We start from the raw sequence: 143,499 nt of genomic DNA, 5'->3' as shown, positions 1-143,499 counted from the left end.
CAGTTTGGTCCTGTGTAGTCCTGGTTTAGTCCTGGTTTAGTCCTGGTTTAGTCCAGGTTCAGTCCCTTGTTTAGTCCTGGTTGAGTCCGGGTTTATTTCTGGTTTAGTTCCAGGTTTAGTCCAGGTTTAGTCCTGGTTTAGTTCCAGGTTTAGTCTGAGTTTAGTCCTGGTTTAGTTCCAGGTTTAGTCCTGGTTTAGTTCCAGATTTTCTTGTGGTGAGAGATGTTTTAGATTCAGCAGAAACAGAAATAGTGTTTGAGATCAGACGAGAGCAGATCCACCGAGAGAGAAGAGGAGAGAAGAGAGGGAAGAAGAGAAGGAAGAGGACAAAAGGAGAGGGAAGAAGAGGAGAGAAGAGAGGAAAGAAGAGAAGGAAGAGGAGGGAAGGAGAGGGAAGAAGAGAGGGAGAGGAGGGAAGAAGAGGGGAGAAGAGAGGGAAAAAGTGGAGAGAAAAGAGGGGTGAAGAGGGTAGAAGAGATCGAAGAAGAGAAAGAAGAGGAGGGGGAGATAGGAAAAAACAGAGGAAGGAAGAGAGGGAAGGAGAGGGAAGAGAAGGGAAAGGGAGGGAAAAAGAGAAAGAAGAGGAGGGGAGGAGAGGAAAGAAGAGAGGAAGGAAGAGAGGGGACGAGAGGAAAGAGGAGGGAAGAGGAGGGAAGAAGAAAGGGACAGACAGAGCAAATGGGAAGGAGAGAGAGAGTTTTTTGAGATCAAGCGAGAGCAGTTCAACTCCACTGACTCCAGGAACAAAAATATACTCAGGATTTCAACACGTCTGCTGAAAGAGAGGGAAAGAGAGGAGGGAGAATGTGGAACAAGGAGAGAGAGAAGAGAGGGACAGAGAGAGGGAGACGAAAAGAGAGGGAGAGAAAAGAAAAGGTGGAAAGAGAGAGAGAGAGGTTTGTGAAATCAGATGAGAACAGATCAAATTGTGCCAAATGTGCTATACAAATAAACTTGTCTTGTTTTAGAACTCAGTGCTACTTCCTGTATTTTTGTACTTTCCGTCTCAACTTTTTTCACACAAAGTACCACTTCACTGATGATAAATACTGAGCACAGGCGCCATCCACCAAACCCAGGTGGAATCAGATGAGTCCAAAAAGAGTTTAAACACACAGGACGTCAAAGCCAGTCCTGATGAAAGGCTCTGCTAACTCCCTCTCTCTCTCTGCAGCTCTGAAATGTGATGTTCTGATTCGGAGCACGGGATTAAAACATTATGAAATGATCATATTAAATCCCTGTTCACTCTGAGCTGGCTAATGCTAATGCTAGTGACACGGATCAGGCAGTGCTTTTTATGTTCAGCTGCTGTCACGCTCCACCTGACCTATAAATGAACCAGGTCTAAACCAGGACTAAACCAGGACTAAACCAGGACTAAACCAGGACTAAACCAGGACTAAACCAGGACTAAACCAGGACTAAACCAGGACTAAACCAGGGACAATAACCTGAACTAGACCAGAATAAAACTAGGACCAAAAATGTCTAAAAAGGACTAAACCAGGATTAAACCAGAAATAGACCAGGAATAAACCAGGTCTAAACCAGTAATAAACCAGGACTGAACCAGGTCTAAACCAGGTCTAAACCAGGAATAAACCAGAACTACACCAAGAATAAACCAGGACTGAACCAGGTCTAAACCAGGAATAAACCAGAACTGAACCAGGTCTAAACCAGGTCTAAACCAGGAATAAACCAGAACTACACCAAGAATAAACCAGGACTGAACCAGGTCTAAGCCAGGACTAAACCAGAACTGAACCAGGTCTAAACCAGGTCTAAACCAGGAATAAACCAGAACTACACCAAGAATAAACCAGGACTGAACCAGGTCTAAGCCAGGACTAAACCAGGACTGAATCAGGTCTAAACCAGGAATAAACCAGGTCTAAACCCAGAATAAACCAGGACTGAACCAGGTCTAAACCAGGACTAAACCAGGTCTAAACCAGGAATAAACCAGGACTGAACCAGGTCTAAACCAGAACTAAACCAGGTCTAAACCAGGAATAAACCAGGACTGAACCAGGTCTAAACCAGGACTAAACCAGGACTGAATCAGGTCTAAACCAGGACTAAACTAGGACTAAACCAGGAATAAACCAGGACTGAACCAGGTCTAAAGCAGTACTAAACCCTGACGCAGGGACAGTGTGTAGGCTTAGTGTCATAAATGGCTGATACTTACTTGCTGAACATAAAGCGCTGGAGGATCACGGGAGACAAAGAGGAGTGACTGTCTCTATCTGTCTCTGAGGGAGGAAGGAGAGAGGAGAGAGAGGGAGAGAGGAGAGAGAAGAGAGAGGAGGAGGGGGAGAGAGGTGGAGGGGGAGAGAAGAGAGGCAGAGAGAGCAGAGGGGGGAGGGGGGCGGGATGCAGAGAGGTAGGACAAATACAGATAGAGTTGAAGAGAGAGATTTGTCTCCATGTACATTTGTGTTAATTTTGCATCTTAACATTGAATGGTTCTATTTATCACATTGTTTAAAGAATATGTCCTCAGACAGAGCTCTCGTTATTCACATGCAAACGAAGCCCCTCCTGCTCCTCTTTGTACAAGGACCCTGCTCCAGGCGAATCGTGTCGAGATGAAGTCTGTTTACAGTCCTGATTCTCATTCAAACAAACCCAATCTGCATAAGTCTGCAGACCGAGAAGCAACTACATACAGAGGAGAAGAGGAGAGGAGGGGAAAGGAGAGAGGAGAAAGGAGAGAAGGAGAGGAGGAGAGAGGAGAGGAGGAGAGGAGCAGAGAAGAGGAGGAGTGGAGCAGAAGGTCAAAGGAGCAGAGGAGAGGGTCAGAGGAGCAGCAGAGAGAAGGAGAGGAGCAGAGGAGAGAGGGGTAGAGGAGGAGAGAAGGAAAGGAGCAGAGAGGAGAGGGTCAGAGGAGCAGAGGGCCAGGGTCAGTCCGTTTCGTAGACTGGATAATCGTATGGAAATATAAACATTTAAAGGCCTCGGGCTGAACAGTTGACGCTAATTCTTTGTTTCGTGGCAAACTCAACCAGAGGACAACACACTGTTTATATTAGCAGAAAGGTTATGGCTCTGCTCCTCTGGCTCTGCTCCTCTGGCTCTCTGCTCCTCTGGCTCTGCTCCTCTGGCTCTGCTCCTCTGGCACTGCTCCTCTGGCTCTCTGCTCCTCTGGCTCTGCTCCTCTGGCTCTCTGCTCCTCTGGCTCTGCTCCTCTGGCTCTCTGCTCCTCTGGCTCTGCTCCTCTGGCTCTCTGCTCCTCTGGCTCTGCTCCTCTGGCTCTGCTCCTCTGTCTCTGCTCCTCTGGCTCTCTGCTCCTCTGGCTCTGCTCCTCTGGCTCTCTGCTCCTCTGGCTCTGCTCCTCTGGCTCTCTGCTCCTCTGGCTCTGCTCCTCTGGCTCTCTGCTCCTCTGGCTCTGCTCCTCTGGCTCTCTGCTCCTCTGGCTCTCTGCTCCTCTGGCTCTGCTCCTCTGGCTCTGTTCCTCTGTCTCTGCTCCTATGGCTCTGCTCCTCTGGCTCTGCTCCCCTTTCTCTCTGCTCCTCTGGCTCTATTCCTCCTTTCCTTCTCCCGTTGCTCTGCTCCCCCGGCTCTACTTCTGTCTGCTCTTCTGTCTCCTCTCTTGGTTTTGCAGGCAGAGGTCAGGGTTCAAAGTTCACAGCTGCATAGCCTGGTCGTGTAACACTGGGTTTAATTAGACTCATTATAAACATGTGATCATTAGAGAAGCTGCTCTGGTTTTAGTCAATGACTCTGCACAGTTTAACCCCAACATCCCTCCCCCCAATCCGATAGCGTCAGTGTCAGGATGCCTTCTCCTCCCTCTCTCTCCTCTTCTCTCTCCTCCCTTTCTCCTTCCTCTCTCTCCTCCCTCTCTCCAACCTCTCTCTCTTCTGTTTTTCCCTCTCTCCTCCTCTCTCTTCCTCCTTCTCTTTCATCCACTCTCTCCTTCCTCCCTACCTCCTTCTACTCTCTCCTCTCTCTCCCTCCGTCTATCTCTCCGTCCGTTATTATCAGTATCAGGATGCGGTCTCCATGGCGATCCTCTCAGGGTGACCTTCAGCTCGACTTGTTTCATTCACAGAAAAACAAACAAAAATAGAAACAAAACTGCTCAATTAAACTAAAGAGAGAACTGTGAATGAAGAGGGAGAGGAGGAGAGGGAGACGGGTGTAGAGGGGAGAAAGGAAAAGGGGGAAGGAGAAGTAATGGAGGCAAAGAGAGAACGTGACAAAGAGAGAGAGGTGTGCTCAGTCCTCCCTGTGATAAATGAGAGTCAGTTCTGAATCAAAGTGTTCTAGAGTCTCAGGACCATGCCCCCGTGCCCCCGATCGATTTCAGAGTCCATGGGGTCCAGCACAAATCATCCACACACATGCATTGTTTGCTAACTTTATTCACTAAATGACACAAAGTCAGACAGACAAAACAGGGCGCACTCACTACTGTCCTATGCTGAAGCAGGATTGTGTAATGTTCTATGTCCCACTCTCACCTGAACAACCGGCGCCCCTAGCCTGAATATCCAAACGGGCTGAGTGAGAGTGACATCACCCATAGTGTTCAGCTCCATTCAAATGAAGCTCATCAAGGCAGCAGTTATAAGGGCCAATTTGAACCTAAGTTCCATATTTGGAAACTCTGTCCGCGAGTATCATAGCAGCCAAAGAGCCAATCTGGAGCAAGGCTGTTGAAGGTAAAGCCCCTTCTTATCCACCCCGCTGGTGTAGCAGGGAGCGGGCACGTAGCAACACTGTCAGTCAAACATATTACTAATGCTAGCGAAAAGGACCGCAGGGAAAGTAGGCGCCTGATTGGTCTGTTATTAATGTTCATATCTTGATTTATGGACACAATGGTGAAATAAAAACACCAGGATCAAGTAGTATCAAGTTAATATGAACATTTATTCACTGTAAAGTGAATTGGAGCCAGACTTTATGGAGTCGGCCATGGTCACTTCCTGTTTGGAACGTGGCAGCTTGCAGGTTAGCTATGTCCATTTATACATACAGTCTATGGCTGAGCCACAGCCTGGTGACGTCTTCATGTTTGTTTACATGAGGCGCAGCAGTGTTAACAATCAGGGGAGAAAATGAGACCAGGGCCATGAAATATTTCTTAAAGAGTGAGGCTGATATGAGTCCTGCTATGACACTCCTCTGTGAGTTTATGGATTAAACAACAGTGTGGAGCAGCGAGGACCACAGGCTTCAGAACTTCAGTCTGTCACAGAAGCTGGAGCTCAGTGCGGGTTCACTATGAGTTTAGAGCAGAGTTCATTCATATTTCCTCTTATCCTCTCCTCTCCACCACAACACAGGGCTCTAAACATAAATGGTACATGTGCAACTGTGCCACGTTTTGGCTCATCTCCCCTAAACGGGCCCAAGTCCTAACCCATCTCAGCAGATCATTTGCACTCTGGACACTGGACAATCCGTGCTCTGAAGGGGCTATCCATGTTCAGGCAGGTTTCTGGTGTAGTGTGAATGCACCCTAAGGCTACAGCAAAGAACGTCTTTACCGTTTCTGATGAGCGAAAGTCTGAAGATATAGTCAGGCTTATGGACTACTATGACTAACGCAAATTGGGCACTTACACTCCCCTCTGAGTTTCACTCAGTGTGATACCTGATTGTACCTGGGCTGTGATTGGTCCAGCGTGGATTGTACCTCAGCTGTGATTGGCCCAGAGCTGATTGTACCTGGATGATTATTGATTGCTCTCCTCCTCCTCTCTCTCACATTCGTCTTTCTCTCTCTTCTCTCGCGCTCTCTCTCTCTCCATCTCTCTCTCCCTCTTTTCTCTCTACTGTCTCTAACCCTGGTTTAAATGCGTCACATGACTAGCCTTCATCAGCCTGTATTCAGTCCACACCTGAGCTCCAGCTGTGCCTCACTCTCCCAAAAATAAATCTGTGACAAAGAAACTGAAGGAACCAAAAGAGACTAGAGGAGTTTTTAAAGACATATGCCAAAAAATATGTCACATTCACTTCCTTTTCATTAGCGTTTAAAGGTCCTATATTATAACAAAACTGACTCTTTTAGCCACGTTATACTGTTGTTACCTCATCACAAAACATACCTGGAGAATGCTCTGTGATGTCAGGAAGCGGTAGTTTACATGTTAACAGCTCCTTTTACCTTTAGTTCAGTAGAGACTGGAAATTCCATGGATGAAATGAAAGGTGTATGGAGTTTAAAAACACAGTACAGCACTTGTTGTATTACCACATGACATCACAAGGTGGAACAGAGTGTTTTCTGTTTGAGGGAAGAACTCAGCCGAAATATGCAGGGTTTATGTGTTAAACATGTGAATGAAACAAAACACAACACCAGGTCTGTTTGTGATGAGGAAACATTGAAACAAAGATCAGAAAATAGCCTAATATGGGCCCTTTAAAGGCTAATTTTACTACCTGCTTGTCTTTATGGTGTAAAGTTTTGAAAATCTACCTTGATGAAGTATGTCCTTTTTATTGTGTCCTTCCATTTAATGTGTCCTTCCATATAGTGTCCTTTTGAGGGCCTAAGCATGAGCACAGATCTGGAGGCTGAGTCAGTTTTAAATGCACATATCTGAATGATTCTCTGTTTTGACCATGAGTCTGTGGCCCCCAATCATCCGTCCTCTTCATCTGTGTTTTGATATGTTGCCCTTGATGAGAAAAGTTTGGACATCCTTGACCTCGACCAGCCCAAAGCATGAATAACAGCTGCCTCTCTGTGTGTTTGACTTTACAGAAACAACTTGGAGAACTTGGAGTCTGATATTCATTCTCGTGCAGTATTGATTATTCCTGGTCACTTTTTAAGGGCAGTTTTGGGTCAAATCATAGATACTGAAATATTTCCAGAGATTTTCCCACGCCCCTTTTTTAGTCGGCTAATCGATTGGCAGAATATTCTTTAGTCCACCAAGAATTTATTCAGTTTACTACAGCCCATGTGTGAAGTGTCATCCTAGTCCTGTGGTGTTCCACAAGGGTCAATTCTGGGGCCACTTATTTCTGATTAGTCAAATTATAAAGTGAAGCAGCTTCGAATAAAATGTGTATTGGTGTCACACCCTCCTGAGCATCCTGACTCCATTCACTCTTTTAAAAACCAGCTGCTTTTGACGAACTATGTTCTTTGTCGATGTCGTGTTTTATTATTTCACTCTGTAAAGCACTTTGTGATTTTTATCTGTGAAAGCTGCTCTATAAATCAACCTTACTTAATTCATTAGCCTGTACCTAACCCACTAGCCGACTCATTCCAAACAGGAAGTGAGTATAGACACATTTCCGGCTCCATTAACTCTGCTTTAATTCACTTTTTATAGAAAAAACATGGCCCCTCTCTCGGTAATTCAATTTCAATTCAATTCAAGTTTATTTATATAGCACATTTAAAAAAACAACCTCAGCTGACCAAAGTGCTTCACATAAAATAACTAAACACATAAAACATCACACAATGAGGAATAATTACATTGGTAACTACTACTGTCAGATTCATCATTTTGGTCTTACAAAATGTTCGTATTAACCTGCTCAACATGATCCTGGGGCTATTTCACAATTTTGTCCGTAAATCAAGATATGAACACTAATAACAGACAAATGATTTGCCGAAGTTTCTCCCGCTAGCATTAGCAACAGGTTTGATTTACAGTGTCCTAAGCGTCCGCTCCACTCCAAACCAGTAGTGCGGTTGGGAAGGGGCATTACCTTCAGCAGCCTCACTCCTCATTGGCTCTTTGGTTGCTATGATACTCGCGGTCAGATTACCAAATATTAAACTAGGCTCTAGATTAGCCGTTATAACTGCTAGCCTCGATGAGCTTCATTTGGAGCCGAACGCTACAGGTGACGTCACACTCACTTAGTCACTTCTTTATACAGACTGTGCTTAGAATTCACAAATGTGGCGAGAATCGATCCCAACATGAGGACTTTGAATGCCACATGAAAGAGTCTTAAATGTCAGTTTGATCTGGTTGTGTCACAAGTAACACAATGATATATATATATATTTTTTAATACAGAATAGCTCCAAATGAGACTTAAATGTTTTTATGGATCCACTTGCTGCTGTGTCTGGCCTTCATGTTGCCAAGAATATCTCTGAGAAAAGGAGCAGTTTTGAAATGATTTTGTGATTTTGGTTTTGCGGTTGAGTCTGGACCTCCAGCTGAGCCCACACCAGGAGGGCAAAGCAGGGGCACTTTAATAATTTATATAACTGAGAGAGAGAAGGGGGAAGAGAGGAGGACAGAGGAGAGAGGAGAGAGAAGGGAGAGGGGAGAGAGATGGGACGGAGAAGAGAGGGGGGTCTTTAATAATTTATATAGAGTCAGAGAGGGGGAGGAGGAGAGAAAGGGGGAAGGCCAGACCCGGGACACTTTAATAATGTATGTAAACTAAGAGAGAGAGGTAGGGTGAGAGGGGAGAGGAGAGGGGGAGAGAGGGGTGATGGAGAGGTTAGAGAGGAGGAGAAGAGAGGGGTAGAGAGGGGAAGAGCGGAGGGGAAGAGGGCAGAGAGGGAGGAGGGAAGGGAGGAGAGAGAAAGGAGAGGAAGGAGAGAGGAGGATGTATGTACTGAGAGAGAGAGACAAGGTACACTAATAATGTATGTAGTCAGGTATACTTGGAGAGAAAAGAGGGAGAGGGGGGAGTATAGATAAGAGAGAGCAAGAAAATGGAGGGGATGAAGAGAGAAAGGAAGATAGGTACACAGGGAGAAGAATAAGGGGATGCAGAGGCAGAGGAGATATAGAGAGAAGAAAGGGGGGAGAGGAAAATGACAAAGGGAGGGTGAAAGAGGAGAGGAGAAGGAGAGAGAGAGAGAGAGAGAGAGGAGAGATAGAGGTCAGAGGAGGATGAGTCCAGTGTCAGTTTGTGGTACAGGATGTTCTCAGCCACATCACACCTTAGATTTACAATGAAAAACACTTTTAACCTTTCTGACCTTTTTTTAACGAGTAAATTCTTTCCCAAAGAAAAAATGTATTACTCAAAACTCCAAATACAGCTCTGAGGGAACAAAAACATTATAACGTCACTTTAAAGAGGAGATGTTCTGCTAAATCGATTTTTTGTTTTGTTTTTTATCTTTTTATAACGTTCCCTCATCAAAAACATGTCTGAAGAGGGTTTATGTCATACTTGCATGATTGAGTATTTCAGTGATCTCTCCGTGCTTCATTCAAATCCTTGTTACCGTTTGCTGCAAGGCTCCGCCCACAAGCCTACATCACCCATGCTCCCACACGACAATTCTCCATAAATATACAAAAACATGATACAAAACTGGACACAACAACTGGACAAACCTGATGTGATGTGCAGTAGTTTCATTAGTGGGAACCCACAGAGATTAAACTTGAACACTTTCTATTTTTCCGTGTCTTGTATTGTCTTCGTTTGTCGGCACACGGTCATGAAACGGATGTGTTTATAAAATGTATTATTACATGAACAGTGTGAGCACAGGCAGGGTCTTTAAAGGGCACACCCAGGGTTTATGTGTCTATAATCCTCAGGTTTGGTGAAGGGCAGATTGTAACGACAGCAGCAGTAATAGTAGTAGTATTAGTATTAGCAGTAGTAGTAGCAGGAGCAGTAGCAGTAGTATTTTTTTTATTTTTTATTTTTTTAGTATTTGTGATCACACAGCCTGGTCAAACTGAAGTAACATTTGTCATTGAAAGTTAAAGTGTGTCAGAGACTCTGGGACTGAATCCAGGACAAGAACTGGAGCAAGAACTAGGACTCAGATCTAAAACAGTCCACAGGGTCCAGAGGGGTCTAAGAGAGTCCATATCTGAGGAACTAGGACTGAACCAGGACTAGACCAGGACTGAACCAGGACTACAGCGAGACTCAACCAGGACTAGACTAGGACTGAACCTAGAGTAGGATTAGGATTACTCTATTTCTGATCTCTGTTCTTTCCTCATCACAAACATAACTGGAGTTGTGTTTTGTTTCATTCACACGTTTAACACACAAACGCTGTATATTTAGGCTGAGTTATTCTCTCAAACTGAAAACACTCTGTTCCACCTTGTGATGTCATATGGCTATACAGGAAGTGCTCCACTGTGTTTTAAACTTCATTTCTAATTTGAAATTTCTAATCTTTACTGAACTAAAGGTAAAAGTAGCTGTTAACTTGAAAACTTCCACTTCATGACATCACAAGGTGGAACAGAGCATTTTGAGCTTTGGAGATGTAACAGACTAATAATAAAGTGTTACTCAAACATGTGCGAGTGAAGCAAAACACAACTCCAGGTCTGTTTTTGGGAAGGTAACAACATTGTAACATGGCTTAAAGCTCACAAGAGTCAGTTTTGTGTAATGTAGGACATTTAAAGTTCTGCTTCCTGTAGTACTTTCTGTTTGTACTTTTTAAACTGGATGACCTGACGTATTTTTGAAGCATGAATCACTGTGTCACTGTCAGGGGAGAGCAGAGCTTTTAGGCACATAACCTCCCTCCTCCTCCTCTTTGTTCTCTTTCTCCATTTCCCTCTCTCTCCTCTCTCTCTCTCCCCTCCCTATTTCCTCATTCTCCATCACTCATCTCTCCTCTCTCTTTTTTTACCTCTCTCCCTCCTTCCTCTCTCCCCTTTTCTCCTCTTTGTCCTCTCTCTTACTCCATCTCACCCCTTTCTCTCTGTCTCTCTTTCCTCTTCCTCTCCCTGTCTGTCTTACTCTACAACTCCCCCCTCTTCTTTCCCTCTCGCTCATCCTCTTTCTCACCCTTTCTGTCTCCTCTCTCTCTCTCTCTCTCGCTCCCTTTTCTCTCTTTTTCTCCTCCCCTCACAATCTCCCATATTCTTACCTGTGCTCCCTTTCTTTTCTCTAACTCCCTCATATTTCTCTCCAATTTCATTATCTCTGCCAACCTTCTTTTATTTATTTATTACACTTCTCTCTACCCCTCTTTCTCCCTCTCCTCTTTTTCTCTGACCCTAACTCCCACTGTTCTTTATGCTATCTTCTCCTTTTTATTCACCATCGCCCTCCCATTCCCTCATTCATTCTCTTTCTCTCGCTCCTCCTCTTTTCTTCATCTGTCTCTCTCTATCTCTCTCCCACTTTGCTCCTCACCCCTCTCTCCATCTCTGTCCTCCTTAGTCTCTCCCTCTCTCATCCTTCATCAGTAGAAATGAAATGGTTCAGTCCAGATTTGGCTCGGAGTCATATTCTGACCGCTCTTTGCACTCAGCACCACTCTGACCTCTGACCCCGAGGGAGAATTGACCATGTGACCATTTTAAACCCGAACAGGCCACTTTATTAGGGACATCTGTTATTTGTAGTAGTACTGTCCTTTCTTTGTGTAGCGCCCCCTAGAGTAAAACGCTGTCACAAACACAGCAGCTCAGGTCATCTTTATTTGGAGGCTGACGTCTGCACCAACTGTAGCCGCTGCGACTTTTCATCTGCATCTTCAAAACTCTCCCTCTGTTACTGCTGAGAATGGGATATTAATCCTCTGCAGTAACATCCAGCAGGGGGTGTTCTGCATGTATCCCTATGGCAGAATGTTCAGCAGTTACCAATGCAACTCAATTAGCAAACGGTTAAAAGTTGTAAGATTGTCTGGAAAATCAAGAGAACTTAAGTTTTAGCTTTTTGACTCATCCGCCAGGATCCCTGGGTTAAACCTGCATGTGACCCATCCTTCAGTGTCTCTGGGTTAAACCTGCATGTGACCCATCCTTCAGTGTCTCTGGGTTAAACCTGCATTTGACCCATCCTCCAGTGTCTCTGGGTTAAACCTGCATTTGACCCATCCTCCAGTGTCTCTGGGTTAAACCTGCATGTGACCCATCCTTCAGTGTCTCTGGGTTAAACCTGCATGTGACCCATCCTTTAGTGTCTCTGGGTTAAACCTGCATGTGACCCATCCTTCAGTGTCTCTGGGTTAAACCTGCATGTGACCCATCCTTTAGTGTCTCTGGGTTAAACCTGCATTTGACCCATCCTCCAGTGTCTCTGGGTTAAACCTGCATGTGACCCATCCTCCAGTGTCTCTGGGTTAAACCTGCATGTGACCCATCCTTCAGTGTCTCTGGGTTAAACCTGCATGTGACCCATCCTTTAGTGTCTCTGGGTTAAACCTGCATGTGACCCATCCTTTAGTGTCTCTGGGTTAAACCTGCATGTGACCCATCCTTTAGTGTCTCTGGGTTAAACCTGCATTTGACCCATCCTCCAGTGTCTCTGGGTTAAACCTGTCAGGAGCAGTGGGACTAATCTCCAGATCTTGGTATATTTTTGGGTTGATGGAGGAAACCGGAGAAAACCCACCCAAACACAGGGAGAACATGCAAACTCCACCCAAACACAGAGAGAACATGCAAACTCCACACGAACACAGGGAGAACAAGCAAACTCCACACAGACACAGGCAGAACATGCAAACTCCACACAAACACAGGCAGAACATGCAAACTCCACACAGACATAGGCAGAACAAGCAAACTCCACACAGACACAGGGAGAACAAGCAAAGTTCACAAAGAAAGACTCTGGAGTCAAACCAGGGACCTTATGGCTGTGTGCCTAATACTGATTTGGTCACGGTTTATTTTTACTTTTTTTTCCAGTTTTAGTACTAGTTTCATCATGGTTTAGTTCTTGGTTTAGTTCTGGTTTAGTCCTGATTAACCATCAGTTTACTCCTGGTTTATTCCTAGTATAGTCCTGGTTTAGTCCTAGTCCTGCTTTACTTTTAAGGTTTAGTCCTGATATAGTACTGGTTCCATCATGGATAGTCCTGGTTTGGTCCTGGTTTAGTCCTGGTTTAGACCCAGTTTAGTCATTGTTTAGATTTAGTTTCATATGAGCGTATATGACATAGTATAGTCATAGCTCAACCCCTGAGTCTTGGTTTAGTCCTGGTTTTGTCCTTGGTTTAGACTTGGTGATAAATATTCGTCTTTATTGTATCATTATGCAAACGTGATGACTCATATGCAAATTCCACTTCCCTTTGAAAACAGAGGAGCGTGGTCCGAGTCTCAGAGCAGAGCCAGGACTCAGTCTCAGTCTCAAAAGCTCCATTCTCAACCACACTACAGCATCTGGGAGGGCATCTGACGTACCACAACATCTGCAGATTAACTACAGACATTTGAACTGCCCCTATTTCAGTCCAACACTGATATAAGATGATGGGAGGGCATCTGACACACAGGGATACAGTAGGTGGATTGGTAGTTGGTGGATGTGTGTGGATGCAGGGGTCGTCTGGGGGTCATGCAGAGGTCGTAGGTCATGGCATGTTAGTGTTGTAGAGTGATTGATGTAAAAGTGAATGTGCTGGAGTCAGATCCATATGAAACACGTGAGAAGGATGAGTGTGATCGCTCAGAGTATTTCAGACGTTTCAGCTCATGGAACGATGATGCTCTATCCTTAAAGGTGTTTTTTTGATTGAATTATTTCCTCATCATTTTGCTTTTAAAGTGTAAGGTGTTTATTTCGTTATTGTGTCCATAAATCGTTAGCAACAGGTCTGATTGATGAACAAGAAAACGGCTACTGCACACTGTCTACATCTAATGACAAAGTATTCTATCCACTCAAAAACAGCTCTCTGGTTGTGCTTGGACGGGCCGCCTCAGTTCAGTTTTAAAGCAATGAATGTACCTCAAAAAATAAATCCATATAAACATTAACACAGTCAAAGGGTTTGTGAGAGCGACAGGGACATAGATAAACACTTCCTCCTTCAGACTTCAGACTCTGTCAGACTTAACATGGCTGACACTTCTTCAGCTGTGACTTGAATGAAAAACTTGATCTCCAGTTGTGGCTGAGGCAGGAGAACACATTTGTACGTTGTGAGTGTGGACCGAGAGATCAGATAATTGTGTCTCTGATGAATACATTTGTCCTGTCGTCAGCACATCAGATCCTCACTGTCAGATATGGGACCCGCTTTTCAATTCAACATTTCATGTATTTATTTTTTGTATCTTTCAGGACTCGTCTTCCTCGGCTCGCTGCTCCAAACATCCTCCAACAACAAGGTATGAAAACTTTAACACTTCTAGAAAGGGTCTAGTCCTGCTTTAGTCCTGATTTAGTTCTACTTTTGTCCTGATTTAGTTCTCCTTTAGTCCTGGCGTAGTCCCGGTTTAGTTCTTGTTGAGAACTGGTTTGGTCATACATCCTGGTTAAATTCTGTTCTGGTCCTGTTTTAAACTTGGTTTAGCCCTTGTTCAGTCATTTTAGTGATGGTTTGGTTTTAGTTTTGTCATGGTTTAGACCTGGTTAAGTTGGCCTGTGTGACGTAATTTAAAGGGCCCATATTACTCTGTTTTCTGATACTGTTTCCTCATCACAAGCATACACAAAAAGTGCATTTAGCAACATTCAGTGCTGGTTTAGACCTGGTTTAGTTCTTGCTCAGTCCTAGTTTAGTCCTGGTTTCATCCTGGTTTATTCCTGATTTAGCGCTGGTTTATACCTGGTTTAGTTCTGGCTCAGTCTTGGTTTAGTCCTGGTTTATTTCTGGTTTAGTCCTGATTTAGTCCTCATTTAGTTCTGGTTCCGTCCTGGCTTCGTTCTAATTTTGCTCTAGTTTAGTCATGGTTTAATTCTGGTTTGATTCTGGTTTAGTTGTTTGGTCTCTTGATCAGTCTTGGTTTAGTTCTACTTTACTCTTTTTTCCCGGTGTCATAAATGGCGTCCCATCCTGTCATTCATTTTTACAGTACAGTGGTCCCTAACTATATCGCAGTTTAACTTTTACAGTCTTGCTGTTTCACAGATTTTTTTAGTGCAATTTTGCATGCTTTTTTACAGCGTATTAACGGGCATTGTGTTCTGCGTCCTGATTGATTGACAATGGTCTACAGTCCCTTAGACAATCTCCTCTGTGCCGTGTCTACTGTACAGTACAGAATAGGTTCAGCCAAATTTACATAAATGTTCAATCGCAGTGTAACTCTTAACTGCTGAAACCTTTGCTGACAGCAGTGATATTCATGACAGCGAGGAGCAGGATGATGCGGAGCCCAGGCCATCAACAAGTACTTTTCACGCAGTACCAAGCCCATTTAATGCCAGCAAGGGCTGGTTTGACAAATTTCAGAAACGCTTTGGACTCAAAAGTGTTTCTCTGGACGGAGAGGCCCCCTCTGTGGATACTGCTGGAGGGGGGTCTGCTATATTGGGCCCCATCATCTTAAGGTCCCAGAATTGGATCCTCTTCTATTCATTTTTATTAGAGGGGGGCCCATGTGAGTCTTCTTGCCCTGGACCCACACATTTCTGTGGACAGGCCTGTGAACAAGGGGCATATTTTTACAGCATGTGATTTTATTTGGACAAACAGATTGATGCCATCTCCCTGAGAGCTGCCGCTGTCGATGGCCCACTGCAGAGCGCCGCTTTCACCTCAGAAAAACTCCAGAACAAAGAGTTTCCCACCTAACACTCAAGAATCGAAAAAGTGATTTGTCCAGAGCTCCTGACGTCTGTGATCATCGACTGGACCAAAGACGCAGACCAAAAGACCGATAATTGTTTAGGCTGATTCTGATGTATATATTCTGCAAAATATATATGTTTTTATTGCTTATTTTGGGTGGCAGAGTGGTTATCTTATGTGCAGTTGGATGTTGTGGGTTAAATTTCTGATGGGAGCTCGTCTACTCTGGATGTCCTTCCACAAAACACATGTAAGTGCGAACTAGCCCCGTGTCCTGCTAGCGTAGCATTAGCATTTGCACGGTTTAATCCAAAGGGGAGCTTATCAAATAAATCCCCAAAGCCCTTCAAAGCCATTCATTTGTGCCCCTGCTCCTCATGGGAGGGCATCTGGGATAGAGAAGGAGAAGAGCCTTGAGATGGTTTGGACATGTATAGAGGAGAGAGCGGTACAGATTAAAGGGTCAGACGGAGCAGAGTATGCAGAGGAGAGGGTCGGAGGAGCAGAGGAGAGAAGCAAAGGAGAGAAGCAGAGGGTCAGAGAAGAGGAGCAGAGGACAGAAGCAGAGGGTCAGAAGAGCAGAGGAGAGAGTCAGAGGAGCAGAGGAGAGAAGCAGAGGGACAGAAGAGCAGAGGAGAGGGTCGGAGGAACAGAGGAGAGAAGCAGAGGGTCAGAGAAGAGGAGCAGAGGACAGAAGCAGAGGATCAGAAGAGCAGAGGAGAGAGACAGAGGAGCAGAGCAGAGGGTCAGAAGAGCAGAGGAGAGAAGCAGAGGGGCAGAGGAGAGAAGGAGAGGGTCAGAGGATACAGAAGAGCAGAGGCAGAGAGGATGCAGAGGAGGAGAGGGTCAAAGAGTCAGAGGATTCAGAGGAGAGGAGAAGAGGATACAGAGGAGAGGGTCAGAGGATGCATCGGAGCAGAGGAGAGGCTCAGAGGATACAGACGAGAGGGTCAGAGGATGCAGAGGAGCAGAATAGAGGGCAAGAGGGTTGGAGGATGCAGAGCACCAGAGGAGAGGGTCAGAGGAGAGAGGGTTAGAGGATGCAGAGGAGCCGAGGAGAGGCTCGGAGGATACAGAGGAGAGGGAATGCAGAGTATTCCCGGTGGATATCTCTGTCTCTCTTGGTTCAGTTCCTATTTTAGCTGTGGGGCATCAGGTCTATTTAAACCTCTTTAGTTGTAATGTTCTCATCACTGAGGCCTCATTATGGCGACACAGACAGAGGCTCATTTTAGCTCTTCTTAAAGAGACACACGACACAGAAATCAGCAAGACCCAAGAGGAGGAACAGTATCTGTGGCAGTAGTAGTGGCAGTAGTAGTGGTAGTAGTAGTAGTAGCAGTAACAGTAATAGCAGTAGCAGTAGTCGTAGTAGTATAAGTAGCAGTAGTAGTAGTAATAGTAGTAATAATTTTTCAATATCGACCCAATATCGATATAAAAGGGGAAATGTGCCGATATCACACACAGATATTCAGGCTCCTCTGTGGTTCAAGCTTCAGTCTGTTTCATGTTTCATGAGTTTGTGTCAAATGGAGCAGAGCTGTTACTGAAGGTTTAACATGAGACTCAGTGACAGACGGACACTCTTCCTCTCCTCCTCTTCTCTCCATTCCTCTCTTCTTCTCTTATGCTTTGTCTTTCTTTCCTGTCTCTCCCCTCTCTCACACCCTCCCTCCCCGTCTTCTTTGGCTCTCCCTCTTTCCACATTCTCATTCATATTGTCTCCCTTTTCCTCTCCCCATTTTTTCTCCCCTCCCTCTCTCTATCCCCTGTCTCTTTTACTCTCTTTCTTTTCGCCTGTTGCCCTCTCCCATCTCTCCCTCTTTTCTCTGATCTCTCTTCCTCCTTCCCTCTCTTCTTCCCTCTCTTCTGTCTTTCCCTCTCTCCTCCCTCTCTCCTCTCATCTGTCGCCCCATCTGTCGCGTGTGCTTGTATCGCTCCATCTCGAATCCTTTTGACGAGATTAGTCTTTGGACACAGACAGTCGTAAGCTGCTCATTTAAAGACACAGCGCCCGGGTCAAAAAGCCAATCACACTCAGGATTACAAGGGAATCTAACCCGCAACATCCCACCGCAAACAGGATAACCACTTTGCCGCTCACTCCATTCAGAAACATCAGGAGTCAAACTCAAAACCTCTTGGTGAGAGGGAGGAGACAAGATAACCACTCTGCCACAGTAACACAGGGAGGACATGCACACTCCACTCAGAGAGATCAGGAGTCTGACCCACAACCTCGTCACTGAGAGGAGACGGGATGACCTTACTGCTGTTGCCTCATGGTTAAATGAGGAGTAGATATTCTGGTTGTGTCTGTGAGGGGGTCCTGCTGTGCACAGGTTAGACCTCGTCCATCTGTCCTCCTCTGACACAGTCCCTTCAGTTTAGATCAGACCTATTCTGCAAAATGGACTTTTCAGAGGTTTCAACCATGTTATAGTTTCTTTTGATACTGAGGAATATATGATGATACTAAAAACACTCTTCCTTTAGACAATAGAATGAGATTTTCCACATGAAATGGTAGTACTTTTATATTCCCATGTGGCCCATAGTGGTCCATGGCTGTATATTAGTCTATGTGTCTTATACTTGTTCTGATGCAGCTCAAGATCCTTCTAAAGATGTTCAGGAAAGGTTCATTTCTGTCCTGTCAATGGGACTTTTATAGTATCGATACCTGAACAATGAGTATCTAGCGTCAATACTAGTTTTGGTAAAATTGCCACATTTTTATACAGCACTTTTTCCACCTTCAAGGCTCAAATCACTTTACATCAAGGAACCACTCACCCATTCACTCACCCATTCACTCACCCATTCACTCACCCATTCATACACCACTGTACCCAAACACAGTGGGTGAGGTGGGTTAAGTGTCTTGCCCAAGGACACAGTGACAGTATTCATCTGTGGGAGCTAGAATCGCACCGCCAACCTGTGGGTCGGTGGATCTGACCGCTCGACCAGCCGTGATAATAGTCAACCTTCAAATCAGAACAAACACTCTACCAACTGAGCCACCGTTGCCATGGTTTCAATAGTTTTAGTAGTTTTAGTCTGATTTTTGATACTCGTTCCTTTTATTAAGCTATAAAGCTCTAAAGTGTATTCATTTTGGAAAGGCTTGAGCACTTTGGATGATTTCAGAGTTTAAGCCCAAAGGAGAAGCACAGATGTGGAACCACTGCCTCTGAAAACACAACAAAAACAACAACAACAAGAGCAGCAGATGGGACCTGGCATGAACTATGACCTCACAGAGGAAAGAGGGATGACAGAGGAGAGGAGGAGAGAGGAGCGAACTATGACCTCACAGAGGAAAGAGGGATGAGAGAGGAGAGAGGAGCAAACTATGACCTCACAGAGGAAAGAGGGATGAGAGAGGAGAGGAGGAGAGAGGAGTGAACTATGACCTCACAGAGGAAAGAGGGATGACAGAGGAGAGGAGGAGAGAGGAGCGAACTATGACCTCACAGAGGAAAGAGCGATGACAGAGGAGAGGAGGAGAGAGGAGCGAACTATGACCTCACAGAGGAAAGAGGGATGACAGAGGAGAGGAGGAGAGAGGAGCGAACTATGACCTCACAGAGGAAAGAGGGATGACAGAGGAGAGAGGAGCGAACTATGACCTCACAGAGGAAAGAGGGATGAGAGAGGAGAGGAGGAGAGAGGAGCGAACTATGACCTCACAGAGGAAAGAGGGATGAGAGAGGAGAGAGGAGCGAACTATGACCTCACAGAGGAAAGAGGGATGAGAGAGGAGAGGAGGAGAGAGGAGTGAACTATGACCTCACAGAGGAAAGAGGGATGAGAGAGGAGAGGAGGAGAGAGGAAGAGAAAGACATGAACTATGACCTCACAGATGAAACAGGGATGGAGGAGAGGAGTACAGAGAGGAGGAGGAGAGAGACATGAACTATGACCTCACAGATGAAAGGCAGATGAGAGAGGAGAAGAGAGAGACATGAACTATGGCCTCACAGATGAAAGAGGGATGAGAGAGGAGAGGATGAGGAGAGAGGAGCAAACTATGACTTCACAGATGAAAGAGGGATGGAGAGAGGAGAGAGACATGAACTATGACCTCACAGGTGAAAGAGGGATGAGAGAGGAGAGGAGGAGGACAGAGACATGAACTATGACTTTCCTGCAGACATGAGTGAACTTTAGAAACTGGAGCTGGAGCGTATGGTGCGTTCACACGGGGGTGTCAGTGGCGTCGAGTTCACATTCAGAGTCTCTGGTGTTTTGGCCGCCCTGCATTTTTGCGGTGCATTTTTAAGCGTCAGAGCGGCGCAAATCTGGCGTTCAGGCGTCGGACACTCTGTTCGTGCGCATCAAGTGCCAGAGTTGAAAAAGCTAAACTTTTGGTGTTTGACGCACAGTATCAACCAGAGACTACGCTACAGTGATTTAGCAATGTCATTGTCCAGAAAAAGTTGAAAAACATCAGCCACAAACTAGTGCCAACTTAATTATGCTGAATGCAGAGCGTGCGCCCGGCATAATTAAGAGAGATGCACACGCGCTGTAGAGCCAATCGCCTCCGTTGATGAGTTTTATGTAATAAATACACTAAAGTCACTCTCTCAACCTGCACCGATCACAAAGACACAGGGAAAACAAAACATCCAAAGACACTCGCAGAGACCGCAACGGACGCCCTGGACGCACGTCCAGTATTTTTTTCCATGGTGTCCATGATGCGTGTCGGAGGCGTGTGTCCTCAAATGCAAAGGCGTCCAACTAGAGGCGTCCAACTAGAGGCGTCCAACTAGAGGCGTCCAACTAGAGACATCCAACTAGAGGCGTCCAACTACAGGAATCCAACTACAAGAATCTAATTAGAGGCGTCCGGTGCGTTTGTGACGCCTCAGTGTGAACGCACCTTTACAGATGATCTGGGATTACAACATATAAACAACGAGCATGTGTCCAGTCTGTCTACAAACCTCAAAATAATGTTTCACTTTGCTGAGGGGCCTTAAAGCTAAATGAAAAGAGGACGATAAGAGAGATAGAGAGAGAGAAAGGGGAGAGAGAGAGGGGAGAGACACACTTTATACCCTATAGCCCAAAGAGAGGAGAGAGAGAGGGCACAGAAACATGCACTATTCCCTCTGAGGCATATCTAATACACAGGAAAAGAGGGATGAATAGAAAGAAAGGAGGAGAGAGGGAGAGAGAGACCCCAGTCCTCTATATCCCACAGCCAATATTATGCACACATGAAAAGAAGATAGACAGAAAGAGGTGAGAGAGAGAGAGAGAGAGAGAGAGAGAGAGAAGAAGGACAGGGAGGGGGACGGGAGTGGAGAGGTGAAGAGAAAGGGACGGGGAGATGGAGAGGGGAGAGGGAGAGGGGAGGGAGAGGGGAGGGAGAGGGGAAGGAGGAGGGAGAGGGGAAGGAGGAGGGAGAGGGGAAGGAGGAGGGAGAGGGGAAGGAGGAGGGAGAGGGGAAGGAGGAGGGAGAGGGGAAGGAGGAGGGAGAGGCTTCATCCAACGAGAGAGAAAGAGATGGAAAGGGAGAAACAAGAGGGAAGGAGAGATAGAGAGAGAGCGAGAGAGAGACAACAAGGTTTAGAGAGAGAGAGGAGGAATGAGAGGATGAAGGGAGAGAAGGAGCGCGGAAGGAGATAGAGGTAGGATAGAGGGATGGGGGAAGAAAGAGAGAGACAGAGAGAAGTGAGGGAAAGAGGAGACCAGGTGAGGTAGGAGCGACAGAGACATAAGATACTGAGAGAGGGAAGGAAGGAGGAGAGACAGAGAAAGAGAGAGAAGAGAGGGGGAGTTAAGGTGAAAGGGAGGGGAGCGAGGAAATATAGGAAGATTAAACATAAGAAAGAGAGAAGAGGGGAGAACAGAGAGAGATTAAAAAAGAAAGAGAGAGAAAGAGAATAAAATAGAAAGAGAGAAAGAGATTAAAATAGAAAGAGAGAAAAAGAGACATTGAAATAGAAAGAGAAAGAAAGATTAAAATAGAAAGAGAGAGATTAAAATAGAAAACGAGAGAGAGATTAAAATAGAAAGACAGCTATTAAAATAGAAGGCGAGAGAGAGAAAGATTGAGATAGAAAACAAGAGAGAGAAAGAGAGAGATTAAAATAGAAAGAAAGTTTCTCTTGGTCTGTTCAGTGACTCACTCACGTCTCTTTCAGTCTGGATTTATTTAGACTTTTGTAAACTCAGATCTGGACTGAGGGAGGAAGTATTTCAAGTATTCCTCAGACTCTGTGTCACATCTCGAGTATTCACGTGCACGAGTTTTCAGACACGTGCACGGCTTTAGAAGAGAAGTGGACGCCTCACAGCCAATCAGCTCGCAGAATATAAACACAACTATTAACACATCAGATCACCATGTTTACTTTTATTATTTTGAAAATGCTATCACTCAAATAAGTATTAACATGTTATATAAGACCTCTGAGTCCCCTGCTAATACAAAATATCTCCCATTTGAATTACAATTAGTGATTCATTTACAACAGTGATCTGAAGGTTGTCGGTTTGAATCCTGCTGTCGACATAAACATCACTGGACTCACAGGTTGGCGGTGCGATTCCAGCTCCCACAGATGAATGTTGCCATTGTGTCCTTGGGCAAGACACTTAACCCCCTCGCCCCCAGTGTCTGTGTACACTGGTGCATGAATGTGTGTGTGAATGGGTGAGGGTCTTTGATGTAAAGTTCTTTGAGTGTCTTGTGTTTCTGGATGGACAGAACCTGCTGTGGAACTGTCAGATGTGTGGACCTGTTTTTTGTTCAATATCTGTGTAATTACCGATCTTATCCACGTGAAACAGACTTGGTTTAGACCTGGTTTATATTTAATGTCTGTGTAATTACTGGGACTATCCACATGAAACTAAAACTGGCACAAAGTTCATTGTCTACTCTCACAAAACTCTAACAAAAAAAGTGTGGTTCTTGGGTCTTGTTGATAAAGAAGTAGTAGTAGTAGAAGTTTTAATAGTTGGATTAGTACTTGCAGTGACAGTAACAGAAGCAGAAGCAGTAGCAGCAGCACTAGTAGTAGTAGTAGTAGTAGTAGTAGTAGTAGTAGTAGTAGTAGTAGCAGCAATGGTATTAGTAGTCGTAGTACTAGTAGTAGTGGCAATGCTAGCAGTAGTAGTAATAGTAGTTGTTGTTGTTGTAGTATTATTAGTATTTGTTGTTGTAGTAGTATTATTAGTAGTTGTTGTAGTAGTAATAGTATTTGCTGTTGTAGAAGTAATAGTAATTGTTGTAGTAGTAGTAATAGTAGTTGTTGTGGTACTATTAGTAGTTTTGTTGTAGTAGTAATAGTAGTTGTTGTAGTAATAGTAATAGTAGAGGAGTAGTATATCTCTTCCTGTGTTGTGTCTTTAATTCAATTCCATTTATTTTTGTGTTTTTGTGTTTGGGTATTCTCACACTCTGAAATCTCTGAGTGTCTTTCCACTTCCTGTCCGCCTTCTGCCACTTCCTGTCAGCACCACACTCGAGCCGAGCTGTGAAAAAATGAGTCACACTTTTATATTTACACTATCAGATTTGCTGCCACGGAAACCAGCATCGGAGAGCCAAATGCCCTCCCGTCCTCTTATATTCCTGTGTGACAGATGCCCTTCCGTCCTTCTATAACCCTTTGTGTCAGATGCCCTCCCAAACCTTGAGTTTTTTCTTCAAATACTTGAGTAATATTGTTTCAGAGATGCAGTTTGATTGGTTTCCTCTCCATCTGTAGCTAATCTGTATTCCTGCGTCTCGTTGCTCCACATAAAACATATCGACCTTGAGTTGATGCCATGAGGCGGACATCTTGCTGTGACTGTGACTGACTGTTATATTTAAATGAGTGCTTTCTGAGGGGCGGCCATGTTGGAAAGGGCAAGTCATCAGAAGAAGCTGATGATGTAACAATATGAAAGATATGCCATCTACTAAAGGTCAAAACGTGAAGATGCTTGTTTCAGCTCCTCTCACAGTACAAGAAAGGATTCTGACTCTCATTTCTCATTTTTTTTCAGTGACAACGTCAAATCTCCCGCTGTATTTATCTAACACATCTGGGAGGGCATCTGACACACCACAATATCTGCAGATTAACTACAGACAGGGATATAGGAGAATGGGAGAGCATCTGACAATATATCGAGAATGGCGCTAAAAACAGGACTAAACCAAGACTAAACCAAGGCTAAACCAGAACTAAACCAGGACTAAATTGGGACTAAACCAGGAATAGACCAGGACTAAACCAACACTATATGTCAGGTCCAAACCAAGACTAAACCAGCACTAAACCAAGACTAAACCAGCACTAAACCAGGACTAAATTGGGACTAAGTCAGGATTAAACTAGAACTAAACCAGCACTGTATACCAGGAATAAACCAAGACTAAACCAAGGCTAAACTAGGACTAAACAAGGACTAAATCTGAACTAAACCAGGACTAAACCAGAAGTAAACCAGCACTATATGCCAGGACTAAATCAAGAGTAAACCAGGCTAAACCAGGATTGAAGCAGGAGTAAACTTGAACTAAACCACAACAAAATTGAAATAAACCAGGACTAAACCAGGACTATAGGTCAGGACTAAACCAAGACTATACTAAGGCTAAACCAGGACTAAACAAGGACTGAACTAGGACTAAACCAGGATTAAAGCAGGGCTAAACCAGGACTGAACAAGAACTAAACCAGGACTTTTTTTGTATGGTATTGCTTTCATGTTTTAGCCTCATTTATTCCATTGATTATCTGCAATGACGAGGTTCATACTGACAGGTAATTATCGCCCGAGTCGACAGCTGTGACACTCTGAATCCCCCCTCGCCCCAGGTCCCTGAACGCAGCGCCGCTTTTCTCTCATCTGACCTGGAAAAATCTCATTTACACAAGCCAAAATTATCAACATTTATCAACAAAAAGAACTGTCAGCACATTGTAGAATCCCTGTAGTTTAATCTGAGCTGGAGGTCAGAGGTCAGAGCTCTCAGCTGGATTTTTCTGTGTAACTGTCAGACTGCAGAGGTATTGACCTGGTTTATGGTTTCTAGCTGCATTGCAATATGCCTTGCTCATATAAGTCCATCTACCTGATTTTTATTGTCTTAACAATAAAAACAAACAAACAACTAGTTCCTTTTGCAGTTTGCAGTTTGCAAGTTACTCGGCGATCGGATCTCTGGACATGGAGACTGGCTCTGGGGACATGGAATGTCACCTCGCTGGGAGGGAAGGAGCCTGAACTTGTGCGGGAGGTTGAACGTTACTCGCTAGATATAGTCGGCCTCACCTCCACACACAGCTTGGGCTCTGCAACTCAATTCCTTGAGAGGGGCTGGACTCTCCATTTCTCTGGCGTTGCCCGCGGGGAGAGGTGGCGAGCTGGTGTGGGCTTGCTTATTGCCTCATAGCTCGGCCGCCTTGTGTTGTTGTGGAGTTCCCCCAACTTCAACACAACACTAGTGAAACTACTGCACATCACGTTTGTCATTTGCTGTGTACAGTTTTGTATCATGTTTTTGTATATTTGTAGAGGATTGTCATGTGGGAGTATGGGATGTAGAATCAGAATCTTACAGTTAATTATAAGGAAGGTTTGAATAGGACCGGGTGAGATTGCTAGATTACTCAAACATGCATATATGACATGTAAACCCTTGTCAGGCATGTTTTTGATGAGGAAACAATGTTATAACATAGAAGTACATTTTGCATAACAGCCTCTTTAACACAAAAGTTAATTCTCACAAATGTTCAGTTTTAAGGACTCTGGCTTTCTTCTTCTTTTATTCTGGTCTCGCTGCGTCTCGTCCTCGTCATGTTTTAGTTTAGTAAATTTCAAACTGCGACTCACACTCCAGATTTTGAGAAACATTTGTGATTTTGTCAGAACTTTTGTCGGAGAAACAAAGAGCTGTGCTTTATGAGGCTGCAGTGAGGAATACATCTCACACATGATTTGGACCAAAGGCTTGTGTAACAAAAACGGCCCAAAATACAACACACGGTATTCTGAGCTTTGGAGATGTAGACAAACAAATAATAAAGAGATACTCAAATGTGTGAATGAGGAGGTAAAAACGTGGCTTAAAGAGTCCAATTTGTGTAATATAGGACCATTAATCAAAAAGATAAAAGTAGCAAATCCCAAATGTGATCAGGTCTGTGTGAATCTGGGAGTCACATTTCAGAACATGTGTAGACAGATCTAAACTACAGAGTTAGCAGCTTTACATGGAATAAGAGACACAGGGAGGGCATCTGACTCACTGGGAGGGCATCTAACACACAGGGAGGGCATCTAACACACAGGGAGGGCATCTGACACACAGGGAGGGCATCTGACACACACAGGGACATTTCAGAAATATGTGTATGGATCTAAACTTCAGGATAAGCCGTTTGTGTGCAATATAAACCAGGAGATTTTGTCGTTTGTGGATGAAACACTGGTCCTTCATAAAGTGCAGTCTTTGTGATTTGCTGATTGCGTTGGTTCAGATTATAATTTCATTTCACTTGTGATTCATGTGGCAGACCCTGAGACACTGCTCTGTTTATTACAGTGGCATGTTTGTCTTCACCTCCTCATTCTGCACTTTTCATTACCTGCGCCTCCTCTATGGTTTTATATTTGAGTGTCTGCAGTGAACCCCAGAGGAGCCTGAGCCTCAGAAACACCAGCTGTGGCCACTTTGAAAACTCTCACAACCAAAAGCTTATTTTTATTTTAGTTCAGAAAACGCTGTTATACCGTATTTATCTGACAAAAATCACATACTTCACTACAAGTTATGTGGTCTCTGGAGGAGGTGGAGATGTTTGAGGACAGGGGTGATGTGGTCTCTGGAGGAGGTGGAGATGTTTGAGGACAGGGGTGATGTGGTCTCTGGAGGAGGTGGAGATGTTTGAGGACAGGGGTGATGTGGTCTCTGGAGCGGGTGAAGATGTTTGAGGACAGGGGTGATGTGGTCTCTGGAGGAGGTGGAGATGTTTGAGGACAGGGGTGATGTGGTCTCTGGAGGAGGTGGAGATGTTTGAGGACAGGGGTGATGTGGTCTCTGGAGGAGGTGGAGATGTTTGAGGACAGGGGTGATGTGGTCTCTGGAGCGGGTGAAGATGTTTGAGGACAGGGGTGATGTGGTCTCTGGAGGAGGTGGAGATGTTTGAGGACAGGGGTGATGTGGTCTCTGGAGGAGGTGGAGATGTTTGAGGACAGGGGTGATGTGGTCTCTGGAGGAGGTGGAGATGTTTGAGGAAAGGGGTGATGTGGTCTCTGGAGGAGGTGGAGATGTTTGAGGACAGGGGTGATGTGGTCTCTGGAGCGGGTGAAGATGTTTGAGGACAGGGGTGATGTGGTCTCTGGAGGAGGTGGAGATGTTTGAGGACAGGGGTGATGTGGTCTCTGGAGGAGGTGGAGATGTTTGAGGAAAGGGGTGATGTGGTCTCTGGAGGAGGTGGAGATGTTTGAGGACAGGGGTGATGTGGTCTCTGGAGCGGGTGAAGATGTTTGAGGACAGGGGTGATGTGGTCTCTGGAGGAGGTGGAGATGTTTGAGGACAGGGGTGATGTGGTCTCTGGAGGAGGTGGAGATGTTTGAGGAAAGGGGTGATGTGGTCTCTGGAGGAGGTGAAGATGTTTGAGGACAGGGGTGATGTGGTCTCTGGAGGAGGTGGAGATGTTTGAGGACAGGGGTGATGTGGTCTCTGGAGGAGGTGGAGATGTTTGAGGACAGGGGTGATGTGGTCTCTGGAGCGGGTGTGGGTTAGGAGGTAGGCGGGTGGCAGAGTTCTGGATGTATGACAGTTTTTGGAGGTGATGAATGTCTGAATGAGGATTTGTGCAGTGGGTGGAGAAAGGGAGGAGCTCTGATGTAAAGCTCTGAGTGAGCGGTTAAGATAAAAGAGCTGTTTCTGCTTTGAAATGTTTTAATGATGAAATATGATCTGATCTTAGACACCTGTGTGTACCTGTGTGTACCTGTGTGTACCTGTGTACTTGTGTGTACCTGTGTGTACTCTGTGTACTTTTCTCCTGCTCCTCATGGCCTTGAATGTTGGATAAATACTTCAGGACTTCAGAGCATGTGCCTGTCTATGCGGCACTGAAACGTCTGGTACACTTTAAAATCACAGTTAGATTTTCAGCCTTCACAGAGTTTAGTCTAAAAATAATGTGAATTTATATTGAAAAAAAAAGCCCCCTGCTGATACAAAGGAGTGGTCCATTTTACAGTACAGTACATTCACTTTCTGTTTGAATGTACTGCATTATTGCCTATTGATATTTTGCAGTGACATCACACTGGGGAGGTTCTACATGTCTTTATATGGAGGAATGTTCATCAGTTTCGTTGATGACACGACGCACACGTTAGCATTTAGCAAACTGCCACTGCCAAAAAAACACAAAATATATTTAAACAACACATTTTCAGGAGCCTGTGATCAATCCAAGTGTTCATGGTCCTGTTTAGGAGTTTGATTTTACACAAAAAGGTGAGAGTGACTAACTGAAAAGCCGCTAATGCTAGCTAGCTTGTGACTGTAATGTTATTTGAGAGGGGCTTGTTTAACAGCACAAATCAGCTCATCTGTTATAGTTCAGATAATGCAGTTCTTTATGGTCAGATTGTGTTAAAATAAAGCTCTCATTAAAGTCAAATTTGAGTGACAGAGCTTCAGACAGAGTAGTGCCTAAAGTTAGCGTCACAGCCCCAGGGAATGTCGATGGCATCAATACTTTAATTTTGTGTATCTCCAAATCTACGATAGCAAGTATTATCCAGTTTTCAGTACCGTGCCCACCTCCAATCAGCATCTAAGACATTTCACCTCCTGTTGGTGTGACAGCAGGATGTACTAGGAGCAGAATGGCAGCCACACCTCTGCAGTCTGCCTCAGGGCTGCTCTGGCACAGAATTATCTCTCTCTCACTGAAATCAATGAGAAGGATGAAAAGGAGTACAGTGAAAATCAGGTGAGTTTAGGTTGATTCACAATGACTCAAACAAACGATGGATTTATGTCAATATTTCAAATCTCTGTTAGAGCTGGAAAGAAGTGACGAAGCAAAACTCCATTCTACAGATTATTAAAACAGAACTATCCATTGTCCTGCTGTATTTACCCACAGGAGGATGGGAGGGAGATCGCTAGATTACTTAAACATGCATGGATGACATCTAAAACCTCTTCAGACATGTTTTTGATGAGGGAACGATGTTATAACATGGGAGAAAGCTCTAAAAAAAAGTCAATTTTGCAGAATTCGCCATCTTAAAAACATATTTTGCTAGATTTGAGTCCTGCGTGAGTAATTTGTAGTAACATTATTCTAGCTGAAGAGAATCGTCTGGCCTAAATCGTGTTTGCTTTGCTCTGGTCTGGTCTGCAGCTGTCAGTCTGGGTTTGGCACCAGGTGTGAAGAGTAGGCGTTCAGAATCAAACCTGTTAAAATGAAATAAAAATAACACAACCATCTTTAAATATTCAGAGAATGCGCTAAAGGCCCCCTACACCATTTTAAAAAAGCAAAAATAAAGAAATAAATACCAGGATCATGTAGAGAAGGTTAATACAAACATTTTAAGACCAAAATGACGAGCTAGCAGGTTAGCTACATCTATGTATATATACAGTCTTCGAGCCTACTGTGTACTGTCTGCATCTAATTTAATCAGGAATCAGGAATTTAATCGGGAAGTGCATGTTAGCATGCTAGCTGTTCTTAGCTTTACTGAAATTTGTGGAAAAACTGCTTCTAAAGTCATCACGGTGAATAATTAGGATGCTCTGAATGCATAAGGTAAGTGAGGATTAACTTTGGACCATTGCAAACTGTTTAAAATGAACTAGTTTTGTTTTTAAGATGATCAAACCAGGTACAGAGACTTTAAAATGAAATTTAAAAAAAATCCATCTTTGTAAATCTACAGATAAGTCGTAGGATGTGTGTACAAGAGAATAGAAACCTCATGTGGTCCAGCTCTGCCCAAAGCACCGCACAGAAATCTGATTACCACAACAATGGAGAGAAATCAGATTACCGTAAGAATGGAGATAAATGAGATTACGGCGACACTATTGGCTCTTGCTTATCCTGTTTCCTGGAGCCTGACCACATTTACTGATATGAAACAACAAAAGAACCACACTGAAGTAAATACATCATCTTTGAGGTTGCCGGTTCATTCCTCATTTCTGGAATTGTACATTTGTATCGTATCCTTTGGCAAGACACTGCACCCACCTTTCAGCAGCAGCACTAGCAGCAGCAGTAATGACAGTGGTAGTTTCTGTCTGAAGTTTGCATGTTCTTCCAGTGTCTATGTCTGTGTGGAGTTTGCATGTTTTTCCTATGTTTGTTTGGTGTTTGCATTTTCCCTCTGTGTCTGTGTGGAGTTTGCATGTTCTCACTGAGTCTATGTTTGTGTGGAGTTTGCATGTTCTTCCTGTGTCTGTGTGGTGTTTGCATGTTTAACTGTGTATGTGTGGACTTTGCCTGTTTTCCCTGTGTGGAGTTTTCATGTTCTTTCTGTGTCCGTATGGAATTTGCCTGTTCTCCCTGTGTCTGTGTGGAGTTGACATGTTCCTCCTGCGTTTGTGTGGAGTTTGCATGTTTTTTCTGTGTCTGTGTGCAGTTTGCATTTTCATCCTGCATTTGTGTGGAGCTTGTATGTTCTTCCTGTTTCTGTGTGACGTTTGCATGTTCCTCCTGTGTCTATGTGGAGTTGGCATGTTTTTCCTGTGTTTGTATGGCATTTGCATGTTCTTCATATGTCTGTGTGGAGTTTGCATGTTCTTCCTGTGTTTGTGTGGAGTTTGCATGTTCTACCTGTGTCTGTGTGGAGTTGACATGTTCCTCCTGCGTTTGTGTGGAGTTTGCATGTTTTTTCTGTGTCTGTGTGCAGTTTGCATTTTCATCCTGCATTTGTGTGGAGCTTGTATGTTCTTCCTGTTTCTGTGTGACGTTTGCATGTTCCTCCTGTGTCTATGTGGAGTTGGCATGTTTTTCCTGTGTTTGTATGGCATTTGCATGTTCTTCATATGTCTGTGTGGAGTTTGCATGTTCTACCTGTGTCTGTGTGGAGTTGGCATGTTCTCTGTGACCAAGACTAGCTCAAGATCAGGACATGTGTCTCACAGAGAGGCCGTCAGACAAAGTCCTGACCCTCACCTCAGTCTCTGGACTAGAACTTGTAAACAGTTGAACTTGTGCGTTCCTGTTCCGTAAATATTTGATGTAAACTGTAAATACTGTGTGTTGTGTGTTGCAGGGTCGTCTGTGAACGAGCCTTTGACAAATGAGCCACAAATGTGAGTGTTGCCCCGACTTTAAAACCTCTCATTACTGTGTTTCTCCTCGCTCGGCCAAAGTGCCTGTGCATGAGCAGGTCCAGGGCCAAACCCACAGACAGTTTGCACATAAAAATATTCTCCCGCAAAGGAAATGATTAAATGAACTTAAAATATGAGGAGATAGACAGGACTCGCCTCATCTCCATCTCCTGATCATATCTTCAGTACAAACTTTAATCAGAGCTGACACTGGAGTGACTGCTTCCTTCCATTTCCAGTCAGTCTCGGACTCAAATCGTACACATCGTTCATCTCTGCACCACCTTCTGTTTGTTCTGCTGGGGTGTAGAAATAATAAAGATAAATACGTTAATTAAATGGATTATTGTTAAATCTCCGAGCCCCCATCAGGCCAAACATGGTTCTCTCTCTTCTCCCTCTCTCTCTCTTTCACTTCATTCACATGCGTTCCTGTCATTCTCTCCCTCTCTCTTTCTCTCTCTCTCTTTCTCTCTTCATTCACGAGGCTCGTCTCAGATCTCACTGTTCTGAAAGGAAACTCATGGAAATATTCTCTGGAAGAATACAGGGACAGACTGCTCTATGAGAAAAGGAGATAGGGAGAGAGAGGAGAAACAGAGAGAGACGGGGATAGGGAGAGGGGGAAAGAGGAGAAAGAGAGAGACATAGGGCAGGGGATAGAAGACAAAGCGAGTGACAGAATACTATTACTCCTTCTCAAAGTGTCTCTACTGATATTTGCTAAAAACAGGACACCCAAGACTAAAGAAGGACTAAGAGTGGACTGATCAAGAATCAAAACAAGCAGAGGAAGGGACCAAAATAAACCAGAACAAAGGTGGAGTAAACCAAAGTTGGACCAGGTCTAAACCAGGTCTGAAACTGGTCTGAAATGGATCTAAACCGGGACTAAACCAGGACTAAACTAAGACTAGACCAGGACTAATCGAGGACAAAAGCAGGGTGAAGTAGGTCTGATCTGGTCCTAAACCAAATCTCAAACAGGTCTGAAGTAAACATTATGAGGTCCAAACTAAGACTAAACCAGGACAAAACCAGGAGTAAACCAGGACTCAACCAGGACTAAACCAGTATAAAAGCAGAATAAACCGTCCCCTCCCTCTCTGGTCCTATCAGATATAGGCTTTAGTGTGTCCTCTCTGTGCCCTGGAACCCTGGAGTGCTGTGAGACAGTGATGCTCCGTCTCCGCGGTGACAGGGAGGAGAGTTTTCCATGGTGACAGATGTGTAACAGCAGGACTCTGGACCGGTCCGAGGGTCTATATCGGAGTGAGACCCTGCTGAGACTTGGCCTTTAGGAGCGGGGAGGGGCAGACACTATGGTTTAGAACAACACTGAAGGAAATACAGACTGGTCAGTTTACTGCCACAAATGGAAATGACACCGAAACAGAACCAAAATCATAAAACTTCAACTTAAAGGTTCTATATTAACCAAAATGAACTTTGTGAGCTTTAAATCATGTTATAATGCTGTTACCTCCTTAAAAACAGACCTGGAGTTGTGTTTTGTTTCATTCACACATGTTTGAGTCACACTTTATTATTAGTCTGTCTACATCTCCAAAGCTCAAAATGCTCTGTTCCACCTTGTGATGTCATGAAGTGGTAGTTTTTCTCCTTTTACATTTAGTTCAGCAGAGATTAGAAATTCCAGGGCTGAAATGATCAAAAATTATTCTAGTGGTGTTTGGAGATTAAAAACACAGTGAAGCACTTCCTGTATTACCACATGATGACATCACAAGGTGGAACAGAGTGTTTTCTGTTTGAGAGAAGAAAACATAAAATATCCTGGTTTACTACATTATAACATAGATCAGAGAACAGTGTAACATGGGCTCTTTAATCAGTTGTCAGTTATTGTGATTATTCAGGTTAGAATACATTTGTAAGAACAATCTCTCTCTCTTTCTCTCTCTCTTCCTTCTCTCTTGTATCACTTTTATGTGTGGTCTGATCCCCCTCTCTTTCTCTTTTGTTAGCGCTGCTTTTGTGTCTACTCTTATCACACTCATACTGATCTGTCCTCATCCAGACACAGGGACACAGCTGCTCTCTCTCTCCCTCTCTCTCTCTCTCTTTCCCCTTCCTCATCCCCCTCTCTCCCTTCCTTATATCTCCTATATATGTGATGGTCCCCCCATTCTCTCCGCTCCTTTCTATCTATCTATCTAAGCCAGGACTAAACCAAAACTGAACCAGGACTAAACCAGGACTAAACCAAGACTAAACCAGGACTAAACCAGGACTAAACCAGGACTAAGCCAAGACTGAACCAGGACTAAGCCAAGACTGAACCAGGACTAAACCAGGACTAAACCAAGACTAAACCAGGACTAAACCAGGACTAAGCCAAGACTGAACCAGGACTAAACCAGGACTAAACCAGGACTAAGCCAAGACTGAACCAGGACTAAGCCAAGACTGAACCAGGACTAAACCAGGACTAAACCAGAACTAAACTAGGACTAACCTAGGACTAAACCAGGACTAAGCCAGGACTAAGCCAGGATCAAAGCAGGACTAAACCAGAATGAAACCAGGACTAAGTTTGAACTCCTGTTTTAGCTCCTCCTTAAGCTCAGATTTTAGCTCCTCTTTTAGCTCCTGTTTCAGCTCCTGTTTCAGCTCCTGTTTCAGCTCCTGTTTTAGCTCCTGTTTTAGCTCCTGTTTTAGCTCCTCTTTTAGCTCCTCTTTTAGCTCCTGTTTCAGCTCCTCTTTTAGCTCCTCTTTTAGCTCCTCTTTTCGACTTGTGAATTCGCTCTTTTGTGAAAATCCTTGGTGAGATCCGGTGTAGCACTTTCACTGTGAGCTGAGAATTTTTCCACAAAAGATTCTCTCCTTGTCCTGAAGTAAAACTAAATACAACTCTGATTATAATTACTACTACTACTACTACTACTACTACTACTACTACTACTACTACTACTACTACTACTACTACTACTGCCACCACTGCTACTACCACTGCTGCTACTACTACTAATACTACTACTGCTGCTACTACCACTACTGCTACTATTACTACTACTGCCACTACTACTACTACTGCTACTACTACTACTACTACTACTACTGCTACTACCACTACATCTGCTACTACCACTGCTATTACTACTGCTGCTACTAATATTAGACTACTACTACTCCTGCTACTACTACTACTACTACTATTAATATTGCTACTGCTGTTACTAATAGTAGCCACTGCACTCCATTGACTGTAACTGCTGCTGTCAGGCTCATCATTTTGGTCTTTAAATGTTCTTATTGACCCACGTTACATGATACTGGTAGTTTTTGTTTAGCTATTTTGTCCGTACATCAAGATATGAACATTAATAACAGACAAATCAGGCGTCTTCTTTCCCTGTGGTCACTCCCACTAGTGTTAGCAACAGGTTTGATTGACAGTGTTGCTAAGTGACCTCTCCGTGTTAAACCCAAATGGCCCATTGACTTGAGTGGGCGGCCATGTTTGGACCCTGGAGTTTGCAATGCTCTGTAGTCCTTATGCTTTCACTCTACACTCAGTATAGAGTGTCTATGTGGCAGTATAGTATAGCCACAGCTGCCTTGGGACAGACTGACAGAATTGAGGCTGCCAATCTGCACCATCGGCCCTTTCCACTCTAACCGCTGAGTCACTGTCGCCCTGCTGTTACTACTATTGCCACCGATGCTACGACTGTTACTCTTAAACCACAGAACTAAAGCTGGACCAAACCAGGACTAGACCAGGACTAGACCAAGTCAGGACTAAAGTGAGTTTAACACCAAACCAGGACAAATCAACACAGCCATAGTTACATAATGTGAAAAGCTGAGGTGTCTTTTCTTCAGCCTCCCCTCGTTCTCCATTTTGTGTCTTCTCCTCCAGTTTCTATTAGCGATCTTTTTTTTTTTTTTTTGCAGGTCATTTATCACAGTTTTATATTAGAGGAAACGGGACAGAATCCAGGCCAAGGTCTGGACTCTCTGCTCCTGCATATGTATCAAGGACACAGAGGGGGCGCTATCTCACGTGAGGGGACAGGCCATTACACACAGGGATACGGGTGGAGGGGAGAGCATCTGACACAAGGATACAAGAGGATGGGAGGGCATCTGACACAAGGATACAAGAGGATGGGAGGGCATCTGAGTCTCCTCACACTTGTCTGATTGCTTTCACAGTTGTAGATTACTTTAATTTTCACTACAGCCAGCGCTCACACCTCTTCCACACCTTTACCCTCCTCCCTCACTCTCTCCCTATCTCTCTCCCTCTTTTACACTCTTTCTCCCTCTCTCACACCCTCTCTTTCTCCCTCTTTCACCCTCTCTCTCCCTCTATCCCTCTCTCGCCCTCTCTGTCCCTCTCTCTCTCTGTCCCTCTCTCCCCCTCCCTCTTTCACCCTCTTTCTCTCTCTTTCACCCCCCTTCCTCTCTCTTCCTCTCTCTCTTCCTTTCGCTCTTACCCTCTCTCTCCTTCTCTCTGCCTCTCTCTTTCCTCTTTCGCTCTCCCTCTGTCACTCTCACTCTCTCAAACTCTCTCCCCCTCTCTCTCCCTCTCACATCCCCCTTCTCTCCTTCTTTCCCTCTTTCACCCTCTATCTCCCTCTCTTTGTCCCTCTTTCACCCTCTCTCCCTCCCTCTCTCTCCTTCTCTCGCCCTCTCTGTCTTCTCTTTCTCCCCTGTTATTCTAGAAGTACATAGTAGTAGTACTTTTGTAGTATTGCTGTTAGTAGTATTAGTTTGAGTATTTGGAGTAGTACAGTGGAGATATTCCAGTTGTATTCTCAGTGTGTATTTGTACTTTAGAGCTGTGTGTCTGTACATTTATAGTCATTATTTTATGTTTGAACTGTATTTGATGTTTTTGTTTGGTTAAATCCTCTGCTCTGCCAAAGTGAGTCAGCAGCTGCAGCGCTTAGTCTGGAAAGCAGCGCCCCCTCATGGTCTCAATGTGAACTACAACTGATGTTTACACTGGATTTTATTCTAAATCCTGGTTTAGTCCTGGTTAAATCCTGGTTTAATCATGGTATAGTCCTGGTATAGTCTTGGTTAAGTCCTGGTTAAGTCCTGGTTTAGTCCTGGTATAGTCCTAGTATAGTCTTGGTTAAGTCCTGGTTAAGTCCTGGTTTAGTCCTTGGCTGTTACAGGAGATCAGATCATGAGCTCTGTGGAGCAACAGATGGAGGCTCAGCTGGTTCAGTTCTTCTGTATCCGTATATGTCAGATGCCCTCCCGTCCTCCTGCATCCCTGTGTGTCAGATGCCCTCCCATCCTCCTGTTTATTTCCCTGTGTGTCAGATGCCCTCCCATCCTCCTGTTGTATACCCCTGTGTGTCAGATGCCCTCCCGTCCTCCTGCATCCCTGTGTCAGATGCCCTCCCATCCTCCTGTTTATTTCCCTGTGTGTCAGATGCCCTCCCATCCTCCTGTTGTATACCCCTGTGTGTCAGATGCCCTCCCGTCCTCCTGCATCCCTGTGTCAGATGCCCTCCCATCCTCCTGTTTATTTCCCTGTGTGTCAGATGCCCTCCCGTCCTCCTGCATCCCTGTGTGTCAGATGCCCTCCCGTCCTCCTGCATCCCTGTGTGTCAGATGCCCTCCCGTCCTCCTGCATCCCTGTGTGTCAGATGCCCTCCCGTCCTCCTGTATCCCTATATGTCAGATGCCCTCCCGTCCTCCTGCATCCCTGTGTGTCAGATGCCCTCCCATCCTCCTGTTGTATACCCCTGTGTGTCAGATGCCCTCCCGTCCTCCTGCATCCCTGTGTGTCAGATGCCCTCCCATCCTCCTGTTGTATACCCCTGTGTGTCAGATGCCCTCCCGTCGTCCTGCATCTCTGTGTGTCAGATGCCCTCCCGTCCTCCTGTTTCTCATTTCTTTTAACACATTTGTCATCTTTCGCATTTCATTGAGTTTTTGGCCTGAAAAATGATTTGGAGCAAAGTTTGGCTCTGGCTCCTTCAGCACCTACTGCGATTTACTACAGCAATCTGTGTGCCATATGTACAGGAGAGGAGAGGGATGGAGAGAGAGGGGGGGGGGGGAGGAGAGAGGGGGAGGAGCACAGAGAGAAAGAGGGTGAGAGAGAGAGAGAGAGAGAGAGAGATACATAGAGAGAGATAAGAGCGAGGGAGGGAGAGAGGGAGATACATAAAGAGATACACAGAGAGATGCATAGAGAGAGAGGGGGAGAGAGAGGGAGAGAGATACATAGAGAGAGGGAGAGATGGAGAGAAATACACAGAGAGAGGAGAGGGAAGAGAGGGAGATACATAGAGAGATATACAGAGAGATACACAGAGAGATACACAGAGAGATACATAGAAAGAGAGAGAGATACATAGAGAGAGAAAGAGAGAGAGAGAGAGAGATACAGAGAGAGAGAAGAGAGGGAGGGGAGGAGAATGTTATCAGGAGGATTTAGAGAGAGAAGTGAGGGGAAAGGAGAGAGTAGGGGAGTGCAGAGAGAGAAATAGAAGAGAGAGAGAGATGGGAGAGAGAGAAAAGCAACAGATTCAAGAGAATGCGCAAAGGATGGAGACAGAGGGACAGAGAGAGATGGTAGAAAACACATTTTGTCCTTTTTGGAGTAGATCCTGTTTAAGACCTGATTTATATCTAGTTTAGTCTCAGTTCAGTCCCGGGACAGGTTCAGTCCTGGTTTAGTCTTGATTTAGTCCTGGTTCAGTCCTGGTTTAGTCTTGATTTAGTCCTGGTTCAGTCCTGGTTTAGTCTTGATTTAGTCCTGGTTCAGTCCTGGTTTAGTCTTGATTTAGTCCTGGTTCAGTCCTGGTTTAGTCCTTGTTTAGTTCCAGTTTAGTCCTGGTTCTGTCCTTTATACATATCGTGCCACCTTTATCCCAGAATAACAGTTTGTCGTTTTGTTATCAGTTTCCAGGCTCCATGTCCATATGATGTTCTCTGACACTATAGTGCCCCCCAGAGGCAAAAATGTGAGAAACAGGAGTCATTTGGTCTCATAAAATCCTTTGAATGTCCCCCATTGTCATTCTGTCTCATAACATCATTCCATCTCCTCCTCTCCTCCTCCTCTTCTTCTCTTCTTCCCCTCCTCCTCTTCTTCTCCTCCTCTGCACACATGTTTTCAGCAGAGTGTGGTCTAGTGTCTGTCTCTTCTCACACTGAGGATTCTGCACTGTTCTCCCTCTAAGATACAGTATTTTATTTTCAATTATTTCATATTTTTATTTGCATTTTTTAATATATTTATTTTTTTAGTTTATTTTTTGGATGCTATGTGATGATTTTTTTATGGGGAAAAAATAATCTTGTCTGATAGGGAGATGTGTATGAGCCAGTAAAGAAAAGTTTAGTCTTCTGCTAAATCATAATGTGCAGTAGTTTCATTAGTGGGATGCATGCTGATTGTGTTTTGATAGCGCTCTGAAGGGGGAGTGACTTAGCATGGGGGGACTCAGAATGTCAAAAAAAAGAAAGTGAAGCTTATAAAACATGTTAATATGTTGTTTTGGACAATGTAGCATTTTCAAAACAATAAAAGGTAACATGGTGATCTAAATATGTCAGATCCCCTTTTTAATGACCCATAGAAGTGAAATACTCTCTTTTTAAATTTGGACTACGTAACTTCTAGTGGAGGGTCTCCCGCCTGCTTGTTTTAAACAGCCCAAGGCAAAGAGATCTGATTGCTCACAAACCATAAAAAGTCATCATTAAACAAGAAACAAAAGCGTGTACCTTTACAGCAGTTGGTCAAATGATCTGCCCTTGTGTTTTGGTTCCAGTCTGTAGAAAAGGGATTGTCATGCTTTCAGTGAGTGACAAGTGGAGCTGTCCAGTCTCAGTGAAGTGTGGACTCTTTAGTTTCCTCTTTAAGGAAAACTGAACAAATAGTCATAGTTTTTCAATCTACTCAATCTTTGTGTGTGTTCCAGGACACTCCTCTGTGCTCGTCTCCTCTGAAAACGGGGTCGCCTTCACCATCATGAAGGGGCTCGGGGTCAACCGTAATCGCCTACTGTCCGACTCCTGCGACCCCTCCTCCTCTCACCACCGGGAGGCGCTCTACCCCCCGAAAAACACCATGAGCAGCAGCAGCACGCTACCGCGCTCTCCCTACCTCCTCACGCCCGCTCCGATGGACCGCTATGGGACCATGGACCCTCACCTCTACTCCGCCAGCGCTCCAGACTGCGTGCTCAACAACCAAATGCCCAACAGCAGCACATTCCCTGGGCTTCACTACAACCACTATGACTCCCAAGACTTCTCCCCTCCGGAAAGTCTAGGAGGAATGGGAAGTTTAGGGACGTCTATGTCTTTGGGAATGCAGCCGGGAATGGGCATGTCAAGTTTACGAACTCCGATGATTACAAGTGGATCTGCGACAATATCACACCACATCAGCAAAAGTCAAATCCCACAAAGTTTACTGGAATTTGACAAAAATCTTCCAGGAGGTAGGGATGGGTTTAGCACGCTGCAGTTCCACAGAACCACAGCGTTAGCAAATTCCAAACAGCGCACGGATAGTCCAGGGAAAATACGCTACATGCTGAATTCGGTCCAGAAACTGTTCAACAAAACTCAATCCATGGAAGGGCATCAGGTTAAAAATGTTAACGGGCGGTCGTCTGGGAGCGGAGGGGGGTCTTCGAGTGCAGAGGATGGAGGGAAGCAGACCCGGAGAGCAAAGAGCAAAGACCGTGGTACCAAAGAACCAAAGAGGCGTCCGAGGTCTAACATGTCGGGATACTGGAGCTCCGATGACTTGGACAGCAGTGACGTGAGCAGCTACCACCACACACTGGGTCGACTGGGCACGCACGACGGGCTGCAGAGGTGAGACTTTAGACTTGATATAGAAATGGACATAGCTAATACGCCAGCTTTCTCCTCCATCGACTCCTGTTTCCTCTCCCTGTGACTTCTACTGTCAGGCTCATCATTTTGGTCTTTAGATGTTCATTTTAACCTGCTCAACATAAGCCTGTTTTTTTTTTATTTCACTATTTTGTCCCTAAATCAAGATATAAACATTGATAACACACTGATCAGGCACCTTCCGCTAGTGTTAGCAACAGGTTTTATTGACGGCATTTCTAAGCACCCATCCCCTGCAAATCCAGTGGTGCAGGTGGGAAGGGGCGTTAGCTTCAACAGCCTTGCTCCTGATTAGCTCTTTGGTTGCTATGATACATGTGCCTCGATTAGCTTCATTTGGCTGTAGCCGAATGCACCGCACTCACTTAGTTCATCATAAATTAATCAAACTCTATAACATGAACGTGACCTATTGTTTATAAAGACTTCTCCTCTGTCCTCTTTCAGCCCTCAGCAGAGATACATCCACAGCGGCTACAACACCATCAGCTCATCCAAAAGCAGCGGAGAGATGAAGTTCTCCACTCCGGCGAGAGGGGAGGGGCTAGGGGGCCTGGGGGGTCTGGGATCTCTGGGTGTCTCTGATCAGGACTACATCAAAGGAGGGTCCTGGTCCACCCTCACCATGGGACAGCCGCCGCGCCAGCTCCTCCAACAGGGGGCGCACACACTGGACCGCTCTATGCTCAAGTCCAAGTCCTGCCAACAAGAGCTCAGCACCAACTACCTGCAGGTCGGGAGGAGGGTGAGTGCGGAATAGAGTCGTCAAAAGTATCATAAGTCATAATCAATATTTATCGATAATAAAACTAGTATCGAAAGTAGATCCTCATTGTTCACAGGTATCGATATGAAGAATGTCCCATTGACAGGACAGCATTAAACCTTTCCTGAATAGTTATTTAATAAGTTGTATCAGAACAAGTATAAGACACATTATTATACACCAATGGACCACTATGGAACCTTCATGGACCACTGAGGGATTACACAGATATAAGGCCACATGGGAATAGAAAAGAAAGTACTAATGTGGAAAATCACATTCTGTTGTCTAAAGAAAGAGTGTTTTTATCAAGTATCGAGTCTATTCCTTAGTATCAAAATCAAGTTTGAAATTTTAGTATGTGACAACACTAGTGAAGAGGACCAAGTGTTTGCTCACATGCTGAACAGCTACAAACTAAAAGTGGAGTCATATAAGAGCAAAACCCGTCGTCATTGGGGTTGTATTATTTTGCATGGGGCCGATCTTGACAGTTGACAGTTCTATACAGACACAGAGCCGTTTTAAAGCCTCCAGAATTTCTGCAGTGTTGATGTGTTGGTCAAAACACATCAACACTGAAAGATTTACACAAATCAGCATTACTTTATATCAGGTTTTAACAGCAAAACTTTTCTCAAATTCACCATTGGAATGAATGGGATTACCAGAAGTGCCACCACAAAGAAAAAGCAGTTTAGAAGTGTTCAGAGGTAAAAGGGGGCGTGGCCTAATAAGGTAAATAGTAGATTGGCGAGACAGGTGTAAACTTCAATCAGGATCCACTGGAAGCATATATGAAGAACTGAAGATAACAAGTCTTAAGCAGTCTGACTTGTTAAATATATTTAATCTTTCATCTGGGCCAATGTGAAGACATTTAGACATTTTGAATGTATCGTCGGCCCCACATCATAACTATCTGACATAACTAAGGCATGTTTTGACCAAAGTGAGTTTTCTGCCTCATTCTACTCCCCAGACCCTGCAGCATCTGCCCCAGTCGTCTTACTGACATGAGCAGTTTACCTTTGTATTTTCCTAAAGTGAATCCTGCCATGAAGCCGACGACACGTCAAAGCTAGAGCTGTTCATTGTCTGATTCAATCAATAAATCAATGAACCTTTCAGAGACAGTTCAGTTCAGTTTAACGTTCAATGATTTTTGCAGAGCCCAAAATCACAACAGCAATCACCCCTGATGACCTGACACATGGAGCCCTGATGAAACTCACAGGGTATTATCATGGAGACCTGATGAACCTTGGGGCGTCACAAAACACTTGATTTAACCAACACAGAGTTAGAAAACTTCATTGGTCCATAACAGACAGACTGACCTTCATTCCTCTTTCAGCATGACTGGAGCAGCAGCCTGGGCAGGGGCGGGGCCATGGGGAGGGGCCTTGCCATGGAGATCCCCTGTCGGCGAATGAGGAGCGGGAGCTACGTGAAGGCCATGGGCGACACGGCCGACAGTGATGACTCCGACCTCAGCCCCAAACCCTCACCTAAAAGCGCCGCCCGCAGGCAGAGCTACCTACGGGCGACGCAGCAGAGCCTGAGTGACCAACTGCCCCCAAGGAAGTAAGTGTACTACTACTACTACTACTACTGCTGCTACAGAGAGTGCCACACACAGACAGAGGTATATAAGGGCGACGCAACAGAGCCTGAGCAACCAACTGCCCCCAAGAGAGTAAGTGTACCACTACTACTACTAGTAGTACTGCTACTGAGACCTAGCTAGCTAAGTAAATGCACTACTACTGCTATTTCTGCTCCTTCTATTACTACTACTACTACTGCTGCTACTACTACAACCGAGAGCATGCAGGCAGAGCTATCTAAGTGCGACATAGCAGAGCCTGACCGACCGGCTGCGACTGCGGCTGGAAGTAAGTACTGTTACTACTGATACTAGTACTACTACTACTACTACTACTGTGATAGTAGTTTTTAACCCTAACACTCTGCGCTCTGGTAGTGATAGTGGTTTTGACCCTAACACTCTGCCCCCTGGTGGTGACGCGCAGCAGGATGGTGGACTGGGGATTTCTTCATGGACACTCTCTGGATGTGCTCTGGTCCCCTGTGCACCACAGCGCCCCCCTGCTGCAGCACATGGGCAGGTCCATGAGCAGGTCAGTCAGTCAGGGGCATTAGCTCAGAGGAGATAGAGCTAAACAACAAAGTAGCTGTTAGCCACAAAAATAGACTTGGGCTTGCATCTCCGCAAACCTGACTCTTACCTGGCTCGGAGGAGTTCTGCTCCTGTTTGTTTCCATGGAATCCTTTGGCTATAATCGTTCACAGTCTGGCATAAAACTCCTTTGTATTTCCATGGAATCATGCAGGTGACAGGCCACCTCCAAAAAGTTACACAGTGTTGCTTTAACAGCTTTAAATGGTTTAGCTCTGCTCCTCTACAATGATGGAGCTTAGTGAGTAAGTTTGCATTCATGTAAAGTGTGTAAGTTAGTAAGTAAGATTATTAGTACTAAAGATCCTATATTATACAAAATGTACTCTTGTTAAGCCATAATGTTACCTCATCAAAAACAGACCTGGGGTTGTGTTTGTTTCATTCACACATGTTTGAGTAACACTTTATTATTAGTCTGTTACATCTCCAAACCTCAGAATGCTCTGTTCCACCTTGTGGAACCAGCTTCTGCTTTTACCTTTAGTTCAGTAGAAATGGACAATTCCAGAGTTGAAATTATCCAAATGATTCTAGTGAAGGTGTGTGGAGTTTTAAAACACAATGGAGCACTTTGTGTATTACCACATGATATCACAAGGTGCAACAGAGTGTTTCCTGAGAGAAGCCCTGATGCAACTCACGGGGTATGAAACATGAAGCCCTGATGAACCTTAGGGCTTCACAAAACACTCGATTTACAGTTAGAAAATCAAACGTCATTGGTCCATAACAGACAGACTACACAAACACAACTCCAGGTCTGTTTGTGATGAGGAAACCACATTATCACATAGACCAGAGAATAGTGTGATATGGGCCCTTTAATCTCCAGCGTCATCCCATCTGTCCACTGTCCACCATTAAAAACAATTAATTCATTTAAAATATAATCTTCATCATTCTGATGACCCATGGAAAGATGAAAAATTATGACTGTTGCCATAGTGATTAACTAAATATTATATATCATTTGAATGGGGAAAAGTCCTGAAAATGTTGCATATAACAGTAAGCTGAAACTCATGACAAGTCTATAAGTGTTTTAAGGGTTAAACAGAACTTTTCATCTGTTCACTGGAGAGCTGCTCCTTCAGCACTTTGCATGGGCAGTCACATCAAGTATCCACAAGCAGTCAAATGTTTGACATGCCCTCTCATTCAGTGTTTCTTTTTTTTATCTTATTTTTTTAACTACTTGAGTATAGATTTGATATACAGTGCTGTGGAAAAGTATTTGAACAGATAATATACTTGCTACTACATCAAATAGATTTCTGTGGCGATTTCCAGCAGGATTTTCATGATACATCTACGGACGAGCTTATTAGTGTGTCATTAGGGACGGGCGAAAGTTGCTCCTGACCCCTGTGCGCACAGCGTCTGAAAATCAGGGCTCTTTACGCAGGACTGTGAGCTGTGTCTGTGTCCGTGTCTGTGTCTGTGTCCGTGTCTGTGAGACGTGAGCGGGGTTTGTTTTGAACATTGTTCCGCGAGTGTGACGCTTATTTTGAGCAACGAAAAATAAGAAAATATAATTTTATTTTAAGATCATAATAATCTTCCAATTTAAACTACAATAAAAAAGACCTAAGAGAAATAAAATACACTTCAATTAAATACTTTTATTTTCCCAAGCCACGCAGAGCCGCAGTATAAGGCTGAAAGAGGCGCATGCGGCTCCGGAGCTGCGGGGGCGACTCCTGAAATAGAGCCACTGCACGTAAGCTCGACATCAATGAATCCAACTTGGTCAATGTAAAAAGACGACAAAAGTTTTCAGAGGAAATAAAAGCAGATTTTCCGTGTTGGTGCAGCTTTATTTTCTAAACCTGTAGATGTGTTCATCCCGTGTTGATGTCGTGTTGGTGCCAATTTTCAGGCACAGTTTTTAAAAAAGCGTGTCGGTGCAGCGTCTTTCTGTGTAAATATCTCATGTTACAATATGAAAACCTGCGGCTTATATTCAGGTGCGGCTTATATATGGACAAAATTGATTTTCTTTTCAAATTTAGCTGGTGCGGCTTATATTCAGGTGCGCTCTGTAGTCTGAAATTTACGGTACTTGACATGCGTCCGAGGCGTTGCGGTCTCTGCGAGTGCCTTTGGATGTTTTGTTTTCCCTGTTTCTTTGTGAACAATGCAGACCAGTCCACCATAGACTTTGAATGTAAATGTAAATATTTAAATGTGTTTGATGATCTGAAACAGTTAAGTGTGACACACATGCAAAAAAGTAATAAATCAGGAAGGGGGCAAATACTTTTTCACATCACTGTACATATACATATAGATATATGGAATTATGTAGTACAGAAAAAGATATATTTATTTTAAAATTGTATATTCAATTCCCCAAAGTAGCTGCCCTTTGCTTTTGAATTATTTCACTTGTTTCTCCGCTACATAATTCCATATATCTTACTTCATATATTTTATGTCTTCTGTGTGTATATAAAATGTAGAAAACATTGGGTGAGCAGGTGTGTCCAAACTTCTGACTGGTAGAGAATATTCACACTAGACTCGCTTAGTCCCTATAAGAACTCTGGTGTTCCAAATGCTGACAGTCCTCTTTCCTTCTCTTTCTCTCTTCCTCTTCCCCTCCTCTGTTCTCCTCCTGTCTTCTCTCCTCCCCTTCTCCTTTTTCCACTCTTCTTTTGCTCTTCTATTTCCTCCTTTCTGTCCCATCCTCCCCCTCTCTCCTCCACTGCTCCCCTCCTCTCCTCCTATTCTCCTCCTCCTCCTCCTCCTCCTCCTCCTCCTCCTCCTCCTCCTCCTCCTCCTCCTCCTCCTCCACAGCTGTCTTCCATCCCTCCAGGAGTTGTCCACTACCCCTACCCTGGGTCAGATGCACTCTTTGGGGGGAGAGCGCTTGGATTCACTGGGTGGGACCGTGTCTTCTGGATGGGACGATGATGATCTGAGAGAAGCCGTGAACTCGCTGGCCCGCCGCAGTCGCATGGGACAGGTACACTCTAGTATTACATAAAAAGGACTAAAGGGGAGAGTGAGGGGGTTTAATTCGTTTAAGAGGTAACCACATTTCAACAGGTGTTTGTAATCAGGGCAGTCCTTTGTGATGTTACATAGTACTTTGAATTGCATTTTTTGTAAGTAAATGTAAATGTACCTAGTTTGCACTGAAATGATTAGGAGCAGTAGACAATACTATTAAAAAACAGTTCAGTAGTAATGTTTACATCAGACATTTCACATTGTTTATGATAATGGGGTGTGAAAACTAGCTTATAAAAAGAAATTAAAATTGATTTCGATATGAATTTCTTGAACATAAACAATACAGACTTTAATGGGATGGGACTGTCTGTAGACCTCAGTTCTGTATTTACACAACTAGATCTTTGTTTCTCAATGCTAACTCTACAAATTGTTATCTACACATAAAAACAACTGGATAGTCTTTGCTTTAAGTTTCAAGTTTTTATATTTTATGTTTTAATCACTGTGTATATAAATGGACATAACTAACGTGCTAGCCGGCGCGTTCCAAATAACCCTAACCCTTGTAATTTTGGTCTTAAAATGTTCATATTAGCCTACATCACATGATCCTGCTATTTTTATTTCACTATTGTGTCTGTAAATCAAGATATGAACATTAATAACAGACAAATCAGGAGCCCTCTATCCCCAAGGTCATGCCGGCTAGCATTAGCAACAGGTTTGATTGACAGCGTTGCTAAGCGCTCACTCCAGGGGAGAAGGGATGTTACCTTCAACAACCTCACTCCAAAGTGGCTTTCGGAATTACAAATACAGTGGTCCCTCGTTTATCGCGGGGTTACGTTCCAAAAATAACCTGCAATAGGCAAAATCTGCAAAGTAATCAGCTTTTTTACAATTATTATATTTGTTTTGCAGCTGTAAAACCCCTCACCACACACTTTATGCACTTTCCTCAGACAGGTATTAACATTCATACATCTCACAATTCTCTCTTGTTTAATTGATTAATAGGGACTCACGTGTATTTCACAGTTCCTCTGACCGCGTCTTTTCGTCCTGGCGCCGCTCCGCTGTAATGTCGATCGAACATTTGTGTAAATTTGCCTGAGCGCATTCTACTCTGTACAGGAGACACGGCACAGAGGAGATCGACTGACGGTGGTCTGCTGTCCGTTGGCCGGTTGGGACACAGAACACAATGCGCGTTCAAGAAAGTGTGCAGAATTGCATGGTAAAAATCTGCAAAACAGCGAGACCGCGAAGGGTGAACCGCGATATAGCGAGGGACAACTGTATGGATCTCTGCTTCAAATTGGCCCATATAACCACTAGCCTGGATGAGCTTCAGTTGACTGGAGCTGAACACTACGGTTGAAGTCACACCCACTTACTCCACTTCTATTATACAGTCTATGGTTTTGATAGAGGTTAGCATTAGCTTTGAGATACAATGAGCTATCCTGCTGTGCACAGAGGGAGTTATGTATTATACAGTTTTTAGCCCCGGAGTCAAATGTTCCGCAGTGTAATTTGTGAGTCTAATATTGTTGACACGGGGCTTTTAGCTTTTAGTGACAGCTCAATAACTGTATGAATATTTCAGTCGGTTCATTTTGAGTGGAGCAGATGTGAGCTGTTTTTGGACTGGCAGCGCTTGACTCTCAATAAAATGTGTATGTGACTCTTAAAGTCTCTGCTTTAATGGCCTCTGGCACACTCCGGCCCTGTACGCTGATAGCTTTAGCGTGAAGGGGGCGTTCAGCTGGTGTTGTGCTGCTCTCTGGTGGAGTCTGGGGGAAAGGACATGGCATTACTGAATTATAGTCACTCTGTTTTATTTATCACCAGATATGAATCATCCATTTGACACTGGCCATTATACTGACACTGATATGATAAAAGAACAGATTTATAATGGGCTCCTCTCAGTGCTTTAAAGCTCATAAATCCTTCCATGTTCAGTCACAGCTGCCCTGGGGCTAACTGACACAAATGTGGCTGCAACTCTGTGCCTTCTGCTTATGATCTCAGGTGGCCTTATTAACAAATACACAAACATATTCAAAATTATCCCTCACTTATCTCATGCATTTTGAGCGTTCTAAGTATTCACCACATGAGTTTATAAGCACTTTTCACAACTGTGAGACCAGAGCTTCACATCAAAATCACAGTTTGGATGCTCACAAAATAAGCAAATCGCAGAATGCCGTTTTTTAAGTCAAAATATTCTGCTCCTTCCAGTCAGAGGGATCATTTCAGCTCTAATGTAATGTTTATGAGGTACAGCACCAGTACACGTGAGACTACACTACCCACAATGCACTGCAGTACAATAGGGAGTGGCGTACTGCAGTGGACAGAAAGCTGCGGGGTGGATGCATAAACTGTACAGTGCTGCTGATTTCTTACTTTTTTGCATGTGGGTCACACTCAACTGTTTCAAATCATCAGACACATTTAAATATTAAACAAAGATAACCCAAGTAAACATAAAATGCTGTTTTGATGATTTTATTTGTTAAGAGGAAAATACTATCCAAACCTACATGATCCAGTGTGAAAAAGTATTTGCCCCCCTTGTTAAATGATGAGGTAATTGTGATTAATCACAAGTTCAATTTCGGACCTGATTGATGCCAGACCTTTCAAATCAAGAGATCGCTTAAATAGAACCTGTCTGACAAGGTGAAGTCAGCCATATTGAAGCCAAGACATTATGCCACGATCCAAAGAAATTTAGGAGCAGATAAGAAGAAAAGTAATTAACATGTCTGAGTCTGGAAAAGGTTACAAAGCCATTTCTAAATCTCTGGGACTCCATTGAACCACAGTGACAGCCATTATCCACAAATGGAGAAAGCATGGTGCAGTGGTGAACCTTCCCAGGAGTGACCGGCCTACACAAATTACCCCAAGAGCACAGCAACTACTGATCCAAGAGGTCACAAAGGAACCCAAAACAACATCCAAACTGCAGACCTCACTTACCTCAGTAAAGGTCAGTGTTCATGAAAGAGACTAGGCAAAAATGGCATGGATGGCATTCAAGGTGATTATAAGTAATTTTTACATCAGCCTAAACCGTTTCGGTTATGATAGAAATGTTATGTACAACCTTATACAAGTTGAATAATGTTTGACTTTGAATGCAATGACCGAATAAAATAAATAAATAAAAATAAAATTTGCTGCTGATGAAACAACAGTTGATGTTTTTGGAAGGTGTGCATCCTGTTACATCCGGTGTAAAATGAACAGTATTTGATAAAAAGAACGTCATGCCAACAGTGAAACATGGTGGTCGTGTCATGGTTTGGGGTTTTGTTGCTTCAGGACCTCGACGACTTGCTGTGATTGAAGGAACCATGAACTCTGCTCTCTGCCAACAAATCCTGAAGGAGAATGTCCGGCCATCAGTTCATGACCTCAAGCTGAAGTGCACTTGGGTTCTGCAGCAGGACAATGATCGAAAGCACAACAGCATGTCCACTTCTGAATGGCTTAAAAAACAAAATGAGGGTTTTGGAGCCTAGTCAAAGTCCAGACCTGAACCCAACAGAGATTTTGTGGCATGACCTTAGAAAGGCAGTTCATGCTCGGAAACTCTCTCATGTGGATGATTTAAAACAATTCTGCAAAGAAGAGTGGGCCAAAATTCCTCCACAGTGATGTGAAAGACTTATTGCCAGTTATTGCAAACACTGCAGTTGTTGCTGTCAAAGGTGGTTCAACCTGTTATTAGGTTCAGGGGGCAGTTACTTTTTCACATGGGCCATGTAGGTTCAGATGGATTTTTTCCCTTAATAAATAAAATCAGCACTGAAAACTGTATTTTGTGAGCTATGTTTGTTTAATATTTAAGTTTGCTTGATCTGACCCTGGTATTTTTTTTATTTGCTATTGTGTTCGTAAATTAAGATATGAACATTAATAACAGACACATCAGGCGCCTTCTTTCCCCAAGGTTGCTCTCGCTGCCATTAGTAACAGCATTGCTAAGCAGCTGCGCCAACCAGTGCAGCAGGGGGTGGGCGCTTAGCAACGCTGTCAGTCAAACCCGAAGAGGTGTTACCTTCAACAGCCTCACTCCAGATTGGCTCTTTGGTTGCTATGATATTTGAAGTCAGAATTCAAAATATGGAACTCTGCTTCACATTGACCCCTATAACTGCTCTAGACTCGATGAGCTTCATCTGACTGGAGCTGAACGCTGTGGGTGACGTTACACTCACTTATTCATCTTTTTTATACAGTCTGTGGAGGATGTTACTGAACAAAACACTGTGGGGAAAACCATTGTACACTGAGCCAATTGTATTTAAATATATGGCAGAAAAATCACATATATTTTTATATATGTTTCCCAAACGGTTTTGCCCTAGATTTCTGCCATGATTCTTTTCTCTCACAGTTGAGGGACATGGACAGTGGACCTTATGAGGACCACAGCTCTGAGTCCACCTACAGAGACTCCAGGTCCCAGTCCCAGGACTCTCCCCCTGATCTGCCCTGTGACCTACCCTCCCATCTGCCCCCTGACCTGCCCCGCCCCTCCTGCTTCCGCTCGCGCAGCCACAGTTACCTGAGGGCGATCCAGGCCGGCTGCTCCCAGGATGAAGACTCTCTGTCTCTGGAGTCCACGTCCCCGCCCCCAACCGAGAGCAGCGTGAGGACATACAGCACCAGTACAGGTGAGACTACACTACCCACATTGCATTGGACTAAATACAGCACTAGACTTGTTTGAGATAGACCTGCGCAGATCAGATCCGATCAGTATCGATCAATAGTTGATCTGAATGACAGATGTCATCAGCATGTCAGCATCAGAAACCTCACGAGATCCAAAAAGAGAACGCCTGAACCACTACCACCTGACTCCATGGAGGACGTGAGAGAGCCCACCTGTCCACCTGTCCGCTGTGAATGTACCTGTGGTGAACATCCCTTTTTATCCCTAAATCAAAATATGAACATTGACCATCTTCATCCAAGGTTGCTCTCGCTAACAGCCATCATGGCTTATTGCTTTGTGCCCAACCCCTGCCAAACCAGGGGTGTGAGCAGGAAGAGGCGTGTGCCTTCAAAAACCTCTCTCTGGTTGACTCTTTGATTTCACACCCAGATTCCAAATATGAAGTGCTAGCCTCGATTGGCTTAATTTGGCTGGAGCTGAAGAACTCAGAACTACCCAGAACACAGATATAACTCTATAATCCTTATAAGAGGGCGCATGGTTCAGGCATATTTGTGCAAAGTCAAAGCACAGCCTACCTCAGTGAACAGGGTTGAACAAAATGACTCCCACAAAAGTATTCAGCCGATACCTACCACTTTTACGCTTTAATTTTCTGTCTCATTTTTATTTGAAGTCTGTTTTAAGTTGTTTGTTACTTTGATCATTTTTGTTTTTCTTTTATTCCCATGTTCTCCTTTATTTTAAACCTTGATTTTGATTACATACAATGATCCCTCAAACTGCCCCTTACCCTCCTGGCCTGGCCCTCACCTGTTTCCCCTGCTCCTCACCTGCTGCACCTGCCCAGACGACCTCTCAGCTCAGTGGACTCAGTGGAAGCATCAGTTTGGCTCGTACCTGAAGGCTACAGGTTTGGACAAAGCTCCTAAAGAGAAACAACTGGCTGTGTTACTGCAGAGACTCGACCTGCACCTGCCCCAAGCCCCACCCACTACCATGCTCACCGCAATGCCCACTGCCACACCCGCTGTTCGGGACCCTCACGGATGTAAGAACAGGACAGGTAACAGAGGACAAAAAAGAAAAAAATATTGAGTTTATTGAACAGATATTAGGATAAAAGAGGAGGTGAATGGGCGAATCTGATATTTTGGGTTTTAAATTCCCGAGGTCGCTCCCACTAGTATTAGCAACAGGTTTGATTGGCAGCTTATCACTGCTAATTGCTAAGTGCCGGCCCCCTGCCCAAACTGGGACAACCTTGCCCTTGACTGGCTCTTTGGTTTTGCACCCGGACTCCAAATATGGTCCCTGATTGCAGATTAACCACCATAATTTCAACTGGCTTGGTCACACTGGTCACACTCCCTCAGTCGACTTCTATGTACAGCCTGACTGAGAAGATAGAATATATACTGCCCTGAGTTTGCCCTTAGTTTTTGTTTGGTGGAGTCAGCTGCTTGTTTCCATGGAGATGAAATGACGTTCTGTGGTAAATTTCAGGCAGAACATCTCCATGGTTGTTACAAGGTCTATGGTTTGATCACATGTTTCCCTCTCTTTCTTTCTCTCTCTCTTTTTCTCTTCTCCCTCTTCTTCCTCCTCCCTTCTCTCTCTCTCTGCAGTCTCCACCTGCATCTCCACCTGTAAGCGCACCGCCCCTCCCCCCGTGCCCCCCCGCACCACCTCCAAACCCTACATCTCTGTCACGGTCCAGAGCAGCACCGAGTCAGCCCAGGACACGTACCTGGAGCGGGAGGAGGGGCGGAGGTCGGACAGGGAGGAGGGGCGGAGGTCGGACAGGGAGGAGGGGCGGAGGTCGGAGCGAGAGGTAGGCCTGTCATGATAATTACTAAAATAGGGATGTTAATGTAAAATATCTTTTTGGAGCTTTGTACCATGTTATAACGTTCCCTCATCAAAAACATGCCTGAAGAGGTTTTAAATGTCGTCCATGCATGTTTGAGTAGGGAGAGGAGACTCAGAGCATCGAAAAATGAAACATATTAACTTATTAGATATGGCAAATAATGTATTTTCAAAACAAAAGTGTTATGTGTTAGCAGTTAATGCCCCATAGAAGTGTTTTGGGATGTTACAGATAGCTTTTAGAGTTATTATGTCAGTGGCATAAATTTTTATCTATATCACTCTTCAAAATGTGCTATCGTGACAGGCCTACCGGGAGGAGGGGCGGCGGTCGGACAGAGAGGAGGGGCGGAGGTCGGAGGTCACCAGCCAATCCAGCCAGGCCCACAGTAACTCCTCGGATAGCCTGGATAGCACGCATGCTAACAGCCTCGCGCGTGGCATCAGACGACCTCCTCAGATCACCGCCATCACCAGGGAAACCAGGTGAGGAGGAGGGCCCAGGGCCATTATAAATTCTTCTGATAAAATGCTAGGTTTCAAATGACATCACAACATGACGCAGGAAGAAGGAGTCCATTTTAGAACTCAGCGTGACTTCTTGTATTTTCTTGTTAACTTTTTTACCCCAAACTGCCACTTAACTGATTTAAAAGTATGATAAATATTTAGCACAGGTACTATCCACCAAACCAAGTTAAAATTACAACAACATTAAAACCTGTCAGATTACACTTTTATCTTCTCTGTTTCCCTCTGCTAGAGAACCTTTAATCCAAAGAGACACGAGAGAAGCCATCCCCCCTAACAGATCTCACGCTGCCACGGAAACCACAGACTGTGAGAGCGACGCCAAAGCAGCTAAAGCTAACCTGATGCTAACAGGTGCGGCTAAAGCTAACGCCACATTAACAGGAATGGCTAAAGCTAATGCCACACTAACACCGGAGGAGCAGCATGAAGCACTGGCCCCCAGGAGGAAGCTGTCCTCCATAGGCATCCAGGTGAGAGGGAGGGCATCTGGGTGGGAGAAGGAGGAGGTAGGGTATCTGGGTGAGAGAGAAGGAGGGCATTTAGATGAGAATGAATGGTTTTGGGCCTCAGCAGCCTCTCCATAGAGGCGGTGTTCTTGAGTTGTACCCAGTAAGGTGTCTGTGCTTCAGGTGGACTGTCTCCAGGACTCCTCTGACCCCGCCCCCCGGGAGGACACGCCCCCTCTGAGCCGCTTCCAGTCCATCGGGGTCCAGGTGGAGGACGGCTGGCAGTAAGTCTGTGGCAGTGTCTCAATTCACCAAAATGAACATTAGATTCACCATTGGAAGTGTGCGTCGAAGGGCAGTTACGTAATTTCCTGCACGACAAGGGCTGTCCCATTTCAATGCACCCGACTGAATGCGCCTGATAAACGTGCCCTGCCCTTTCCGGCGTTGCCATGGAGATCAGCCGTAACTTCACGCACTGCTATATCCCATCATGCACCACGACTACGCAAAAAATAGAAGAAAATGGAGTCCGCTGCGCAATACACATTCAAATGTTCGTAGTGGTTTAACTCATCTACAACAGAGCGACATGAAACTGTTAAATCTGAATAAAGATAAGTACAGGCCGTGTGTTTGATGATTAAAAAGGAGGGGAGTTACATGGAATAAAGGAAAGTGCAGTTATTGCTAGACAATAAGAAGACATTATTATCATTAGAAATTATTATTGCAATAAGAATAATGTAAGAATGTTCGTTTCTATAGTAAGCGTCAAAGACCAAGAGACTGAAACATAAAGTCAGAAGAGTTTAATGAGTTCCACACCGGTAATGTGAACAATGAAGCAGGACTCTCTTCTGTCCAGAAAGGACAGAAGAGAGTCCCCTGGTGGCACGTGTCATTTACCTTCATGTTAGTAAATCAAGATACTAGTTTGATGTAGCACTGCACTGCTAGAAAATACTTTTCAATAACAAGATGAAAAGAACTGACACGGCATAGAAGGGAAACAGCGCCCTCTACTGTTATTAAAGTGGTGTAGCCATTGGCCAAAATACCGACTCGTTAAACTGCAATATTCCACTTTATGTACCACTAATCAGTGTTCTCTGGTTTATAGACTATGAATGTCAAACGTATTACGACAAAAAATTTGATGATAATATATTATCTAATATTGCATCTTTTCTTAAATCATGCCACTTGATACTGCACCTTTGTAAGGCAGGGGGGTCTGAGGGTTCTATTAACAAAACCAAAAGCTTAGATCATCTTTGTAAAGTCTAATCTGTTCCAGTCTCTGACTATGTCTATATGGTCTTAAGGATCAGGACCAACAGCCTCATGAGCCCCTCACTAACAGAGCTCACACTGTCACACTGGTCCTCAAGGCCAACAGTCAAAAGCATTTGAATTATTATTATTATTATTATTAATAATAATAATAATAATAATAATAATAATAATAATAATAATAATAATAATAATAATAATAATAATAATAATAATAATAATAATAATTGTGTTCAATTCAGGAGTCGCTCCAGCAGCATGACCAAACAGGAAACTGACTCTGACACTCAGGAAGAACCACACCCTTTGTATAAGCCCCAAACAAAACCCTCAGAGAAGAAAGTGATGGTCAGCTGTGGCAGCCAATCAATGGCTCAGGACTCTCTGGACCAGGAAGTGCCCGCCCCCTCAACCATTACACGGCAGATCCTCAACAGGTGATATTTTTTTACATGTTAAAATGTGAAGTAAATTTATATGACAGAAATTTCAAAGACGTGTCTGTGTATGTGTAACTCTGATGCAGAATCTTTCCTGTTTGCTTTACTTTTGGCCAATCAGTGAACAAACTGTCCACATATCCTCTACATATTTAGGGGTCACGTCATTTTTAGTGAGGTCCAAATGTCCAGTTGGTCAAAAAGTAGTGCAGGCCGGTCAATATAGACCACGATGCATTAGGTCATAAAAACACCAGCGGGCAGCGACTAGACACAACATGAGTGAATGAATCAGACAGAAGCTTTAGTTTATCACTGTGATGATCCTGGTTGTGAATAAAACACTCTCTGGTGCTTTTCACACATGTTAGTGGCTCTGTGGAGGGACCCTACTGTACATTTATTTATGTTTTTTTTTTACTTTTGGGGCGGCCTTGTTCACATAAACCATGCATCATTCACCCCAAACACCATGAGCCCTGTGAGAGTCCATCAGCTGATCAATGCTGCTGTTTCTATGACAACAAGCTTCAAGCGGACAGACTCGACAAAAACCTGTATGGGTATTATTGATCCATAAATACTTGTGTGGCATTATTTATGACAAGAATCAGGTTTTACTGGTGTTTAAGAGGCCTTTTTCACCCAGTGAGTGCATTATGAAGTCTGCTAGAGAATGCAGCGCTATGTAATGTTTGAGAGGTTAGAGTCCAGGGTGGATATTCAAACACAACCATTGTTTTTCCAGTGTAACATATACTTTTTACTGCACAGATCTACCACCCGGAGCAGCTCAGACTCGTTCTCAGAGAGCTTGGATCCTGGTTTAGATCCCGGTCTGGACTCCGGTCTAGACCCAGCCTTGGACCCGTCCTGCCTGCCCCCTCCAGACCCGTGGCTGGAGAGCGGGGTGTCGGGGGGAGGTGGAGCAGCTCTTACCCAAGGAGGAGTGAGTACTCCTGGGGGAAACCTGTGCCGACGTGATGGGCAGTGGTTTCTGAAGCTCCTGGAGGCCGAGAGAGGGCGCATGGAGGGCTGGTGTGAGCAGATGGAGCAGGAGACACAACACCACCAACTGTCAGATGAGGGTACGACGCTCACACAAGTTTAATCATCTATACTGTCCTGGGACACTGTACTTTTAACACTGGAACAGTGACTTCTCCTGGGGAACTAATGTGACTTGTTTTATGTTTTATGGAATAGTTATATAACTTTTTATTGTATATTTCGTACAGTTTTGGGTAAGGTTTTATAGGTTTTATATTTTTACAGCTCTGGCTAAGGTGTGCAGTGCAGATTTATTTATAGATTTAACTTTATTTTGAATGTTTTCCTGTACAGTCTTGGGGAAAGTGCGCAGTGCTGTGGGCAGTGCTCAGCTCCTCATGTCTCAGAAGTTTCTGCAATTTCAGGCACTTTGTGAACAAAACCTGGTGAGTGAGTTTTTTTTTTAATTTATATGGCACTTTACAACAACACAAAGACAACCAAAGTCTTTCACAGAGAATGTGAAAGACGTCAATGACAAAGTGACTGTGTAAAATGTCAGAGTTGGACACTTGAAGGTGTGATGTGTCCATTGCACTACAGCTTACACAGGACTCAACCAATTCTATAAGCTTTTTTTTTTTTGGAGTAGGTTTCTCTGGTCACATAAGTTTAACTGGTGCATGGCATGCTGGGTAATAAAAAAGATTATAATGATACAGTTAAACCAGGGTCAGCTGCGACTGAAGCAAAAACCTGGTTTAAAGTCTGAGGTGTTAAAGAGCAACAGTTTAAAGGTCGACAGTGAAAGATGAATGGATTTAAAAAGTTATGCATTGGTAATATTGAAGGATTTTTACAGTGAAGGATTTTGAAAGTTTTTAGATGAAAATAGCTTTATGTAGTTTTAGTAATAGACACTTTGGCTCCATCTTATGGTTACACTGCAGAAGTGCCAAGTAAAGTATTCAGGGAAATATTTAAACTGTTGAGGAACTGTAAGAGTGACATGTGTCGAAATGTACCAAAAACATGAAAAGAGGTGAAAATGGAAGAATAAATTATTAACTAAAAAAATAAAATGTTTCACACGCTTGATGTCCCCTGATGGCAGCAGAGAAAAAGTGTTCTGAGCAGCGCAGACAGACTGACCTCACCAGACACAGGTTTCAAACAGAACATTCTGCTCCAGAGAGAATGAAGCTGCTTCAGAGAGAGACAGAAATCGCTCCAGAGACAGAGAGAAGCCGCTCTAGAGATAGAGGGGGGCTTGATACTGCGTTCAATAATTGGACCAGTCTAAACATGCATCCCCCATAGACTCTGCATGTAAACCCTCTGACGCTGCGACTTACACACAGTAAAAGGTGACACAACAGGGCTCTTATTATAAAGTGTGTGTAAAAAAAGGTTTGAGCTCAGAGAGAACATGCAGTCATAGTCAGAATTCTACATAATCTGTCACTGTCAACAAACAAGACCATTTTTGTGTCAGGCCTTCAACATAAGTGTGAAGAGAGAGCACGTGCCTCCAGTGGTGAATAAAAAGACTACACAGAACCTGACGACTGTGCACGGTCCCTGTCAGTGACTGAGTAAATGTTTATAAGATGCAAACAGCGTGCAGTTATTTTGTTATTATGTTTACAGTTCATGTTTTGGTTGCTTGTAGCATCATGTTGCTTTCCTCCTCAGGACCCCCTCTGCTCATCCCACCCCACCCCTCAGGACCTGGCCGGGTTCTGGGACCAGCTCCAGGTCTCCATCGAGGACCTCAGCCTCAAGTTTGATGAACTCTACCACCTCAAATCCAACGAGTGGCAGCCCCCCGAGAGGAAGGTACTGCCCCCTGCTGGCTGGGGTAGGAAAGCCGCCGCACCGGCCCCTCTCCTCCCTCCACCACATCCCCCTCCTCCTCTGCACTGCTGCAGAACAGACGTCCTCATGAGCTCAAACAGAGACACAAGATTCATCTGGTTTTGGAAACGTTTAGATTTGGTTATTTCATTATGGTGCTTGTATTTTTATCTCACTTGAACTTTGATTTGATGTTATCATAACAGTTTTTTTTTAATGATTATTATTGTAGTGCATCATTTTATTTCAATTCTGCATCATTCGAAAGGGTAGACTCACTCCCACTCTCAGTTTAAACCATTTAAACACATTTCAGCCTTAGTCACTTCTCTCTGTTATTAGTTTGTAGTTGAGTTCTCACATTGGCTTCTGTCATATCAATAAATATAAAAAGAGAGAGTCTTTGGAACGGCTCTTTGAAATGAACGGATTCAAAAGATTCGGATCCCATAAAAAAAGTCCCATCACTAAAGAGGAGTAAACCTGGACTACGCCTGGTCTTGAATTAGTCCAGGGCTGACAGATTTTCAGAGAGCAATAAGCCTTTTAGCATGAAACAGAACTGAAAAAGCATTAAAAAAATCATCTCTTTTATGATGCAAAAAATAAGCCCAAAGTCGTTATAAAGAAGCAGACTTGGCAACCACGAACCAGTCTTACAGTGGCCCAAACTAATGACTCCCCCTAAAGGAGAGACTACACATTACAGAGCTGAAGGATTCTCTGACTCACAAGGCTTTTTTTATTCAAAGATAAAATATTTACAAACTAAATATAAGTAAATCATTGTGAACGATTCCAAAGCAGATGAATATTGTGGCTCGTGTTTGACCTCCTGTGGGTCTGTTTGTGCGGCTGGGTTTCCTCTGGGCCAAAGGGGCAGAGCACAGCGCCCCCTTGAGACATGCATGAACAGTGCAGTGAACAGTGGCCCCTCTGGGCTCTGTTAAACATGCATGTCCTGTGAAAGTGGGCGTGGCCTGGGCTAGAACGACGCTTTTGCTGCAGCTGCTGTTGTTTGTTTGTTCTGTGTGGCTCTGTTTAAAAAAACAAAAAAAAAACCAAAAACCAAAAAACAGGTTAAACCAACTAATTTAAAGTTTAAAACTCCAGTGTTCAACTTTCAGCCATGTTTAACAGTTACCTCTTTAAAACAAGTGATTAGGGTTATAACTGTGATTACTAAAATGATTAACACTTAGCTTAAAACAGTGGTGACATCATGCTGGGGGGGATGGGGGGGCATTAGACATACATGTCTATGGCAGAATGCTCAGCAGTTACGATGGAGGCAAAGCACATAATGGCAAACACTGACAAAATCATTTTAAGATTGTCTGCAAACTCAAGAAAAAATATAAAAATGGATTTAAACAACAGCGTGAACAGTGTTCATGGTGGTGTTTAGGAGTTTGATTTTGAACAAAAACGTGAGCATGACTGAAAAACTGATGCTAGCTTGTGACTGTAATTTTTAACCGCACAAATCAGCAAACTGTAGGCACCGATTTGTCTGAGACTTTTTGGACTTAAATCTGAGCATTATTTTTAACACAATCTGACCATAAAAACTGACTTAGTTGGAACTGCAGTAGGTGAGCTGATTTGTGATGTTAAACAAGTCCCAAATCAGCTCGCTGTTGTAGTTCAGCTAAGTCAGTTCTTTATGATCACATTGTCTTAAGCAAAACTGAGATTAAAGCCTAACTTCAGTAACAGCTTCAGACAGAGCAGTGCCTACAGATAGCCAGGGAATAATGACATCAGCTGAAAAATATCAGTTGTAAAGATTTGAGCAAAAATAAGTTTCTCCTCAGTAGATTCTCCCAGAAATATAAAGCCACATGTAAAATAATAATACAGCACTTTTCCAGATGCTCAGAGTCACTTTACAATTTTAGAACTTATTATTGCCGCCAGAGCTGCCCTGGGGCAGACTGACGAAAGAGAGGCTGCCACTCTGCACCACTGACCCCTCTGTCCACCACAACACTTACTCATCATACTAAGCAATGTGGGTCAAGTGTCTTGCCCAATGACACAACAACAGTTTGATCTAGAATCACTGCTGCCCCCTTGTGGCATCAGTGGTCTCTCATCCAAATACTAACCAAGCCCAGTGTTCTGCCAAGCTATGGTCCCCATACAGCTCCCTCTTATATTTCTATGGGGAAGCTTAATTATGTGAATGATGTGTCCCTTCTGGAGAAGAGACTTTAACTCCTGTTAAAGTCTCACAAATGGACAAAGCTCATGACTCGTGATTATTAAACACAGGCCTGTTTGAGTTTACATTGTAAATATTACAAATGTCTAAAGCAGACAGCCGTAAGGCAGCGCCGCTCTTGATCTGTTTGAATAACTTCCAGCAAAAAAAACACTACTGAGCATGTGCAGTAGTGCTCTGAGCATGTGCAGTAGGGCACCGCCCCTGCTTAGTTTTAGCAATCATATGGACTGAGCTTTCTGAGGTTATACTGTGTAGTCAGAGTTATTATAGTTTGAGTTGGTGTAACCTGTTCCTTCTGACAGAGCCAGAGTCTGTGTGTTTCTGCTGCGTGTCTCCTGCTTTTGTTTAACTCAGTCTCATCTTTTCATTTCAGTCCAAACATTTCACATTTAACACACTCAGGTGCTTTTGACATGAGCGAGGCTCCATGTCCTCAGACATGTGTGCAGACCTGCTCCTCTGACATGTGTGCAGACCTGCTCCTCTGACATGTGTGCAGACCTGCTCCTCTGACATGTGTGCAGACCTGCTCCTCAGACATGTGTGCAGACCTATTGGATTTTCACAATCCTTCCTTGAATGGTGGCCTCAGACGTCATCCATCCCCTATCTATAACGCCATCCTTAAACCCAAAGCAAACCAAGGAAACAAAGAGAACAATAGAGCTAGCCAGGATGCCAATAGGAGTGAAAACACTCATTTGTGTCTTGAATGACTGTGTGAAGTAGGACTCAGGCACAGTGCACACTTAGTGTAGTTCATAAGACAGTATCCACCTCTAATCTGACCAGAACTGAAGAAGCAGCTTGAACGTCTTCACTCCGACAACATTTTGTCCAGTTGACAGATTAAATTTTTCCTTTGTGATGGATCAGACCTGGACAAGTGAGGGATTACGCAGATATATTATGCAGTTTTATAAAAAATACACAATGTGATCCCAAAATGCACTGTTGAACCTTATGACATAGAGTTGGTAATCCAAACTTACTGTGAAATAAATGTAGGATAGAAATGTCATATGGTGGAACATTCTCCATACAATGTCCATGGAGACAAGCATGTTTGGGACCTGTCAACGTAAGAGTGAATCTATCCCTCCCATTAGATCGACTCTTAGGATTAGACAAAGTGGCGCTCATCTTAAATGCACCTGAAGATGCCATTTTTTCACTTTTAAAAAAAACTCTGTTTTAAAATGTTCAACTTTATTTCTGTGGCTAAATGTTCTCTGTGTGTCTATTGTTTTCTGCGTCTGCAAAGCTCTGTCCCTCTCCTCCTCTGTGCCTCGTCAGTACTCACTCTCTCCTCATCCCCAGGAGCTCCAGGAGAGGCCAGCGGCGGCGGTGAAGAAGCCCGCTAAAGGTCGCTCGTCTCTAGGTCGAGAGCAGAGCGTGGACCCCCCCTCCGGCTCCAGACAAGAAGCTCGTAAACGCCTCGTTGCAGCCAAAAAATCCACGTCTTTTCGGCAGAACTCAGCAACGGAGAGCGCGGACAGCCTGGAAATGTACGTCCCCGAGGCCCAAACCCGGCTGTGAATCCGGATCTGGACCGGACTTAGGGACCCCTAACCTGGATCGAAACTGGACCAGGACTGTGGACTGGGGCACATTTCTAAAACACTTTCATAGCCTAAATAGACATGAAGCAATCAGATACTTATATTTTGGACATTTGAGGCTCAAAAATTGACTGGTTGCAATAAAAGAAAGAGGATAAACTTTTATTACATGTTGAAGTTTTAAATAAATTATGGACTTTTGACGCAGAAGTTCCAGGTCGGATGCTGCCAAACGTCACTGCAGATATAATGCGTACATGAGTTTAAATGATGGGACTTCAGAATGTGGATCAGAACGACACGGGCTGACTGTCACTCTTAACAAGCTCTTTTATTCATTTACAAAACATGAAATATCTGGTTTCTGCATGAATATCAACATTCCTTGGGGGGGATTTAGACTTAAATCTGAGCTTTATTTTAACACCATCTGACCATAAAAAACTGACTTAGCTGAAACTACAATAGGTGAGCTGATGTGTGATGTTTAAGATGTTTTAGAAGAATATTGTGATTTAAAATGTGCAAATTCTAATATAAATATCCACGGGTGTCAGAGATTATAACTATAGAGCAGACACAAGCACAATAGGGCTGATTTAAACAGAAATCACCAAATCTATTTATGTATCAGGAGCAAAATGATTTTCTGATCTTTGTTCTAATGTTGTTTCCTCATCACAAACAGACCTGGAGTTGTATTTTGTTTCATTCACACAGTTTTTTTTTCTCAAACTGAAGACTGAGGGATTACACAGACATCCTCTCAAACTCCACCTCCACTCCACTTCCACCTTGTGATGTCATGCGGTAAGACAGGAAGTGCTCCACTGTGTTTTTAAACTCCATACACCTTCATTAGAATCATCTGGATAATTTCAGCCCTGGAATTATCAATCTCTACTGAACTAAAGATGAAAGGAGCTGTTAACTTGAAAACTACCACTTCATGACATCACAAGGTGGAACAGATTTTGAGCTTTGGAGATGTAGACAGACTAATAACAAAGGTTTACTCAAACGTGTGTGAATGAAATAAAACACAGGTCTGTTTTTGAGGAGGTAACAGCATTATAACATGACTTAAACCTCACAAGAGCCAGTTTTGTGTAATGTAGGATCTTTTTATGTTTCTCAGCATATTACGCTTATAAACCTATTGAAGACCTATATTTACATAGGGTATTTTACTTATTTTTTTTATTTAGTCTCTTTTGCGTTAATAACTATTCTAAACTCATTCATAAGTAGTAGTAGTAGCTTCATAAAGTGGAGCCATTATTCAAGATATGAGTGTTGTCAGGTGAAAGGACTTTAAAACAGAAGATTAATATGACAACTTTGTGGAGCCGAGCCCAACTAATAATGACAAGGTTCAACACCCGTGGAGCACAAGTTTGGAGATTTATTTCAAATACAGTGAATCTCCCATAGAGTCCATCTGAGTTTATGACAAGAAGGCTGTTTTTGCAATGGAGATTATTCGAATTTCTGAATTGTTTTTCATTATAATTTAGATGGTCATAAGGGGTCAGAGCATAGACTGATAAAGATAAAGAAGTGGACTAGGGGAGTATGTCGTCACCCACAGTGTGCGGCTCCAGTCAAATGAAGTTCATCGAGGCTAACAGTTATAGGGGCCAATCTGAAGTCAAGTTCCGTATTTGGAATTCTGACTGCAAGTATCATAGCAACCAAAGAGCCAATCCAGAGTGAGGCTGTTGAAGGTAACGCCCCTTCCAGCCCGCACTGCTGATTTAGCAGGGAGCGGGCGCAAAGCAAACCTGTTGCTAACGCTAGCAGGAGCGACCTCAGGGAAAGAAGGTGCCTGAGTTGTCTGTTATTAATGTTTATATATTCATTTGGGACAAAATAGTGAAATAAAAAAACCCGGGATCATGTAGAACGGGTTACTACAAACATTTTAAGTCTAAAATGACGAGTCTGACAGCAGCAGAGAGTTACAGAGAGACGGCCACACTTTTTAAAATAGAAAGTGAATTGGCACTAGAGTTAATGGAGTTAAGTGCCCCCTCTTCCTATTTGGAACGCTGTGGCTTGTAGGTTAGCTATGTCCATTTATATGTACAGTATAAGGGTCAGAAACAGATCTATTGATTACATTGTACTTTACCACGAAATCTCCAAATGTTAAATTGGCAAATGCTGAATCTGATCATTTCTATTGGTGACTAGACTCAAGACCTCACTGTGTTTGAATTATGTTCAGTTCATTTGTTCCCTTCTCTATGACTGACCTGTAGAGTGTCATCTGAAACACAGTAACTGGAATGTGTCGGGGACAGCTCACATCAACATTCTGAATGAAGTCATCTGAACTCATGTACATCTCCTTTTGCAGTGTATATCCTAAATAGTAATACTAAGTTCTGTGATTATAACTTTTAGAGTCCTTAAAGACTGTTTTAATGTGAAATATTTGTGAGACAGAGACACTTCCTCTTCGTCCCAGAGCGGCGGCCATTTTGTAGCTTTGCACACTACACCACTCTGAGACTGAATCCAACGGGGCCTGCACTCGAGCTTTTAAGCAGCAGAACTTCAATAAATAAAACAATAAAACGATTCTTAAAGGCGCTGTACCTGATTTTTACTAATTCATTTTAAACAGTTTGCAGTGGTCCAAATGACTCCTCACTTACCTTATGCATTCTGAACATCCTAAATATTCACCACCATGAGTTTATAAGCAGAGTTTTGCTGTTGAGGTAATGCTAACATCAACTCACATGCTAACAGTGCACTTCCAGGATCTCAGACAATCAAACTCTTCAAAATTAGATGCAGACAGTACACAGCTGACGTCTTTTGACTTCAAGAGCTGCAAATACAATATATCTGTACTGAGGCACAACACTTGAATTAAGGGCAAAAATTGGGTACAGCCACTTTAATAACATTAGGCTAAAAGAACAGTAAATAATAATACAAATTATAATAGTGGAAATATTGGTATTAGCAAGTTTGGAAATGGACTACTTCAGAAGGCAAACAGACATGGACTTAAAGGGCATCTGACAGATTTTTATGTTTTTTTCTAAATCTGACTTGGTTTAGTGCGATAGTATCATAGACTGTGTAAAGTGGACTAAGGAAGGGTGATGTCACCTATAGACCTTGTCTCCAGTCAAATTAAACTCATGGAGTCTAGCAGTTATAGGGGACATTTTGGAGCCGAGTTCCATATTTGGAATTCCAACTGCGAGTATCATAGCAACAAAAGAGCCGATCTGGAACAAGACTGTTGAAGATAACGTCCCTTCCTGCCCGTGCCGCTTGTTTGGCAGTGAGCAGGTGCTTAGCAACACTGTCATGCAAACCTGTTGTTAATGCTAGCAGGAGTGACCTTGGGGAAAGAAGGTGTCTGATTTGTCTGTTACTGACGTTCATATCTTGATTTACAGACACAATACCGAAATAAAAATACTAGGATTATGTAGAGCGGGTCAGTATGAACATTGTAAGATCAAAATGATGATTCTGACAGCAGCAGCTACAGAGAAAGGGCAACAGTTTTACAATGTAAAGTGAACTGGAGCCAGAGTCGATGGAGCTGGGAGCGCGCTCATGATCACTTCCTATTTGGAGCGTGGTGGCTAACAGGTTACTTGACAAACTTTTTTTCTGACACTTTAAACCTTACCTAACTAAATTAAGGCTTTGTCTTTTATTTTTATCAGTCTAATTGTAACTATTGTGTCATTTAGACAAGTTTTTTGGTTGAACTTCATCAGAAACAGGCAAGGCAAGATTTTTAGTGATATCTAAAATGCACTTATGTTAGCTAGGTTTATTTAAATGAGCAGTGTGACCTGTCGTGACCCGTCACACTCAAACTGGAGCTTTAAGTCTGTGCTCTGTTCGTCATGTTTCCAAACTGCACTTAAGAAAAGTCCAAGTCCCACTGAGGTGCAGGCCCTGTTCATGTGTGTCTTCCTTTAGTTTTATTATCTGAATCAGGGAGAGGCGCTCGGAGCAGAAGAGGAGGAGAGGAGAAGAAGGAACAGAGAAGTGGAGGGAGAGGCGAAAGAAGCGGAGGAGGAGAGAGGCAGAGGAGGAGGGGAGGAGAAGGAGTGGAGGAACTGACGGAGAAACGAGAGAAGAGGAGGAGGGTAGAGGAGGAGAAGAGGGGGAGAAGGAACAGAGGAGTGGAGGGGGAGGTGACAGAAGCAGAGGAAGAGGGGAGGAGAGGAGAGGAGGAACAGAGAAGAGAGGGGGAGAGGAGGAAGACCAGATGAGGAGGATAGGAGGAGCAGAGGTGCAGAAGAGGCGAAGGAGAGGAGAAAAGGATCAGAGGAGGAAGAGCAGAGGAGGAGGAGCAGAGGAGGAGGAGCAGAGGAGGAGGAGCAGAGGAGGAGGAGCAGAGGAGGAGGGGGATGAGAGTAAGAGGACACCAAACAAAATGAGATATATTTAAGGTTGAAATGATTTTACACTGAGCTGGACCATATGTTTTATGAAAGAGTCAGCCATAATATTATGACCAGCCACATGTCTCGTCATTGCCATAGACACGATGGTTTAAAGGTGTACTATGGAACTTTTCTGCTGGCCTCATTGGAGATGTAATTGCTTTGTAATGTTCAACTGTGTGGCATTAAACATATCCATTTGGGTGTAGAGGTATTTATTTCCTTGGAAAACATAAACTCAGTTTGTGGCACCTAATGCCAGACTGTGGAACATTCCAGACAAAGTAATAAAATCTCCATGGAGACAAAAAGACCACCAGGAAGGTTACATAGTGCATCTTTGGTTTGGTCCTGTTTTAGTCCTGCTTTAAACCTGGGTTAGTCCCGATTTAGTCCCGATTTAGTCCCGATTTAGTCCCGATTTAGTCCCAATTTAGTCCCGATTTAGTGCCGATTTAGTCCCGGTTTAGTCACGATTTAGTCCCGGTTTAGTCCCAATTTAGTCCAGATTTAGTCCCGATTTAGTCCCGGTTTAGTCACAATGTTTTGGCTGGCCGGTACATTTTAAGTTTGCTTGTTGCTGCTTCTCGAAACATGTGACTGATTTTGTTCTAAACTCTTGAATTGCTTTTAAGGCAAAGAGCGTTAGCAGCCGGTTCAAGTGTTTGAAGCATCAGAGTGTTTCAGTTCTGTCCCTCTGTCCCACGGCTCATCAGAGTGTTTCAGTTCTGTCCCACGGCTCATCAGAGAGTTTCAGTTCTGTCCCTCTGTCCCATGACTCATCAGAGTGTTTCAGTTCTGTCCCTCTGTCCCACGGCTCATCAGAGAGTTTCAGTTCTGTCCCACGGCTCATCAGAGAGTTTCAGTTCTGTCCCTCTGTCCCACGGCTCATCAGAGAGTTTCAGTTCTGTTCCATGGCTCATCAGAGAGTTTCAGTTCTGTCCCACGGCTCATCAGAGAGTTTCAGTTCTGTCCCTCTGTCCCACGGCTCATCAGAGTGTTTCAATTCTGTCCCTCTGTCCCACGGCTCATCAGAGAGTTTCAGTTCTGTCCCACGGCTCATCAGAGTGTTTCAGTTCTGTCCCACGACTCATCAGAGTGTTTCAGTTCTGTCCCTCTGTCCCACAGCTCATCAGAGTATTTCAGTTCTGTCCCACGGCTCATCAGAGAGTTTCAGTTCTGTCCCTCTGTCCCACGGCTCATCAGAGAGTTTCAGTTCTGTTCCATGGCTCATCAGAGAGTTTCAGTTCTGTCCCACGGCTCATCAGAGAGTTTCAATTCTGTCCCTCTGTCCCACGGCTCATCAGAGAGTTTCAGTTCTGTCCCACGGCTCATCAGAGTGTTTCAATTCTGTCCCTCTGTCCCACGGCTCATCAGAGTATTTCAGTTCTGTCCCACGGCTCATCAGAGTGTTTCAGTTCTGTCCCTCTGTCCTACGGCTCGCTATAACTTTCCAAACGTCCATTTTTATTAAAGATACAGATATGAAATGAGTCTATGACATGTGACTGTGCTGTGTTTCATTCTGCTTTTATCCACAATATCATTTTTGCGTATTTAAAAAGGCAAGAGACTAAATACTCAGCGCTTTCCGTAGAAACATTATAGCTCCAAACAGCTGCACTTTTTATCATGTATCATATTAATACACATAAGCCCATGTGTACTAGGCCTACAACAGAACAGTACAGCAGAGTGCAACACGTAATGCTACTTCAAAATGATATTACTCAAGTAGAAGTACAAAGTAAGGGGCCAAGAAATGACTCGTGTAAGCAAGTAAAAAAAATATTTGGGAAAAGTACTACTCCAGTAAGAGTAACTTAAAGAGTAACTGTCACGGTGTAATCTGATTTAAAATTTGAAGTGAATGTGACAAAACATAAAGAAACACAAAAATGATCCAAACTATATCATATCTGAATGAGCTGCAATAAATACAAATGTTCAAATCATTTCATATTGTCGACAAAAGCTCAAGTCACTTTAGACTCACTCACAGTGGGAAGAGGAGCCATAACGTGTACTCAAGTGACAGTACTGTCACACTGTACAATATATTACATGAGTAAGAGTAAAAGTTGCTGCTAGAAAAAAACAAATCTTTAAAAAGTTACTCAAGTAAAGTGGCCTCTGCTCCAAACACATTCAAATAAAAGCGTCCCTTTTGTTTTTGCTGTCGTTAATGCTAATCTCTCTCTGACTGTCCTGTGGGCTGTTAGCATCGTTAGCGTCATTAGCATGTCAAAGTCAGGCTAGGCTGAGCTTTTGTTCAGCTCAAACTCAGGGTTAGTGCTCTGTTTTGTCTGAGCTGAGTCTGATTTGATTTTGACTGTTGCTGGAAAGTGTTTTGACCAGTTGAAAAGATACAGCCTGAAGTGAGATCACATCAACACAATGACTGAACACCATTACAGCTGATGAAGGTTATGACTGAACACCATTACAACTGATGAAGGTTATGACTGAACATTATAACTGATGAAGGTTATGACTGAACACCATTATAACTGATGAAGGTTATGACTGAACACCATTATAACTGATGAAGGTTATGACTGAACACCATTACAACTGATGAAGGTTATGACTGAACACCATTATAACTGATGAAGGTTATGACTGAACACCATTATAACTGATGAAGGTTATGACTGAACACCATTACAACTGATGATGGTTATGACTGAACATTATAACTGATGAAGGTTATGACTGAACATTATAACTGATGAAGGTTATGACTGAACACCATTACAACTGATGAAGGTTATGACTGAACATTATAACTGATGAAGGTTATGACTGAACACCATTACAACTGATGAAGGTTATGACTGAACACCATTATAACTGATGAAGGTTATGACTGAACACCATTATAACTGATGAAGGTTATGACTGAACACCATTACAACTGATGATGGTTATGACTGAACATTATAACTGATGAAGGTTATGACTGAACATTATAACTGATGAAGGTTATGACTGAACACCATTACAACTGATGAAGGTTATGACTGAACATTATAACTGATGAAGGTTATGACTGAACACCATTATAACTGATGAAGGTTATGACTGAACACCATTACAACTGATGAAGGTTATGACTGAACACCATTACAACTGATGAAGGTTATGACTGAACATTATAACTGATGAAGGTTATGACTGAACACCATTATAACTGATGAAGGTTATGACTGAACACCATTATAACTGATGAAGGTTATGACTGAACACCATTATAACTGATGAAGGTTATGACTGAACACCATTACAACTGATGATGGTTATGACTGAACATTATAACTGATGAAGGTTATGACTGAACATTATAACTGATGAAGGTTATGACTGAACACCATTACAACTGATGAAGGTTATGACTGAACATTATAACTGATGAAGGTTATGACTGAACACCATTATAACTGATGAAGGTTATGACTGAACACCATTACAACTGATGAAGGTTATGACTGAACACCATTACAACTGATGAAGGTTATGACTGAACATTATAACTGATGAAGGTTATGACTGAACACCATTATAACTGATGAAGGTTATGACTGAACACCATTACAACTGATGAAGGTTATGACTGAACATTATAACTGATGAAGGTTATGCACACTTCCTTCTCCAGTATTTTCTTAATCAGTGATACATGATTCTGCAGCTCGTAGTCATTTTGGTACTAATGAAAAAAAAAAAAAAAGTGCTGCTCGCTAGTGTGATGTGCAGCTATCCATAGGAGGTGTCGACAGCATGCGGCGCTTTGTTGTAATGACGTTTATGGCGACAGCAGACATTTCTTTTATTGAGTTGTTTTAGATGAATATTGACATAATGATCCATGGGTGTCAAGGATTAGAACTATAGACACAAGCACAATAGGGCTGATTTAAAACAATCCCATCTGAGCCTTTGTATCCAGAGCCTTAACCTGCATCAGGCCTGTCCATATATTGTCAGGATATGGACAGGCCTCATGTGAAAGAACCTCCAGAATTCTCTCACTGAGCTGCAGAGGCTGCACTAGCACTGATTCATGATTGTCATCTTGAACCAAAATATAACAGAAACAACGTGGCCATCATGTCTAATGTTTTTGAAATTAAGAATAAATCAGCACTACAATAGTTCTCAGTAAAAGCATATCTGAGGACACAGTTTAAATCCAGATCTTACACAGCCTCTTGTCACTTTAAGGACCTATAGCAATAGCCCATGTAATTTGTTTTAAATAGTCTAAAGATGGGTCTTTCTCCTCCCTTTACAAACCGAAAATGCCAGAGAGCTGCTCATTTTAGCCGCCACAAGACAAAGGCCAGACACAGATACATTTACACTGGTTCATTTCATTTATTTGAGTTCTTGAGCCCAGCATGTATCTTTCAGACATCCCAGACTCCAGTCTAAAGCTACATTTGACCACAGAAGATTATACTTTAATTTAAAGACACACCATGTAACTTTTCAGGTGAAGGCTCCGCAGCTTACTTCTTGTCTTGGAGACCTCAAATCTTTGAAAGTCCCAAAGTACGGCTTTCAACTGAAACCACTAGGCCAACTTACTCAGATCTGCTCAAAGTAAATGTCTTTCAAGGTTTTGGTAAAAATACAAGTGTACTAAGTATAATGTAAGCTGTGTTCACTGCTGTACTGTCAGAAGACGTTTGAATGATGCTCTTCAGCCTCTTAACATCTCAGCTGGTCTAACAGCAAACATTTTGGTGACATCAGCTTGTGTGTCTGATCTAAAACTGCACTGCTCAGTCTGTTTAGCACATAAAGGGTAATCTGAGTGTTTGGTCCAAAGGAGGTCTGAGCTGTGGGAGAGCATCTGCATCAAAACAGAGAATCCACATTTGATCAGGACCACACCCCAAACGCTCCAGTGAAGCAGGTGAGAAGGTCCTCACTCAAACAATGGGACCAAATGGAGCTGTTACTGTGTCTATCCATGTCTATAGGCTGATGTCTGTTTGTTTAGCATTCTAATGTGGCATTGTACTGACAGGAACAGGCTGAAATGTGCATGTTCTGCTGGTCCAAGTGCTTCTAGTTTCCCCCATCATTTAAAACATCAACTAAAACATGAAAATCCTCCAGTTTGGTACTCCAGACAAGGACTCAGATCTGATACACTGCTCCTTAGGAAAAATAGAAATAGGAAAAATGGAAATAGATGTGTTCTATACTGTGGAATATTATAGCCAAAGGAACAACATGGAAAGAGACAGGACCAGGCCCTCCTCCAGGACAGATAGGAGTCAGGTTTGTGGAGAAGCAAGCCTGCCCAGTACAATAAACACAACCAACATGAAAAAAACATGCTTTTATTTTAAATTTTTTGACTAAAAAGACACATACTGGGGTTTTAATAAAGATGCAGGCCTATGGGTGATGTGTGAATATGTAAAAATGAGTATCAAGCCAAAGTTAAATCTGTCAACTGGACAACTGAGTTGTAGTAGTGAAGAAATTTCAACTTTTTGTCCAGTTGACAGATTTAACTTTGGCTTTTACTATGGGTCAGACCTGGACGACTGAGGGATTACACAGACATCTTCTCACTGTGAGTCAGTCTAAAGTGACTTGAGCTTTATGTCGTCATATATAATATATGTCAATATAAAATTATTTGAACATTTGTGTTTCTTGCAGCTCCTTCAGATATGATTTAGTTTGGCTCATGTTTGTGTCTACACAGATTTTGTGACTTATTTCATGTTTTGTCACATTCACTTCAAATTTTAAATGATGTTACAACGTGTTAGTACTCTTTAAGTTACTCTTACTTGAGTAATACTTTTTCCAAGTACTTTTTATTCTTACTTGAGTCATTTCTTGGACCATTACTTTGTGCTTCTACTTGAGTAATATTATTTTGAAGTAACGTTTCTGGCTACCACCTCTGCTTATCTCTGTTTTGTTTGGGTGATTTTAAGTCATCTTTGAATCCTCTGTTCCAGTTTGACACCTATAAAACTCCTTATGATCTGTATCAACGTACTCTCTTTCACTCCAGCGACATCTAGTGGAATTCTACACAAATAGTCTTCAAATTGGCTATAGAGTATTTCACACAATCATTTGTTGTCTCATACTTTTGTACAATATATGAACCTAAGAACTTCATGTTTAAAGCCCTTTAAACTCCATGTTTAAAGGGCCCATATTAGGCTTTTTTTCTGATCCATGTTATAATGTTTCCTGTCTAAAACACAAATACTGCATTTTTTAGATGTTTTTTTTTCTTCTTTCAAACGGAAAACACTCAGGGAATACAGGAAGTGCTCCACTGTGTTTTTAAACTCCACACACCTTCACTAAAATCATTTGGGTGATTTCAGTCCTGCGATTTCCAATCTCTGCTGAACTAAAGGCAAAAGGAGCTGTTAACTTGAAAACCACCACTTCACGTAGACAAATAATAAAGAGTTACTCATGTGAATAAAACAAAGCACAACTCCAGGTCTGTTTTTGAGAAAGTAACGAGATTATAACATGTCTTAAACCTCAAAAGAGTCCATTTTGCGTAATATAGGACCTTTAAGTATGAATGCTACAACAGATGTTTTAAGCACGTCTTCTCTTCTTAAACGAGGGTCCCACGTTTTGATTTATGTAACAGATTTTTTTTCTCAGTTATGTAAACGCCAGCGATACACAGTGATGCTTTGCACGATAATTACCTCAAAACTGCAGTCAAATTAAATGCACTCGTTTATAAATGTTACGGTAGCGCAGTTTTTCCTCGTTTGTGTGCGTAATGTTGTTGTAAAATGTCTGAATGGACGTCTTTTTGAATGAAAAGGCTCTTCGCATCAGTCACCACAACACTGCTCTCCTCTGTCTGCGCTCTGATTGGTCCGCTGCAGTTCGCTGGGCTTAATAGAGTGCTCTGATTGGCCGAGACGAGCTGGGAAGGCGGGACAAACTCAGCTGCGTCTGTCAAGAGGTTGGCAGAAAGCTGGCGGAGCTACGTGCAGGTAAAACGATTCAAAGGAGCCCAACGTAAAACTGTTTCACGCCAGGAGGTCGGACGCGTGATGGCACAGTGCGGTTCTTTGGTCCCAGTCACGCAAATGTGCTTTTAAACCGACGTAAAAGCGGCAAAAACGTCAGTTTGTGAGAAGAAAGTGACGTTTTGACGCGAGAGGAGGCTGCGCTGGGCTCGGAGCACGCTTTGTACAACTTGGACAGCTGCGAGGAACCAGCCATCAACACAACAATGAAAGCGTTCAAACGAGGTAAGCACGTTTTTAAACCTGATCTTTGTATGTGCTTTTGTGCGCCCCGTGCCGTGCGTAATTGGAGACGCCTTTCGAAATGTGTGCCACAGGTTCGGTTCATGCGTTTTCTCCATTGTGCACGGACGCAGTGTTTTGGTTTGAAATTGGTGGGACAGCTAGCGGCTAATTTGGTGGCGTGGTTTTGTCCATCTGGCGCAGCGACGTGACCGACGTGCTCTGCTCCTTTTGCTCCACAGCCTTTGTGCCTCGCGCTCTCTCCAAATTGAACCAAACCTTAGAAAAACCGCATCCGCGAAATGTGAAATGTGTTTTTTTTATTTTATTTTATTTTTTGTAGTACATTTGTGCGTAATTTGCGTGAATGAACCATGTTTGTATGACGTGATGTGCGCACAAAGCAGAGGATGGCAAAGTTAGTCATGCAGTGATGTCACCCATATTGTAACAAATCAAAGAAAAAAATATCTTTCGTTAAGACTTATCTCAAATTTTAGAGAGATTATGTGTTTGTTTTTGTAAAGACACATTGACACAACTGTAGTCTCGACAACAGAACGCAAAATTAAATTATTATTATTTTACTTTATATGCGACTACAATTTCAACTCACTGGCTTTAAATTTTTTACTTTTTTCTCCTGATAATTTTACGACCCAAAGCTGGACGTCGTTAACAAACGCAGACGGACTTTTAGAGTGTAATTTGGGTTTGTTTACATGTCTGTGGTCCCCAAATATAAGACCCAGGCGTCAAAGGGACGTAAAAGACGACGCCTACGTTTCAAACTGACGTAAATTATGTGCAACACATTTATAGTCAAATTGAGATCTAAAATGTAGCTTTACCAAGATGCCCAACCTGTTTTAAAATCCCGTGTCATTGCATTGTATAGATCTGTTTTTATTTTTGTATGACTCATTTTTCATGAAGATTTCCACAGATTTAAACTTTCAATGGTTAAATTCAAGCTCTGAAATGAGTCTCCAAATGAAAACATCAGTACTGTTAAGGCTGGTAGGCTAGAGGAGTAATATGCACGTGCAAAAAGTGATTTAATCCACACCAGTTCAATAAAAAATTTAAAGACTAAGCAAACAAATTCACTTTGGCTTAGTCCTGGTTTAGTGGTCTCTGGTTCAGTCTCTGGTTCAGTCTCTGGTTCAGTCTCTGGTCTGATATTTTAGAATGATGTGTTCATTTTGATTAAAGGCTCGGGGATCCAGGCGAGCTTTTAGTTAACACAGTTGTTAAACCCAAACAGTGAATTGTGTCAGATGTTTTTGTCTTTTAAATTTGGCCCCCATGTCTCTCCAGGAAGCGTCATTGTTTTTGCACAAGTGATTAAATGTAAATGCGGCGCCCCCTGTGGCTGGAATGTGACTTTCACACTTCAGTCTGTTACTGGAGTGGAGGGAAAAAGAGGAGCAGATATTTACAAAGGGTTTAAGGGACTGAGCTGCAGTGTATTCTGTTTATTCTCATTCAACTCTATGGGCTGAAATCACAATTTGAGTTAATTTAAGTAACTGACATTACTTAGACATAAGTTACATGTGTCAGATGCCCTCCCTGTGTGTCAGATGCCCTATCTGTAGTTTAAAAGTTTAATCCCATTAAAAATAAAATCACTGCCATGTTTTAATCCCATTTAAAAAATAAAATCACTATCTCGGCCAATTATAAAAACTGCAGATTAGACTCGCCTCTCCACAGATCTGACCTATAATATTATATATATTATATATATTTCCCATGTAACTTCGTGGAGATAATGTTAATGCCATAGACCCCTGACCAGAAAAGGTCAATAGTGCAAATTTAAAGGGAGTATTACTCTATTTTCTCTGTTCTAATGTAGTGTCCTCATCACAAACAGACCTGGAGTTGTGTTTTGTTTCATTCCCACATGTTTAACACAAACCCTGCATATTTAGGCTGAGTTCTTCTCTCAAACAGAGTTCTGTTCTACCTTTTTTAAGACCTTTTTTAAGTATAAGCCTTTCCTGTCTTTGGCTGTGGGCATAGTTGGGCTTATACCTAAATGTTTTCCTGAGAAATCTTTTTTCCATTTCTAGTCCTGTCACTTTTTACATCCATGTTTGAAGTAGATTCTATTCCCTTGTGGTTGGAATGTGTATTGTCTTGTATGATTTTTGTGACCCCCTACTCTCCCCACTACCCCCTCTCCTCTGTCCTATAGCCCTGTCAGAGCTCCTATCCCCCCTCCTGCCTCTCCCTGCCCCTTGCCCTGTCAAAGCCCCTGCCCCCCTCCCCTCTCCCCTTGCTCCTGAACAATCCTCTTTGTGGAGAGCAGGGTTGGGGTTCAGGTTTCAACGCTGCCCCTAAGAAGCACGCTGTGTGGGGTAGAGAATAAAGACGACAGGGCAGGATAAGCACCAAAACAAATACTACTATTACTACTACTACTACTGTTGAGGAAAACAGCCCTTTCCTCTCATGTTCGTTAGTTTCTGCTAAGACAAAGCATAACCTTGACCCAGAGATGAAATTCAAGAAGAATTTACTTAATCAACCAGTTAAGAGGAAGACACAGTACACAGAGTCTGTGCAACTGACATTCCCAGGTAGAGAGTGAATGTTTACACCTATATATTGAGTTTTATATGTGTACTGTTGTGGGAAACCACCACGGTTTAGACTTCGTTTGTGCACAGGCCAGCCAGGCCTCTTGGCACGTTGCAAGTCTTATCAGACTGCGACAAGCATCCTTGCAGGGGATTTGTCTCTTGCTCTGATTGCTGAAGCACATTTTGCTGGCTTGACCAGGGTGATGAGTCATGAGTTAGCACATGCGTATCAATAAGTCATTGCCATACTTAGTTATTTGATTCCTGAACATGTGTCACAGAGCTGTAATCAAGTCCTCGTCTTCACATGAGCACAGGTACAATAATGAACTATAGCAATAAAATAATAAACTATAGCAGTGGTTATGCAGAATAGATAAGCACAGTTATTTATCCTAACAATGTTACCATTGACACTATAGTAGTAACCTCAGTACAGACAGTACTCAGTATTACGACTACTGCTACTACCACCACCACTGCTTTATCCAACATATGGCACCACCACAACATCAGGGACGGCATCTGACACACCACAACATCTGCAGATAAACTAGAAACGGCTGCCCCCATCCCAGCCTAATATAAAAGAATAAAGGAGGATGGGAGGGCATCTGACGCATGGGGTACGAGGATAGGACGGCATCTGTGGGGGATATACAGTAGGAGGATGGGAGGGCATCTGACCAGTTTTCATGTTTTTCTAATTCTGACTTTGGTTTGATGGGTTAGTACTTGTGGTAAATATTTATCAGAATTTGACATCAGTTAAGTGGCAGTTTGAGGAGAAAAGTACAAAAATACAGGAAGTAGCACTCTCCCTCTACCCATGTTATCAACAGGGTATTTTATTAGCCTAATCGTTACTACAGCAGTCCAGGGTTGTCAAAAGTTGCTCTGACAGACTTGGGACAGAGAGGGGAACAAATGGGTCGCTTCACTCAGTCGCCCTCTCACCACAGGGCACCTGGTTTTGCTCGACCCTACATGTTTGTTATACATAATGTACATTTGATACAGGGAAACTGGCAGATAGGAGGGTATCTGACACACAGGGATACAGGAGGACCTTGTCCCTGCTCCTGCAGCTGTACCAGAATTTAACAATTGCTTGTAACCTGATTTCAGTAGAACTGCTGCTGCTACTACTTCTCCAAAAGTCTGTTGCACCTAATGCATATCTCGACACTTAAGAGACTTTGACAGAAAACAATGAACTGTTTGTGATTAGCATAAGAACAGCTCCCCCTGCTGTTTTACTGTGGCAGTGTCAAATGGATGAGGCTTTATGTTAATTACAGCCCTGAGGAGAGGGGCATAAAGTGTGAAATGAGGCAATACAGCCAAAAGTGCTGCTGAGTTATGATTTTTTGTTCTAAACAATGATGAGCATGCTCCTCTGTTTAAGGTTAAGTTTAGGGAACACTTTGTTGTACAGAAGGGCCAATGGTGCAAATTGGCTGCCATACCTCCATCAAGTCACCCCAGGGCAGCTGTGGCTACTGGCTATAGTAGTGGCTCAGTATCATGTGTGGAGTGAAGGCTTTGACAAGTTACTAGTGTAAAGAGTTATTTTTGTGCTCCTAGCAAATGAAAGTCTTGTGCATTTGACCCACTCTTCCATCCATCCCTGAAATAAACCAATACGATTAGATGGTCCTGTCTGAGTTTGACTTGAGACAGAGGAGGTGGCGGCCAGACATAACATCTTTTTGTTTAGATTCAATCAGCTTGACTCAACTCAAAGATTATGCAGAAGTTTATGTATTCATGTTTTTTTCCACAGCTCTGGAGTCGGAGGAGCCGGGCCTTTCGTCGGCCATGTCTGACAGTGACGACGGGTTCCCTCTGGATCTGTCAGGGGGTGGAGCTAAACGAAAACGCCGCGGTAACTTGCCTAAAGAAGCGGTGCAGATCCTGAGGGACTGGCTCTATGACCATCGCTTCAACGCCTATCCATCGGAGCAGGAGAAACTGAGTCTATCTGCGAGAACCGGGCTGTCTGTACTACAGGTTAGAGAGTGGGAGAGGGACGGCAGGCGGGAGAGAGAGGGGTAGAAGATTTGTCACATTTTTCAAACTGAGCATGCCCAGATAGTTTGGCACAAGCACTGAAGTTGCTATAGTAACTGTTCTATGGATATTATTGAGATTGGTTGGATCAAATTGCCTCTTGAATATAAAGCATTTTACTGATAGACTTGCTCTGTGTTTGTGAAGATTGTGTATTTATTTAAAAGGTAATAAAGGTTAGAAAACAGAGCTGAGTAACGTCTGACTTCAGTAAAACAGAACTTTAAAGATTCTGCTAAAATCCCATAATTTTTTTTCTGTTTTTCAAGTCAAATTTAAAAGGACCCCCCCCCCCCCCCCCCCCTTCCTCCTTCCCCTTCTCCAGTCTCCCTTTTAGTCCTCCAGGTACTGCCCAGTGTAGCAGCTCTATTTGAAATGTGGCTGGGGGTGGAGTTTAGGTGTTACAAGTGATAAGGTCAAGTCAAAGTCATTGTTTTTAGTTAATAAACTTATCTTCTGCTCCAGATCTGCAACTGGTTCATCAATGCTCGCCGACGCCTCCTGCCTGATCTGCTGCGTAAGGACGGCAAAGACCCGACCAAGTTCACCATCTCTCGGAAAGTGGGGCTCAAATGTGATGCCGGCTCCTCTCCGGAACATCACTCCTCTTCATCCTCCTCCTCTTCATCCTCCTCTTCATCCTCCCATCACCACCAAACCCACTTGAACAACCAAATCCCGCGTCCCTCCGTCATTCGCTCCGGCCCCACGCTCGATCTCACCGCACTCGGAAACACGGCGGCAGCCATTTTGAATGGTTTCAGAGGGAAAGAGGCGCTGCTCCGACTGGACACGCAGAGTTTACTGAGGGAGGCAGAGGAGCAGAACGCAGCCAATCACAGTCACGTATTTAACACCCCGCCCCCAACGCCTCCGGAGCTCCTCCCCTCACATGACTTCAGCGATCTAAAACTGCTCGTGGACGCCGCATTACAAAGAGCAGCCGAACAGGAGAGCCAGATGAGAGAAGAGGAGGGGCAGAGGAAGAGGAGAGAAGAGGAGGAGCAGAGGAGAAGCGAGGAAGAGGAGGAGAGGGCAACCAAAGATCTGATCCAAGCCGAGGAGAGAAATTTGGGACCAACACCTCCGCCCGAAGAAAGTCAACAGGTGAGATTTTTTTTATGTACTGTAAAATGTAGCATCTCCATCGGAGCCTCCCCTCTGCTCCATCTGTTAGGCATCGAAACAACTGGCAACCCACTTGAGAGTCATGTGAGGCTCATTCTGCTTTCTGATTGGATAATTGTCTTGAACCAAAACACCAAATTATAACGGAAATAAAATGTTCTCAGTAAAAGTTATATTTGATTTGAACATCATGTGTGTCTGTGTTTATAAAATGTAATAAATCAGTCTTTCAATTAACATATTGTATTTTATATTTATATGTTCTGCAGATTTTGGATCCATCTCAGGCTCAAATCCAGATGGAGAGAGTCATGTCTCCACCCGCCCCCTCCATCGCGTTGGTCAAACCCCAAACCTCCACCCTCCCGCCCTCCTCCCCAGTGGTTTTAGCGGCTCCGACCCTCACAAAGGTCATCTGGAGCGCCTTAGGAAAAGACAAGGCAGTCGCCCCCTCCTCCTCTGCACCGCTCCCTCCCTCCTCTGTACCTTCAACCGTAACTCTCTCCTCCTCTAAGCCTTCATCCACCGTTACCCTCGTCTCCTCTCCTCTGGGTCTCCCCTTGTACCTCCCCATTCACAAATACGCCGTCCCATGCCAGACTATCGCCAAATCTTCCTCTACCGAGTCTTCCTCTGCACAGAACTCCGGCCAGTCTTCAGCCCTGACGCCGATTCGGATCACGGCATCGCAAGTTCCGCCATCTCAGGGTGTCCATAGACCCGTGTGGAGCATGGTGCATTCAGACACGAGCCAAAGTGGACCCATTAAAGTGGTGCAGGCGCCAATCGCAGCCGTCTGGACCCCGAAACACAGCTTACAGGAAACCGTGAACTAGACGACCAATATGTACGAGAACTTTGTAAATATCTGAATGTATTTACTGGAGAAATGCCAATGAACTGAGAATAAGGTGTTTTTAAGGAGCAAAGACTTTTAGAAGAGCCATTTTAAACTTTGAAAATAGTCAATTTCTTGTTGAATCTGGCACCAGCACACCTCTCAGTAGCAGTCGTGTTGAATGTAAGAACAATTTCCTCTTTGGATAATCCCAACGCTGGATACATGTATTTTTGGACATTTTATTATCTATGATTTGCTTTATAAAGTCATCCTCATCACTCTGAACTTCAAAATTGTAGCTTCTTAAAATGGAGCTGCAACAACTTGAGTCAATTCAGGCCTGGGCCGTGGGGGCGGCAGTCTAAGCAGGGAATCCCAGACACTTCCTCCAACTCCTCCCACTCAAACCGTGTCTACACAAATGATACTGGTTCACTTAAAAAGACCATAAACCATGCTCTGTGAAGAAAATGGTTTAAATCATAATCTGGTGCTGTCTATACGACACAAAAGGAGAATTCTTTTTAGATGTTCTGTTTAATAACAAGTACCTTCAGTCTTTAGTTGGTATATTTTGACCTTTTATCGGTTTCAAAATTTTTATGGTACGGAAGACATTTTTTGAACACTAAAGTTTTTTAATGGCTATATTCAATTTAATTTAAAAAACGGCTCCATCTTCTTCTGAATGTACAAACTGCCTGCCTGTTGAGCTCTAGCAGAAGGAGCAGTGGTTTTGAATGTAGGGATAAACTCAAACCTGGACAAAGCAAATTCAATTTTTAGATGGTTTCAAACAAGCGTGCACAATTTTGATCTACATTATTAAAAAACGAATTGTTTGCTTATTTTTTTAGACATTGGCATTTGCATTTGGCCAAGCTGTCGTTGGTACTACACAGATCTCTCACATGACCAGCATTTGGCCGTTGCCAGATAAGATTTATGTAAACATGTTCATTTGTGATTCCTTTTTTAAAGCCCTCTCCATTTTAGGAATTTTGAATAATTGGTCCATCTGACCCTCTCCTCTGCATCCTCCATATTCGTTCTCAACAAATATGACCTCAGATGTCTTGAGTGTTAGCAGCAGCCCTGTGTATGTGGGATTATATTTTGTATATTTGCATTTAACGTTTTTGTAGTTTCTGTGAAACTGTTGAGGCTGGACTAGAGCTAGTTACTGTCAAGATTCTCCACTGGTACAGTCTTGAGACATTATTTTGTTAAAATTATTTTCAATAATTCCGTTTCAATTTCTGAAATGTTTTCCATTTGCTACAAAACTTAAGCTAAAGCCGTGTACCGCAGTACTGACACGTGCGCTCCCAGCTGAGTCACTGCTGTTGTATTTAGCTGTCATGTTTTATCTAAATAAGCACAATTATTTCAGTGTGTCATAGCTTCATATTTTGGGTACCATGATATTTGTTTTTGTAATTTTGCGTTTCAAAAACCTCTTGTATACCTCATTTTCTGATTTCAGTTTTACATTGGTTTGTTCTTCTAGAGTTGGGATCTCAGTTACAAAGCCTCAAATCGTGTCTGCAGAAACAGTTTAAACTGTTCTGTTGATTTCAGACGCTTTAGTACATGTAAATATTTGAGTTTTTCTACATGTTTGGCATGATTTTTGTTTTTTTATTCACATTTTGCAGAATTGACTGTTGTGCCTTAAACTTGATAAATGTCTTTTTTATGACAAACGTCTCCATAGAAACAGTGCAATATTAAACTCCATGTGTTTTGTATCATTTCAGAAAATTAAAGAACTTTTTTGTAGTACTGGCTGTTTGATATCTATTTTTGTTTATCTCCATGGAGACAAGCAGGTGATGCTATCAAAGTTACAGGTCAGATCTGTGGAGATCAGTGTCACAATATTAAAATTTCAAACCAAGGCATAGATTCAGTACTCGATACTGACTCTAATACCGCAATGATGACAAAAACACTCTTTAGACAATAGATAACATTTAATGTTAAAAATCATTGTGTGTAATCTCCGTCACTGGTATTAAAACTAGAGCCTCATTGTTTGCAGCTATTGATGCTAAAAAAATCCCATTGACAGGACAGAAATGAACCTTTCCTGAATAACTTTATAATGATCTTGAGCTGCATCAGAACAAGTATAAGACACATAGACTAGTACACACCCATGGACCACTGAGGATTACACAGATATAAGGCCACATGGGAATATAAAAGAAAAAAAAAAATTTAATGTTGAAAATCACATTTTATCATCTAAAGAGTGGTTTTATTATCATCGTGGCATCAGAATCAGTATCAAGTCTGTTCCTTAGTATCAAAATTGAGTTTTGTGACAACACTAAAAAGTAGTAGTAGTGTCCCATACTCAAACTATTCAACACTTAGTCAAGGCAATTGACTAAGTGTCTATTATCTCCATAGAGGCGACAAGGATCCCCACCTGAAAAGTTCCATAGTGCACCTTTAAAATGACATCACACGTGTTTGCTTCATAAACTGATCATTTATTTCAATTTTACATTTTGTTTTAAAGAAAACCATAAAAAAAAAAAGTGATGGTCCCTAATACAAATTATACTTTTCTACTTTCCAGACCCTCTATCCCACCTTATGATGTCATGAGGTGAGTTTCCATTTCAGTGCTCATTCATGTGCTAACAGCGACTGCTTTAGCCTTACTTTAACTGCTTCACTACAATCCATGTGTCTTCTACATTTACCTGTTCTCCTTTTGTTATTTTTAATGAATAATACAAGTATGTGTCCAGAAGTATTTCCAAAAGGTTGAAGCACATAGGACATTATGAATAAAGGGTATAAATATTTACTGAAGTCAGGGTCTTACATTTTCCTCAGAATCCAAACATTTTGGTCTTCATATTTTCTGATTGTCAAAACAAAATAAAAATGACTCAATAGGCCGCGTTCACAACATTTTCAAATCTGATGTCATAGTTTCAGGTGGAGGTCAGGGGTCAATATAACTCTGTGGGACAGTCAGATATGATTTAGTTTGGCTCATTTTTGTGTAGAAAGTTTGAAAGTAACATGTGTGACTTATTTCATGTTTTGTCCTTCACATTCACTTCAAATTATGAATCAGATGTTATGTACTGACAGATACTCTTTAAGTTACTCTTACTTGAGTAGTACTTTTCCCAAATACTTATTTGGGAAAATTAACCACCAATTTGTATTTCTACTCGAGTAATATTTGTAAGTACTTTAACCACATCTGGATATTAAACATAAACCAGGTGAAACATTTTGACAGTTAAACAGTAAATTCTTCCCCGTCTCCAGCTCAGGTTAATGAGCCTCATGTGAACTCAGCCTATTCAGTGAAACATTGTTGAAGTGTCAGTATGTTCCTTCTCAGCAGGGCTGCACACATTTGAATAAAAAAATTGAATAGTGATTTTCTTGGTTGTGATTAGATTTGTGATGTTTTGTAAACAACTCCAGGAGAAATCTGGAAATCTGAACTTTAAACTCTTCAAGTTTATACCTCTTGTAGAAATATAAACTACAACAAGATTTTTCTATATAAAGATATTTTGTTCTGTACAGAGGGCATATCTAAATAAAGGTCCTGTACCAATGTTCCCCATGTATTTGAGTCAAAGGAATCTTGTCCCAGTAAAGTGTATTGTATAAGCAGCTGTTGAGGTCAGAATAAGTCGCCGTGTCCTGTCTGCATCTAATGGAGCTCAACACTGACGCTGCTCAGGTTCCAGAAATACATTTTCCATAGACATTTAGAAAAATTCAAATATTAAGAGTTCAAAGGCATCGCAGAAGCTAACCAGCTACATGCTAACCAGCTACATGCTAACTATATCAATCGCACAGTTGTGTTAAGTCCAAAATGGCTGTTTATAAACTCCATCCATCCATCCATTTTCTTCCGCTTATCAGGGGCCGGGTCGCGGGGGCAGCAGTCTAAGCAGGGACTCCCAGACTTCCCTCACCCCGGACACGTCCTCCAGCTCCTCCGGTGGGACCCCAAGGCGTTCCCAGGCCAGCCGAGAGACATAGTCCCTCCAGCGTGTCCTGGGTCTTCCCCGGGGCCTCCTCCCGGTGGGACATGCCCAGAACACCTCCCTAGGGAGGCGTCCAGGAGGCATCCTGAGCAGATGCCCGAGCCACCTCAACTGTTTATAAACTGAGGTATTAAAACATTTCACAGACTCTTGCGTTTTAAAGTTTCAGAAACAGAAAAAAAAGAACAGGTCTTATGTTCATTAGTTCCAAGTTGCTAATTATCCCCGACCAGCTTTTGAACTTAAAATTTTTTTTTTTTTGGAAACTCTATGATAAAAATGAATGGAAAATCACTGTGGTCATTGTTGAGCTCCATTATAAAGTATTTTATTGTCAGAGAATCAGGAAGTGCGCTGTTAGCATGCTAGTTGTTGGTATTACTGTCACGGAAAAACTCTGCTCTGGTCTCTGAGAGCTGTGAAAAGTTCTTATATATGAATATATAATTATATGAATAATTAGGATGTTCTGAATGCATAAGGTAAGTGAGGAATCACTTTGAACCACTGCAAACTTTCAAAATGAACTAGTTCTGTTTTCCATGTTTTTAAGACAGTAAACCTCAGGTACAGGGACTTTATTGTAGTCTTTGTGATCTGATTATCTCTTGCAGCCCTACTTGAGTGTTGTTAAAAATGGCGGTCCCATTTCACTCGTCATCCTTGTCTTTGGCTCCGTGCTTCAGAATCCTTGTGAACTCGGCGTAGTTGAAGTTTCCCTTTTTGTCGATGGGAGCTTCTCGGAAAAGCTCATCCACTTCCTCATCTGTGAACCGGTCGCCCATCGTGGTCAACAGCTCCCGCAGGTGATCCTCGTGGATAAAACCTAGACAAAAATTATGACAATAAAATTGCTTGGAGATGGGAGTTGAACCTGCATTTGACCCATCCTTCAGTGTCTCTGGGTTAAACGTGTCAGGAGCAGTGGGACCCATCTCCAGATCTTGGTCTATTCTTGGTCAGGACGACTTTAGCTGGAGGATTTGTCCTGTTGTGCATGTTTTGGGTTGATGGGGGGACCAGAGGAAACTTCACGCAGACACAGGGAGAACATGCAAACTCCACACAGAAAGGCCCGGGAGTCAAACCAGGGACCTTCTTGCTGTGAGGTGTAAGTGCTACCACTCACCATGGTGCTGACCAAATGAGTTGTAGTTGTGAATTGAGTGATTCAGGTATGTTTGATTAATCCTGTATCGTTCTGCTTTTGACATTAAAGTGCTCAGAAAAGTCCTGTTTTCACCTACCCCCTATCTCCACCCACTGCTCTGTAACTCAATGTTCAGAAGTGTCATTTTTCAACAGTAAAACACGTAAATGAAAATCTGCTGCTTGTTACGGTGAAGACTAAACCAAAACTGAGCCAGGACTGAACCAGAACTAAACCAAAACTAAAGAAGAACTAAATTAAACCAGGACTAAACATGGATGGAAACAAGACTAAATCAAGACTAACCCAAGACTAGCAGGTGAAGACGTTCCTGTTCTACTCTGGGGCTAACTTTAGCTGTTGCATATGTTTTTTGATGTTATGTTATAATGTTTTTAGTGTTTTCGTTACTGACCAGATCCCTCCTCATCGAAGCAGGCGAAGGCGTTCCTGATGACGTCCTCAGGGTCAGTCCCGTTCAGTCTCTCTCCAAACATGGTCAGAAACATGGTGAAGTTTATGGGCCCCGGGGCCTCTGCCATCATGCCCTCCAGGTACTCATCTGACGGGTTCTTCCCTACAACACACAACACAGGTGCATTATGGGACACTGGAGGCTGCCATCTACTTGTCTCTATGGAGATGTTATTGCTTTACCTGGAATGTTACACAGGATGGCATTAAACAAATCTTTCATACATGTATTCAATTACAGGTGTTTTTGTACAAAAAAAAAGTGGTGGAATGTAACAGAGTAAAAGTAGTAAAGTACTATACTTAAGTACAAATTCTGTACTTAACTTGAGTACATTTTAAAGTAGATACTTTTTACTTTTACTTCATTAAAACCAGGCAGAAAAAAATTACAGATTCAATTGTACATTTTTAAACAAGTACTTTAATACTTTTACTTAAGTGGATATTTAAATGTGATACTTTCAGTATTTTTTTGCTCCAGTATCTATATTTTTACTTGAGGAACAAAACTGAGTCCTTCTTCCACCATTACTGACCTGAAGCCATAGTGCATCTGTTCAAAAAGACAACTCTGTGGATACCCTGTCATAACGATGGGCACAGACACTGGGACAGCTAAATATCACTGACAAATATAAAAAAAAAAAGCTCAATATCTGACCAATACTGATATCCGGGTCAACCCTCAACACATCCCTAATGAAAAGTAAAGGTTAAGTACCGAGGGAGGCGAGCATGTCATGGAGGTCCTCCTTATCGATGAACCCGTCTCTGTTCTGATCGATCATGTTGAAGGCTTCTTTAAACTCCTGGATCTGCGACTGATCAAACATGGCGAAGACATTTGAAGTGGCCCTCTGAGGACGCTTCTTTGTGGTCTTCCCCTTGGCTCGTTTGCTCGACATGATGAAGGTTTACTGCGAAAACACAAATATACGAGAGGTTTAAGAGCTGCAGAGGAGCAGAGCCAGAGGAGCAGAGCCAGAGGAGCAGAGCCAGAGGAGCAGACAGAACACATTCTTTTGTCTGTTGAATAGAATGGGGTCAATATGTCCAGGTTTATTTTTAGGGCTGACCCAACAGTGACTCTGCTCCTGGTAAATGTCATAAATGTCATAGAGGTTTCATTGAGAGAATCAACATGGAGGTTTACGGTTAGTATCGGGGTAATCACTGGGCCTATCCACATGAAACAAAAACTGTCCGAAAGTTCAACGTCTTCTCTGTCAGTTTAAATAAACAAGTCACATGATTTTATTCACAACAGTTTCATAAAGTGGCGCCATTATTCAAGCCCAAAGACGTGAGTGTCGTCAAAGGACTTTAACACAGTACATTAATATAATAAGTTTGTGGAGTTGATCCCAAACTAATAATGAAAAGGTTCAACATCTGTGGAGAACAAATTTGGAGATTTATTTAAAAAGAAAAGTGAATCTGTGTGAACATAACCTATTAGACCTCTGCCCGTCTGGTTCTGCTCCTCCCTGCCCCTGCTGGCTGCTCTGACTCTGCTCCGGTCTGTTCACAGCTGCTCCCCTCAGCCTCTCTAAACATGGCCTCTGTTCCGTATTCAAATCCAAACACACAGCGCTCTAAATGTAAAACTATGATCTGTGTTATCTCCACACAGTAAACCTGCCCCAGTGTGCAGAGCCTTACATGGACCTGTCCTCTGTGTGTTTAGACCAGGGCTGAGCAAACCTGTTATTAGTATCCAGGCACGTGGCGTATGGTCGGACCATCGCGATCTTTGTCAATGCCAGGTCAGTTCTTGGACGGGAGACTGGTCCAGGGCACAACTGAAGAAAAACAGTCTCTTGGCCAATTCTTTTTTTTTTTAACTCATGTTTAAAGTGAAACTAAACACTAAATTCACTTTCTCTTCACTTTTAAACTTCAAGCCTCACTCTCCCCTTTAGTCCAGACCCCGCCCCTCTTCCCCCTCACTCTCCCCTTCAGTCCCCCAGACCCCGCCCCTCCTCCCCTCACTCTCCCCTTCAGTCCCCGCCCCTCCTCCCCTCACTCTCCCCTTCAGTCCCCCAGACCCCGCCCCTCCTCCCCTCACTCTCCCCTCACTCTCCCCTTCTGTCCCCCAGACCCCGCCCCTCCTCCCCTCTCACTCTCCCCTCCAGTCCCCCAGACCCCACCCCTCCTCCCCTCACTCTCCCCTTTAGTCCAGACCCCGCCCCTCCTCCCCCCTCACTCTCCCTTTTAGTCCCCCAGACCCCGCCCCTCCTCCTCTCACTCTCCCCTTCAGTCCCCCAGACCCCACCCCTCCTCCCCTCTCACTCTCCCCTTTAGTCCCCCAGACCCCGCCCCTCCTCCCCTCTCACTCTCCCCTTTAGTCCCCCAGACCCCACCCCTCCTCCCCTCTCACTCTCCCCTTTAGTCATCCAGCTCACTGCCAGCTCAGTCCTTGTTATCTTGGCCTATGTCATCAGAAGTATAATACTCCCTACAAAACAGACGCATAGCCAGACTAGACCGCACTACACTGGACAACACTACTGCAGTACGTTGAGGTTCATGTGTTCAACTTTCAGGCTACAATTTATTCTACAACAGTCTACTTCCCAAAACTAAAGTTAAAGTCAAAATGAAGTTCCAGACTGAGGTGGTGCCAGTTTGTGAGTGAGCTGGAAACTAAACAATACCAGTGTTTTAAAGGAGCAGTCAGGAAAAGAGCATTTCCTCTGATAAGGCTCCGCTTAAACCACAGCTTTAAACAGACGAAAAAGGACTCAGGGACTATAAGCAACATCCAGGACGGAGAGTACAGCTGAGGGAGGAAGCTTTGAGAAAAACAGCAGTCAGATTTACAGCAATTTAAAGAGTAAAAAAGACCAAAAAGCCAATCAAATCATTCCTGTGTAATTCCTCAGTAATGCATCGCAAAAACAAGATACTTTTAAAAGAAGGGTGTTCCAACGCTGTTCCTTATCAAAAACACGACTGAGGTTTTAGATGTCATCCATGCATGTTTCAGTATTTTAACGATTTCTCCAGGGCCCTGTTCAAACCCTCCGTACGAGACTGTACAAGGCTCCGCCCACATGCCTCTATCACCCATGCTCCCACGTGACAATCCTCCATAAACATACGAAAACATGATACAAAACTGTACACAGCAGCTTGACAAACCTAATGTGATGTGCAGGAGTTTCATTAGTGGGATGCAGCTGATTGTGTTGTGGTAGGGCTCTGAAGGGGGAGTGACTAAGCGTGGGGAGCAAAAGAAGGTTCTGACAGAATAAGTCTGTCAATAAACCACCATAAAGTGTGAACTCAGATGACAGTTCACATCTTAGCGTGGCTCAATGGACTTAACTATGAACAGATACTTCTTAGTGTAAATACCCAGTGCTGGACTTAAAGGACAAAATGGAGACAAAATAGGTTAGCAACCACTGATCTGGATCGGCACTTTGTTTGTCTGATGTCTTTGACAATGACCCTCTGTTCTCTGCTAGCTCCTGCCTGCTAGTAATTTTAGCATTAGCAACCGGAAGGAAATCATTAGCTGTTACGCAATATTATTACATGGATTTAAATGCACTATTGTTAGCTCAGACAGAAGGATGTGGTGTCATTCTGGTATTTTCATTTTTTTTAAAACTCTCCAAAAGTCAAATCCACAAATGTTTTTTTTTGTTTTTTTCCTGGATCATTTATATCACTGACAAGCTCCATTCTCCCGCTGTATTTATCCAACCACAACACAACATCTGGGAGGGCATCTGACACACCACAACATTTACAGATTCACTAGAGACATATGACCTGCCCCGATCTCAGTCTAACATCACAGTGATACAGGAGGATGGGAGGGCGTATGACACACAGGGACAGGCCGCAGGAGGATGGGGGGAGGGTTGAAAGGTCAAATAGACTCTGGGAGAGATCTTGTCTGCTGATTACTTAACAGTCGTAAAAGTCCGTCTCTAAAAAGTACATTTCACAGAGGCATAGTTTAGCTTTTCGTGTCCATTCGTAACAGTAATAGTGACAGTAGTGGTTATAGTAGTAGTGAAAGTAGTAGTAGTGGTAGAGGTAAACAGTGTGATGAACCAATATTTGTCGTTCCTAAAGAATTCTTCACCTCAGTGACAAAAGGGACAGATGTTCCACAAACCAGGTGTGAGGATGGAGCAGTGACGTCAGATTGTCCAAAAATGTATTCTCCCAAGATACAATTTTATCATTTTTAATCAGAACTCAGACTGGACACATGGAATTTAAAGGTCCTATATTAGAGTTGTCTTTTGTTTCATTCACACATGTTTGAGTAATGCTGCATTATTAGTCTGTCTACATCTCTAAAACTCAAAATGCTCTGTTCCACCTTGTGATGTCATGAAGCAGAAGGTTTCAAGTTAACAGCTCCTTTTACCTTTAGTTCAATACAGATTGGCAATTCCAGGTCTGAAATTACGCAAATGATTCTAGTGAAGGTGTGTAGAGTTTACTAACACTGTGGAGCACTTCCTGTATTACCACATGACATCACAAGGTGGAACAGAGTGTTTTCTGTTTGAGAGAAGAACTCAGCCTAAATATACAGGGTTTGTGCGTTAAACGTGTGTGAATGAAACAAAACACAACTCCAGGTCTGTTTGTGATGAGGAAACATCATTAGAACAGAGATCAGACAGTAGTGGCCCTTTAAGAAACTAACTAGTACTTTGAGTTGAAAATGAGCAGATTCTTGGCCCAACTCAGTATGAAAGTAGTCGTAGTAAGAAAATTGTAGTATGCAACAGAACAACACATTAGAAAACTGAAATTGAGCAAATTCATAGAAGAAAAGTGCACAGAAACTAAAACATTTTGTCCAGTACGAATGAACAGTGATGTGATTTGCAGGTCTGTCAAGATAATGAGGTAACCATGTACAGGCGTGGGTATTCTACACTGCTACTTTACTCTATGTATACTCGTGTCATCATGATACTAAAATAGTGAAGTTTCAAACTCTATTTTAATACCATGATACCCAAGAAGACTCATTTTAGACAATACAATGTCATTTTCAACCCAAAATATACCACTCGTATAATACTTTTGATAAAGCTGGTATGAGATGGTTGTCCTTTTTAAGTAATATTTTTAGTATGGATACCTGCTCAAATGAGTATCTAGTTTCAGTGATAGTTTTGGTATTGATTAGAATCTGATTTCGATACTTTTGACAACCCTAATACATAGCATATACTTTTACTCCTACTTATGTTGACTATATGAGGTGATATGTGCATTATTTTGTGTTTTATTTTCTATTTACATTAACTTTCTAACAGTTTCTCCAAATACTTTTTACCCTTACCCAGGTTATTTTTGAAGTAACACTACATTTTACTTGAGTACATTTTAGCTACTTTACCATCCCTGATTGTCTTTGTTTATTACAGTTTCCAGATTACAGTTAGAAGCAGGGTGTGAGGCGACAGTAGAAACAGTCTGCTACTGTATCCTGTCCCACACCAACACAACAGCTTGTTTTAGCAGTGCTGCTGCGTAGTACTCATGTGTAGTACTGCGCAAAAATACAGTTACATGTCAAAAATGTACCTCAGGATCAAGTAGTCTACTGCTACCACATTTGTGTACAAGTATAAAGCAATGTTCCCATACAAATACTACTCAAAGTACTGACTAGTTTCTTTAATACTCCATTTTAACAGTATTTTTGGATCACTCTATTATGCAAAACATGACCAGTAACAGCTGAATTAGTCTTAAACTGCAATCCACATATTCTCTGGAGCCAAATGATACTCAGTATGGTTTGAAAAGTACATTTAAAAAACTACAAGTAATCCCCCAAACGTACCTATTTTTTGCGTAAAACTACAATGTAAAAAGTGTGAAAAACTCACTCGTGTGTAAATGAGCGCAGACGTGTGGACTCCGGGTCGGACAGCTGAGACGCGCGAGCCAAAACTTCACTCCAAAAGTTTGTTTAGAAAAATGCGCTCTGGCCCCGCCCTTCTGTCCGCGTGTGCGCCAATCAGAGCGCAGGTCTGAGCGGAACAAAGGCAGTGGGCGTGGGCAGGTGGAGGGGGGTGCGGGAGGGTGGTGGTGACCAAAGCCCGCAGTGAGTCTCCATACAAGGCGAAGGAATGTGCACGGACACGGGGGAGAGAGAGAGAGAGAGGCCCGGAGAGGAGGATGGAGGGAAGGCACGGAGATACGGTCACTCTGCCTTATTTAGAGAAAGAGACGCAGAGGAGAGGGGGAGGACAGAGGGATGGAAGGAAGGAGGGAAGTGAGAGAGAGAGAGGGAAAGAGGGAGGTGGAGAGCGAGAGAATAAGAGATAACGGGAGAAAGGGAGATAAGAGAAAGAGAGGAGAAGTAAGAAGAGAGGAGGAGAGGGTGTGAATGAAAGATGGAGAGAGTGGAACAAGGGAGAGAAAGGAAAGAGGGGGATAGAGAGGAGAGACGGGAAGAAATGAGGAGAGAGAGATGAGGGGGAGAATAAGAGAGAGTGGAGAGAGAGAAAGAAAGAAAATGGAAAGGGAGATGAAAAGGAGAGAGCGGAAGAAAGAGAGAATGAGAGAGATATAGAGTGGAGGAAGAGAATAGGAAGAGGGGAAGAGTGAAAGGGAGAATGATACGAGGAGGAAAGGTGGAAAGAAAGAAAGAAAGAAAGAAGAGAGACAGTGGAGGAAAGAGAGAAAGAAAGAGGGGGAGAGTAGGTGAAGACAAGATAAAGATAAAGGAAGATAAAACAGGGTTAAGGTGAGGAGTTAGAGCAGAGGGGAGTGTGTGAAAGAAAGGGAAAGGGTGAGAGAGGAAGAGAGAGAAAAGGAGAAGAAAGGGAGTCAGGGAGAAGGCAGAGAGGGAATGTAAGGAGGGAGAGAGGAGGAAAAGAGAGGGAGGGTGAGGGAATAAGAGGAAGGGAAGAGAGGAGGAAAAGGAGAAGAAAGAGGGTGTGTGTGAGAGTTGCAGAGGAGTTTTCCTTAAATAGTGATGAGTGAACTCAAAGCACATTTGAATGATTTTAATGTCCCGCTGACAGCAGAGGCCTGTGGCTGTTTCACTGACAACATTCTGTTACAGGACACCGTTCTGAGCACAGTTTAACACTCAAAACATGTCATATTTTGTTTTGAATTGTTAACTGCTACATCCTAACTTTTCATCATTTTAAAAACCATAAGTCAATCATATTTAACACAGATGAGGGCGCTACAATGAACATCGTTCAAACACAGGTTTGTGTTTGATAAAGTGAGGTCTTGGCTCTAGTCACTGATAGAAATGTTTAGGTTCAACATTTGTGAATTTACCTTTGGATATGTCATGGTAAAATACAATGTCATCAAGCACTACTGTTACTACTACTACTACTACTACTACTACTACTACTACTACTACTATCAATACAACTACTACTGTTACTGCTGCAGCTACTGCTGCCACTGTTGCTACTGCTGCTGCTGCAATTACTACTGCTACTACTGGTACTACTGCTACTGCTACTAGGCAAGGCAAGTTTATTTGTAGAGCACCATTTGTACACAAAGTAATTTAAAGTGCTTTATAGAATAAGAAAGACAAATCACAATATAAACATATCAAACCATACATAATCATAAATAATCATCATAAAATGAACATTAAAAGAGGAGAGTGCAGAATAAAACCCTTTCAGTCGTATGCACAGCTAAACAGAACTGTTTTGAGTCTGGATTTAAACATTGTAAGTAGAGGCCTGTCTCGCATCTTCAGGAAGATTGTTCCAGGTTTTAGTTGCATAAAACTGAAACGCTGATTTCCCATGTTTAGTCCTGACTCTGGGCATCAGCAGGAGGTCGGTCCCTGAAGTCCCTGAGTGTGAGATGGTTCATGTGGCACTAACATGTGGGAAATGTACTTTGGTGTTGGTCCATGGAGAGACTTGTTCACAAGCAGAGCTGCTTTAAAGTCTATTCTCTGAGCCACAGGAGCCAGTGCAGAGACCTGAGCACAGGACTTATGTGCTCGTACTTCCTGGTTCTAGTCAGGACCAGAGCAGCAGTGTTCTGGATGTACTGCAGTTGTCTTAAGGCTCATTTGGAGAGGACAGTGAGCAGGACGTTACAGTAGTCTAACCTACTGGAGACAAATGCATGGATAAGTCTCTCCAAATCTGGTTTTGACAGTAAACCTTTGATTTTTGCGTCAGTGTAAAAAATACCACAGTCTGTTTTTAAACCTTTTAAACCTCCAGAACTTTCCCTTTACTTTTGAGTACAGCGATGTTGTACAGTACTTTGAATGATTTATACTGCATTCTGTCGCCCTCTGCTGGTTCATCAAATGTATTACTGTGTGTTCAATAGTGGCACACAGTTTACTTTATTGATACTTTGCAGCTGAGGTCATCAGCATTTCCTTTGGGTGTGATGCTAACTGTAGGCACTGCTTTGTCTGGGGCTTTGTTAGACTTTAATCAGAGATTTATTTTAATACAATCTGACCATAAAGAACTGACTCAGCTGAACTATGAGCTGGTGAGCTGATTTGTGCTGTTGAACAAGTCCCTCTCAAATAACATTACAGTCACAAGCTAGCTAGCATTAGCAGCTTTTCAGTTAGTCACTCTCACCTTTTTGTTGACCATAAACACTTTTACTGATCACTGGCTCCTGAAAATATGCTGTTTCAGACTATCTTAAAACTTTTTGTGTGCATTCATTGTGTCCATAGTAACTGATGAACATTCTGCCACACACATCCATGTCGAACACCCCCAGAGATTGTAGAATGTGATGATGTCATACTCCCAGATGGGGGCAAGAGACAGGTTTCCCTATTGATTACATTTTACATGCACTTTACCATGAAATATCCAAAAGGTAAATGCACAAATGTTGAACCTGATCATTTGTATTAGTGATGAGACCCAAGAGCTCACTGTATTAAACAAAAACCTGCATTTAAATTATATTAATTTGAGCTGCTCCATCTGTATTAAATATGATTGGCCTGTAGAATGTTGTAATGTAGGCCCTCAGACTTGATATATCTTTTCCTTTTTGATTTATCAGACGAAAGGAGAGAGAAAAGACACACAGAGGTTAAACAGTCAGTGTAGCTTTTGTTGACGAGGGAGGCGGATCTTACATCTTTTTCCTCCCGCCTGATTGGTCGAATTCACTGATTGACACCTCAGATCCCGGAAGTATCGTAGAGCATCGATGTTTTTACAAATTTAACGCTGAAAGATACACGAACGGTAAGCCACTTTTATACGCTTAAACCATCGCAAAACTTAAGAAAAACAATATATATATATTATATATATTTTCTTGTAGTATAAAGGATTGAATAAAGTTGAAAATCTTGTTGTGATAAGTTTATTTCCCGATTAGAAGCATCCCGCTGGTAAAACATAAACTACGCATGTACTTCAATCTACTTTGGGTCAAACTATGTACATTTCATTCTTAATTTTCAGTTTATTTGGAATTTGTTGAAACTTAATTCTGGACACGTTTAATACCAGGCTCCAAACAGAAAACGAAATGCTAAAATAGTGCGGAAGTTGGATGTTGTCATGTTGGGACGTGTTAAAGCCACATTTGAACCTTCGCCCTTTTCATTTACTTCTATTCAGAGCAACAAATATTAGTTATAACAACATTTAGCGCGGATCTAAACGTTTGTTGTTGTTTTTTTATTTTCGTTTTTTGCTCATTTTCCTCTGCTAAATATTCATTCTGTATTACTTACAAGAGATAGTAGTCCAGAGTTACATATGCTCAGCTACATTTACTCTAGTAACTTTAAAAGAAATTGTACTTTTCAGAGTGTTTTTCTAGCAGCATAATTTTACTTCTACTTGAATGTTTTTGTTTGTTTTTTTAATGGAAGTAACGGTACTCCTACTTGAGAAGTATACTGTACAGTGTAACAGTACTCTTTCTTGGGTCATATATTGTACAGTGTTATGCTGTGTTTAGACCGGGGTGTCAGAATCATATTGGATGTGTCCAGGGCATCCATTCCAGTCTGCAAGTGCCTTTGGATGTTTTGCTTTTGCGTTCTCTTTGTAAACAATAGCAGACCGGTTTGAGAGAGTGGCTTCAGTGTATTTATTAGTACATTAACTCCATTAATGTCACGTTGTACAGTTCTGGGCAAGCAACAACAATGAGGCTATCCTCCATTCTTTTTGTTGTGGTGATTGTGGCTCCCAGGTCTTTCTCTGAGTATTTGTCAATTCCCAGGATCCTCCCTCCATAGACCACTCTGTAGCACCCCTCTGGAGCAGGCTTCTCTGACACAGAGCCAAGTGTCCTGTTCACATCATCTGGAGACGCACGTCCACCATAGACTTTGCATGTAAACTTGACACCACTGACGCTGTGGTCTGATTGCAGCACAACAGTACATTTACTTGAGTAAAAGTTGTGGTTCCTCTTCTCACTGTGAGTAAGTCTAAAGTGACTTGAGCTTTATTTTGAGAATATGAAATTATTTGAACATTCGTGTTTCTCACTCCTTAAGATATGATTTAGTTTGGCTTATTTTTGTGTTTGAAAATACAACATTTTGTGACTTATTTCATGTTTTGTCCTTCACATTCACTTCAACTTTTAAATGATGTTACTTCTTTAAGTTACTCTTACTTGAGTAGTACTTTTCCCAAATACGCTTTTATTCTTGAGTATTTTCTTGGACCATTACTTTGTACTTCTACTTGAGTAATATTATTTTGAAGTAATGTTACTCTTACAATTCTTGGATTCTCTACCACTAGTCCATACTGATACCATATTTTTCACATCCTTCTGTTCTGTGCATTTTGAAGTAGTTTAATAATGGTGACACTTCCATTTGGCTGAACAATACTTCTGTTGCCAAAAATAATTCTTCAGTTTCAGATCAGATGAGGAAGGATTTATTTGCTCAAAACTCGATTTCTTGTCTCAAATGTTTAATGTGTAAAAAATTGACATAAAAATAGATAGATAATAGATAGTAAATAGTAAAAATGGAAAAATAATGAGAGTAGCAAAAGATATTAGTGTTGTCACGATATTAAAACTTGAAATTTGATTTCGATACTAAGGAATAGACTCTTTCTTTATACAATAGAATGTGATTTTCAACATTAAATGGTAGTATTTTCTTTTCTATTCCCATGTGGCCTTATATCTGTGAAATCCCTCAGTGTCCAGGTAGGTTCCATAGTGGTCCATGGGTGTGTACTCGTCTATGTTTCTTATACTTGTTCTGACACAGCTCAGCTAAAGCTATTCAAGAAAGATTCATTTCTATCCTGTGAATGTGACTTTTTTAGTATTGATACCTGCTCAATTGCGTATCTAATTTCTGTACTAGTTTTTGTATCAATCTGATTTTTGATACTTTTGACAACCCTAGTCCCCAGAACCATCAGTGGAGCCCACAGTATATGACCTCTGCTTTATCTGTTTTGAATGGAGCTTTGAGAATGTGCTGGTTGAGTCATGTGCTGCGCTGTGAAATAAAGGAACAGAAAGTGCATTTAAAAACATTGCTCTCTGTATTCAGCTGGTTTGGACTCGCGTTCTTTAGTTTCAACTTTATTTTGGTTTGATCGTTAAAGAATGATCGACGAGGATTAGAGGAGAGGTTAGGTTTAGGTGCAGTGTTTTATGGCTGACAGGAGCAGAGACAGGAGCAGAGACAGGAGCAGAGGGAGTGACAGGAGCAGAGCAGCTGACAGGAGCAGAGTGGAGCGACGGCTGGTTAATAATACAAGACTCAATCCTTCGCTATGGGTAAGAGAGGTCTAGTGTTGTTATGATACTTCAATACTAAGAAATAGACTCGATACCTGACATCAATTCCAATACCGTGATGATATTAAAAACTTTCTTTAGACAATAGAATGTGATATTCAGCATTAAATGGCAGTACTTTCTTTTATATTCCCATGTGGCCTTATACATCTATGTAATCCCTCAGCCATCTAGATAGGTTCTATTGTGGTCCATGGGTGTGTACTTGTCTAATATTTGTTCTGATACAGCTCAGAGTCATTCTAATTTCCCGTTCCCATTGAACATGAATTAAGTGACAAAAATCATCCCCAGTTGGATGCTTGAATTTTTTGAATCATTCGCTTCATTCGTGCATCAAGGCACTTGAGTTTGAGAATTTGGTCACGTGAGTAAATTTTGCTCTGTACGCTCTGTACTATCTGTACAGATCAAGACTTAAATAACCACAAATAATCATCATAAAATGAACATTAAAATAGAAGAGTGCAAAATAAAAACCTTTCAGTCGTATGCACAGCTAAACACAACTGTTTGGAGCCTGGATTTAAACATTGTCAAAGTAGAGGCCTGTCTCACATCTTCAGGAAGACTGTTCCAGGTGTTCATAAAACTGAACAACTGATTCCCCATTTTTGGTCCTGGTTTAGTCCTGATTTATTCCAGGTTTAGTCCTGGTTTATTCCTGTGCCGGAGTCAGGACTTGAGATCCTCAGAGTGTGAGATGGTTCATATGGCACTAACATGTGGGAGATGTACTTTGGTGCTAGGCCATGGAGAGACTTGTTCACAAGCAGAGCTGCTTTAACCTCCTAGGACTTGGCATCCACATATGTGGACAACACATTTTGCGTTGTCTTGGCCACAATACAATTTCTTTTCTCTACAAGGTCCTGGTGTCCACATATGAGGACATTGTACTGCCTTGGTTTAATAATTATTGTGATAATCTTTTAATCGTGATTATTTTGGTCACAATATGAGTCAAAATTTTAATATCCTCCCATCCCTAGTTATAGTAGTGGTGTTGCTGCTGGTGGTGACTCCTTCGCTGGAGGAGATGGTTGTGAAAGTTATGGTGCTGCTGGTGGTGCTGGCACATTGGCTCGGTCTCTGGCTGGCACAGCAGCATCCTTCTCTCATTCCTCTTTTCTAACACTGGCTGCACAGGACCCTGTCCAGGCCGGTGCCTCAGAGAGGAGGAGATCCTTAATCGGCACTCTCAGTCCACCTCTGCTTGGGTGTGAGTCATTTCACTTGAGCCGGTCCTCTTAATTTACAGAATAGATCAAAGTTCTCAATAGAGTGCAATCCTCTGGGTGCACACTTTTAACAGCCATGTGTTCAGCTGAAACAGCCAGGTAAATTTGTCCATCTTCCTTCTGCCTATGTTAGTCCACTGATGAATGTCTTTACCTCCACTTTATCAAGCTCCTCGAATAATCTAGTGAAATCCCTTTTCAAGACTTCAGTCTGTTGTGTTCTGGTGTCAACTGCACCCACATGCACAATCAGCTATTTAACTCCTCGGCGTGTTGACAAAACGTTTGGAAAGAGTTTTGTAATCTCAGAAATATTTTGTTAAAAAATGTAAAAATGGTTTAAAAGTCTTGGTTTACTTATATGTATATATTTATAAATATAGATTTTCAGTGTACTTAAATGTACAGAGCTGAATCAGTGACTACAGGAGTAGTCACTGATTCACTGAAAAAAAATTACAATTTTCCCAATAAAACAGACCCAAAGGAGACATATTGAAATGATGACATATGATTTATTTCAAACCTAACACCACAAAAGTTGGTTTGGTGGGATAGTACACGTGCTAAATGTTTACCAGAGTTTTTTCAGTTAAATGAAATACATCTGTACTGGAGCAAAACATATTTATCTCATTCAGTAATGCACATTAAAAATATGGTAAAAGAAAAAAATATGTATTTTAGGGTTATGCTCACACGTTTTTGAGTTAAAAAAAAAACTTATTCCTGGTTCCTCTCCTCTGTTCCAGGCTCAGACCATGAATCTCGTAGCCTCAGTGTTTGGTACGATGAAGGAGATGTACCGGGGTCTAAACCCGGCCACTCTCACAGGGGCCATAGACGTTATTGTGGTGCGGCAGCCAGACGGATCACTCCAGTGCTCGCCGTTCCACGTGCGCTTTGGAAAGCTGGGAGTGCTCCGCTCCAAGGAGAAAGTGGTAAGGGAACAAAGTACAATATCACACCTGGACATCTCTTTATCTGTGACAGCGGGTAACGGGGAAAGAGGCGTGCACTCACTGTGTGATCGTGTATAATTTAAAGGCATTAAAGACCAATTTATTCCTACATTTCACATCTGCCATCTACTGGTGAAAAACAAATCTAATAAACTTGCAGATGGCAGTTTTAAGGTGGATATCAAGATAAACAGACCCTTTCTCCCTATGTTTTTTAAGGTGAATTTGAAGATGTTTGATGTTGTTTGTGTGTTTTAAGCATAGACTGTATATACAAATGGACATAGCTAATCTGCTAGCCACTGCATTCCAAATAGGAAGAGATCATGGACACGCTTCCAGCTCCATCGGCTCTGGCTCTTGTTCATTTTACTACTGCCGTCAGACTCGTCATTTTGATCTTAAAATGTTCGTATTAACCCGCTCTACGTGGTCCTGGTATTTTTTATTTCGCTATTTTGTCCCTGAACATTAATAAATCATTATCAGCCTTCTTTCCCTGAGGTTGGTCCTGCTAGTGTTAGCAACAGGCTTGATTGACAGCGTTGCCAAGAGCCTGCTCCCTACTAAACCAGTAATGTGGGTGGGTTGGTTCAGCCTGGCTCCGGATTGGCTCTTTGGTTGCTATGATACTCTCGGTCAGAACTTGGCTCCAAATTCGCAGCTATTCACTTATTCCACTTCTTTATACAGTCTATGGTTTTAAGTTGGACATGGATATCACAGGTTGTTTGTGTGTTTTAAGGTGGACTTGAAGATAACCGTGTGTTTGTGTGTTTTAAGGTGGACATAGAGATAAATGGGGAGCCGGTGGATCTGCACATGAAGCTGGGAGACAATGGAGAGGCTTTCTTTGTGGAAGAGAATGAGGACTTGGAGGTGAGAGCATGGGGTATCATCTTTGTCCAGTGACAGAATGACATTTTGTTTTGTGCTGTAACCTATCTGAGACATGACATAGACATCCTTTATTTGCTACATCATATCTTTCAACAGTCTGATGTCCCAGCCCACCTGTGCACCTCCCCTATCCCCCTTGAGCCTGAGGAGCAGCAAGAGCCAGTAGAGGGAGCCACTCCGAGCCTAGGACGCAGGAAGAAACGCAGGAAGAAACGCGTCCGGTCAGATTGCCCCGTGAGAGACGAGAGTTCATCAGAGGAGAGAGAGGAGAGTGAGAGCCCCCAGCACCATGAGCAAAGCCCCGTGCTGCAGACCAGGTGCTTTATTGTTATTATGCACTGAAATCACCAATTTCCAAACTGTTCCACTTGCCAATTTTTGAGAAAATTGCCAAGTGTTTTTAGTGTTGAGTGTTGCATGAGCAAGACTGATGAAGTGGACACAACAGCGCCCCCTGGAGGTTTACCCTAGTGGGAATTTTGACATGCTTTTTATGCTTTTTATGGAGGCAATGTAGCTCCACCCTCCAACAAACAGTAAGTCGGCCATATTGATCGATTGTAATCCAATATGGATTATGGATTTTTTTGAGCCGATACTGATATCCAATGTTTGTCTTGGTGTTGTGGTTGATAACCGATATTTTTCCGAAACAATATTAAACTTTTAAATCTATTGTACAAGTTGCTTTGGGGGTTGCCTCCACTGTTCAGATTCTATTGTTTTGCATGGGGCTGATCTTGACAGTAAATAAGTTCAATTCACTTTACTCCAGAAGTTGCCGTGGGCACCGTCATCGTCATTTTGTATTATTTTATATGAGGCTGGCGGTTTTGACAGCTAATAAGTTCGATTGGGACTACAGAGCCGTTATAAAGCCTCCAAAGTACTGTGAGGTGTTGACTTGTTGGCCACATGAACATAGAACATTTTATACAACTCAACACCACTGTATATCAAATTTTTGAGGTGAAACCTTTCCCGAATTTGCCATTCACAAGAATGGAATTCCCTCTTACCCGGAAGAGCCATCACAAAGAAAGTGAGGTTTAGTCACATTTACAGCAAAAGTGGGTGTTGCAGAATATGGTTAATAGTTTACAAATTGACTTGTCACTTTTGTAAAAATAATAACAATGTGTTTATCTGGGACATAAATTCATTGTCATCATTTAGTCTGCTCAGAAAAACAACTCCGATGCACTGAGGACAAACTGGGAATGACACATGGACGTACACCAGGCCATGCAGAAAGAATCTCTACCAATTATTGGCCAAATTTATCTGGGAAAATCCTGATATCACAGATAACAAACCATACCTATCATATTTTACATCTTTTGCTAGTACGATCGCAAACCTGTTCCATTGTAATCCAATAGGAGCCAATGTTAACCCCACTGTAGAACGATATTCAGACAGTTGAGTTGTCCGATCATGTAAACCTGAATCAGTTTGCGGTTGCTGTTGGATAGGGGGCGTTAGCGAGTGAGGATGATGCTTTGGTTTAAATTTGGTTTGCGTCCTTTCCATAGATGGTTGTCTAAAGATGTTTTGTTCTGTAGTAAATCCATCTACTACTCCATGTGTGAGGATCTGGAGCAGCCAAGAGACGCCCACGCTCACTCCGACTCGGAACAGTCCCCCAACGAAAAGTAAGAATCAGCTCTGTGCACAAGAGGCCCGAACCATTGAAGGAAAACATCTGAATGTGATTTTTCTGTCTAGTGATTGTGATTAGATGCAAATCATCTCTTAATATTAGGATTCTGTTCAAAGTTCACATTTTAAACACGTCCAGAAGAATAGACCAAAAGAATGAAATCTGAACTCACAAACTAATCACAAGAATCACATTTCAGAACATGTTTGTGCAGATCTAAACTACAGGATTAGGGTTTTTTATGCAGAATAAGATGGGAGAGTTTGTTGTTTGTGGAGGAAATGATGCTCCTGGTGTGAGTGTTTTTTAGTTGTATCGGTCTAGTGTGTTGCTATCCCTGTCTGTATAATACTGTGTTTATAATCCTGTGTGTGTATTTCTGGTCAGTGTGTTGCTGAGTCGTCCTTCGTCTCCAAAGAGCGACTCTGAGCTGTGCGTTCGGCCTCGTGGATCCTCAGGACCTGAGATTCAGTGGAACTGGGGAGGCTTTCCTACGGTCAGTCACATCAGGATACAGAGGCTTTACTATAATCTATTATTATTTCACTCTTTACACACTGGACATTTACTGCCACAGCTGCCCCGGGGCAGTCTGACCATCCACACACTTATATGGCATTACAACTAGGCCTGACCAGTATGGGATATTATGGCTGTTGGGTATTGTCTTGTCACCTGCATGTTTCCATGGAAGTAGAATGTTAAAACCCTACTTGGGACCATTTTCCATGAAAATAGATGAGTTTTATGCTATACTGTGGAATATTTATAGGATCAACATTTCCATGGAAACAAGCAGGAGGAAGCAGAAAGGACATGTATTTTTCTATTTACTTCTATGTACTTTAATGCAGTAAAGAACATAAGATATATGTGGCTAAAAAAGTTACATACTGTGGCTTTAAATCAAGGCTAATTAGGAGTAATTAATAATTGAATAATACATAAACACTGCCTTTAAAAAAAAAAGAAGATGTTATTGCGATATATTTAGTGTATTGCAACATCGTCAGCCAGTATAGTGATACTTTGCAGCTGATGTCATCAACATTCCTTGAGGATGTGAAGCTAACTGGAAGCTCTGCTCTGTCTGAAACTGTTACTCAAGTTAGACTTTAATCGTTGTTTTTTTTCTGACCAGAAAGGGCTGTTAAACAAATCCCTCTTAAATAACATTGCAGTCACAAGCTAGCTAGCATTAGCCAACAGTTTTTCAGTGAGTCACTCTCACCTTTTTATTGAAAATCAAAGTCCTAAACAGAACCATGAACGCTCGGATTGATCACAGGCTCCTGAAAATGTGCTGTTGTGTTGAGTTTTCAGAGAATCTTAAAACCTTTTTGAGTGTTGTGCTAATGTTTGCATTGTGTCACCATAGTAACTGCTTAGCATTCCACTATAGACGTACATGTGGAACCCCCCAGAGTAATGACACTGCAAAGTATTAGTTGTGCAGCCCTAAATATAACATTGTCATATTGTTTAAATGTTTTTATAATGTGTTTTATTCCTTTTTACAATATATTCAGTATTTCCCTATTTTATATATAAAATGTATTACAATATACTTTTGCTCTCTCTCCACAGCCATGCCAGTCGCAGCGCTCCCCTGTTCACACCTCCTCCTGCTCCTCTTCCTCTCACTTCAGGACCATTAAGCGCCAAGACTCCTTTGACCTGGGAATCCCACCCCCAACCCTCAGCTCCGTCTCCCCCAGAAAAGTGACTGTTGTCAGACCCAAAGCCAGAACAAGATCTCTGGATTTAAACAACTGCTTTCCTCAACCTCACCTTTCCAAACCAGCCAATGAACCGCACACCAAAGCCACTATTTCAACTTTTAACTCTAGATTCTCAAATTTTAGTCTTCCAAATGGTGATAAGACGGAGACAGATGGTATAGCACATGTTTCTAGCAAACCTGAAAAAGTGTTGATTCAAAATGGCGGAAATAATGAAGATTCACTATATCAACATGAGGAGGAGAATGGACAGATCAGTGCACGAGTGAATGGAGGAGAGGATGGAGAGAGTTTGAAAGAGGAAATATTGGACGATAACTTTCAATCTGTAGTGAACATAGAGGCCAGTTTTAACAATGACGGAGAGGAGGCATCTGATTCAACAGCTGCCAACGAGAATGCAGCCAAATCAGAGACACAGGACAAGAAGGGTAATGTACTACCAAAATATCACATTTATTGTATTTTTTTTTTTTCATTTACCTTTTTTTTGTAGACGTTTAACCTATATTCTGTCAATTTTTTTAAAATTGTGTAATCTATTATTTATTATTGTAGTGTTTATTTTCTTTAAAGGTGCCTAATGCAACTTTTCTAGTTGCCGCTGATTGTTAGAAGTTAAAATGCATGAACAGATAATTGAGAATTTAGAAAATGACAGATACATAAGTTTAATCTTACACCGTGGAACATTACAGGCAATGCAACATTTCCAGAGAAACAAGCGGGTAACAGAACCCCCACCAGAAAGTTATATAATGCACCTTTAATAAAAAAAAAAGCTAATAGCAACCATTCTTTTTTTTTCAAGGTTCATTACAATTTATTTAATGTTGCTCATATTTTTTGTATAACTTTTGTTGCAGAGAAGCGTAGCCAGCATCTTGGAACATCGGACATTTATTTAGACGATCTGACCTCCATGGACCCCGGGGTTGCTCTCCTCTACTTCCCCAAAACGTGAGTCACATTTTAGGCAGAAGAAGCTTGTACTGTTAAAATGGGACCAATGTGATGCAAACGTGTTATGAGCTTCTTACAGTGTAGTCCCCTCATCCACAACATGCCTGCTGCTGTATTTAGATTCTTTCTTTTGTTTCATCACCTCAGATATCACTCTGTTTCAAATTTACCCAGATTGCGATGTTACATTTACATTTAGAAATCCTGCATAGTTTTTAAGTAAATAAGTCATCACCATTTAAAGGCTTTCTGCACAAATCACCTTCATCACAAAACCCTGCTTTTTGATACTTTGCAGTTGATGTCAACATTTGCTGGGGGGTGTGATGCTAACTATAGAAACTGCTCTGTCTGAGGCTTTGTTAGATGTTAATCTTACTTTCTTTATTTTAACACATTCTGACCATATAGAGCTCACACATAAATTTAAAGTCACAAACTGGAAAATATTAGCCAACAGTTTTTCAGTGAGTCTCTCTCACCTCTTCTTCACTTCTGAACAGGACCATGAACACTTGGATTGACCACGGGCTCTTGAAAATGTGCTGTTTAAACACATCTTGCATTTTTTCTTGAGTTTTCAGATCTTTTTTGTGTTTGTTAATGTTGCATTGTATCTCCATGGTAACTGCTGAACATTCCATCATAGAGATAGAGTAGTAAAACCCCCAGCGTGACATCACAGCAAAGTATCATTATTAGCAGGCGATCTGGCTTTTGTTTATTTTTATGTTTCATTTCCCGCTGATGCCAGTAGAAGGTTCCAGTACATGTACTATAAAACTGGCGTCTCTTCTCTGCACAGGGGCAAGGAGGCCTCCCAGCCTGCGGGGGCGTCCTCTCTGTCGGGCTCTCTCTCCCCTCAGTCTGTGGGCAGTGGGATGTTGGACAGTGGTACAGATTATCTCTCTGACTCTGCATCATTTTCTGCCGACGTGAGTCTGTCTCTGTGTGGGCCAGGGGACAGCAGCGCCATCAGCAAAGGTACTACTACTGCTGCTACTACTACTGCTGCTAATATCAGTAAAGGTACACAAATACCACTAGAACTACAACTACTACATTCATGCGAACAAGTGTCTTGGCACAACTGCTAGTAGTAGTAATACTTCTAAAACTGTTACTACTGGTTCTATTGTGAGAAATACATAATTGTCTTTCCAGAGAAGTTTGAGGAGCGGATGGTGACGTATCAGGACTTCAGCAGTAACCCCGGACTGGTCGACGATCCAAACCTCGTAGTCTGCATCAACTCAACGTGAGACATAGACATTGACCTGCACCTGGACCTGGACCTAGACTTGGACGTGGACCTAGCCCTAGACTCATCTGTGTGTTTAAATATCTACCCATGTGTCTCTTGTTTCAGTTACTATAACTGGGCTGTGGCTGGTCCCATGGTTTTAGCGATGGCCGCTTTTCAGAAGAATCTGCCTAAGGTACATTTCACCTGTTCACATCATAACACGTCATATAAAGCCCTAGTCACAAGTGAATTGTAAACTAAAATCAAAACAACTAAAGCCTAAAACACATATATTGATTCTATCCTCCAAAACAGTAAGTAAATGAAACCTGTCTCTTTACCAGTCTGCTTGTGTCACATGAGCTGGACTTTCTTCTTCATAGTGTGATTTGAAAACGGCCAATCGCAGACAAATGCTGACCTATGAGACAATGTGAAAGAGAATAAAGGACTTGACTGTTTGCTCATGGGCCCAGTGTTTCTTCTTGAAATCATTGTAACAGTAAAATTCCATGATATCCCAAATAGTGAAAGGCATACACGACCAGCCAAAGGTTTGGACACATGTTTCTACTTTTGTTTCTTCTTTACTTTCATTCATATTTACTCTATAGATTCTTACTTAAGCATCAAAACTATGAATAAACTCAAAATAAACTCAAAAGAACTCCAAAAGTTGTTTTAGATTTTGAGTTGTGTCCATAGACTGTTTAAAAATAGCCTTTACCTTTTGTTTTGATCACTCCTTTGGTAAATGATCATGGTTAAATTTTTATTTAGCGCTTTTCCACCTTCAAAGCTCAAAGTGCTCACCCATTCACACACACATTCATACACCAATGTACGCAAACACAATCATCATTCATCTGTGGGAGCTGGAATCACACCACCAACCTGTGGGTCAGTGGATCTGACCACTCGACCAACGGTGTTTGTCGAACGAGATACAAACTGCCAACCTTCAGATCAATGGACAAACACTCTACCAACTGAGCCGCTGTTGCTTTGCACATTTGTCATTCCCTGACCCTGAGGTACAGCAGTGAAGTGAAAACCATTTCAGGAGACTCCATCATGAAGCTCACTGAGAGAACGCCAAGGGTTTGCAGCTCTGCTGACAAAGAAAAGGGTGGATACTCTGAGGATTTGAACATAAAATATAAAACATATTTAGCTTAGTTATTTGACTTTTTTTCTTTGCTACATAATTCCATATATCTTACTCCATCTATTTGACGTCTTCTGTATGTCTGTCTATCTAAAATGTAGAAAGTAGTGAACATAAGGGGAAAAAAAACAAACATTGAATGGGAGTGTGACTGGTCGTGTATGTATGAAAGTGCAGAGGAATGATGAGCTGCTGTTGTTTTCAGAGCACAGTGGAGCAGCTCGTCAAAGATAAGATGTCCAAGAAGTCTGGACGCTGGTGGTTCCCGTTCAGAAGGAGAGACCTGTCCCACAGCCAAGTAATACCACAATATATAAATATACAGATAAACAAGCAGAATTTTCATTTTTAACTTTGACACATCAGTTTGTCCTCTTTGCTCAACTTTTCTTGTCAAACCTGCGCAGGTGCTAACAGTCAGAGAGAAGTCAGATTACTGACATCACATGGAACTGTTTGCACCACATTTACATAATCTGATAACTCCATCTTTTGTTTTTGTGTCTCTTGACAGAAGAATTCTAAAGAAGACCCAGATGGGCCAGTGAGTTCTCTCCCTCCCACAGTGCAGTAAGTACAACGCCTCAGTTCTCCATAAATATACAAAAACATGATAATACACTACAATGTCACAAACCTGACAAAAAGCCCATAAAAGTAAAATTCTCTCTCTACCTGTCTCTTCACCTGTGTCTCTCCATCTGTGTCTACACCTGTCTCTTCACCTGTCTCTTCACCTGTCTCTTCACCTGTCTCTTCACCTGTCTCTTCACCTGTCTCTTCACCTGTTATTGCCAGAGCGACTTTGGATGACGTGGACAGTGATGAGGCTGCAGGTTTGGGCAGATTTGCGTCCCTGCCCTCGACTCTCTCCTCTGACGGCCTGTCCACAACGCAGAGCTTCAGTCACATGTACCGCAAGTCCCTCCGCCTCACCTCCAAGCAGATTGTACGTACCAAACATACTCTTTAGTCCTGTTTTAGTCCTGTTTTTAGTCCTGTTTTTAGTCCTGTTTTTAGTCCTGGTTTAGTCCTGTTTTTAGTCCTGTTTTTAGTCCTGGTTTAGTCCTGTTTTTAGTCCTGGTTTAGTCCTGGTTTAGTCCTGGTTTAATCCTCGCTCTCGTCTGACGGCTTGTCCATAGCTCAGAACTTCAGTCACGTGTACTGCAATCCTGACCTGGTTTAGTCCTAGGTTTGTACTGATTTAGTCTGGGTTTAGTCCTAGTTTTGTAGTGGTGTAGTCCTGTTTAGTTCTGGTGTTGTATTACTATGAGCTCTGGTTTAGTCTTGTTTTGTGCTTGTTTAGATTTGGTTTCATCCTTTTTCAGTCCTGTTGTAGTCCTGATTAAATCCTGGTTTAGTCCTGGTTTCCCCTATATATTCCAGGCTTTAGTGCTGAATTTGACCCAATTTAGTCTTTCTTCCATGTCTCCCCCTTTTCTCCCCCTCGCTCCTCTCCTCCCTCTCTCTTTCCCCTCTCTCCCTCCCTCCTCTCCCTCACCCTCTCTTCTTCACTCTTGCATTGCTCTCCTCTTCCTCCACCTGTCCCCTCCTCCTCTCTTCCCTCTTTCTGTCCTCCAGGAGCAGTTGAACCTGTGTGAAGGAGAGAACTCTGCAGTCTTCAGTGTGACCACTCAGTACCAGGGCACGTGTCGCTGTGAGGCTTCCATCTTCCTCTGGAGCTGGGATGACCGTGTGATCATCTCTGACATCGACGGCACCATCACCAAGTACTTCTACTACTCTGCTACTGCTGTACTACTACTACTACTGCTACGACTACTACTATACTACCATGGATCCGTATTTGGGGCTAATAAATAAGTGGGGCAAAAATATGGGGGGCAGTGATTTTACACATCAGTAACAGTAGGATATAAGTTATAATTTAAAAAAAAAATAAAAAAATTTTCAAAAGTGACAGGAGGGCCTCAGAAGCAGGGCTAACTCCTCCTTCTCTGCAGGTCTGATGCTTTGGGGCACCTCCTCACCACCATCGGAGCCGACTGGACTCACTTTGGCATTGCCAAACTCTACCACAGAATTCACCAGTGCGTCTTTTACCAACTATCACATATTTGGATTGGATTTGTGTTATATTTGTGTTTATAAATTGTAGCTGTTGTGTCTCATGGTCACTGTAGAAATGGATACCGGTTGCTGTACTGCTCCGCACGGGCCATTGGGATGTCGGCCTGGACTAAAGAGTACCTGAGTCGGGTGAACGATCGAGGGAATGCTCTGCCAAAGGGCCCGGTGCTCCTGGCCCCCAGCAGCCTGGTGTCTGCACTGCACAGGTGTGTTACATTACATACTGTTGTAAAAAATGTTCATAGGGTCCTGCACACTGGGTCACTGTTTACAGCAGCAATACATGTGCCAGGCTGAGCATCGTGAGTTTGATTCAGAATCACTTTTACTGCCATTGTCAGTGAACAAAATTCACAAAGAGGAAATGGCTTCGGTGTTATGCTGTAACATACACCAAAGAATGATAATACTAAGTATAATCAATGATACATTTAAAAATAAGGTTAACGTTTCTGCCGCACTGTCCAATAACACCCTATGTCCATGTGTAATATTCTCCAGAGAGTTGAGTTTTATGTTAGCTTTGTGATTGTGCAGTTATGTAAATGATTTCCTGTGTGTCTCAGGGAGGTGATCGAGAAGAAGCCGGAGGTGTTTAAAGTGGCCTGTCTCAGTGACATCAGAGACTTGTTTAACCCACACAGAGAGCCCTTCTATGCCGCTTTCGGGAACAGAACCAATGTAAGACACACTTATACACTATACACACAAACACACGTACTGTACAAAACAACCCTCACAGATTATAAGACCACATACTCTAGTATACACCCATAGATCACTATGGAACTTACCTGTACACTGAGGGATTACACAGATATAAGGTCACATGGAAAGAAAGAAAGTACTACTATTTAATGTTGAAAATCACATCATATTTTCTAAAGAAAAAGGGTTTTGAGTATCGAGCTACTCCTTAGTATCGAGTTTGAAATGTTGGCATCATGGCAGCACTAGTCCAAATACTATGCAGACGTTCAGTTTACATGTTTGATGGGGAAATTACATTGACTTGGATTCAGTCGTTCATTTTCAGAGACAGACCTTGATGTTTGCAGGATGCGTTTGCGTACAAAGCCGTGGGAGTCCCAGAGACCCGGATCTTCACAGTGAACCCCAGAGGAGAGCTGATCCAGGAAAAGAGCCGGTCCAACAAGTCCTCGTAAGTCCTCTCACAAAGCCACATTAAACCCTTCTGCACTTGCCCCATAGTGAGAAGCTCCTGGGTTCCACTCCTGGACAGTGACCCTGTGTGTATCTCACCTGTCTGTCTCACCTGTCTGTCTCACCCGTCTGTTCAGGTACCCTCACCTGTGTGAGTTGGTGGAGCACTTCTTCCCACCTCTCTGCACTGGCTCTGAAGTGTTGGACTGTCCAGACTTCAGCAGCGCCACCTACTGGAAGGAGCCACTTCCACCGCTGGACTTAGACGCTCTTCTGTAGACCAACACAATCACTACTACTACTACTACTACTACTGCTACTGCTACTACTACTACTACAACTTCTGTTACTGCTACAACAATCAAAGCACCACTACACTTAATGGAAAATGTTGGAGAATAGGAAACAGTTTTGCAAATTTGCACATTTAAATTATAATTATAAAAGTTTCAAATATTTATGTTTTTCCAAAGTAGCAAAAATCTGCGCTTGTGTAAACATGCTGTTACCTCACTTTTGTTTGTGAAGAGAATAATTTCAAATGTTTTTAGGGTTAAGTAAAGGTCAGATTCATAAAAAATAAACTCACCATGATGAGTTTATAAGTGCTTTTCACAACTCTCAGTGACCAGAGCAGAGTTTTGCTGTCATAGTAAAGCTAACAACAACTAGCATGCTAACAGTGCACCAGCCTTACTTCTTTGTTTGCAGACAATATACAGTGGCCTCATTTTGACCCTAAGATCTGTTTACAATATATCCATACTGGGGCAAAAGGCATTTTTTACTTAATTACTTAAAAATGGATGCAGTCCCTGAATGTTTTTGGAATGGGTCATTGCCCCCTGTATTTGAGCAAAACAGTGTCAGATATATTGTATAAGCAGTTCCTGAGGTCAAAATAATAAACTGTGTACTGTTTGCATCTAATTGAAAGGAGTTTTATTGCGTAAGAATCAGGAAGCACAAGTTTGTTAGTAAAATTCTGCTGTGGTCTCTGAGAGACCTGAAGAAATGCTTATAAACTCATCATGGTGAATAGTTACAATGCTCAGAATGCATAAGGTAAATGAGGAGCAATTTTGGACCACTGCATGTACAAGATTTACCAATTTAAATTAATACATTTCAAATCTTACCTCTATAATTTGCCCCATATTTTTGCTGTGTCCACTTCCTTAACGTTTTAGTTTGTATTGTTTAAATGAGGTTAAAAACATTAGCTGTATGAACTTTAAAAACCCAGAGGAGCTTCATAGGTTATAATTTGTGACATAAATGTGTGACTGAAACAAACACGACTCCAAGGATCCAGGACACTACATTAGAACAGAGTTAAAGCCCCTCTGTGGAACATTTCATCACATTAGAACAATCTCTGGTATAATGTTGTTTCCTCATCACAAACATAATTGGAGTTGTGTTTACCACACAAACCTGAGTTCTGCTCTCAATCTGAAAACGCTCTGTTCCATCTTGTGATGTCATTATGTGGTAATATCAGAAGTGCTCCACTGTGTTTTTAAACTCCACACACCTTCATAGAACAAGCTCCATTGGGCACAATGTATGATCCTAGCAGATTATTATAGTTTGAATGTGTTTTACCAAATCATTTGTTTTTGTGTTTCAGTGACAAGCTGCTTACACAGTCACAGGTTTTGTAGAGTTTAAGCAATAATCAAATACTTTATTCTGAAATGAGGGTTTATTTAGTATCATTATTTTCAATCTGGTGCTTTTATGTGTTTTTTTTTTTTATTTGTGATTTACTTTATCTTACCTTACTTTTCACAACAACCGGCTTAGAAATAGTTGGCTTTCAATGTGTGATTCATGAGTTAACAAGAGGCTATATACGAGAACTAAACCAGATCTAAACCAGGACTAAAAAAGGGACAGAACCGGGTCTAACCTAGGTCAGGACAAAAGACTAAACAAGGTCTAAAATAGGTCTAAAGCAAGTCCATACTAAACCAGGACTAAGGCATGGCAGAACCAAGTTTTAACCAGGACTAAACCAGGACTAAACCAGGACTAAACCAGGACTAAACCAGGACTAAACCAGGACTGAATCAGATTTTAACCAGGACTACACCGGGACTAAACCAGATCTAACCCAGGACTAGACAAAAGACTAAACCAGGTCTAAACACTACATATATTCCATAGAACTTGACTTCATTCATTACTTCGTGTCATTCTCCCTCTGTGCCTGTGCTGTCTCTACGTGTATTTATGACTTTTGCATATTTTGAAAAGATCTACACATGTTTAGATTTTTGGTGATTTGAAAAAATAAAATAAAATGAAATCTGCCAAAAGGAGATGTTTTTATCAGCTTTTTAAAATAGTCTCACAATCTGGTATTCAAGACTAGAACTGAGGGCAAACCAGGACCAAGCCAGGAAAAGGTGCACTGTGTAACTTTTCTGGCAATGGGTCTGTCACCTGCTGGTCTCCATGGAGATGTTAACATTTTGCCTGTAATCTGGCACAGTATGACATTAACATTGTCTATCTTCTGTCTACAAGTCAGATCTGCGGTGAGGCGAGCCCACTCACAGTAAGAATGCATGTTTCAAAGTATTTCTGATCAATTAAAGCCCCACATCATTTTGTGTGTTTTTAATGCACCACATTACAGTAGGGCAAATCATTATAGACTCAAACACAGGGAGAGAGATGGTTTCCTTGGGATAGTAACCCTTTCTCAAGTAGAAATACTCACAAAAGGCCCTTCTTTTAATGCACTTTTGACATCACTCGCCCCAAACACACTCCCCCCCCCCCACACACACACCCACCCCCAAACACACACTCACACACACACCCACACACCCCACCCCTCACACGCACACACACCCACACACCCACCCCCCCCCACACACACACACCCACACACACACACACACACCCACACACACCCCCACACTCACACACACACCCCCACTCACAAATGGTAAAGCTTGAGTATAGGGCAGAAATGATGTGGGGAAGGTTATCCAACTATTCATTCAAAGAAAAAGGCACAAAGAAGGGAAGAGAAGGAAAGGAGAAAAAAAGAAAAGGGAGAGGAAAGAAAGGAAAAGGGAAAAATCCTCAAGAGACTAAAGACTCAATCCTGAAACTGAATGTCAAAACTAGTTTTAAATTCATAACTATACTCACTCATTAATGTTACCTGCTCAATAATAAAACATTAGCTCATTGTACGGTTAAGAGGAAATAAACCAGAACTAGAGCGCGAGACTGTGACGTCACACCTCATAGTTTTCAGTGAGCCTAATGTTAAACGAAAGGAGATTAAAGATGCTACAAACACTCTCCTTCGCGTTCATTCAGATGTTTTCCGACACTATAGAGTGACCCAGCAGTTTATTGGGTTGTTCCACCGCGCTTTTGTTTACATTTGAACCTTATTTTAGCTCATATTCAGGCGCAGGTCGTGTGTACTTCATATTGTGGCCGAGGAGGGAGCAGTTTGTTTTGCGTAAAAGCGCACGGCACCTGACCAGGAAGACACCAACTGCACGCTGTCCTAACGCAACTACGGTAAGATTTAGTTTACAAATTTTCACTTTTAACGATCTAAAGTTTGACCTATAATCCATAACGTGCTTTTAAATCGTCGAACTAATTGTCGCATTTATTGTTATTTATAAATGTGACTAAACTCAAAAGTGCGCAGTTAGGAGCGTCCGGGGCGTATTTTGAGACTTTGAAATGACGATCAGGAGCAAATATCGAGGAGAATGAGGTAAATATAGGACTATCGTAAATTTATTAAAGTGAGTTTCATAAACGGGGAAAACAAAGGGAGCGGCAGAAACGAAACTTAACTTATCCGGGACCAAAGTGCAGCCGCAGGTTCAACATCAACAAACACAAAATAGCGCAGACCTATTTATAGATTTTGCTGAGTACAATAGTCTGAGTACAATTTTAGCAACTTTTGTGTGGATAAAAAGAGAGTTTCAAGTCATTTATAAGTGCACAATTTGTATTAGGTTTAAATATTTTTCTATATTACCTTGGGATCTAGCAGCACTAATACACAACCAGAGCTGGATAGTACTCAGTTACGTCACAGTTTATATAAATTGTACTTTTCTAGCAGCATTCTTTTACTCCTACTTGAGTAATATTTGTATTGAAGTAACACTTCTCCAACTCCAGCAATATATTGTACAGTGTAACAGTACATTTACTCGAGTAGCAGTAAAATTGTACTCATGTGAAAGTACTGCAACTTCAAAGTAATATTAATAAAGAGTAAAGGGCAATGGTATACAGTATGGGGAAAGGACATCTCTAGTAACAGTAATAGTTATTGTCTGGACGTGCTGTTTTATACTGTAAGTGAACGTCACACTGCAAAAAAAAAACAACAACACACACACACAAGTGCTACAGAAATAACAATAAAAACAACAACAATAAAAACAACATGTAAAAATAGAATCTAATAAGAAACAAATCTGGTCAAATGTAAACATCTCAAGTGAACACCTGCGTTTTAAGAAGAGATTTAAAACAGGTGAAGCAAAGGCCTGTCCCCTCTCAGCTGACAGAGGCAGATGAGACAAGAGAGCGCACGAGTGTAAGGACAGAGGAGACAAGGAGACAACGGTCCTCTCTGAGATGAGCACTTAAATGAGGACTTTGGCACAGCTCCGAGAGGCCATGCACCATTCAAACACTTCAAAACAAATAAAAGCTGTTTAAAATGGATCCTAAAGTGAAGGAGTGAAGCGAGGATAGAGTCAGGGTCATGAGCTCAGGTGTCAAAGTGACTGTAATTTAGAAACAAAACAGTGAATTAAGTCACAAAAGGTGGTATTTTCAAAGAGACACAAAAATGAGCCAAACTAAATCATATCTGAAGGAGCTGCAAGAAATGTATCATATTGTCGACATAAAACTCAAGTCTCTTTAGACTTACTCACAGTGAAAAGAGGAAGCACAACTTTTACTCAAGTAACAGTACTATTACACTGTACAGTATATTACTCAAATAGCAGTAAAAATGGTGTCTAGAAAAGCTACTCAACTAAATGTAACCGAGTACTGCCCACCGCTGGTTCTATTTTAATCATCCTTTTTTTTATTATAAATATACAAACAAATAATCAATGAATAACGGCAAGAGGCTTAAGCATTACATTACATTGCATTAAAAATAAATACAGTAGTACATTTTAAATTCCAAATTCTGTGCAAAGTGCTTTTGTTTTTAGGGCTTTTGAGTTTGAACAATAGTTTAAAGAAATTATATAAGAGGCCAAAAGAGATTCATACTTAATAACTTAATAATCACTTTAATGACCTCATTTCCTCCTCAGTTTCTTCATGATGTCATCTCCTCCGCCCCTGCGCTGCCCCACCTGTCTGCACCTTAGCTCCGCCCCCGTCTGCCTCCCCTGTGGCCACGCCTTCTGCCTCACCTGCCTCCAGACCATAGACCAGGGTTTGGACCGACACTACTGCCCCCAGTGCAGAGAGGAGTACCACCCCAACTACTACCCCTCCTACGACTACTGCAAAGATTACTCCGACATGAAGTACCCAGGAATGAGTCAATTCACTATTCAAAACATGTCTGCTGTCACAAAAAATGTTCAAGGTGTACCAGAAAAGATGGCTGCAAAAGATTCAGAACTATATAACTACCTAAAGAGTAAAGTGGTTGAACCTGGCTTAGAAAGTGAGGGATTTCAAAATAAAACTCTACTTTTGCCAACTTTGAAAGCAGATACGCAAAACCAAAATAGCTCTTCAAGAAACAACATAGAAATTACAATGGGACCCGGTATAGGGATGGGAGAAGCAGGAAGTTGTGAATTTCAAAATAATATGGCACTTTTGAGACTAAACAAAAGAGAAAATGAGTCAATAGGAAATTACCAACAAAACTTAATTGAACATATTGAAGAAGGAGGCATGGAAGGCAAAGAAGATCCTGCTTTTCAAAATAAAAGTCCAATTTCAGAAGAAGATGAACGAAAGATGGCTGAATCAAAATTAAAACTCTTGTCAGAAGTTCCACATTTGACAAGCAAATTGGAAAAAGCGGAAATGGTTCTGAAGAAAGTGCAAGCGTACGAGCTAACTGTGACGTCGGCTAATGCTAACCTACGAGAAAACGCATTGAAACTACTGGGAGAAGTGACAAGCTTTGCTCAAAACTACAGTGAGACTATTATGGCGCTAATCGAGAGAGAGTTTAGCCCGGGAGAGGAAATTATTCATAAAAAATTGGAAAAGGCATCAGGAATTAGCAATGAAATTAAGAAAACCATGCAAGAAGTTGATCATTTACTAAAAGAAAAAAATGCAAATGTTTTTAAAAGCAAAATTCAGAGTTTAGAATCTGAAATAGAAAGATGTGAAAAGATACAACAACCTGAAGAAAGTCATGAATTCAACTTTGATTTGTCCAAATTGTGTCCCGAACTGGAGCGATTGAACTGTGAGTTTCGAGATAAACTTGGGCAAGTTCAAAGGTCGCTGAGGAATAAGTTTAACCCCTCGGAGGTAACCTTTGACCCGGAAACGCTCCATCCAAACCTGATCCTGTCTGAAGATCTGAAGACGGTGACGTTTAGTGCAAAGAAACAACTATACCCCACAACGCCAAAGAGGTTCACCAACTTCATACAGGTACGAGGAGTAGTAGCGGTAGTGGCAGTATTAGGCAAAGCTACCACTACAAAGTTTATTTTTATAGCACAATTTGTACAATTCAAAGTGCTTTAAAGAATAAGAGAGACATTAAAATCACAACACAACAAATCAAAACATGAATAATCACAAGTAATCATCATAAAATGAACAGTAACAACAACATCCTGGTTTTAGCTGCATAAAACTGAAACGCTGATACCCCATGTTTAGTTCTGACTCTGGCACCAGCAGGAGGCCGGTCCCTGAAGTCCCTGAGTCTGAGATGGTTCATGTGGCACTAACATGTCGAAGATGTACTTTGGTGCTAGGCCATAAAGAGACCTATACACTCACACTATTCTCTGAGCCACAGGAGCCAGTGCAGAGACCTTGTACTTCCTGTTTCTAGTCAGGACCCGAGCAACAGCATTCTTGACGTACTACAGCTGTGTTAATGCTCGTTTGGAGAGGCCAGTGAGCAGGATGTTACATTAGTCTAACCTACTGGAGACAAATGCATGGATAAGTCTGATTTTGACTGTATACTTTTGATTTTTGCAATGTTTTTAGATGGTAAAAAGCTGCAGATGTTATTGATTTGATGTGACTGTTAAACTTCAAGTCTGAGTCCATTATTACCCCTAGATTTCTAGCCTGATTTGAAGGTTTTAGAGAGAGAGACTGGAGGTGACTGCTGACACTTTCTCATGTTTCTGTGGGCCAAAGATGATGACTTCTGTCTTGTCTGAGTTTAGCTGGAGAAAGTTGTTTTGCATCCACACACTGATCTGTTGGATGCAGTGTCAGAGTGAATCCACTGGTCCATGTTCACCTGCTGCAGTGAGACATAGATCTGAGTGTCATCTGCATAGTTGTGGTAGGACACATTATTGCTGTGTATTAACTGGCCTAATGGCAGCATGTAGAGATTGAACAACAGGGGTCCCAGGATTGATCCCTGGGGCACCCCACTGGTCAGGGACTTTATCTGAGATTTTCCAATTTCAACAAAGTACTCCCTGTTTTCTAGTGGTAGTTGTAATAGTAGCAGTAGTAGTAATAGTAGTGGTAGTTGCAATAGTAGTTGTAGTTTTTGTTGAACTTTGTGACAGTTTTTGTTTCCCACGGATAGACCAAGTATATTAGCTCTTTTATAAATAAAATATAAAATAAGCACCCTATTAAAATGAACATTCATGTAAAAAGTATTCAATTGTGTTTCTGTGTAGATTATTTCAGTTTGTGGTTTTATTTTAATATATTGTATGCCTCAAAATTAGCATTAGTGTTAGCATTGACACACAGAAGTGTCCTCCAGAAGACGCTTTTGCCTCATGTATTACTTGTCATGTGTTTAGTCTTTAGCAAGTCACGGTCCACTGTTTTATCTTTAAATATTTATTAGGCTAATTTTAGCGTGACTTAACTCATACCTCACAGAGACAGAACTGGACAGGAAGTAGTGACGCTAACACTGAGGTGAGGTTGCCAGTCACTGTTACAGAGATATTACAGGATATGAACCATAAACCAAGTCAACAAAGCTGTAATCTGACCTGAGTTAAACAGCAAATTGCACCTGAGAGCTCTGACCTGTCTCCTGCAAAGCTTTAACCAAACCAATTATAATGGTAGTATTATAGTATTAGAAGTATTAATAGTCAAATTATCCATGGAACTATTAATGGACCTGTATACCATGATGCAAATGTATTTGTTTTTGTGGAATATTTTACATAACTATTGTAGTAGTTTGCAGTAATAATAGTAATAATAATTAAAGCCCCAGTATTTTTTTTAATTTTGGTTGTTTTTGTTGCACAAAACATGCGTCCTAACTATGAGAGGGCTTGCATCTCCACAAACATGATTCTTATTTGTCCTGGATGTGGGCCTCCTCTTGCTTGTTCCCATGGAAATATTGTTCCTTTGGTTATTTAATTGTTGTATTTCATTTGTGTTCTCAGGTGTTGAGTGCTCAGAGCTTCAGTGCCGGCGTGCACAGGTGGAAGGTGGATGTGGACAGTGCCCCCTGGCTTTTGGGCGTGTGCGTTGCGTCGTCTGTGCCGCGCTCTGGCCTCCCGTCGGCCCTGGAGACGTGCCCTTTCTCCTGGGCTCTCATGTGGAACCAGAACGTCCTGAATGCGTTTGACCGGAGCAAAGCCACACAGCTGCAGAAGACCCCCCAGGTGTCCAGGAAGATGGAGCTAAAGCTGGACTGTGACCGAGGACAGCTGGACTTCTACTATCTGAGCGAGACCACCGGGAGGCGCCACATCCACACGTTTAAAATAGAGACCAAGGAACCGCTGCATCTGGCCTATAGGATGTTATCAGGAGACCCCAAAGGAAGAGCCACTATATGCTCATAATACATTCAGATATATGGACGGAGGGGCCTGTAGAAATCTATGGGAGATTCACTGTTTCTGAAAGAGATCTCCAAACTTCTGATCCGCAAATGTAGAACCTTCCCATCATTAGTTTGGGTTTGGCAAAGAAATGTGTCAGCACCACTTTCTGAAAAAAATACTTTTGTTTATTTAAACTATGCCAGTTTTAGTTTAATGTGTATAGGCCCTGGAATTACACAGACATTAAACATAAACCATTTCAACACATCTGACAGTTACACAACAAACTCCACCTCCCACCTCCACTCCAGGGTTCTGACCTCTGACCTCCAACTCAGGTTAAACTAAAGGGAGTCAGCACGACCTATTCTTTTTGATCCTGTGTGTAAGTACACTTAGCCAGATGTGACCAGAGGATCCAGAACATGGTTAGAACACACATTTCAATAAATTGTAGTTAATGCAATTATACTTAAGCTTCTGATGTACAGGAATCTAAGTCAAGAGACGCCAAACAAAGGTTTAGTATTCATATATTTTGGCTTCCTGTTTATAGGTGATATTTTGAGGACTTCTGCTCATTCAAAAGTTGTAATTTTTTTTATTGTTTGCTATGGTGACTGTGCTAGATTGTCTTCACTCTGAAGCTCATGGATATGCACACTATTCAAATACACTCTAGAGACAGACTGATATTTGGCCATTTTAGTGCATCAACCATCAGCCTTAAATCTCCATCAGAGGCTGATGTTTTGTTTTGGTCGTCTTGGTACTTAAAGAATGCACATAAAGCTTTATCTGAACAACTCAAAGAGACACCTGCACAAAGTGTGACGACACAGTTTGTGGTTCATTTAAATGACAGAATTAGGGAAAAATAATCAAAATGTGTTTTACATATCAGCCCAAAAATAGTCTCTCCAGAGCTTCAGTCTCTCTGGAATCTCAACAATCGGCATCGGCCGTGAAAAAACACATATCAGTCGTTCTCTAACACACTACATTGATGCAAAGTTCTCTCAAGTACAAATACTTTCTGAATGTTGAATATTATATACATTTACTCACAAAGGGGTCATACACTACACTCATGTACAAATAACTGCTTTTATTCTTAGTGTGGGCTCCATTTTGTATATCAATGTAGATGAAGGTGGCTCCTGCATGATTCCATGGAAATAGAACATTAAAACCATACATACATATTATAACCAAAGGAACATTTCCATGGAAACAAGCAGAAGGAGGTCTCCCTTCTAAATAAGAGTCAGGTTTGTGGAGATGCAAGCTTGCTCCCAGTAAGGACACATTTTCATGATTTTCATTACAATAAACACAACTGAGAAGAAAAAAAACACACACACTTTGTTTTATTTTATTTTATCTTTTTGTTTGGGGGGGAGGGGGCTTTAAGTTGGTGTTGGTGTTTTTTAGATTGTAAAATGTGATGATGTCATACTCCCAGATGAAGACAAGAGCCTGTTTTTCTCTTGTATTTCTATTGTATTTATTACATTGTATTTTCATGAGAAATATCCAAAAGGTAAATGCACAAATGTTGAACCTGATTATTTCTGTTGGTGACTAGCGCTAAGACTTCACTGTGTTAAACACAAACCTTTTATCTGCCTATAGAGTTCTTAAGTGATGATGTCACTTCTGGGTCCAACTGGCAACTGTTCTAGCTTTTTTGCCACAGTTCTGCCGATCTACAACCCAGAAGTGGCATCACACGCAACAAGTCTGTGGAGCTCGAGCTCAGCAGTGGCGCCCGCCTCTGGTTCCAGAGGTTTCGCTGAATCTTGTGTTTTAAATGTGGTTTTTGGACGTAAATCAGACCAGTTCTGCAAAATTGACTTTTCAGAGTTTTAACCATGTTATAGTTATTTCTTCTCATTGACCCTCTGAAGTTGTGTTTGGAGTGATTCATGTCTGACCAATCTTTAATCGATTTTGTTCTCAAATTTTATGTTCTTAACAATTTTGGTACCTATGAAAAATATATAACATAAATATATAACAATTTATAACATAATGAATCACAGGTGTCATAGATTATAACTATAGACACAAGCAAAATAGGTCAGATTTAAAATGAGCACATAGTAGCTGGTTAGCTTCTGCAGTGTCGTTAAACTCTTAATATTCTTAAAATTGACCTCCAGAACCAGAGTGGCCATTCACTGTTAAGCTTCATTCCTGGGTTTCAACTTCCTATTACATGATGCCATTTTGAGGATGGCTGACCATTCAAAAGAAGACCATATTTAGTTTTGAACTGTTAATTTCTATGGCAGCGGCCTTAACTTTTCATCAGTCAAACTCATGGATATGATGTTATCTGTCACCTGAAACCCAGCAATAAGATGATTTGAATTATATATGATGCCAAGTTCTCACTAAGTCCCCTCTACAGTCAGTAAAGTCCAGTGTGAATAAACGACCTTCATTAATCATTGTCTGAATTATCGGCTGTATAAAGTCCAAAGCAAACTACTAAATAAAAAAGACAGAACCACATTGTATGCAGTGATGTCATTATTTAAACAGCAGCAGCATGGTGTGTACACAGGAGGTAAAGGAGTCAAAAACTGTACTAAGCTAACTTTACTACTACTAATATTACTCAAGTAGGAGTACAAAATAGTGGTCCAAGAAATTACTCAGTAAAATAATATATAGGAAAAGTATTACTCAAGTAAGAGTAACTGTCAGCACTGAATCTGATTTATAATTTAAAGTCATTGAGGACAAATCAGAAAATAATGCACAAAATGGACACAAAAATGGGCCAAACTAAATCATAAACTCAAGTCACTTTAGACTTACTCACAGTGGGGAGAGGAACCACAACTTTTACTCAAGTAATAGTACTGTTACATTGTACAATATATTACTCAAGTAGTAGATTTATGGTGCTAGAAAAGTACTTTCTGAAAAATACAATTTCTTCAAAAAGTTACTCAAATAAATGTGGATTGATATTTATATTCATTTGTAGATTTATTTTGATTTTAAAATTTATTATAATTAGGCCCAAGCCCAGGACAACATCACTGCGAGGGACTAATTAAAATCTCGTTGGAAAATCACTAATATCAAGTAGTAAACACGACACGACATGTCAGTGACCAACAATTAGAACTCTGGGCTCTAATTTTGACCCAGAGATAAAATAATGAAAGATAACTCAGTAGAGCCCAGGAGCGCTGCCAGGAAATGTCTCACTGCAATGAACAGAGTAGTAACATAGAGACACTGATTTTGGGGTGAGGAGCGGTGTAAGCAGTGCTCGATTATGAGGATGTGGTGTACATGCAGACTTCGGCCTCTGCTTTGAAACCGTTAGATTCTCTCTTTCACTCTGCCCTTTGTTTCATTACAGGTGATGGGTTTGAAACTCATCACTGTATTCTCTATGAAAAAGTGAATTAGCCATCACTCTCTTTTAGCAGAAAACAGCACTGTATGAAATTTATAAGGGACTACTTCAAAAGCTGTCAGAATACCTCACCTGTTTGTTAATCATTGATATCATAACCAGATCACATGATTGCATAAGGTTGCACCAAAACTGAGATGGGAAAGCTTTTTAGCTGATTTGCTTCACAAAGATGGAATACACTCCAAGGAAAAGCAAAACTCGATACATTGATGACACAATCACAATTTAATAATCTCGTAACAAATTTTTATACACACACCTGCACCTATTTTAAAGTTCTATATGGACATTTTTTTCAGCTTGTATTGTATTTTAAACAGGGCACCCGTGAAAAAGAGAGCTCAAGTGCCATCATTAGGTCCCCTTGTGTAAATAAATAAATAAATAAATAAATAAATAAATAAATAAATAAATAAATAAATAAATAAATAAATAAATAATCTTTGCTGTGGCAAGGGGTTGTGAGGGCCTTTATCGTCGCGTGCGGCTTTAATTTTATTTATTTATTTATTTTTTTAATTTCGTCTGTGTTCCGCGAGATCTGTGAAGTCTCGCGGGACTGTGTGCTTGTTGTCAGCTGATCACGGGGAAATCTCTAAAACGAAACCATGAACAGGACATTTTTGTGCTGCGATGCGCCGAATCTTTGTCTAAACGAGCCGTGACTCGACTCCTTTAAAGCTCTTTAAACACGGCTCCTCTGAACAGGTGAGATCTGACATTTTATCAAATGATACTCATCATTTACAACCTTTGCACGCGTAATGTCGTGTTATGCTAACGTAAATAACATGCTTTTATTCATCGCGTTGTTTATTATCTGTCATATAAAGGTGTTTTACTGATTAAACGTAGTTAATATTCAGGTTATGATTGGATCATGTTTAAATAAAGTGATCGTTTTGATTACATAACTCGATAAGCCGAGGGTCAGGTGGCTACTGTTAGCATTTCACGGCTAACGCTACCTCCAGTCCACTTCAGTCTTAAGTTTATTAAAATAGTTCGCGTTTTTTAAATTATACATCCGAGTTTTGCTTGGTTCAGACATATTCACAAACCTTCCACAATTCTGTAGTGTTTACCATAAAAACAAGAGAGTGTGGTGGCCTCAGTCTAAAAACAACTGGACGATACTGGCAGAACAAAGTGAGACTGTTGTTCATTTTGGTATCATAAAGTTATAAAAGAGACTACACTGGCCAAAGTGACTGCAAGAGGTGACATTTATATAAACAGAAGCTTAACTGCTTCTTTGTTTTAAAAAAACAAATTGAAAATGGTCTTAATCGTAAAATATTGTATTTAAATCATCTCTAGCTTATGGATGTAAATTTTACTTCAAAATAAGACACTTATTCAAGGACAGGCTTTGGAAGTTATTTGTCCCACATGCCATATGTGTGTCCAACACATCCCTCTAGCTGAGCCAGAGAATGGACTGTTCACTTTAAAGATCTTCTGTGTTGCTGCTGCCCAACTTTGAATTTCCTTCATGATCTAGCTATCTATCTGTCTATTTCTGCCTATTTATCTCATTTTCTTTGTCTATTTGTCAATCTATTTATCTGTCTATTTATTCCTTGACCTCTTCACTGTACAGGGTGGATTACTTCTGTTACTGCAGAAGTTGGAAGGACTTAGTAATTTCTGAGAAACTTGTTTGCAGCAGTTTTCATCAGAAATTACCTAAGATTCAAGATAATTATAATGCCTTTGAAATGATAAACTTATTTTCTATGGTGCATTATGTAATTTGGTGTGTCTGTGACCTGCTTGTCTTCATGGAGTTGTTATTGTTTTGCCTGGAATGTTCCATAGTTAACCATTAAATTGTGTGTAAACTTAAGTCATTTTTTCAAGTGCATATGTTTTATTATAAAAAAAAGGTATTGTGTATTATTGCTTGCCCGTCTCTGTGGAGATGGTTAAATGTAATACTCTACTGTGATACATTATAGGCAAATCTTAAAGGGCCCATATTACGCTATTTTTCTGATCTGTTCTAATGATGTTTCCTCATCACAAACATACCAGGAGTGTGTTTCATTTCATCCACACACGTTTAACACACAAACACTATAGGTTCTTCCCTCAAACTGAAAACCCTCTGTTCCATCTTGTGATGTCATGTGGAAATACAGGAAGTGCTCCACTGTGGTTTTAAACTTCATACATCTTCACTAGATTCAGTGATGATTTCAGCCATGGATTTGCCCATCTCTAGTGAACTAAAAGTAAAAGAAGCTATTAACCTGAAAACTACTGTTTCATGACATCACAAGGTGGAAGAGAGCTTTTTGTGCTTTGGAGATGTAGACAGCCTAATAATAAAGTGTTACTCAAACATGTGTGAATGAACCAAAACACAACCCCAGGTGTGATTTTGATGAGGTAACAGCATTATAACATTGCTTAAAGCTCAGAGTACATTTTGCATAATGTAGGACCTTTAATGTAAATAAGTGCATTTGTCATCCTCCACCATAAAAGTTACACAGGGCCCCTTTAATTTTCTCAAAAATCCTAAACTGATCATGTCCCTCAGGTGATGAAACCATGTTGCCCACGGTTACAGCGGTGGTCAGATTCAGTCAGTACAACAGCAGCACGTTGCCGTGGTTACCAAACTCGTCAGTGTTGCCTACTCAGCCGGACAATGTCTCAAAACCTCACCAGTGCCTCCAGCTGCTCTATGAGGACATCGGACAGTCCAGGTAAAGGTATACTCTCTGACAAGGAAAGGAATGTCTGCTAGTGTTGTCATGAGACTAAAATGTCAAACTTGATTTCGATACTAAAGAGTAGACTTGATACCGATTCCGATACCACAATGATAATGAAATGCGCTTTTTATTTTGACAATATAACATGATTTTCCACATTAAATGGTAGTACTTTCTTTTATATTCCCATGTGGTCCAGTAGGTTCCATAGTGGTCCATGGGTGTATACTAGTCTATGTGTCTCATACTTGTTCTGATACAGCTCTATATTATTCTAAAGATATTCAGGAAAGGTTTGTTTCTGTCCTGTCAATGGGACTTTTTAGTATCGATACCTGTGAACAATGAGTATTAAGTATCGATTAGTATCTGATTTTCAATTCTTTTGACAGCCCTATTCTCATGTGAGTCTTCCCCACAGCATGTGTGACTGAGGAGAAAGGAAGAGTGGACCAATTATTAACAGACTCTGTTCCATATTCAAACTCAAACTCAACACTGCCCTCTGTCTGTAGAGTTCGTTACTGGGACCTGCTGCTCTTGGTCCCAAACGTGGCATTCTTCATGTTTCTGATGTGGAAACTGCCCTCGGCCCGAGCCAAGATCCGTGTCACCTCCAGCCCCATCTTCATCACTTTCTACCTGCTGGTAAATATACTATAGTATATATTCTGATGAAGAGGGCCATGTCCCAATTCAACAAATGCACACTTCGTCTGGTGCATTAAAGGGCACTTACGTAACTTCCGGCATGACAAAGCCTGTCCCATTTCATGCACCTGACCATTTCGTCCGAAAATATGCCCTGCGTTTTCATGGAGATTGGCCATGGCGTAGGCCTGTCCCATTTCAGCATGATGGTGGCTACGCGGAGGAGTCTCCTTCATCAGCCAGGTACTTCGAACGGTACTGCAAAGGATACTTCGAAGTGTGCATTTGTCAAATTGGGACCTGGCCGAGGAGAGGAGCAGAGGATGCCGAGGAGAGGGACAGGTGTTTTGTATTTTTAGTGATATAAACCTATGATTTTGTCTTCCAGGTTTTTGTAGTAGCTGCAGTGGGAATCACCAGAGCTATAGTTTCTATGACGGTCAGCGCCTCGAGTGCAGCCACCATCATCGACAAGGTAAAAAACGCATTTATTATTTATAAGTATCACAAGTAAATATTCTTTCTCAGCTCATTTGTTTTTTAGCCATATCTATTAGTCTTGGTCCAGTCCCTGGTCCAGTCCCTGGTCCAGTCCCTGGTCCAGTCCCTGGTCCAGTCCCTGGTCCAGTCCCTGGTCCAGTCCCTGGTCCAGTCCCTGGTCCAGTCCCTGGTCCAGTCCCTGGTCCAGTCCCTGGTCCAGTCCCTGGTCCAGTCCCTGGTCCAGTCCCTGGTCCAGTCCTTTTCATGCTTTAAGATGAAAACATGTCTGACATTCCTCACATTCCAGTCTGGTCCCTGGAGGCTGCACTGATGTGTTCACATGGTAGAGTTTTGTTCCACGTCCTGCGGTGGGGGCAGAGCATAAATAAAAGTTACTGAACAAACGACATTCATCAAGAGGTGAACAGTGTCATTGGTCTAATAGGTATCCACACTTAAAGCTCCGCAGCCAGGTGTTTGTAATCAGAAACACCTGGCTGTAATCAGGGCAGTGGTGGTGTGATGTCACCAACTACCTGAAATTGGCTGAGGCCATTGGAGCCAAGACACACTCATTTTTATACATTTTGTTCACAAAGCTGCAGATGTACCGGGTTTGCTCTAAGTAGCAGCAGAAACAATTCAAACCCCACATATACAGAGTTAATATTTTCTTTTTTTCAGGTGTTGTGGGAGATCACGCGTTTCTTCCTTTTGGCCATTGAGCTCAGTGTCATCATCTTCGGACTGGCTTTTGGTAAACTTAAATTCCTTCCAAAAAAACCTTATAGATTAGATTGTCATTTTTTTGTTTTATGTTGCCAGTATTTGTGTGGTAATCTCTGTGTGTGTTTGTTTATCCCTGTCTTTGTGCTCAGGTCATCTGGAGAGTAAGTCCAGTATAAAGCGTGTTCTGGGCATCACTGCAGTCCTGGCTCTGGCCTATTCCATCACACAGGTGAGAAAATTGCAATTTGAATGGATGCAGTATCTTAATGTTGATGTTAATGAATTCTGAACGGAATAAAAAAAAAAAAAAGTTTTATTGATTTATTTTTATTCCTATAAAACTGCGAAACTGAAAATGTGCCTATTGTGAGAAGGTTAAAATCCAGAGACACTGAAGGATGGGTCAAATGCAGGTTTAACCCAGAGACACTGAACGATGGGTCAAATGTGAAACACACATTTCCGTCTTTCCTCTGACGTGTCAATCCTTACACATTTCGTTTGTGAGACCTTTTCCCTCTTACCTTCAGGGCACTCTGGAAATCCTATACCCCGACAGTCATCTCTCTGCTGAGGACTTCAACATCTACGGACATGGAGGACGCCACTTCTGGTTGGCGAGCTCTTGCTTCTTCTTCCTGGTCAGTAACAAAGTGCCAAACTAGTGCAAATGAATGGGTTATTAAAGTAAATGTTTGGTTTTAGGTTTACTCTTTAATAGTGATTCTGCCCAAAACTCCAATCAGAGAACGGATATCACTGCCATGTGAGTAACACGCTTCTTCTTATTTTAAAATTATCTGACCTTTTTAAGTGCACCTTTTTATTTTTTTTTGTAAAACAAATTGCATTGTAGATCTGCACTAATCCAGTTTGAATCATGGTTAGTTTTGTTTTTAAAGGTGCACTATGGAACTTTGAGCGTCTGCCTCCTGCTCAAGTCTATGGAATTGTTATAACTTTGCCTGAAATGTTTCACAGTATGGCTTTAATTTTATATATCTCCATGGAAATGAGTATTTAGCACAACCAACCCAAAGAGGCACTGCTCACAGTAACAATGTGTGTTTTTCCACTGTATTTTTGAGCAATAAAACCAAAAACGATACAAGTGAATAAATGAAAAATAGATATGTCATAATGCTATGCTGTGGAACATTCCAGGTAAAGCATCTCCATGAAATGTGGACAACTAGAAAAGTTACGTAGTGCACCTTTAAACTTACAAACCTGTTTTACCATTCAAATGTACAGTTTTTATATTGGTGTCTTCTTATGTGTCATCTCTGCAGCTAGGCGGAGTTTTTACGTGTACGCTCTGATCCTGTCCCTCCTGAACCTGGTGCAGGGGGTGGGCAGTGCTCTGCTGTGTGCGGAGATCATCCAGGGACTCTGGTCTGGACTTTAAACTTACTCTACATTCTATTATTTATCATATTTAATAATGATATTTAAAGTGCATAGGGCAGTGTTTTATGATTTTATATTTTAGACTTTTGGTGAGATAATACCTGATGTAAATATAAATTATAGTTTTACTCCAAGAAGCAGTTTGAGAAGAAACCTTGACAACATCACGCTGGGAGAAGTCTATCCAACAGTTTGGCATAATTTACTCAAACACATTTTTCTGACACTTTAAACATAATTTCAACAAAATAAATCTATTTTCTTATATTTATCAAATAATAATCTCTGTGACATTAGAGGAGCTTTGTCCCAGTGCACTACATGGTTGCTAGGTAACATTTATGGAATTTCCTAGTGTGATGTCATGAAGGACCAGGAAGTAAAATCTGAAAACGTTGCCAAACTGGCAATAATATTGTAAATCTTTCATTAACATCTTAAATGTAATGATGTTAAATGTGTTTTAGTAAAATGAGTGGTGCAGCCTGTCATAGACGCTTTAATCTCTAATGGTGTCTCTCTGTGCAGCTGTGTGGACCTGACCACGTTCCTCTACTTCTCAGCTTTTGCTCCTCTCATTTATGTCGCATTCCTCAAAGGATTCTTCGGGTCAGTCCAAAAACAATACTAACATTTTACAAGATTATTCTAACAAATACAGGTACACAGAAAAATGCCCCTACTTGGAGGTTATGCACTGACGTCTTTTTATTCAAAAATGCCCCTCAATTTTCCAACAGGCCGAACTAAATGTGTTTCTTAGCTTTTTTAGTCAAATTTTGTTGTTTTCACCCCACAAGAATGAATGTCCTCAACACACAGACGCAGAGCCATGTTATTTAAGGAGAGAAAGGCTCAGTTCTTCTGTGAGAGTGTGTATCTGATGAATGTGGTGCGTCTGCAGAGTCCCTGTGGTTTATCTCTTGTCTGGTTTTCTGCTGATAACTTGATGTTCTTGTTTTAGAGTCAGGTACAAACTGAATATGTAGCAGAGCTGTAGAGTTTTATATTTGTTCTTAAACTGCAAAGGCTGTGTCACATTTTCAGTTTAGTGTTTGGAGCTTTTTCAGGAGAAAACATTGACACTCGTATACATTTGTCACCAATGACGTTCCAAAGGCTATGATGTCATCTGCATAACCTCTATTTTTAGAATAAGTTTAAAAAAAAATTTGTTTTTTAAAATTCTATAGTCTCCTTAATGGGACTGTGTGTATCCTGCCTCTTACAGTTTAATAAAGGGTCTTGTGTTCACAACAGACCCTGTGTGTCCAGAGCCTTAACCTGCAAATAGAGACACATACACATTTGTCTCATTCTCAGTATATAGACAGGTCTCATGTGAAAGAACCTCCAGCATTCACTCCCTGAGCTGCAGAGGCTGCACTAGCACTGATTCATGATTTGGTACCATTCAGCATTGGAACTGGAAAAAGTAATATTTTATTTGAACATGTTTACCTTGTATCTGGGGGCACAATTACAAGTTTAAGTCATTTATAATCTATGGTTTTGTCGAAGGATACAACTACTGCTCCTATTGTTTCTGTCTTAAAAATGTCAAAAATAGAACTAGTTAACCTTAAACTGTTTGCAATGGTCCAAACTTATTCCTCACTTACTTTATGCATTCAGAGATCCTAATTATTCACCACGGTGAATTTATAAGCACTTTTTGCAACTCTCAGAGACCAGAGCGGAGCTTTACAGTGACAGTAATGTCAACAACAACTAGTATTTTAACGGCACAATGATTGTTGCACAATCAAATGTTTTCTAATTTGACTTATTTTGACCTCCTCAAGAGCTGCGTATACAATATATATGTACTGAGGCCAGACGGGTTTTACTCACATACGTGGGGAAAAAAATCTGATATAGGGCTTTTACACACCAAAAAAATTGTTTGACTAAATCTTGACTCAAATTTAATAAAAAAAATTTTTTGTCAAAAGACCAAAACAAGTGTAATATTTCTTGTCAATTTTTATCCTTCTTTGTCCCACAGTTCTGAACCAAAGATCCTCTTCTCGTATAAGTCCCAGATTGATGAGCCAGAGGAGAGCGATGTGCACCTGCCTCCCGCTGTGGGCGCGCAATTCCACAGACGCGACATTGTAGACCAGGGCCTGTACTACTCTTCCACCCAGATCGATGCCTCGTCTGTGGGCAGAGCACAGGGGGCGGGGGCCTATCTGGATGACGTGGTGTCTGGACCTTACGGCAGCAGTGTGGAGGACAGGTGGAGACCTATCAACGCTTGAAAACAGGAGAGGAACTGGATCTGGGATTTGGAATTGTGTTTTTATCGAATACAGCAGGGACATGTATAAACAGTATAGAAGGTTGCTGCTTAAAAATGAGAGAGAGACTCAAATATCTGGAGCTATAAATCATGAACAGATTTTGTTTTGACTGACAGACAAGCCACAAGACCTGAACCCTGAAAAGTTGGGAAAGAGAGAGAAAACGTGAAATATTTTGAAAAGGACTTTAGATTTGGACTTGTGTTTTTATTGAGAATACAGGTGGACTCAAACTGCAAGAGTTCAGGAAAAGGCTGCACTAGCACTGATTCATGATCGGCTGCAAGTGCTGGAGTTTAGGTAGTGACCATTCAGACCAGAGAGAGTCCTTTCTGAACAGTCTAGAGCAGGGGTGTCCAAATTTTCAAGGGAAAACACAGATGAAGCAGAGGGTCGATCGAGGGCCATAGACTCATGGTCAATACAGAGAGTCATTCAGATGTGTGCATTTAAAACTGACTCAGCCTCCAGATGTGTGCTCATGCTTAGAGCCTCAAAAGGATGCTAAATATTTGATACCGGCTATATCCAAAGTACATTTTCAAGAAGAATTAGGGCCGCGTTTGGCTCCTGGGCCATAGTTTGGACATGCCTGGTCTAGAGGATTGCTAAAACGAGACAGATATTACTGAAATATGTGAATTTGTTTAGTCTGGCAGATGAGCCACAGCAACTAGACCCTGAAAAAATTGGGACATTTCTAAACAGTATTGTGCACCGCTGAAGAATGAGAGAGGGAAAGAGGCTGAAGGTACAATTGGAACTAAACCAGGGCTAAAACAGAACTAAATCAGGACTAAAACAGGCCCAAACCAGGTCTAAATCAACAAAACTCAGAAAGAAAAACTGGACCTGAACCAAAGTCTAAACTAACTGGGTCCATAACAGGACTAAATCAGGTCTAAACTGGGGTCTAAAGCAGGACTAAATGTGGTCTAAGCCAGGACTCTCACTTACATTTCCACTTGTGTGGTACTAAACCAGGATTACACTGAAAACCAAGACTAAACCACCTGGGACAAGACTTATCAAGGTTCTAATCAGGACTAAACCAGGACTAAACCAGGTCCAAAAGAACTTTATTCTATAGTGCAATGTATGGGACTAAACCGGGACTAAACCGGGACTAAACCAGGACTAAACCGGGACTAAACCAGGACCTTTTTCTAATCCTGTATAAACTAAAATTACAAGTAGCAACATCTGGACCCTGGGAAATTTGTGACCAAACCCAGTATTTTAAAAGCGACTGATGTGTGCTGTGGGATGAAGAGGACCAACTTTTGAAATGTTGATTCTGTTTTGAGGTTTGGAAGAGAAGCACTTGAACCACGATGACTTTTGTTCCATTTTAAAGACAAGAGTATTAAAGGTGCTATATTATGTTAAATGGACTCTTTTGAGTTTTAAGCCATGTTTTAATGTTGTTACCTCCTTAAAAACAGACCTGGAGTTGTGTTTCGTTTCATTCACACATGTTTGACTAACCCTGCATTGTTAGTCTGTCTACATCTCCAAAGCTCAAAATGCTCTGTCCCACTTTGTGATGTCATGAAGTGGTAGTTTTTAAACTCCACACACCTTAGTGAAGATATATGGAGTTTACTAACACTGTGGAGCACTTCCTGTATTACCACATGACATCACAAGGTGGAACGGAGTGTTTCAAGGTTGATGGAAGAACTCAGCCTAAATCTGCAGGGTTTGTGTGTTAAATGTGTGAATGAATCAAAACACAACTCCAGGTCTGTTTGTGACAAGGAAACAACATTAGAACACATAACAAAACAGTGTAATATGGGCCCTTTAAGGCAGACCAATCTGTGCAAGAAAACAAAACCGAGAGTTCAAATATTGTGAGATTAAGATAAAAACTTGTGATTTATTTTTTTTATTTTTTTTTGGGGGGGGGGGGGGGGGGGGGGGGGGATCAAAAGTCTTTCACTGCAGCAATGCCAGTGTAAAACTTTCTATAAGACCAATGGAGAATGATCATCATATAAAAAGGCTGAATTAACAGGAGTTGAACCCTGTGCGCTGTGATGTAATCGCTTTGGCTGAAATGTTCCACACTATGGCATTTAGCATACAACATTTGGATTGTGTTCTGTCACTACAACCAGACTGTTAAGAACTGTGTTAAATCCAAACTAATTACTGACAAAAGTTGGGACATTTTTTTAATTATTCAGACAAGGACCAAAGGAGACGATGCATCTAAACAAGAGACTGAACTTTACATTCCCAATGGAAGCACATTTTAAGGCCCATATTACTCTGTTTTATGATCTGTTCTAATACAGTTTCCTCATCTCAAACAGACCTGGAGTTGTGTTTGTGTGTTAAACTTGTGTGAATGAAACAAAACACTGACAGCACAAGGTGGAACAGAGCATTTTGAGCTCAGGAGAAGTTCACAGGCTAATAATCCAGGGTTAATCAAACATGTGTGAAAGAAACGAAATACAACTCCAGGTCTGTTTTTGAGGAGGTGACACTGTTAAAGAGTCCATGTTGTGTAATACGGGGCCTTTAAAAGTGTCTAAATCTTAATATTGTTCACTAAAGGATTTGAACTTTGCCTTGCACTTAATTAATGACAAAGCCACAAGATGTTATTGTTATTATTTTTATTATTATCATCCTCATCATCATCATTATGCTAATTTATTTCAGTCTTTCAAACAAACTTAATTTTATTTCCTGTTTTTTTCCTTTTCTGTGATTCAAATGTGTGCAAATCACTTTTACAAATACATCAGTCTGCCCTCTATATTACAGTGTTGTCAGAGCACAGCTGTTATTCCAGATGCCCTTCCTTAACTTCTGTACTCTTTGTACTTAGGACTGGTGCAATGTCTCCCCCTAGTGACTGGAGTGACCAAAAGGAGTGGCCTTTTTGTTTCATTTTTAAAGTGTCATTGAACAAATGTGAATGTTTGGGTTTTTGTTTTTTTTGGTGTTTTTTTTTTTTGCTTTATTTTTAAACCTGTTGCTGACTAGTTTTCTCAAAACTAGACCAGGTCTGTATCAGAACTAAACCAGGACTGAACCGGGACTAAACCGGGACTAAAGCGGGACTAAACCAGGTCTAAACCAGAACTAAACCAAGTCTAAATCTGAACTAAAAGAGTGTATGATCTAAATCAGTCTAAACAAACCTGGTTCATAACAGGACTCGATCAGGTCTAATCTAGGTGCTAATCCTGGACCAACCCAGGTTCTAAACAGGGTCTAAACAAAATACTAAACCAGACCAAGGACTAAACGAGGTATTAACCAGCTACACCTGGAGTAACATGGGTCTAAACAAATGTCTAAATAAACCATGTCCATAATGGGACTAAATCAGGTCTATATTAGGGTCTAGGGGCTAAGAACTAAACCAAGACTTTTACCCACATTCCAAGTCTAACGAGGTCTACAAGACGGGACCAAATCTCCTCAAGGTCCTAACCAGGACTAAACCAACTCATGTCCTGACCCATAGCTGGACTAAATCGGGTCTATATTGGGGTCTAAACCATAATTAAACTGGGACTCTTAAATACATTCCAAAGTGTGGGACTAAACTCGGATTACATTTAAAACCAGGTCTAAACCATGTCCCCCAAACCAGGACTAATCAAGGACTTTCTTCTCCATTCCTAATTTTGGGACTAAACCAGATCCCAACCAGAACTACTGTCTCCATTTTGATGCTGATGATGTAATTCCAAACCTTCTGTTGTGTTTTTTTTCTTTTGTGCCTTAAGTTGACTCCTTGGTTCAGAGTGTCCTGGTCTGTCCCAGGTGTGTTTCAGAGACAGTGTTTTGAAGTGTTTGAAGTGTTTTATCTGTTGTAGAGTGTGTTCTGATTACAGCTGCAGTTTGACTCTTTGCTCCTGCTTAAGAATGTGACGTGTTTTCACTTTGTTCCAGTCCAATAAACCATCTTTACCTCCTACATCCCTCTGTCTATCCCTCTGTCTTACCTAACTTGTTGAATAAAAGTAGTTGTTTATATCTGCTCCTCTGTCTCTCTGCTCCTCTGGCTCTGCTCCTCTGTCTCTCTGCTCCTCTGGCTCTGCTCCTCTGTCTCTCTGCTCCTCTGTCTCTCTACTCCTCTGTCTCTCTCTGCTCCTCTGGCTCTACTCCTCTGTCTCTGCTCCTCTGGCTCTCTGCTCCTCTGGCTCTCTACTCCTCTGTCTCTCTGCTCCTCTGGCTCTCTACTCCTCTGTCTCTCTGCTCCTCTGTCTCTCTGCTCCTCTGTCTCTCTGCTCCTCTGTCTCTCTGCTCCTCTGTCTCTCTGCTCCTCTGGCTCTCTGCTCCTCTGGCTCTCTGCTCCTCTGTCTCTCTGCTCCTCTGGCTCTCTGCTCCTCTGGCTCTCTGCTCCTCTGGCTCTCTCTGCTCTGGCTCTCTCTGCTCCTCTGTCTCTCTACTCCTCTGTCTCTCTACTCCTCTGTCTCTCTGCTCCTCTGTCTCTCTGCTCCTCTGGCTCTCTGCTCCTCTGGCTCTCTACTCCTCTGTCTCTCTGCTCCTCTGTCTCTCTGCTCCTCTGGCTCTCTGCTCCTCTGGCTCTCTACTCCTCTGTCTCTCTACTCCTCTGTCTCTCTGCTCCTCTGTCTCTCTCTGCTCCTCTGGCTCTACTCCTCTGTCTCTCTGCTCCTCTGTCTCTCTGCTCCTCTGTCTCTCTGCTCCTCTGTCTCTCTGCTCCTCTGGCTCTCTGCTCCTCTGGCTCTCTGCTCCTCTGGCTCTCTGCTCCTCTGTCTCTCTGCTCCTCTGGCTCTCTGCTCCTCTGGCTCTCTGCTCCTCTGGCTCTCTCTGCTCTGGCTCTCTCTGCTCCTCTGTCTCTCTACTCCTCTGTCTCTCTACTCCTCTGTCTCTCTGCTCCTCTGTCTCTCTGCTCCTCTGGCTCTCTGCTCCTCTGGCTCTCTACTCCTCTGTCTCTCTGCTCCTCTGTCTCTCTGCTCCTCTGGCTCTCTGCTCCTCTGGCTCTCTACTCCTCTGTCTCTCTACTCCTCTGTCTCTCTACTCCTCTGTCTCTCTACTCCTCTGTCTCTCTGCTCCTCTGTCTCTCTCTGCTCCTCTGGCTCTACTCCTCTGTCTCTCTGCTCCTCTGTCTCTCTGCTCCTCTGTCTCTCTGCTCCTCTGGCTCTCTGCTCCTCTGGCTCTCTGCTCCTCTGGCTCTCTGCTCCTCTGGCTCTCTCTGCTCTGCCTCTCTCTGCTCCTCTGTCTCTCTACTCCTCTGTCTCTCTGCTCCTCTGGCTCTCTGCTCCTCTGGCTCTCTGCTCCTCTGGCTCTCTCTGCTCTGGCTCTCTCTGCTCCTCTGTCTCTCTGCTCCTCTGGCTCTCTACTCCTCTGGCTCTCTGCTCCTCTGGCTCTCTGCTCCTCTGGCTCTTGCTCCTCTGCTTTAATTCACTAGTGTCAAATGTGTGGGATTATAAACTTTTACAAGACTAAACTAAATTATAAAAGACTAAACCAAAACAAAACTATGATCTTTTTACGTTTTACTTTGGTATTGAGAGATACACTGAGGCCGTAACTATAACATTATCAAAAGTGTGAAAATACAGTGTGGAATACAGTTAATTATAATTTTTTTTTTTTTTTTTTTTTTTAGGGCAGTTCAGACCCACGGCTGAACCTCCCTGTTCGACCTGCAGGTGGTGCTGTTGGAGCACGTACGGCGCTGTAACGTGGGCGTGACCGCTCTGGAAATGCTCTTAAAAGGTCGTTTTGTTGTTGTTTTATTTATTTATTTATTTATTTTGTTTTTTTCCTCCTGGTGCAAATATTTTATTTTCACAAAGTCACAAAGAGCTTCAAAACAAAATAACACACAATAACAGCAGGTCTCCTCTGGTCCGAAAACGAGGCTCTGAAAGTGCAGAGCTTTGAGCGGGACTAAAGTGAACTCAAGCCTTAATCTGTGACCTGTGCTGCTGTTCAGACCTCATGAGCCCCGCCGTCTTCTTCTTCTCTTTGGAGGATACAATGTTCTTTCAGTTTGATGATGCCTGAGTCAAGAGCTGTTTAGATCATAACCACTGTCCATCTCAGCTCATCTGATTCTTCAGACGTGACACCCCAAGGACATCAGACCTCCAAATCATCAGACCTCCAAATCATCAGACCTCCAAACATCAGACCTCCAAACATCAGACCTCCAAATCATCAGACCTCCAAACAACAGACCTCCAAATCATCAGACCTCCAAACATCAGACCTCCAAACATCAGACCTCCAAACATCAGACCTCCCCATTCATGTACACACACCACAGATTGTCTTAATCAAACTTAGACTCAACACAGCCTGAGATAACTCTTATTAGTTTTATCTGATCTTTAATCTTTAGACCTCAGTGTAAAGTAAACCACACTCACATATTCACATATTCACATATTCACATATTCACATATTCACATATTCACATATTCACATATTCATATAGTTCTTATTCAAATGCTGCGTGTTTAATCTGGTCCATAAATATAAATAAACCCCTGTGTGTTTTGGTCAGGAGTTTACCAAACTTCAGAGCATTGGTTAATTAATTATTGATGATATAACTTAGATAATTAATGACAGAAGATATTTAGTGATGGTGAAGCCAAAGACAAAGACCACACTGCTCCAACGCACAACTAAACACAACACAAGACTGAGAATCAGCCCCTCATGAAACTACAGCTCATTTATATGTGAGCAAATCAGCACCATGGAGAGAGACACGAGAGGAGGAGGGAAGAGAGAGAGACACGAGAGAAGGAGGGAAGAGAGAGACACGAGAGGAGGAGGGAAGAGAGAGACATGAGAAGGAGGGAAGAGAGAGAGACACGAGAAGGAGGGAAGAGAGAGAGACACGAGAGAAGGAGGGAAGAGAGAGACACGAGAGGAGGAGGGAAGAGAGAGACATGAGAGAAGGAGGGAAGAGAGAGACATGAGAGAAGGAGGGAAGAGAGAGACACGAGAGGAGGAGGGAAGAGAGAGACACGAGAAGGAGGGAAGAGAGAGAGACACGAGAAGGAGGGAAGAGAGAGAGACACGAGAGAAGGAGGGAAGAGAGAGACACGAGAAGGAGGGAAGAGAGAGAGACGAGAGAAGGAGGGAAGAGAGAGAGACACGAGAGAAGGAGGGAAGAGAGAGACACGAGAGAAGGAGGGAAGAGAGAGACACGAGAGAAGGAGGGAAGAGAGAGACACGAGAAGGAGGGAAGAGAGAGAGACACGAGAGAAGGAGGGAAGAGAGAGACACGAGAAGGAGGGAAGAGAGAGAGACGAGAGAAGGAGGGAAGAGAGAGAGACACGAGAGAAGGAGGGAAGAGAGAGACACGAGAGGAGGAGGGAAGAGAGAGAGACACGAGAGAAGGAGGGAAGAGAGAGACACGAGAGAAGGAGGGAAGAGAGAGACACGAGAGAAGGAGGGAAGAGAGAGAGACACGAGAGAAGGAGGGAAGAGAGAGACACGAGAGAAGGAGGGAAGAGAGAGAGACACGAGAGAAGGAGGGAAGAGAGAGAGACACGAGAGAAGGAGGGAAGAGAGAGAGACACGAGAGAAGGAGGGAAGAGAGAGACACGAGAGAAGGAGGGAAGAGAGAGACACGAGAGGAGGGAAGAGAGAGAGACACGAGAGGAGGAGGGAAGAGAGACACGAGAGAAGGAGGGAAGAGAGAGACACGAGAGAAGGGAAGAGAGAGAGACACGAGAGAAGGAGGGAAGAGAGAGACACGAGAGAAGGAGGGAAGAGAGAGACACGAGAGAAGGAGGGAAGAGAGAGACACAAGAGGAGGGAAGAGAGAGAGACACGAGAGAAGGGAAGAGAGACAGACACGAGAGAAGGAGGGAAGATAGAGACACGAGAGAAGGAGGGAAGAGAGGAAGGAGGACAGGAGAGAGAGAGGAGAGCAAGGGAAAGAGGGGGAGAAGGAGAGAGTAAGGACAAAAAAAGAGGGGAGAAAAAGGGAGACGAGAGAGGTGATGAAGGCAGACAGAAAGGATGGGTGAGAGAGGAGAGAAAAAAGAAAGAGAAGATGAGGAAGGGGGAGAGAGAAAGGATAAGAGGGGACAGAATAAGAGTGACAAAGGATGGATGGAGGGAAGATGCAGAGTGAGAAGGACAGGGCAGGAGAGAGAGAGTCATTCATTGAGCTTGTTAGTGTCGGATGGAGAGATGCACAGAGTGGAGGAGAAGAGCCAAAAATAGAAACACATTTTTATGCAGTAACTTTGTGCTGTGTCAGGACCAAGGACCAAACCAGGACTAAACCAGGACTAAACCAGGACTGAACCAGGACTAAACCAGAACTAAATCGGGACTAAACCAGGATTAAACCAGAACTAAAGCAAAACTACACCAGAACTAAACCAGGACTAAACCAGAACTAAACCGGGACTGAACCAGGATTAAACCAGGACTGAACCAGAACTAAACCGGGACTGAACCAGGACTAAACCAGGACCAAACCAGGAATCAACCAGGACTAACCCAGGACTCAACCAGGACTAAACCAGGACTAAACCAGGACCAAACCAGGACTAAACCTGGACTAAACCAAGACTGAACCATGATTCAACCAGGACTAAACCAAGAGTACACCACATCTAAACCAGGACTAAGCCAAATCTTTAAAATATGAATATAAAAGTTTATTAATATGTATTCTCTCTCCCCTTCCTCTCTCTTTCCCCTCCCTTTCTCTTTCCCCTCTCTTTCTCTCTCTCTATTCTTTCTGTCAAGGAAATCCCTCTGGACCTAATATTGAGCAAGTAACTTTGTGCTGCATGAGGAAGGAGAGAGAGACAGAGAGAGAGAGAGATCAGTAAAAGAGGAGAGACGAGTGTGTTCATGAGTTTATTCACTGATATGATGTTGTCATGGCTGTTCACAAACAAACTCTCTGTTTCTGTCTCTCCTTCTCTCTATCTCTTAATACTCTATACCTGCTCTCTCTCTTTCTTTTTTCATCTCCTCTCTCTCTTTTATTTTCCTCCCTCCTATGTCTCTGCTCTTTTACTTCCTCTCTTCTCTCATCTTCTAAATCTTCTCTTCCACCCTTTCTTCTCTCATCTTTCTCTCCTCTCTGCACCTCCTTCTCTTTTCTTTCTCTCCTCTCCCTTTTCCTCTCCTCTCTCCCTCCCTCTCTCCTCTTTCTCTTTTCTCCCCCTCTCTCTCCCTCCCTCTCTCCTCTCTCTCCCTTCTCCCCCTCCCTCTCTCCTCTTTCTCCTCTTATCTCCTCTCTCCCTCCTTCTCTCCTCGCTCCCCTTTCTCCTTCTCTCCCTCCTTCTCTCCCTCCCTCTCTCTCTCTCTCTCCCTCTCCTCTTTCTCCCTTCTCTCCCTCCCTCTCTCTTCTCCTCTTTCTCCTTCTCTCCCTCTCTCTCCCCTTTCTCCTTCTCTCCCCCTCTCTCCTCTTTCTCCTACTTTCCCTCTCTCTCCTCTTTCTCCCTCTCTCCCTCCCTCTCTCTCTCCCTCTCCTCTTTCTCCCTTCTCTCCCTTCTCTCCCTCCCTCTCTCTTCTCCTCTTTCTCCTTCTCTCCCTCTCTCTCCCCTTTCTCCTTCTTCCCATCTTTCTCCTCTCCTCTCCCTCCCTCCCTCCCTCCCTCTCGCTCTCTCTCCCTCTCTCTCCTCTTTCTCCCATCTCCCCCCCTCTCCTCTTCTCTCCCTCCCTCTCTCTCCTCTTTCTCCTCCTCTCCCTCTCCTCTTTTCCCTTCTCTCCCTCCCTCTCCCCTGTCATCTCCTCTCTCCTCTCCTCTTTCTCCCTTCTCTCCCTCTCTCTCCTCTTTTCCCTTCTCTCCCTCCCTCTCTCCTGTCATCTCCTCTCCTCTTTCTCCTTCTCTCCCTCTCCCCTCTTTCTCCTTCTCTCCCTCTCTCTCTCCTCTTTCTCCCTTCTCTCCCTCCCTCTCTCCTCTCCTCTCATCTCCTCTCACCTCTCCTCTTTCTCCTTCTCTCCCGCCCTCTCTTCCTCCCTTCTCTCCTCCCTCTCTCCTCTCTCCCTCCCTCTTCCCTCTCTCGTGAGACTAAACGTTTCTCTGTAACTGTGATGTAAATGGTGAACGAGGCCGACAGTGGATTTGAATAAACGAGTGTGTTTGGGGAGAAGAGTTTTTGTTTTGGACATTTTACATTCACAAGAAATGGAAAGGGATAGAGTTAGGGACAGAAGGAGGGATAGAAGAGATGGGAAGGGAGGGGGGAGAAGAGATAGAGAGAGTGGGAGTAAATAAGGATTAGTCTGGGGAATGTCAATGACACAATTTGTACCAAAGTCCCAGTTTGGATTTAGAATGAAAGAAAGAGAGGAATAGAGAAGGAGAGAGGACCCAGGGGAGAGAGGGAGGGAAAGAGAGAGAAAAGGAGAAGAGAGAGAGCTGAGAGAGAAGAGAAGAAAACGAGAGAGAGAGAGCACAGGGGAGAGAGGGAGAAAAGAAGAAGAGAGAGAGGGAATGGGGAGAGGCAGAGAAATGGGGGGAGAAAGGGAGAGGGGAGGAGAGAGACGAAGAGAAGAGGGTGAGAGAGAGAAAGAAAGAAAGAAAGAAAGAAAGAAAGGGGGAGGGGGGAGGGATAGGAGAGAGAGCAAGAAAGGAGAGAGAGCTTGACCAAAGAAGAAAGAGAGGAGAGGTGGAAGGAGAGAGAGGAGGGTCAAATCTCGGCAGGTGGAGTCCTTGCGCCCTCTGCTGGTGGTTTGCACATGTTTCAGATTTGATTTTATGATGAGGTTTGCTTCACTCTCTCCGCTCGTCCAGGTGCTGTTTCTCTCATGTCAAATATGTCGTAACGGGTGAGTGTGGCGGACCAAAGGATGCAGACTCGGGGAATATTTACAGGATTTATTGCAAGAATAAGGACAAGGTACAAACAGTGGGTGATCTGGAGGTGAGCAGGTGAGCAGGAACACGGGACACAGGAACAGACCACAGGAACAGACCACATGAAGGGATGACAGGAAGACAGGCAGACCAGACGGGCGTAGGGCAGAGCAGGCAGGAGACATCCAGGGCCGGAACACGGAACGCAGGAACAGACAGGAATACAGGGCCGACAGGAATGCAGAGACACGACCGGGATGAAGTGAACACAAAAATGATCCCGCCCTGAGTCTCCTCTCCCAGCTCCTCTTATGCCCAGCAGGCATGTTGATTGCACTGATGGGCTGCAGGTGCACGCGGGAGGAGCCAGGAGCCCAGCCCAGATCTGGAAGGTGAGGGAGGGAAGGAGCACGCAGGGAGGAAAACCAGGAGTGGACACTGCGGATCATGACAAAATATCTGTCTTGTCTGTCTCTGATCTACTTTTTATTTGTTCTATCTCTTCTCTCATCTTCTAATCTAATATCAGATCCATCCCTCTCTCTCCCTCTCTTTCAAATTCTCTCTCTGTCATTTTTCCCCTCTTCTTTCCATCTCCTAATCCTCCATATCCCCCACCCTCCCTCTCTGTTTCAGTTTATCTCTCCCACTCCTCCTCTCTTCTCTCCATCTCCTCTCTCCTTTCCTCATTTCCGAATCCTCCCATATCTATCCATCTCTCTCCCTCTCTTCTCTTCTTCTTCTTCTTCCCATTTTCTGCATTTCTTCTTCTCCAGACTGGTTCTCCACAGATGTTGATCCTTGTCATATTAATGTTTTGTCCATTGGCGACACTCATGTCTTTGGTCTTAAATAATGGCTCCACTTTATGAAGCTGTTGTCCCTGACAACACTGACAGAGACGCTCAACTTTGGGACAGTTTTTGTTTCATGTGGATAAACCCAGTGATTATACAGATATTAACCATAAACCAGGACTAAACCAGGACTAAACCAGGACTAAACCAGGACTAAACCAGGACTAAACCAGGATTAAACCAGGAGTAAACCAGGTCTAAACCAGGACTAAACCAGGACTAAACCAGGTCTAAACCAGGTCTAAACCAGGACTAAACCAGGACTAAACCAGGACTAAACCAGGATTAAACCAGGAGTAAACCAGGTCTAAACCAGGACTAAACCAGGTCTAAACCAGGTCTAAACCAGGTTTAAACCAGGACTAAACCAGGACTAAACCAGGTCTAAACCATGTCTAAACCAGGACTAAACCAGAAGTAAACTAGGACTAAACCAGGTTTAAACCAGGTTTAAACCAGGTCTAAACCAGGACTAAACCAGGACTAAACCAGGTCTAAACCAGGACTAAACCAGGACTAAACCAGGTCTAAACCATGTCTAAACCAGGTCTAAACCAGGACTAAACCAGGACTAAACCAGGTCTAAACCAGGACTAAACCAGGACTAAACCAGGTCTAAACCATGTCTAAACCAGGTCTAAACCAGGAC

At 42.5% G+C, this 143,499-nt stretch overlaps 6 protein-coding genes across 7 annotated transcripts; 5 read left to right on the top strand and 1 right to left on the bottom strand.

The window, feature by feature from the left end:
* Positions 1 to 30,726: 30,726 nt before the first annotated feature.
* LOC117370922 (disks large-associated protein 4-like) lies at positions 30,727 to 61,815 on the top strand. The gene is made up of 19 exons (XM_055221794.1): positions 30,727 to 30,758; positions 38,702 to 39,608; positions 40,098 to 40,395; positions 41,774 to 42,003; positions 42,453 to 42,560; positions 45,422 to 45,590; positions 50,004 to 50,283; positions 51,139 to 51,288; positions 51,914 to 52,043; positions 52,500 to 52,646; positions 52,951 to 53,000; positions 53,046 to 53,164; positions 53,324 to 53,424; positions 54,679 to 54,873; positions 55,651 to 55,700; positions 55,737 to 55,964; positions 56,221 to 56,312; positions 57,562 to 57,705; positions 61,274 to 61,815. The coding sequence occupies exons 2-19, from the start codon at positions 38,752 to 38,754 to the stop codon at positions 61,490 to 61,492; spliced, it is 3,567 nt and encodes a 1,188-aa protein (XP_055077769.1). The 5' UTR covers positions 30,727 to 30,758; positions 38,702 to 38,751; the 3' UTR covers positions 61,493 to 61,815.
* Positions 61,816 to 72,936: 11,121 nt separating this feature from the next.
* On the top strand, positions 72,937 to 81,662 carry LOC117370921 (homeobox protein Mohawk). Its single transcript, XM_033966473.2, has 4 exons — positions 72,937 to 73,219; positions 77,597 to 77,823; positions 78,349 to 78,990; positions 79,281 to 81,662. The coding sequence occupies exons 1-4, from the start codon at positions 73,201 to 73,203 to the stop codon at positions 79,845 to 79,847; spliced, it is 1,455 nt and encodes a 484-aa protein (XP_033822364.1). The 5' UTR covers positions 72,937 to 73,200; the 3' UTR covers positions 79,848 to 81,662.
* A 2,793-nt stretch (positions 81,663 to 84,455) lies between these two features.
* Positions 84,456 to 91,453, bottom strand: myl9b (myosin, light chain 9b, regulatory). Its single transcript, XM_033966968.2, has 4 exons — positions 91,399 to 91,453; positions 86,241 to 86,436; positions 85,458 to 85,619; positions 84,456 to 84,718 (listed from the first exon to the last, which is right to left on the bottom strand). Exons 2-4 carry the CDS (start codon positions 86,422 to 86,424, stop codon positions 84,543 to 84,545), a joined length of 522 nt encoding a protein of 173 aa, XP_033822859.1. The 5' UTR covers positions 86,425 to 86,436; positions 91,399 to 91,453; the 3' UTR covers positions 84,456 to 84,542.
* Positions 91,454 to 94,678: 3,225 nt separating this feature from the next.
* Positions 94,679 to 112,760, top strand: LOC117371286 (phosphatidate phosphatase LPIN3-like). Of its 2 annotated transcripts, none has more exons than XM_033966934.2 (20): positions 94,679 to 94,743; positions 99,291 to 99,479; positions 100,284 to 100,379; positions 100,497 to 100,717; positions 101,966 to 102,055; positions 102,451 to 102,559; positions 103,651 to 104,236; positions 104,672 to 104,765; positions 105,574 to 105,752; positions 105,933 to 106,026; positions 106,138 to 106,207; positions 107,388 to 107,480; positions 107,697 to 107,752; positions 107,981 to 108,131; positions 108,764 to 108,912; positions 109,147 to 109,233; positions 109,327 to 109,479; positions 109,840 to 109,954; positions 110,332 to 110,435; positions 110,575 to 112,760. In XM_033966934.2, the coding sequence occupies exons 2-20, from the start codon at positions 99,300 to 99,302 to the stop codon at positions 110,714 to 110,716; spliced, it is 2,769 nt and encodes a 922-aa protein (XP_033822825.1). In that variant the 5' UTR covers positions 94,679 to 94,743; positions 99,291 to 99,299; the 3' UTR covers positions 110,717 to 112,760. The 2 variants fall into 2 exon arrangements, with proteins under 2 accessions (XP_033822825.1, XP_055077770.1); XM_055221795.1 differs by lacking the exon at positions 94,679 to 94,743 and adding an exon at positions 97,207 to 97,276 and having other exon boundaries at positions 110,575 to 112,751.
* Positions 112,761 to 113,830: 1,070 nt separating this feature from the next.
* trim107 (tripartite motif containing 107) lies at positions 113,831 to 121,981 on the top strand. Its single transcript, XM_033967398.2, has 3 exons — positions 113,831 to 113,992; positions 115,783 to 117,100; positions 119,071 to 121,981. Exons 2-3 carry the CDS (start codon positions 115,790 to 115,792, stop codon positions 119,473 to 119,475), a joined length of 1,716 nt encoding a protein of 571 aa, XP_033823289.1. The 5' UTR covers positions 113,831 to 113,992; positions 115,783 to 115,789; the 3' UTR covers positions 119,476 to 121,981.
* A 1,464-nt stretch (positions 121,982 to 123,445) lies between these two features.
* On the top strand, positions 123,446 to 135,150 carry tpra1 (transmembrane protein, adipocyte asscociated 1). Its single transcript, XM_033967200.2, has 11 exons — positions 123,446 to 123,610; positions 125,451 to 125,619; positions 126,144 to 126,276; positions 126,668 to 126,754; positions 127,444 to 127,516; positions 127,638 to 127,717; positions 128,019 to 128,129; positions 128,194 to 128,254; positions 128,781 to 128,883; positions 129,427 to 129,507; positions 130,907 to 135,150. Exons 2-11 carry the CDS (start codon positions 125,462 to 125,464, stop codon positions 131,160 to 131,162), a joined length of 1,143 nt encoding a protein of 380 aa, XP_033823091.1. The 5' UTR covers positions 123,446 to 123,610; positions 125,451 to 125,461; the 3' UTR covers positions 131,163 to 135,150.
* The last annotated feature ends 8,349 nt before the right edge of the window (positions 135,151 to 143,499 follow it).

The sequence above is a fragment of the Periophthalmus magnuspinnatus genome, chromosome 5, assembly GCF_009829125.3.
Source record: "Periophthalmus magnuspinnatus isolate fPerMag1 chromosome 5, fPerMag1.2.pri, whole genome shotgun sequence".
Taxonomy (NCBI): Eukaryota; Metazoa; Chordata; class Actinopteri; order Gobiiformes; family Gobiidae; genus Periophthalmus; species Periophthalmus magnuspinnatus.
The sequence above is the reverse complement of the archived record's forward strand: the minus strand, read 5'-3'. Positions and strand labels throughout refer to the sequence as shown.

Coding starts and splice junctions, on each gene's coding strand:
- LOC117370922 (XM_055221794.1), top strand. CDS start 38,752: ATGAAGGGGCTCGGGGTCAACCGTAATCGCCTACTGTCCGACTCCTGC. Junction 45,591..50,003: donor GCCGCAGTCGCATGGGACAG/GTACACTCTAGT, acceptor TTTCTCTCACAG/TTGAGGGACATGGACAGTGG. Junction 57,706..61,273: donor GGCAGCCCCCCGAGAGGAAG/GTACTGCCCCCT, acceptor CCTCATCCCCAG/GAGCTCCAGGAGAGGCCAGC.
- LOC117370921 (XM_033966473.2), top strand. Junction 77,824..78,348: donor CCGGGCTGTCTGTACTACAG/GTTAGAGAGTGG, acceptor CTTCTGCTCCAG/ATCTGCAACTGGTTCATCAA. Junction 78,991..79,280: donor CGCCCGAAGAAAGTCAACAG/GTGAGATTTTTT, acceptor TATGTTCTGCAG/ATTTTGGATCCATCTCAGGC.
- myl9b (XM_033966968.2), bottom strand. CDS start 86,424: ATGTCGAGCAAACGAGCCAAGGGGAAGACCACAAAGAAGCGTCCTCAG. Junction 85,620..86,240: donor TGACATGCTCGCCTCCCTCG/GTACTTAACCTT, acceptor TGTGTGTTGTAG/GGAAGAACCCGTCAGATGAG. Junction 84,719..85,457: donor CTTCGATGAGGAGGGATCTG/GTCAGTAACGAA, acceptor ATTTTTGTCTAG/GTTTTATCCACGAGGATCAC.
- LOC117371286 (XM_033966934.2), top strand. CDS start 99,300: ATGAATCTCGTAGCCTCAGTGTTTGGTACGATGAAGGAGATGTACCGG. Junction 100,718..101,965: donor AGCCCCGTGCTGCAGACCAG/GTGCTTTATTGT, acceptor TTTGTTCTGTAG/TAAATCCATCTACTACTCCA. Junction 107,753..107,980: donor TCTCTCCCTCCCACAGTGCA/GTAAGTACAACG, acceptor TGTTATTGCCAG/AGCGACTTTGGATGACGTGG.
- trim107 (XM_033967398.2), top strand. CDS start 115,790: ATGATGTCATCTCCTCCGCCCCTGCGCTGCCCCACCTGTCTGCACCTT. Junction 117,101..119,070: donor GGTTCACCAACTTCATACAG/GTACGAGGAGTA, acceptor TTGTGTTCTCAG/GTGTTGAGTGCTCAGAGCTT.
- tpra1 (XM_033967200.2), top strand. CDS start 125,462: ATGTTGCCCACGGTTACAGCGGTGGTCAGATTCAGTCAGTACAACAGC. Junction 126,755..127,443: donor CAGCCACCATCATCGACAAG/GTAAAAAACGCA, acceptor TCTTTTTTTCAG/GTGTTGTGGGAGATCACGCG. Junction 129,508..130,906: donor TTCCTCAAAGGATTCTTCGG/GTCAGTCCAAAA, acceptor TTTGTCCCACAG/TTCTGAACCAAAGATCCTCT.